At 39.7% G+C, this 144,179-nt stretch overlaps 1 protein-coding gene across 4 annotated transcripts; it reads right to left on the bottom strand.

Moving 5' to 3' along the window:
* Positions 1-24,141: 24,141 nt before the first annotated feature.
* Positions 24,142-111,747, bottom strand: CHRM2 (cholinergic receptor muscarinic 2). 4 transcript variants are annotated; one of them, XM_033057976.2, is made up of 4 exons: positions 111,586-111,747; positions 110,930-111,091; positions 108,059-108,238; positions 24,142-29,003 (listed from the first exon to the last, which is right to left on the bottom strand). In XM_033057976.2, the coding sequence occupies exon 4, from the start codon at positions 28,962-28,964 to the stop codon at positions 27,567-27,569; it is 1,398 nt and encodes a 465-aa protein (XP_032913867.1). In that variant the 5' UTR covers positions 28,965-29,003; positions 108,059-108,238; positions 110,930-111,091; positions 111,586-111,747; the 3' UTR covers positions 24,142-27,566. The 4 variants fall into 4 exon arrangements, with proteins under 4 accessions (XP_032913867.1, XP_032913865.1, XP_032913868.1 ...); XM_033057974.2 differs by lacking the exon at positions 111,586-111,747 and having other exon boundaries at positions 110,930-111,203; XM_033057977.2 differs by lacking the exons at positions 110,930-111,091; positions 111,586-111,747 and adding an exon at positions 50,511-50,761 and having other exon boundaries at positions 108,059-108,831.
* Positions 111,748-144,179: the final 32,432 nt, after the last annotated feature.

Genomic DNA, 144,179 nt, shown 5'->3' with positions numbered 1-144,179 from the left:
CTGATATTATTTAAATAATTCCACCTTGTTATTATCTGCATAGCTCAAGGAATTTGAAATTCCTTGCACCTCTATTGCAAGGCAAGAATGAATACAGTTCATCTGTCAAAGTGTCACTGACCTGTTTTATAATAACCTGTATAGTAGCCACAAGTTCCAGATTTGTTTCTCTGGTGGGGCAGTGAAAGTGGTTTTATTGCAGATAAATTGACACTGGAAACAAGCTCTCCCTTTTCCTTGCAGCGTTCCTAATGTCAGGACCATGGGAGTTTTTGATGGGAAGTCTTAGTGCACAACAAATAAGCATTCATAAATTATCGGATGACACCAGACAACCTGCTGGAAATGTAAGCCACAAAAAGAGACCACAGTCAAACCCTCACCCAGGGATCAGCCTGTGTCCACATGTAGGCACACATACACAATACATAGTCTCCCACTCTATGTACTCGTGCTCCCACACTATGTAAGAGTAAGCAAATATTTCCCTGTTTCACTGTAACCATAAATGTATAAAATCTTACTACTTTCTCACCTTCAGAATTTAATATCCACACAGGGAGGAGCAATTAGGCAAGTGCTAGACTTTGTCATGTCAGTGTTATTAGGGGCAACTTGTTAACATTTAGAGATGATTTAAAAGGGGGTCATAGCATTGTATGGTCTTGGCAACAAGACAGTAATGCATTTCTCTCTCTAAGGAGAGAGAGAAATAAAGAAGAGCTTTGAGAGCCCTTTCCCAATAGATTCCTGTAATTTATGATCTCCAGGAACATAGAAGAAAGGCGTGAAAGATTTGGAGGCTTGAATGTCTTTCATTTACACCGTGGTATGTGCCATCCCCAAGACAAGTGTACCTGCAATTATCTCACTTGCTTTAGCACCAGGGTTATTTTTCAGGAAAAATGTGTTTCCCTTCCTTCCTGCATTTACTGGAAATAAGATACTCCTGTTGGCTTTGTGACATTTAGCACACTCAAAAGAGATGTTTTATTTTCTTTTCAAGTGCCTTCTCTGTTAGCCTCATACTTTTGAGACTATCCACAGAGTAACAGCATGATGATTATTTTCTAAAATCCTCTTGAAGTTTCATTAGATTTTGTTGGATTTTGTAATAGGATAGAAGTCTTTGAGACCCATGAGTATAAGTGCATTTATTTTGTTAAACTTTATTTTCCTTTCCTCTGTTGCCTAGGGCTAATATTTGTTTTGTGTGACACTTTGTATTAAAAGACTGTGGACACACATAGAGGGAGGTGACTGCATTTAATCAGTGGCCGACTGCATGCAAAGAACAGAATTTGATTTCTCCCTCATATCACCAGAAAAGGAAAAAAGAAAGGTAGGGAAGAAGATGGTGGTGGTTTCAATCTTTCTCATTGAAGCCTGGAAAGGAATTATTGCCTACATCAGCCTTACTGTTGACACAGTAGATGGCTTGTAACACAAGCAGCCCAGTCCAGCCCTTCTGTCAGTCTCTGTCTTGTACTGGGGCAGAACATGGAGAGATCTGAGATGGAGGAATTGTTCAGGGCAGTCTGAACAGCTCACACCTATGTGGTCTTTGGCTTCAGAAAGCCATCTGCTCACAGTGCTTTCCTATGACATGCCTATGTTTCCAATGGAAAATAGCTCATGTTTATAATCTCAATTTATCAGTTTCCCTCTCACAGGTGTGGAGAGAAAATGCAAGGCAAGGCAGAATCAGGCACCAAGCCTGGGATCCACAACATAAAATTAAACCATTGAATCCAAGTTTGAATGCCTCTACATTCCATTTCAGCTAGTAAACTTGAAAAAATGTAGAAAAAGAAATTTCTTTACAGTAGCTTATACATTGATTTTAGGTTTTCGTGATCACAACAGAACTGAGAACGTAGGGACAGAATCAAGGATCTTTTCTGCTCCTCACACTGCCCACCAGTGAGGGGTCACAAGAAGGTGGAAATGATCACAGTGGGGATAGCTGACCATGGGAGAATATTCCATGCCATATGAGGTTGTGTTCAGAAATTAAAACTGGGGGAAGAAATGGGGACAGGGTATTCAGGGTGATGGTGTTTGTCTTCCCTAACTACTTTGGTGTGAAGTAGCCCTGCTTTTCTGGACATGGCTAAACAGCTGCCTGCAGATGGGAAGTAGTGGATGAAGTCCTTAATTTGCTTTGCTTAGGTATGCAACTTTTGCTTTACCAAGTGAACTGTCTTTATCTCAGAAACCAGGTTTCTCAGTTTTACTCCTTTAATTTTTTCCCTATCCCACTTGGGGTGTGAGGCAGCAGCTGTGTGGAGCTGAGCTATCCACAAAGGTTAGCAGGTAGGAGTCCTTTGTGGTGCCCCAGTGTAAGGAATGATCCACATTCCGTGTAATCCTGCCAGTAAAATGTGTCTTTTTGGGCTTAACATTTCTGTCTTGAAGCAGAATTGGTTTACAGCCGCTCACAAAGGACACAAAATGTCGCTTTTAATAAGTGACAGTAATTACATCTACCTAATCCAGACTTAGGTGCAAGTTCAGTCTAAAAAAGAGATAACATGTCTGTTTTTCCAGGATATGAGTCCTTGTTCAGTGTGATGGAGGAAACTGAAAGCTGAAGCATTCTCTGCCCTTACACTGAATTAACTGGGGATCTCAGCCATGACAATGTAAATGCATGTTCTTTTCAGGGAGGTAACATATGTACCTTGGTGATTCATTATCAATTCACTAATCAATAAAGAGCTAACTGCAAAACTGAGCTTTTAAAATTTTCATGATTGCTTAACGGAAGGGACCAAAGAGAAGTCAGCCAAGGTCTGTGGGCTATTTGGAATTTGAATATGACTAATTTTTCATTCACATTCAATGCAGTAATGCACTCTGCACAAAGAGCAAAATCACATGTTGTCCCTGAAATAATTTTTAGATGACTTGAGGGCACACAGTTTTGTTCTTTGAATGCGTAAACTTAGGACAGTACAAGCCCCAAGGGATCCTAGAGGGGACATGGCTTGTATACTTTGTGCTAACTAATTCCAAGTGAATTGTCAGAACTGCTGATTAGAAGTATTCACTAAGTTAGCAAGTTGTTTTATAAAGTTTGTGCTATTTCTTTCTGTGTTTTTCTTTTACTTAGAAATTCAAAGCCTCACTAAAGCAGAATAGAGAACATTATTTTAATGATTTGTAAATACATAGGAATAATGTTATTTGAGATGTATCTTCCAGAACAGAGTAATTTTTGTTTGTGGGTTGTTTTTTTTTCTTGCAGGATACTAAAGATTTGCCAAGATGGCACATCAGACTGAATGGACTTGTGGTCAAAGAAAATATGTTCATTAGTAAAGCCATCAATCAATACTAAGCCTTTTGGTAAGTCCAAGTGTGAGACCCTTCTATAGGAGAGTGTAGGAAATAATATGCGGAAATCATTATGGGTGGAACATGGTGAAAATGACGATAGTAATTTTTCATAAATGGGAAACAATAATGACCACTGATGCCAGAATAATTAATTATATTAGGAAGTTAGATAATTTGGACACTTTATGGACACAGGTCAGAAGAGTTTAGTCTGTTCAAAAAGTATCTGATCAAAATATTATAACTTGCTTAAAATAAAAGAATGCTCTGATATTTTATCACCTTAAATGAGATATTTATTGATATAAGTTTATGCAAATAATAAAAAATAGAAGAAAGACCACGGTGGAGAAGATGTTGTCCTTCTATTAATCTCATGCTCATTCAGCAGAGGAACAGATTCTCTTATTTTAATATCGCAAAAATACCTTGGTACTCTAGCTCAAGAATTTAAATTGCTTGGGTAAGGTTTCTGCCTTAGTAAATGAAATTCTTTAGAAATAATCTTTATGTTTATTTTGTATAATCTTTCATATCACATGCACTTTTCTGTGTAATTTTTGGCTGCATACCCTTTATATCTCAGTGAGACAGTATATGTATGAGATACTATTTGCTTATTTAGTCATTGCATTGCAGTTTCAAACGAAAATTCCTTTTATCTCTTACAGTTGCTTGGGGTGGGTTACTTGAACTCTGTTGTTCTCAGCTAATGTCAACATGTGGGAGAAACAGAACCTGTCTGGTTCATGTTCTTTTTTGCTCAAAACTTAATTGCTGCATGAGCAAGGAATGTGCAGCACTGCCAAATGGATAACCCCATGGAGACTGACATTATAGCTTGCTGTGGGGTGCTTGTGCCTGGGATGAAGCAAATTCCAGAGCAGCAGGGACCTGAAAGTCTTTGAGCACAATCTGTCTGATTTTACTGAGTATCTCACAGAGTTCTGGCCTTTAATCCAGTGCAGAATGAAAACAGGATATTTTCTAAAAATGTAATTCCTGTTTGATATTAATCTAGTCCCACATATACTACTGATCAGGAGAGCATTGCTGGAGGAAATGAACTACCCCAAGGCTGGATTCCACCCCCTCCTCAGTCTGCCCAATAATTTATGTAGTGCTTGGAAAGAGCAGCCAGGCATTACCTTAAATGGAGGGAGACCTGTGCTTGTATTCCTACTTAAAATTCATAACACTTCTTCCTAAGCCACCACCTGTTTTCTGTGAAAGCTTGGAACAGGCTGTCTGAAGTAAATGGGTTCATTGGTTCAACTCAGCTGGAGTGCTGCTCTCCACAGACATCATAACCACTGCAAACTGCTAAGCCAGTAGCTGCATGTGAGTGCTCCCACTGCTCTGCTGACACCTCACCTTTCAAACGTGTCCAGTATTTTACCCACCTTTTGTATTCAGCCTGACTCATACACTGCTGATTTTCTGCAGCATCACCAATACCAGTTCTGGGGTTTGTCTGTAAAGGAGTCCAAAAGGAGTATCTCAGTAAAAAAGGGGGGGAAATGTTCTCATTTTATAATTTTATCTGTTTTAGGAGCTGAAAATCGAGGAAAAAAAGGATGTTAGACTTAAGTGGTACACACGGTCTGCTTTTACCCAGAATAGTCTTGATGTTAGCCTTTGAAGATTTACTTCCTTGGGGGATTGTCTCTTCTCCCTTCCTCAGGAGCCTGGATCAGAGCTGCTTGCCCTTGAAGGCTGCTTCTGGTTAAGAGTTGTACTCCCACGCTCTTCATAACTGCTGCTGGTGAGGATAAGTGAATTAAAAAACCAAAAGCACTGTGAATGTCAGAAATATTATTTTCCTTGTGATTTTTTCATGAGGTTACAGCTTATGGTAATCAAGAAATTCCCCACTCTGGGAAAGAAAAGGGGTTTATGCTAATCTTCTGTGATGTTGGTTGTTTTCCAGAAATGATGTTGTGCCTGTGTAGCTGCAGCCCCAGCCTGTGGCCCCTCACTACAGGCCTGGGGGTACAGGGCTGTGAAATGTGTGATAGAGAGCCACTCCTGTTTGATACAAGCTGTCTAGGTGTATTTTACAGGCATTTTATCAAATTCCTTTCCTTTGACCACTGCCTCAGGGAAGGTACAGTTTTCTTTTTGCACATGCAGTGGGTTGTGGGATCAAGAAAATATTACCACTTTTAAAATAAACTATTACATTTAGTGAGACTCTTCCTGAAATACAATTTTATGGGTGTGTTAGCTCTTTCCCTTAAATATTGCTTTCATAAAAGCTGTCTATTTTCCCTGGGAATGTTATTTGCATATATTAAGAAACTTGTAAAATCAAGAGATTGAGCTTTCACTACAGTTAAAGGGTAAGAGTGTTGAGGAGGCTTGAATAGAAATATTTTAATTGTGGGATTTCCAAAAAAATTGCCAAACATCATCACTTTAAAATTTAATCTCTAAAACTACTCAGGAGCACATTTAAACGAAAAGTGTAACACCAGTTACCAGTAGAGATTGAGGTTGCCTGAATTAACCTGTAATCACAACCCTTGTAAGCATTGAAAACACTGTCTTGTTTACTCACAGCATGCTTTTCCATGCAGGGATCAACCCTGTTCCTTCTGGCTGGGATCTGTTGGCCCTGAAAGTCTTGGCTTAGGCTTAGCTTTGGCTTAGGGGAGATGAACAAAAAGCAGAGGAGAAAACACAGCTTGTTGCTAGCTGGCAAAAATGAACTTTGCAGAAAGCTGCATTTCCAAGAAAAAACTTTTTGGGTGTCTACAAGAAAAAACCCAACACTGAAAGTTATGGAGAAATGGAGGGATAATTCAGGAGTCAGGAGCACAGTAAATATTACAGGGATTGCTGTCTTGAGAGATGGAATTTGCTTCTTGGGAAAATACGCGGTGTGAATAATCCTCCTGTGCATCCAGGGATAAATAGGAAAAAGATACACTGATTAGAGGAGTCCTCCAAGCTGACAAATTACATATGTTCTATGTGTATCATAGAATCACTGACTATTCTGTGTTGAAAGGGACCCACAAGGTTCATCAAGTCCAGCTCTGCAGGGAATGGCCCATCCAGGGACCAAACCCTGCTGTAAGCTCCAGGTTTTGACCAGCTGAGCCAGTGTGACTCAGCATTGAAAAGCAAAACTCCACAGACAAACTTGTGTGCATAAGGTGTAATCCTACAAGACTGCTCGTGCACATCCTTGAAAAACTGCACTGTATAGAGAGGAAATTGTGAATAGAATTTCATAAAGAACACGCCAAACAGAAGAGATTCCTTTATACACCCATGTTACCTGTGACAGAGCCACTTCACTGTTTCCTAATGTTCTTCTGGGAAAGTTGCTCTATATTAGGAGGCTGGAACAAGTACTGAAATAAAGAGCACAAGTTGGAAAGTAATTTGAAAAAATCCTCACCCAGATTTAAATGCTACCCTGTGCTTGAGACAAATAAGAACCTGGCTCTCATGTGATTTGGGGCATGCAACAGCTGAAAAAAACCATTACCTAGAAGAATTGTACAGGACCCAGTTAAGCTGTACTATGTGCCTATAGGCACACATTCTTTATCCCTCTTTCTCTTTTTCTGAAGCACAGTAATTATATCTGTATTTTGGGAAAGCACAGGCAGACTCTCCTTCAAGTTATATAAAATCTTCTATCTGGACTGCTTTTTGTTTCTTGTCACAGAGAGAGGGAGAAGGCTGTGACTGCTTTCAAAATTGACTGCCTGTGTGAGGAACTGTAGCTGCAGGAGGGATGGATGCTGTCAATGCCAAGTTACAGAACAAGAGAACACTTTAGAAGATGTGGGGTGCTCCACATTTTTCAGAGGCCTGGTTTTCCTGAATGGGAAAGATAGTTGGTAGAAGAACTAGAAATCTTTTCATGGTAATTTTTGGAGTTGTGTTTTCATATGCAAGCAAGGGAAAATCTCCATGGGTTTCCTGTTGACATGGGCTTTGTCTTGATCCCTTTCCCTTTGTACAGTTCCCTCAGCCACATCAGCTGTGGAAACCTTGTCTCCAGCTGGAAGGATGAGGTGCAGGATCAGGGTGAATAATCTTTGCAACATGAGCTCTAAAGATGGTGTATTAGCAAGACGAGAGCCTAAGCAGTCCTTGATTGTGTAAATAAAGGTCAACCACAAGCAGAGCCACTCCTACCACCATATGCAGCAAGACTGTATACTGCTTTTATAAATACAGCAGATCTGAAAAGCAGGAATTGTGTTTTGCAGGGTGTTTCTAGGCATAGTCATTGCTTTCAGCCCTGCAAACCACAGTTGATATTCACTGTGCCAAAGCAGCCTGTGGCAAGTAGTGGTTCCACTCCCCTGGGGCATCGTGGACTTAAATTCAGTGGTTGGATTGAGTGTCCCAAACTCCATGGGTGCCTTGGAGCCTGGGAACATCGTGCCAGGAGAGCTTGTGTGCAGTGCACCATGAGCTACCCTGTTCTCAGTTAAGGTCCACTGAGCTGCAGGGAGTGACAAAAAGTGCAATCATTCCAGCTGGAGATTATCAGTGCAGAGCACTGCTGGTTTAGTGATTAGGTCAATCCCTTGGATTACCAGAATTAAGGATTTGAGATCCCTGCTTTGAATTTGAATGATTTGTACATGTATCAGCCGTATTCCTAGAAAATATAAATTAGACCTTCTTGGTCTAATTCTGAGACACTTCAGCAATCTCCTGTGAATTCATGTTTCCATGGAAAGCTTTGTTTTACATTGAGAAAGGTGTTTCAAATAAAACAGTATTCCCAGTCAGCTCTGTTTCACATTTTTAAAAGCATATTGACAAACTAAGAAGCCTAGAAAAGAGCTACATGGAATACTGGCATCCTGGAAAACCTTTTTCACTGTCAAATGTCTTTTTTGTTTATCTTTAGAGGTGAATGGTGCCTGTTCACAGTAGATAATTGCCTGTGAGAGGAGCAGATTTACTAGAAGACAACATTTTAACCATCTGAAGGTATGAAAATCTGCAAATGACTCTCATGACTGGGACTTGAAGTTACTCAAATTCAGAACAGAAATCGATGGTAAATGTTTAAGCTAAGAATAATCAATCACTGAAGCATCATTAAAGGAAGTGGATCATACATGCCAGCAAACCTGTCACTAAACCAGGCTTACTTTTAAAATATCTCAAGATTCGGCACAAAGTTTTTTCTATAAAATAAGTTTTAATTCAAGTGGAATTTCTGAACTTGCAGTAGGAATTTGTTGATGGCAACTCATGGTATCTCTTCTGCAGAAGGTCAGAGTAGATGACTATTGAAGTTAAGGTTTTGCAATTATTTTCTGCTTCATAAGTTAATCTAAAATTAATGATAAAAAATACTAGGTTAAACAAAATGTTTTCTCATTACACATTCAGCTAAAATCTACTTAAATGAAACAAGGCTTGTTTTTGTATTTCTTTCCTTAATTTTTCCACTTGCTAAACTATAGTATAGGCAATTTTGCAAACATATCCCTTTCTTGATTACATTTTCCTGAGAATATTTCAATTATTAATTTAAATTTTTGACTTTCTTTGTTCCCCATGTATATTTTTGAGAAACATTTGATAAATAGCTCTGCTTGACTCAAATATGTATTTCATTTATCCTGCCACTAAAAGAATCTATGCCTTATCATCTGAGCTCAAATGTTAGGATTTTGAGAAAAGGACCTGAACTCACACTCTGGTACCTTTCCCCACACTGAAGGGCACACAAGCCCTGGGCTGACATGTCACTTTTTTCCCTTGAGGATTTGTTCAGTAGCAGTTTTAGTTCTAGAGAGATGACAGAAAAATATTTTTGGATTCTTGTTTATATGGATGTTCAATAGTTATGCTTAGTAAAGAGTAGCAAATTGCCAGGATAAAGGCAGATAAGTAGTTGATGAAGGCTAATTAGTATTAGACCACCTCATTGCTAAATAGGGTTATAGCTGGCTAAAAGGAAAGACAAATGCTGATTTTCACCAGTATTAGTGATGATTTTGGCACAGGAGATAGATTCTCCTGCCCAGTTTCACTCTTTTTCTAGTGAGAATTTTATAATTTTATTTTAAGGGACGGTTCCCTGTACCCATGAATGCTTTCACAGAGATGAAAGTCAAAGGTTATGAGAAGATTTTAACCATAAATATTTGATGATTTGTTTTCAGAATATCCTCTTCTTTGTTCCCTACTAAGCATGCCATAAATGAGGAAAGTTCCCAGGGATATGTAGAAGTTGTGCCCCTAAAAACACAGAGATGTCATTCTGGAGTGGCATCCCTTGTGCTTTCTTATCATGTGGTGAATCCAACACACTGTTAAAAACACAGTTCTTTGAACAGTGCTTCATTTAGTGTAAAATTAAAAGCTTGCAAATGTATTAAGCTTCAAAGAAGGTTCAGTATGTGCTTTTGATTGTCTGAATGCCTGTCTGAATCGCTTTATTTCTGAAAGAAATAGTGACATCTAAAAATCGTCTCAGCTGGATGACTCCAGTAATCACCTCATCTTATTACTTCCAAAAATTTGTGTGTTTTGACTTCAGAAGAGGAAAAGGGTTCAGAATCCACTTTCATTTGTATTGGCATCTCATTTCAGAGAGTCGTGAAAATGAACAGGGTTCCAACAACCCCTGAAGCTTGGTTTCAAGGAAGATTCCTGCCTACAAGGAAATGAACTCATGTTCAAATGCAGCCCCTTGCGCAGTGAGAGTGCCACCACTGGGATCTCCAGATTTTCAGAAGCTCATAGCCCTGAGCACAAGGCAAAAGGCTGCCACTGGGTCTTTCCTGAAGGTGAAAGCTCAGAGGCAGAAGGAAAGGAAAGAGGAAGAGCAGGGCTGAGGAGGGTTGGATGTGATCAAGAGCTTAATTTTTATTCAAGAAATACTGCTGAGGGATGAAACCTGAGCTGACTCATCATCTCAGCTCCCAGGCCTAGTTCTGTGTGATTCTAATAGTCTACTTTGTGTTTGTGGTCAGCTGTTGGATCAGGTTACAGAACTGCACATGTGTCCTTCATTTCAGCCAGGGCAGTTGCAGTGCTGTGTTTTGGATTCTGAATCCAAATTGGTGTTGATAAAACAGTGATGTTTTGGTGCTTTTGCTAAGTCATGGTTATCCTAAATCAAGGATCTTTCTTTCCTTGTCTCATGCTCTGCCTATGAAGAGCTGCACGAAAGAAACTGGGAGGGAGCACAGCTGGGACAGGTGACCTGAAGTGACCAGAGGAATATTCCATACCACACAATGTCATGCCCAGTATAAAAGCTGGGGGAGTTACCCAGAAGGTTGGCTGATCTGGGCTGGGGAAGGGGGATCTTGCACCAGTCAGCAAGTGGTCAGCTACTGTGTTGAGCTGTTCCAGAGCTGGAGAGAATAATCCTGTTTGGATCCTGATTAGAAGAGCCTGGAGCTTTGGAGAAGTGTCAGAGCATTGTGGATGACAGCCTGGGGTGCCCAACCTGTGAAGCTCCTCCATGGGAATGATTTATCACTGTAATGCATTTTCCTCTGATTAAGCAGCAGGCAGCCATCATCTTCTGCAAATGCAGAAAGATGAGTGTGGCATGGGGAATATGCTGCCTTCTCAAACACTGAAGGAAAGGGCAATTTTCTTTTCCACCCTATTGTTGTAATTATGCTGTTGTGTTTGAATTACTCCCAATATATTTCATGAATAGAAATGGACCTTGTAGAATGTCTCCAGATGCAGCATTTTCAAACACCCATCTACCTCATGAAGAAACTCAGAGTCACGTAGGAGCTGGGGACTCAATGCCAGACCTTTTGGTACTTCCCTTTAATGACAGGGCTCTGAAAAACTCCTTTTGTAAGGAGCTGGGTGCCTTGGAGAGGAAGACCTGAGAGCTTCTTGCTGGGAAGGAACTGGTTTTTATTCCTCACTGGAGGCAGTGAGGAATAAAAGACAGCTTGAGAAGTATTTGTATTTCTAGGTACAATTTTTTCCCAGTTTGCTGTCAGCTTCTCAGGTTTGAACAATACATTAGTGGCCCAGGAATGCTTGTCTACCACTAGAAGGCCTTGGTTCATATCTCTGTCTGTCATGTCCAAGAAGGCTGAAACATCCATTTCCATTTAGATCCATAAGAACAACAGATTCAGCTATTTTTTTTTCTTTTTAAATGCTTGACAGTAACCACCTAATCTGTTTAGAGCACTGTAAAAAAATAAAAATGAGGAAAGTCAGTGCTGAACGTTGTTCCAGGTAATGTCTGAGGCCCCCACAGGCATCTTCTGCTACAGCTGAGTATCCTAACAGCAGGTACCCAGCAGGTAAGGAGTCATTCTGTTGTTCCACACTTGTGGTTCTTGAAAAGTAGGAAAAGTTCAGCCAGGAGACATTGCTGACAAGCCCTGCTGACAACAGGACTGGGAGAAAAACTGGGAAAAAAGTGAAAAATCATGGATAAGAACAGATTAATAATTGAAACAAACCAAAATATGATACAAATAATTCTAATGATAACAATGCTAATAACTGTAGTGAAAAATAGAGAAAAAAAAACCAAGAAAGGCACAGTACATGGGTTCACCACCTGATGCCCAGCCTGTCCCCTGGCCAGCTTCTCCCTAGTTTATATACTGATGTTTTATGGTATGGAATATCCCTTTGGCTGTTTTGAGTCAGCTGCCCTGGATGTGCTCCTGGATGTGCAGCTTCTTGTGCACCTGCATTGTGAAAAGTCCTTGAGTTTGGGTAAACACTACTTAGCAACAGCTTAAACATCAATGTGTTAACAACCTTATAGTCATACTAAATCCAAAACACAGGACTGTAACAGCTACTAAGAAGAATATTAACTCTGTCCTGGTTGAAACCAGGTAAAACAAGCAGAATACTTGTTTATGAGTTTTTGAATCCCAGCAGAACTTTTGGATGGACAGAGAACCTCCATGGTCAGGACTCTCCAGGCAGAGGCAGCTCTAGCAATTCAGATGCAAGTTTTTAGGCACTGAGGATGTTTCACCAGTTCTCTACTTATTCCTCTACCTCTGCTCCTGTTGCTGCACAGGGAGTCTTGCAAACTCAGAGTCCTTGCTCAGCTGCCATGTAAGTTGTTCTTAGTTCATTTAAATGTTTTTCTCTGACATTTTGTATGGCTGATTCTGTGTCCTTATAGCTAGGGAATTGGGTATGTGAGGAATGTTTTGTGGTCTTCCTGTGTTATAACATTTACTGAAACTTTTAGACAATTTTTTTCTTATGTCAGAAGTGTGGGCACATGGGAAATGAGACCTGTTAGGTATTGCTGACTTTTGCTGAAAATGTTTGCTCACTTTTTCTCTTTGCTGTGGTCTAGTGACCTGAAGTCAATCACCTTTCCCTTCTGCTTTGTTCACTACAATCTCAGTATGAGAAATGTCATAAAGCCAGGATGGAAGTTGCTTTATACTACAGAACATAGATTAGGTAAAATAACTTGTATACTATTAGGAAAAATAAGCAGGAAAAGAAATCCTGTCTTGCTTTTTTCTGAACATAAATATTATATCTTTTTTTTTGCCTTTTTTTTTTCTCCCACTGGATTTAAAATCAGGTTTATTTGCTTTGTGTTTGCTACAATTGCCTTTTTCACGTACATCAACAGCAAGCCATTAAATTAAGCAGTGAAAATGGGATACATCACTCAAGTTTCCTCATATTTCCCTTGGAAAGCATCCAATATTTTGGGTCTTTTTGACCAGCAAACAGGATTTTCTCCTTAATGGGAGCCAGCTGCAGGTAGTTTTTTCTGTGCTTTGTTATCCATGCTCCTTTCAAACTGCTCCAACTTCCTCTCTCACCCCTGAGGATCACAGAGTCAATCCAGGTAGCTGATCACAGAGGGCCTGGGAAGCTGAGGGCTCTGTGCAGCAGCCGCTGTGCACCAGGCAATGCTCATGAGGGGCCCCAACCCCACTGAAAAGCCCTGATTAAGACACAGCAGCACTGACACTGATTGCTTCGTGTGGGAGTTTTCAGTGAAACATCCTGAGAGTGTAATAATTTCTGCAATTGATGGCACCTCTCTGAGCCCTTCTGGTTATTTAATTGATTGCAGGCTGGTGTTAAGAAAAATGCAGCTTGTGGGTGCTTGAGTTGTTTATTAGCCATTAATAACCACGTGGGAGGACAGCCGTGTTGTGCTGATCAATACACAGAGCTCTGCACAGGGAATTTGGCACCCAGACTCTGCAGGGAGAGGAGTTCCCTTCTTGCCTACAGAGGTGCTTCTTGCCCTTGCTCGGCTGGCCTGAACTCTTACAAGGATCAATCACTCCCAGGTGTCTGGAGAGACGTTTTTGTGCCAGGCATGTGCACATGGGCTGTGTGCTGATGCTGCACCACCTCCTCCCAGCTGAGGAACTGAACAGTACAAGCACCCCTGCCCAGATTTTGAAAAAAATACTGCTTTTCAGTGTTTTTCTGAGGTCTAAAATAGCAGATTTTTCTTTTCCTCTGCACAAACCGTACTCACTGCACAATTCCCTTGAACACAGATTTTAAATATCAAGAAATGTATTTGTACTGAGGAGACAGTAGCTATTTATACTTCAGCTTTTGTGCCTGCTTTTGTGATATCTAATATGACAACATCCTGGCCCTTGGGTTCTTCAGTTGTACATCTGTGTATATGCTCATGAGGCAGACACACAAATAGTAGGGACGTTGAAATACAGTTTTCCAACTCATGGATAAACAGGAAATTATTATTTTATTTGTTTAGACTTGGAAGAAAATCTTGTTTCTACAATTTTCCATGAAATAAGAAATGCTGAAAACAGCTTTCAATGTTTTATGTTATATGGTGCATGAATTTCATTAATTTATTACAGCATCGTTTAGAAATGCACACAATAATCAAAGAATAAATAATGGAATTGTGTTAAATTAAATTTTCATTTTGCTGATTTTTTCATTTCTAGTTTTGAATTGTTTTTCTGATGTTTATGTCACTGCAGGTGTAATACTACACCCCTCCCTTCCCTGGCCACTTTCACTCTAGAATAGTTTACAGACAAATGTATGGGTGAGATGTATTCACAAATGATAACGGGACTTGTATTTGTTCTGAGTGGAAAGTTAATTTTGAATTTATTTTCAGATAAGCTACTGACTTGATGAAAACCAGCAGAAATTAAAGATAAAACTCATAACACTCTTTCCATAAATTCAGCATTTCATCTAGGTTCTTCCTTTAAATGCTTTGCTTTGAGGCAGCAGTACACACCACCATTAACATATTTTGTTATCAACAGATAGAGATCACTCCTAGCCATGGAGAAACTAGAGGTGGTTTCAAGGCAGCGACCTAGAGATGAGGGGCACTTTATATCATTAGAAGGCAATCAGCACTGTCTGGGCCCCCAAGGAATTACTGTTTCATTATTAGGTCCATAACCTAATAGAAGGAAAGCCCCTTGGAGGAAGTTTCCTGGAACAATAGGCAGAAGGCAATAGAACAGGACATACAGTGTGCAACAGAAATTACTTCAAACCAGAGTCTCAAGGCTTTTCCTGGAAAATTAACAGCCAAGGGTGTATTTTTCTATTCCATACTTTTATTGCTTATCCATCACAGTCATAACCTGTGTCCAGCATAACAGGAAAAGCAGCGAATTGTATGGAATGGAATCCAAATCTGTTATTTTATTTTGCCCTTCTATACCAAAGGCAAACTGAGAGAAGGAGGTGGGGATGAAAATGGAAAAAGTGCATGCAAACTACTGCCTGTCCCTTCCTTGCCCTTTGGGTGATTGTCACGTTGGGCCTTTGCAATCAGGTTCTCAGTTCTCTTTGTAAGGCTCCTCTCGTTTCAGGTTAGTATTGATGTGAGGTGGTGTTATTGTGAAGTGGCTTTCCTGGACCTTTGGTGGGGTGCATGCTAGTGGGGAGTGATGGAGAGAAAATGTGATGGGGAATGTCAGATCCTGTTAACAGAGCAGTCCTGCTCTGCCCTTTCAAGCCTGCACTGCACTAGGCTGGAGCTCTCTGCCTTACTGCTTTGCCCACTTCTCATAAAGAGCCTTTCTGAGGGATGAGAGGGGCAGGTACATGCCAGCCATGACCACTGCATCCAGGGCAAGGAAAGAAGGGCTGTGCCCTCAGGAAACTTAGCTCAAAGGTGGCTCTACTGCAATCAAGGGCATGCAAAACTGGACATAACAGTTGCTGCTGTAAGGACCAAATGCTCTCCCAGAACAAAAGACACCCCTGAATACAGAACAAATGCATAAGAACTAATCAGCTTTATTTTCTCCCCATACAGTTTGCAGCTTTGCATAATGGATTTCTCTCCTTTCATCACCTCTCCACTTCTTGTTTCATTTTTTCCCAGCATAACACCAGTTATTATAATTATTGTTAGAGCTGCAGCTACAAAACTTATGAAACCCTGGGGCTGTGCACAGGTGGACTGAAAGCCTCTTGTCTAACTGTGACTGTTCAAAAGAGGGTCATCTGAGCCTGTCCCCATCATTGGTATAGGTAGAAAAAACTGTATCCAAAGATGCCCTCAACCCATTTAAATAAGGTTCCTTAAAGAAGGGAAAATAATGTTTCTACATTGCCCCTAGGAGGGTGTCCTACTTTTGACAGATGAAGCGTGACATGCCTCATTTTAATTTCTTGCTGTGGCTTCACAGTTCTTTGCAAACACCACTGACTTTCACTTTTCAGCCCTTTCCACTCTGAGCTTTGTCTGCCAAGGGATTAACACATATTTTAACATGTATCTTTTAAAGTATGTATTCCTGCCTTTTATTCCTCTTTGCAGGGTCCCAAGCATTAGAGGAGCATCTCTATAAGTGTTCATAAAAGCATAATCATGCTGACAGTATGCTCTGGATTATGACCCAGTCATGGCCATTCTTGTTCTCTGTGAAATGCTATGGAAACCTGCTTAGACTTGTTCTAACCTGGTGCATATCTCTGGTTGGCCACTGCTAAAGGCTGTGCAGAAGCCATAAAATTATCCCTCTTTTTTCCTAGAGCATTTAAAAACCAGGAACTCCTTTGAAATAACAGAATCATAGAATAAGCTGAGTTGGAAGGGACACTCAAAGGTGATTAGGTCCAACTCCTGACCTTGCACAGCACTATACCCCAGAGTCACACCGTGTGCCCGAGTATTGTTCAAATGCTTCTTGAACTCTATGAGGCTGGTGCTGTGTCCACTGCCCTGGGGAGCCTCTTCCAGTGCCCAATCACACTCTGGATGAGGAATATTTTCCTGATATCCAACCTAAACCTCTTCTGACACAACTTCAAGCCATTCCCTTGGATCCTGTCACTAGTCACCAGAGAGCAGAGATCAGTGTCTGCTGCTCCTCTTCCTCTTACGTGGAAGTTGTAACTGCAGTGAGGTCTCCCCTTAGTCTCCTCTTCCTCTCTTGCTTTATCCACTCCGCACCCTCCCAAAAAGAAAAAAAAGAAAGCAGCATTCTATAGAAGGAAAAAATTTCCTTCTATAAGAAAATTTCCAATCAACTCCATTATTTTATAGTTGTCTAGTTCCTGTTTTCTCAGCATGAGCAGCAGACTTCAACCCTCCATTCCATAAAATTATGGTGCCCTTTTTTCCATTCAAGGAGATTACATTATATAATGGAAAACATACCAATTAAAACACTTGGAAACTTTTGTTTTATTTGTGTTTTATTTTAGAAAGACAGCATAACAAAATCTGAGATTTGCTGTCCATATTTGATCTGTCTTGTTTATATCTTCTGTGGAGCATCCTGAACACCCACTATTTTAATAACTAAGCCTGTCAACACTGAATTCTGCTCTCATCCTTATCTCTTGGCTAGTGGCAGGAATGCTGAAGCCTAACCCTCATGTTGAGAAACATGCAACATTAGTTGTAGCTTAGCTCTTCCTACCCAAAATGACAACCTGACCAGACAAACCCAGGAGTATCTTAATTTTTCCCAAAGAATGTTATTTTTACAATGTTCTTACTCCTTTGAGCTCCTGGCACTGCTTGGTCTTCCCATCTGTAATGGGAGCTAAGGTAAATCTGTGCTGGAGAGATTTAACTGCTTTGACCTTGTTCCCTTTCCTTTCATTAGGTTGTGTGGAGGCCGATGGCCCAACCAAGGAAGAACAAGCCTCCCTTCCCTCTCATAATGGCTAAGAAAAGTTTCACCCAGCATGCCTCCATTTTCCATGTAGATTGTTTTGTACCCCATTTTTCCCCCTTTGTGCTGCCCCTGCACCCTCAGCTGATTCGTTTGTCATTCCTTAGCTTCCCTATATAAACCCTGCTCCCTCAAACCCTTTGAGCTAGTTTGCCACTGGTTCCCTCTGAGAAAGAGGAGCAATAAGCTTTGCCTTGGATCACCATGTGTGGTTCCTGTCCTTTCCTCCAGCTGAAGCAGGATTCACAAAAGAGCTGATCAGTCCACCAGGAAGCGAGGATGTGCCTGTGTCCCCAGGATATCCTTCTCAGGATGCTTCCTCGGAAGGTCGCAGCACTCCAACACTGCTCAACAAGATTTCATTTCAGTAGGATGAATTTTGCAAAATCACAGATCCATTGTGTCTATAGTTCCAGAAAATGATTTGGTGCAGCTGCCATTGGCAATGATGTTGTTTAGGAATATTGCTCCTGTGCCATATGGTTTTAATAATCTTGGCTCAGCCCTGTTTATAAGTGTTTTTCAACTGCAGGAAAAATGAAAAACACTTAAAAACTGGGTTGAGCAGTGATTATTGGGGGAGTCAGGGAAAATCTTTGGTCCTAAACTAAATGAATTAACTCTGGAGTTTTTGTGGCGTTCCTTCTTTTCTCTTTTCCTCTTACATTACTCTGCATTTTTAAGCCAAAGGTTTTGATTTTGTAGTGATTTATGTAGCACCTTTAGCAAACTGTTAATGAGAGAGAGAAACCTGGATGATAGATGAGACTTGTCAGAGACATGTGAGGAAGAAAGGGATAGGGAGAGGGAGGAAAGAGCAAAACAAGGAAGGCGAGGGTGGCAAGAGAGAACAAAGATTGAGCAAAAGGAAAGGGATATTTTTGTCTCTCCCATTCTTCGATATCATTCTTGCTGATTTTATTCTTTTACCTCATTCTGTGTGTTGGCAGAAGTGAAGTTGGCAAGCTCCATGGAGAAGAAGGTGTCAATCTCCTAGTGCTGCCAAGTAGGTTCCCATGTCTAGACGGTGCATGCAATGCTTGGCAAAAGGCCAGAAACAGTGTTAATGGATTTACTAAATAGCAGCATTTCTCTGCATTGATTTTCTTAGGGTGCTCCCAGAACTCAGGGTGAAGTAAGTAGCTACACTTTACCTAATTTTTTCTAATAATAAATGGCCTCCAAGAGAAGCACTTAATAAAGACATTTCTGGCCTGGTGGCCATTGTCTCAAGATGTCTTTCCAGAGGGGAGAAGATGTACATTATTAGGTATTACACTAACTGCAAATATTACTGGCTGTACTTGAAGATTGAGGTGGTAATTTTTATTGTGCTAAGTATAATTCTACTTTTTAAAAGAGAAAGGTAACTTTGCTCACAGCCTGGTGGTGAAACTGTGAGTCTCAGTGAATGGCTCATGCAGGTAATCTGGCATATCCAAGTATCATTTCTGCTGTGTAGAAACAGCACTGGAAAAAAACATTTTCAAAATATATGTGAGAAGGCAAGCAAAAGTTTAGCATCAGTGCCCTGAATTTACAGGTAGCCTTAACTGTATATTTCTGCAATGTGGATCTTAAATAAATGTATAAATAAGAAATGTGCACGGCGAAAATAGTTGTGCCTTGGGAAAACAGATTTCAGGTACCTGTTTGTGCCTCTATTGTGATTCTTACAAAAGTTTTTTGACCATCAGGACCCACCCCTTAAAATTTTCCACCCTACAGCCTATCAGTAGTCCCTGCTCTGCAGGGTGCAAGGGGGCTTAGATATAGAACACATAAATAAATCTATTTGAACACATTAAATTAACTGATTTCTCTGAGACAAAGGCAAGTGAAAAACTGGCTTTTCTCATTTTCATTGTGAGAAGGTGAAGAAGGGTGGTGAAATGAGTGAAGGTGAACTTGGGTGTAGAAACAGTAGAGCAAATGGCAGAGGCAGAAAGCCTTTGGCAGAGAGTCTGAGACAGGTGTAAAGTCCTGTAAAGGGTGAAACAGATAAGAGCCTCAGATTTTAGAAAGGAAAAACTAGGTAAAGGAAACCAGCATAGACCACTTTATTAAAACAACTTCTTCTCATTCTGGAGTGGCTGAGCAAAACTATCCTGACCCTGACAGGGCTGATGCACCCACCATGCCCAAGAGACCCCCCCACTTCAACCACTTGTCAAACGGATAGACTGGCTGTGCTCCAGCAGCTAGATTTACCTGGGCAGGCATGGTCCCCAGTCATCACCACTGGCTCCCCTTGCTGCTTCTGAGCCTTGTCTGCTTCTGAAGAGGAGGTGAAACAGTGTTCTGAGACCCTGAGAAGCTGAATATACATCTTATTTCTTTATCTCTACTCCTAGATGCTTTCTGAGCATGCCATGCAGATAGACTTGCATTCGTATGGAAAAGGGAGGACAACATGTGTTTGTTAGTGGTACCATCTCCCTTCAAAGTCAAAAATTTACTTTGCTTGCATAGAACAGCACAGCTACAAAAGAATCTTACCTATTCCCTTTCAATACTTGGATGACAGAAATATCTGGAGGAATGTTTTATTGGACACCCTTGTCAGAACCTCTAGGGACACTGTGGTTAAAGGCGACCTTTTCTGAAGGTGGAACAAAGATGTTGACAAAACAAGGACAGGTGAAGTTGTACTTTGGATCTCTCTTGAACTTCACACTTGCCAAGGAAGTCAGGGAAAAGGTTTAGAATTTTTTTTTCCTGGTTACTACAGACATTCTTACAACCTATGGCTACTTTAGGAAAACCATTTATCTGCATCTATCACCATTATATTTCACAGAGTAGTTTAGTTGGAAGAAAGATTAAATAAACAGAGATACCACATACAAACATGTTTTTACTATTATAATTCTCTGTTTAATGCAATGCTTTAACTAGGAATACAACTCAGCAGAAATACATACATATATATTGCATGTAATTTTAGTTGTCTCTTCAAAATGTTTCAAGCCCTCATCAACTTATTCCTTCATGGCTTGTTTTGATGAAATACCTTCTTTCTTCATCGTGTATAACAAATTAGAATGCTGCTGAATAACACACATTTTTCCTCCAAATGGAACACAACATTACATCCAAATTCCCAGTTAATATAATTTTATCAAACTTTGCTTTCATTGTATGAATGTTGTGTGTAATAATGTATATCTATACAGCATATATAAATATATATATATCTATAATGTATATATAATCAAGTGAGTCAGCTTTACACAGCTAACCATAAACTTGTGCTTATCTTATTTATATGAGATCAAATGTATGGCATCAAGAATTTGACCAGTCCCCCCTACTTGTAAGATTCTCATTGTGGTTTTACCACATGATTTTTGATGTCACATTCAGGTAATGCATTCCCTTCTTTCTTGCAGTAGTATTTTCTTTTGCAGAAAAGAATGCAGATTACATATATATATATATGTATATATATATATGAATAACAAGTTTTTCATATTGTTAAGTTAAAAAGAGATCTCAAGAAGAGATGAGGTTCTTCCTTGTACATAGAGTTTGAAGCATAATTTGACATTCATTGTAGATATATTTACATTATAAGCTTATCTGAATAGTATTACACATAATGTATTATTTTTTACACAGTCAATATATGGTGTTGGACATATTAAAATACACTATCTAAAGATATTTACAAATTGTCTCCAACTTTCCAACCACCTCAGCTAAGTGGCATCAGAATAAAGGGAGAGGATAGAAGAGTGAATTTGCAGTCATGGTGCTCCTAGTAGTGTTTTTGTTATTACTGCCACTACTACCATGACGTGCTTCAGGGAAGGGCTGTCTTTGGAGTAGAGGTGGAGAGACAGTCTCCAGTGGGGGCAGAAACCCCTACCTCTTCCCTGAAGCCTACATGAGCTGGGGGAAGCAGAAAAGCAATCCAACTGTGACTTGCTTGTCCCTTTGCAAGTAAGAACACACCAACCTCGTCCCCCTGAGCTTTCTTCAGTGCTGTCAGGTGAGTCACTCCAGGTATTAAGCACCCAGTGAAATTCTTCCTTCTAACGGCACTGTAGCACAGGCTGTGATCACACTGCCTCAGGTACCACACAGAGCTGCTTCTGCCAGAGTCAGAGCACTTTGGGACACGTCTCAGAAAATGGTTTCTACGTGCTTCTTGGGAAGTATGATCCAAAACAAAAGAAACAGTGGAAAGGCAAAAAAGTGTAGTTACTGAATGGCACTTTTCAGGTAATGCAGAACTTTGGAAGGCAAAAAGACACCAGAATTTGTTTTCTTTTATTTGGTTATTATTTGGCTATTACTGGAATGAAATATGTTTAACAAGTATACCCAGTGCCCTGAAATATGAGGTCTGGAAGGACTGCTATGCTCATGTAACCCATTAGCTCCAAAATGTAGGAAAAGAGGTCATTGAAAAAGGAGGGAAGTAAAAATATGGGAGAAATAATTGCATTGGTTTTAGTAAATGATTCATGTTCAACTCAGCCTTGCTATAATTACATTCTTAGGTTTGGACTCTCAGTGAATACTCTGTTAGTAAGCTCATGAATGAAAGGGGATTTGAGGAAAGGCAGGGCTGCCTTTCTGTTGCACAGAGCAGAAAATTAATCCGTCCATGTGGCAGCATGATATTCCACTACAAGCACATTCACATTGACTCTTTGACATTACCCACTGTTGTGCCTAACACAGAGATTACAAAACCGGGGAACAAAAAAACTGATTTGGCCTTGTTTCATGTGAGGGATTGTTTTACTTCCAATGTGAAACCCACGCAAAAAGGATTTATGGAACTTGCCACTCCACATAGTGGAGTGGGCTCCAGTGGAGGAGGATGTTGCATGCTAGGGAAGGTAGTTTTTGGATGGGGTTCAAGAGGTTGAATACCAGCATTCACAGTGCCTGAAAGGCAAGTGAAACTGCAAGCCTGTAGCTTGCAGGTGTCATTTGTAGTTAGGAAGGAGGAAAGCTTTTTGGTAAAACTGTGGCAAAACAAAGAGAGGCCACAGCAAATTAAAGACCATCTCTGAGGTTCCTTCAAGGCAAGATTTTCTATAAATTTTAAAAAAGAAAGATTCCCAAAAGTCTAGAGCATTATGTGACATAAAGGAATTGAAAAAGCTATACTTTATAGAAATAATATCCCTGTAAATGTCTGTAGTGAAAGAAAAGCTAGCTTCTTTTAAGCCTCTCAATTTCTATCACTTGCACTGTTGTCATCTGGAACTGTTAAACTCCAAATTCACTGTCAGGAAATGACCCACATGCACTGAGCCAGAGGTTGTTTTCCTGCCCCTTCTTTTGAAAAACTTTAGATTATTGCCCCTAGAAACACCACAATTAGTCAAAATATAAAGATTTCTATGAAGAATTTTAAGGGGAGGGAGGAAAAACATCAGCATCACTCTTCTCCGCTTCCTCCCCTGTCCCCAAGACTCATTCATGTCAGGTTTGCAGCAGGTTGGCTGTCAGGATGCTTTTTACCTATTCAGTCCTACTGGGCCACTGCCATGATTAATTTGGGGGCACAGAAGTGGCAAAGAGAGGTACTGTAAGCAGAAGTGAAAAATTCAAAATGTGCCACCCCAGCACCACAGGAGAAACTGGGGAGCTGTGTCCTGAGGCAAGACTCACTCATCCATAGGAATGTCTCATTCACAGGAATGAAGAACAGAGATCAAAATCAATCAAAACCGGAGAATGGGACAGTGAGTTTGCTAGCAAGCCCAACAGACAGATGGACATGTTCAAATCCATAAGGAGATAAAATAAATTAAAAAAAAGTCTCTGCCCTGCTACTCCTATCCCTGGATGGGAAGCCAGGAACTGCTGGGACACTTCAAGGGTTTCTTCAGTAGTGTGTGGGTTGTTCTCACATAGCCACACTTCTTGAAGGCACCTCTTCTTGTCAATATGTTTTCCTACACCAGAAGATTGTAAAACAGAGGGCTGATGGATTTCATATCTGCTTTTATCCCCATCGTGATTTGTGAATGCCAAAAAACAGATCTCTGGGATCCACTGGAGTACTCCCATGGCTGTGAGCTTTTTTACAGCAAAAAACAATAAAAGAAACAAAAGAAAAAGCAATCTGACCTATATTGCTGTGTTTGTTGTCTTTGGACTGCCTTTCATCAAGCAACATTCTTTGCTGTCTTTGAAAAGATCCCATGATTCCTAATAAATCAAATGATAATCTCAAACAGAAAGAAGGCCGACAAGCTCTTCTTAGATTTTGTTCTCAGTGGAAAACAGATTTTAAATATTGCTTCAGCTTCCCCTTTTCCTTTTCCTTTTCCTTTTCCTTTTTCTTTTCCTTTTCCTTTTCCTTTTCCTTTTCCTTTTCCTTTTCCTTTTCCTTTTCCTTTTCCTTTTCCTTTTCCTTTTCCTTTTCCTTTTCCTTTTCCTTCTTTTCCTTTTCTTTCCTTTCTTCCTTTCTCTTTGACCACAGACATCTTTAATACTCAGAAAAATTGCCCACTGGACTGATGCATCTCTAAGTTGCTGTTCTCTTCCTGGAGCGTGAAGGTACAGCTGTCCTATGACAACCCAAATCACTGCCCATGGGCTACCTCTTTCTGAAAATAATGAAAGAGGAAGAGAAGGAGGGGTCAAAAAGTTCTAGCTGCAATTTTTTTTTTTTGATTATTGGTTTTGGGATTTTTTCCTTTTTGTTCTCACAGTCACCTGCACAGTGTGCTTGATTTCTGTGTGAAACAGAAGTGGCCAGTGTAGCACGTGGTGTGGATGTACTGCTGGGATCCTCTGGCCAAGCCCAAGATGAAAATGAGGCAGCCCCAACAGCAGGGCCACCATGGGCCTTGGGGACCACAGGGTGCAGATGACAGCCAGGGAAGCTGAAATTAAGTGGGAGAGCTTTTCTTCAGGACTGACATCTAGATCCTGCAGAGCTATCACTCAGAAGGGAAGTGAAACCTGGTGAACATGGTATTGGACACAAAGGAAAGACATGAAAGCTCAAAAGGTATCCAAGAAAAAATTACTTTGTGGTTCTGAAACATTATCACATTTTTGTCTTACTGAGCCACAACCAGCTGAAGACCCAAGAGATTCCCAGTATCTGAGGGCACATTCTGCCCCTTCTCTGCCTCCAGGAGGGGCTAGACAGTGCAGTAAGTGTTGGGTCTGCACCTCTCAGCAGCTGGCAATGCACACAAGACAAGATTCCATTCAATAGCTTGAATATTTGTTATTTTTCATGTATATAAACCATGTAGGGTTGTGTGTTTGCATGCCTGTGGATCCACACATAGGTGCACTACGTCATGTTTATGCTTGTCAATTTTCTGCAAATGTAAATGTACCATGGAAGTGTTACCATGTGGAAACACAGAGAACTGTGTGTCCTGCAAGCCTTTTAAATATACTATAGCACAAATCGGAGCACCTTGTCTTTTAAGATCAAAATTGAGGGTGGTGCTAGGGAAAAGTGCCAGAAAACTTTAAACTGATCTTTTTCCTTTGCTTTTTTTGTATTTTTCATGAATGCTGGCCCCAAAATACATTTCTTCCTGTGGTATTTTGAGTGTCATCATATCACATGATGAAGGAGTATTACTGCAATCTATCTGTTGCCTTTTTAACCTGTAGAAGTGTCCTTAGCTGTTATATTAATTCATTATGAACAAGTGATAGCTTCAAACGTGAGAATAAAGAATTTGCATACCTGCAGAAAACCAGAATTAAAAGATTAAGTATGGCTATGCAAACCATTATTTCCCAGTTTAGAGCACCTGTTCTACTGATACCCACAGCACTTGCTGAAAAAAGAAGCAGGTGTGTTTCTTTCATGAAACTTTTCTAAAGAAGTCAGATTTAGAAATTGAACATATTTGATTTTATTTTGTCTTGGGATTTTATCTGATTTTTTTAACACTATAATAGAATGAACAACCTAGGAATGTGTAAGTCCTTCCTTTGACCTGTCAAGATAAACCTAGTGAATGACATTTAAAAAGGCAAGCAGTGCTCAGTGTGGCAAGCTTTGTCATTGAGTTATTCTTCCTTACAAGCAGGAAGATGGAAACAGTGATAGCAGATATGACTCAAGGCAAGTGAGGGTTGCAAATTTAGATCCTTTGCTGTATACAGACTTATATTAGGATGAAATCACTAGGGGTATAAATTCATTGACTTCATATTAAGACACTTTAATCTGGAGTTTAACGTGGCCTTAATTTACTGCAGTTTAATCCTCCCAATTTTCACTTTCTGCTGGGAACTTGTACTACAAAACATGAAAATTGTCATGATACTTAAGTGCTTTGACACTGTGTTCCAATTAGCTTGTCAAATGTAAAACTTAATTCTACAAGATTAATGTCTCTGTAATCTCAGAGGCTGCATTTTGGAATGTTTTAAAGTTGTAGCATGAAATAACAGTGACTTGGTGTCCTGTTTGGTGGGGGGCTTTCACTCAAGGAAAGAGACTCTCAGGACACTGTCTATGTTCTTTTTGGGTAAAAAAAAATATAAATGTACCATTGTTAGGGCCTGGAAGTTAGAGGCACTAAGAAGGAGGTAAATAAAATATGCATAACTCACAGACAATCTCTGTTTTCAGTAATCTGATACCCTGTCCACAAAATGTTTAGTTTTGCTACAGCAAATATCAAATATTGGAATACTAAATCCTTTGTCAGGCAGAAATAATCTAAATTTCCCCTAGTGTAGAGTAGCAAAAAAATATTTGAACTTAACCCTTGCCAGACTCCCATCCAGACTATTTCAGTATCTGGTTTTCTATAACCACAATTTTTCCTCTCTGCCTTTTTTTTTAGTATTTCCCCTTGGCTTACAGTCAAATATGGCTCTCAGGTAGTACAAGGCAATGTGAGCAATATCTTTTCCAGAAAGCAAACATCTTGTCCAGGATTCACCCAGAAAGGACATCAGTTTCACACTAAAGGCTTAGCAGAGCTTGATCCAGGTGGGTATGTCAGTCTATCTTATTCTTTTCCTCAATAAATTAATCATAGAATCATGTTTTGACAGGTCAAGAGCATGGTCATCTAATATTAACTGTTCATTCTGTGAAGCTTCAACATACCTCTTCATCTGTACATCCAACTTTAAGTGGATGTAGCCCTTCATTTTACATATAATAACATTTTTTCTATTCTTCAGCTGAGACCCTTTGATTGGCCACCATGGTGGCTGACTGGATGAGACCTTTAAATTTACAGCTTCTTTAGATATTCAGTCTTGCCCTGCACAAATAAAGTACAGAAAGGAAGAAAAGGCTGATGAAGGTAAAAGACAAATCCACAGGTTGACGTTATGTGACGAACAAAATGAACAAAATTGTCTCAAAAGCTTTGGTTTACATGGATGCTGAAGAAGTCTTGTCATGTAGCAGTCTGGACGAGACCACGTCTTTGATCTTGTTGTGATGAAGTAGTCACAGAACAAAAGCCCCTGGGAGGGGGCAAGCAGCAGACTTGGAACGATATACAATGATTACATGTTGCACATAAGTACACTTTCAGAGCTAATGTGGTTTTGGAAATGGTGGTGTCATAAACAACATAAAAACTTTCATCATTAATCTTCTTACATGACAGTGGCAAAATAGGTTTAGACAACTTTGAGCTTTAGAAAATTTCTGCCATGATTATGCAGTGACCTTCCAAACTCCTATGCCTCTTCCACAGTTATTATTAAAATTTGAAGGGTTTTTTTACCTAGATGAAAATGTAATAAACACACACAGGAAAAAAACCAAGGAAAAGAGAATGAAAAAACAAGTATTTTACACAGAATGACCAAAAATCATAGACTTTAAAGCCCTTCTGCAGAATACTCTCAGAAAGTAAGGAACTGTGCCTCCAGTCCACCTACTTGAATGATTTCTCAAGCATCCCTGTGTCCTAAAGATTTAATTTTATTTATTAAAAAAATGTTTTCAAGTGTGGTCCTCAGGGGTACAGCTGATTCTTCTTATCAGTATTTCCACTAACATCCTGGATTGCACATTCCATAGAAGAGCATAAAGTGCTATAGCATCGAGGGTTTTTTTAAATTTAATTTGGAACTTCTCCACATTTTCCGTAATTACTTTCATTATTATTTTTACCTTGTAGCTCCTATATTCTTGCAATGACACATAAGAAGGTGCTTAAAGGTCTTCTTGAAAGTGGCATTGCAGAGCGCGTAGCAGGCGGGGTTGATGGTGCTGTTGATGTAGCACAGCCAGTAACCTATGGTCCATACGGTGGTAGGGATGCAGGATGTGCAGAAGCTGTTGATGAGCACCATCACATTGTATGGGGTCCAGGTGATGATGAAGGCCAGGAGGATGGCCAAAATCGTCCTTGTCACTTTTTTCTCTCTAGAAGGGGCCGGTTTCTTTTTGGCTGGCTGCTTTGTCATCTTGACTATTTTCTGGGCTATGCTGTTCTGCTTCTCCTCTCCGTTTGTGCCCACAATCTCCACAGTAGTGTTGGTAGGGGCACAGCAGTCCCCCTTTTGGGACTTGGTTACTATCCTGATGCATGTCAGCTTGGAGTTCTCTGCTTTGACATAGTCTTGGGAGGCGGAAGCCTGTCTGGCATCTTTGGTAGCTTCATCCTCTTTCAAGTTGGAAGCAACCACACTGATGGAGGTGGAGTCATTGGAGCTCTCCTTTTCCCCTTGAACACAGTTGTTGGTCACAGTCTCTTCACTGGTTTTTCCATTCTGAATTTTGCTGTGCTCCAGCCCATCTCCGCTGGTCGGGATATTGTTATTGTTTGGTTTCACTATTTTACCTTGGACAAGGCTGGGGGAAACTGTTTCTTGGTTTTGAGTGGCTTCCTTTTTTCCTTTCTTTATCCGACTCTTACTGGCTCGAGAGATTTGCCAGTAAAGGATAGTCATGATGATAACAGGCAAATAGAAGGCTGCAATGGCAGTGCCAAAAGTGACAGCAGGGTTGGAAAAAAACTGGATGTAGCAATCCCCATCTGGGACAGTCCTTCCTCCCACAATGAATTGCCAGAAGAGAATTGCAGGGGCCCAGAGGATGAAGGACAGCACCCAGGCGGCTGCGATCATCATGCCAGCCATCTTCGTGGTCCGCTTCACGGGGTACGTCAGAGGCTTGGTGACACAAAAGTACCTGTCAAAGCTGATGATGAGCAGGTTCATTACAGAGGCATTGCTGACCACATAGTCAAGAGCCAACCAGAGGTCACACACCACAGGCCCCAAGGGCCAGTAGCCTATCACAGTGTAGAGGGTGTACAGGTTCATGGAAAAGATACCGATGATCAAGTCAGCGCAGGCCAGGCTGAAGAGGAAATAATTGTTGACAGTCTGGAGGTGCCTGTTGACTTTGATTGACACCATGACCAGGATGTTCCCAATTATGGTGACTAGACTGAGAGACCCTGCCACCAAGACGATGAACACTACCTCAACAGTTTTATAGGGGCTTTCCAAGGCCATCACATTTTCAGTGGAAGAGTTTATGTATGTTGAGTTATTCATTTTGCTTCCGATAACAGGATACCCAGTTACAACTTAAACCTGCAGAGGAAAGAAAAGAAAACGGATACCATCAGGAAGTTAGTCCCTTTGTCTTTAAGGAATGGATCCCCAAAAATCCGACTTGGCAAAAGTTTAAAGCTATAAGATGTATTTGGGAAAAACCAGTCAGCTTTGGCTGAAGAAACACCTTGCTGTGTGCAGTTTAGGAATAGCAGAATAGGCTAGCTCTACATATGTGAGAAAGGCACACATTTGGATCCAAAACTACAATTTTAAGTTCTCAGATGCATTTTTCTCTTTGTTATTTTTTAAAACTGATATTTACTTGAATATTTTGGAACTGAACCTGTATATTGTTTTCTTTCTTGCTAACAAAATAGTTCACTTTGCTCATTTCAAACCTGTTGGGGATTGTTTTTTCCTTTTTTCCCCCCTCTCCTCTCTATCTGGAATTTTTTCCCATTGACATGTTATATGGTTAGTAATAATTTAGAGGGAAGGGGGTTTGTACTCTCCATTTCAGGGAGAGACTCCTGCCTTTCTTAGGAAATACCTCTTTCAAGCCAGGACAAAACCCTATTCCAAAGAAAAAAGTCCAGACTGGAGGGTGTAACATTGTTATAACCTAAAGTGAAGCTGTAATCTACCGAGAAGCAGATCATGTGAAGGAGATTTCTGTTTCTGTCTTTCTTTCATTTTCCACCTGGGCATGCTTCTGTGAGGTTTATGGAATGGGGTTTATCATATCTCTTCCCCAATTTTCTTACCAGCTCCTTTTTTAGGCAACACATACAAAGATTTTGGCACTGCATCAAACTAATTAGTTCGCCAATAAACAAAAGAGGATGGGTCTGTTGAAGCTAACACAGTTAGTAAACATCTCAGTTGAGCATTTGGCTATCTAGTTAGATGCATACATATTTCTATTTTGGTCATTTTCAGTTTTCACTTTCAGTAAGATTAAAGTTAATTTTTACTTTTGAGTATTTGTACCTAGATAAGGCATTGTTGTTTGTTCAGGATTTTTTTTTAATATGATATTATCTTTTGATGCTTGCTTGATTGCACTTTCCCCATTGTTTTTCACATCACAATATTTTTAATCTGTATCACATTAAGCTCAATAAAAGGTCTGAAATGGATAGCAGGGTAATGCTAAATAAAGAAACAGATGAAAATCAGTTCTGTTTCCACATAGCAATTCTTTTTTGCCCCGTCTACCTTACTGGCAAGTGCTCAATAAATAGCAATTAAATTGCTAGTGATACACATTTGACAGAAGACTGAGAAAACAGTATGTGCTTTTGCCTTTAGGATATATTCTATCTTTTTGTGAATCCCCTGGAAGTCAATAGAATGCACTGGAATTGTACAGCCCATATCTGAGTGCTCATTATTTATGAGCTGTGCTCAAGGGATTATTGAAGCATGAAGGCCAGATGTGACAGGGAAGTTAGTTTTTTTCCTAATTACAATATTCTGCTTTTTGTTTCCCCATGCATAAGGCATCACTTCTTTAAGACAGAGTCTCTAAACATGGTGGAGCAATCAAAGGAACACAAAAAAGTGTCTATATATGGCACCTCTATACATGAGGGATTAGATAATTCTCCTCTGGTCCCCCTAACTAACCTGCTGGTGCACAGACACATGCAGTCCTGTCATTTCAAAGGAGCAATGCATTTTTACTGCCATTTCAGAACTGTGCCTTTTTTTTTTCTTTTTTTTTTTTAAGATGCAAAAGAAAGAAGATGATGCAAAATGTCAGCACAACAGCAAAACCCCTTCTGACCTCTCAGAAAAATAAGCAAGTCTGTCTCCATGGAAAAGTCAAAATGCTATACCAGGGTAAAAGGTTTTCTGTCTGAGGCAACTTTGTAATCTTGCAATTTATACTTAAAGAAATACAACTGACAGAGGGTGGGGGGGGCTCATGCATTTGCCTTTGCTGACAAAACCAGCTAAAATTTATTCACCAATTTTATGTTGAAGTACATAAATGAATAAATACGGGACCATAAGACTCGACAGACATTTTTTTTCTTGTTATCTACTTAGAGGTACATCAGTAAAATCCTTGGGATCAAGTCCAAGATAACAAAATGAGGAAGAGGAATGCTTTAGTTAATTGTGTGGTTCATACAGTCAGAAAAGGCTGAGTGGAATGTAGCAGAATTTCTACTCTGTGCGAAAATATCAACAGGACAGCTTTAATATACAGGACTGTCATTCCAGCAATTCCAGTCTGTTTTCCTCCCAAAGCTTCACAGCTGAGCAGCTGGTTACCCAGTTAGATGTGTAAGACATCAACTTTTTGGACAAGCTAAGAATTTCTCCCAAGCAGAGTTGGTTACGAACATTCTTAATAGAATGCATTCTTAATGAAGAGACAACATCATGCATAGAGAGATGTATTGATTAAAAAAACCAAAACCCCACAAACAAAATAAAACAACAACAACAACAACAACAAAAAAGCAAAATTTTAAAAAAAAGATCAGCAGAAAAGGTTTTGTGAGCGAGGGCTCTGCAGCTGTCTCTGGTGACAGAATGTGAGTGGGGGAGCAAAATGCAAATGAGTGAGAGTGGATCAGAGATTTAAAAATTGTGCTTAGTTATAAGGAGAAAAGTGTTTATCTAAAATATAGTTTTGAAAAACTGTTCATAAGCTCTGTTTTCATTCCACTGAAAAACAAAATTAGTTTTAAAAACTTGAAACTTGTGAAACCAAATTACCATCTTCCAACTAACTTTATTTCTGGGTCTTTTCAAGTGAAATTTTTACCCATTTTCACTGGAAATATTGGTAATTCAGTAACAATTCCCCTGATTTCATGGGAATCTATGGGATGCAAGGAGATGGATACAAGCTAAAAGCTAATCCTACTTGCTAGGAATAGGATTTCATTGTGCTAATATGAGTGGAAGAAAAGCAAAGGAGTCCCTTTCCCAGTGGTGCCTTTTTGCACAAAACTTTCCAGCCCTTAGGAAGGCTGGTAGCTCAGGACTCCAAATCACATGGGCAGTTTCAGCTTACTGAGGTACAGAGAAACATCTGCAGTCACCAGCTCCAGTAAAGACTTCCCTTTGCCTGCATCAGTGTGATTATAAAGTGAAGCACAGTTTCCTGTTTTGGTGGTGGATAAAAACTCCTGCTGTTTCTCTGCAAAGAAGAAGAGGAAGAAGAGGAGGAAGAAGAGGAAGAAGAAGAGGAAGAAGAAGAGGAAGAAGAAGAGGAAGAAGAAGAAGAAGAAGAAGTAGAAGAAGAAGAAGAAGAAGAAGAAGAAGAAGAAGAAGAAGAAGAAGAAGAAGAAGAAGAAGAAGCAGCTGTGCTTTTCAAAGATGAGTAAAGCTTTTGTTTAAACTGTTATAATCCTTCAAGTGCGTCCCATAAGTTGATATTATGGTCCTCAATAATGGCTGTAGGAAAGCTGTTAGTCGAGGAAGGGATTTTTACATAGTAATCAAATTTCCATTCTCCTGGGCAGCTGATCACTGTAACATCAGGGCCACGAGAAAACTGTTTCTTGTGGAGAAATCTCCATAGACTGAAAAGAGAAGTCTCCTCTCCTAAGTGAATTAGTAAAAGACTCTGACTTTTTGAAAAGATGGCAAACTGGTTTTCTGTATGTTGTCAATGTGAAAAAAAATAAGTTGTGGGGGGGAGGAGGAGTGTTTTTATTTTATTCCTTTTTTTCTTGTAGTTTCTAATAATAAAGTTTTTCTTTGTACCATTTAAAGTTGGGCCTGTTTTGCCTTCCTCCTAATCCTGTCTCACAAAAAATTTCAAATTAGAAAATCAAAACCACTACATGAAATTAGTATTTCTACCTGGTTAAACCAAAACCCCGACAGTTGAATATGCTGATGAGAGGATGTAGGGTTGGAGAGACACTTCTGATTTACACTGACATATATTATCACTGCTCAGAGTACTAAAATTACGCATGCAGAGGCAGGGGTGTGCCTATTTCCTAACCCAAGAGCCCCTGGAATCTTCTGGGCTCCTTCCAGCAGGCTCCAGTAGGGTTGGAATCAGGTGTACAGGGAGGGTTCTGTTTCTTGTCATGGCCACTTGCTGCCTGTGGACTACTTTTGTTTTTGTCTTGCCACAGAGCTCCTGCTGGAGAGGCAGATGTTCTGGTAGCAGATGTTATTCATCAGGGAGACCTACAGGGCAGAGGCATTTTAAGGTAATTATGACCTCCTGTGTGAGAAATACCAGATCTTATTCTTGAACAAACAGAGGTCTCCTCTGCAAGCCCATGGGTGCTTGTGTGAGTTGCACAATATGGCACTGAGTCCCATATGGGCTACCATAATTTATCCTTCTATACTAAGTGCATTCTTGCTAAACAGAGAATACCCAGAAAAGGAAAGGAATGCCTCTTGTGACCTGAAAAGCAACCAAGATAATTTTCTGAAATGTATTTCAAAGTATATATGACTTTTTGGAGTGGAAACACCATAATCACTGCACAGAAAATGTCCAAAGCCAAAGAATCCACATATAAAATAATTCACTATTTGATATTTGATATGTTGTTGGGAAATGTTCCCAGTGCAGTAGCTTTTCCCTCTAAAGAACTCATAGTACTGAAAATCATTCCCTTCTGTTGACTGGGCAGCAGTTTAGGGCAGAGGTGGGGCACACTTAAGCATTGCATCCTGCTGAGTCATGCTTTCCACTTACCCTGACAGGAACACATCCATTTGGGGCAGGCAAATCTTGGAGCAAACATTGTAATTTTAAATTTCAAATATATCTCCAACATCTGTCAAAGAAAGACTACAGAAATGTTTGGTATATTGAAATAAAATGGCTGATACATCATGGCTGTCAAAGTTTAGACAAAGCCTTCTTCTGTATTGTGCATATTGACAAGTTTAATTTGGTAAGGATTTAATGTCTTTGAATTCTCTGAAACCACATAAAGGTCAAGACAGGAAGAAAGCAACAAATGATCAGCACTTGAAAGTTATATTTGTGATTTAAAAAGGATTACCCAATAATGTATCTGCACTGCCATTGTGAGTGCACATGTAAGCATCTGTCTTAATCAGAAGGAAATATACTTCTTAAACTTTCTTTTTTTTAATCTAGCTCCTCTTCAGCCCAAACCTATTTAAAATGGATTTGATGTTTGCTGTAGCAATAATGGAATTTTTTTTCCTGAACTGATTTTTATCCTGAGCTGAATTGATTTTGATTCTAAATTTCTTCCTGGTACCATTTTAAACTCACAGTGTGAAAACAAAAAGAGAGAAACACAATCCCTTCATCTGTGATAAATGCCCTAGGCCTGTTACCCAGAATTTATTGCAGACTTTAAGAGAGAATATAGATATAGTCTGGACTTCTGGCAAAAATACATTTCAGAAAATACCCAAATACCTGAAGACTGAAATCTTCACCCCATGGATTCACTTCTGCCATCCTTTTGAAACTAGAAATATCTTTGATAAGTGTTACTGTCTTGGTGTGGTCTGGTTTTTTTTGTTTTCTTGCACCTTTGTTTACCTCAATCAATACATGTCCTACAAAAAAAGATATCCTGTGGGCCTCCTTGGATCTACTTTTACTCATCTAATTGTGAAGGATACCTAAGGGCAAAATTAAAAATTACTGGACAGCTCTTGAAACAAGTAGATCAGAGTAAAAAAAATATTAAGAAAAGCAAACCAACAGTGTGCCACAAACAACAACTGAAACAAAGCAGAAATGAAAATATTCCCCCAAAATTAGCAGGGGAGTGTACATGAGTAGGTGTCAATGCTGGCACCAAAACTGCTGCCTCAGGGCATGTTAGGGTCTGAGGATTTGCAAAGCTGTTAACTACATCTTGTACACTGCTGCTCCTGCAGTCTGAAATTGTATAGAAGGAAATATAGAAAAACTATATAGAAGTAAAATAGTGTCATGAGCCCAACTTGTTGGTATTAAATATCACATAAAAAGAAGTACAGACAGTGTAGTAAAAAAACCCAACAAACAACTAAACAATGATCTCTTTACTTTCAGGAAATGAATAATTTTTAAAAGGTATTTTTTCCCCAAAGATCTGGATAACAAAGTATTTCTAATATATTGGTATTGTTATTACTATTGCTATTGTTATGATAGCAACCCATTGGTACTAAGGCACATGAAATATTATCTTTCTGTCAGTATAGGTTGGCTGCAAGCATATTTTTGTTTTTCCAGACCTGTGTAATCAAGAGAGAATTAGCATTCTGTCTTTGGGCAGCTGATACCATTACAAGCTAAACTCTGCATCCTACTGCTTTGGGCAAACCTGAAAAATATGCTTAATAGGCATGATTCAATCTAACTGGTTTTGATGCACTAAAAGGGATTTTTACCTCCTGGACTAGTGAAGATACTTTCAGTCACATGCCTCCTTATTCTTGCTATCATTATCATAAAAAACCTTGGTCCAAAACTAGTGAGAAAATAGCCAGTTCTCTTGGTGAAGTTATGGAAGATTTTCCTCTCTGTTCTTTGGAACCATGAGATTTATCCATGTGATAAAAGTGACTGAATGCAGCAGTCCATGGCATTCCTTCCGAGTCCCACCTGCAATCCTGCACACCTCAGCTTGTCAGAGGTGCTTACACAGTAGAGGGAATTTTCAGAATGGCAATTTGCAAAGCAGAGGGTTTCAGCATTACATTTCAGGCAAAGCAAATAGTTAGGGATGCTCTTGAAAGCTAGAAGAGAAGAGTATTTTTTATGTTTTTTTTTTTTTCAGACAAGTTGCAAATTATGTCTGTTTGCTGAGATTAAAATAAATTTATAATCTAGAAATCAGAGAAAAAAGAAAAAAATAGTCCTTGGAGTATGAAAGGCAAACTTGAAGCATCCCACAGCTTTCTCTAGAGAGCTGAGTTAAATGGATAGGATCTCCATCTAGAGGCACAGATAAGCAGCTGCCACATAAAACAGTCATTTCCAGCAGCAGAATGGCTTAAAAATATTTTAAAAACTTACTTACCTCTCAGGCAGAGGAGACCCACATTTTATTGTGATTTAAATTTTATTATAATTAATGAGCAGAGATATATAATTTGATGAAAACCTGAAACCATTCTGTTAAATATTCCTGGAGCAAGCAGTCTGGATGAAGAGGTATATGACCTGGGATAAGCTCAATCAGTCAGAGGGTGGATCTAAATACATCACAGTTGTGGTTTTGATCCCTGGATGAGCCATTCAGTTAAGATCTGAGCTTGGTGATCTTTGTGGGTCCTTCCAAATCAGAATATTCTGTAATCTAGATATTCTGTAATCTAGCTAGACTGGGGCAGCCAATGCACAGAAATACATGCTTAGGCCTGAGTTTATTCACTGTGACCACATTTAGTCATCAGCTTGGGCATGACCCAACTTACAGTGTTGTTTCACAGAAGGCCATAAATGGGCTGGAAGAGTGGAGGATGTCATCAAAAGGTAAAATCGAGGCACTAGCTCATACCACATACATATTTCATCAGTGCACCTCTACTGATTTCTACCGGCAGCTTTTATAGGAGAGATAGAAAAGGGACATTGAAGTGACAGATTTCAGGAAATCTCCTTTCCACCTTGTGCTACACCACTGTTGTTGGAAGTTGACTGAAGCTCCTCACACCCATCAACCAAGCAAGTTTTGTCTGAGTATAACTACCTTCTTCAAGCACTTTAGTTAAAATTTTCATGCTAGAACTCAGACTAAATTTATACCTATCCTCAGCCATGGGAAAGGTTGCCTCAGTGGAAGAGTTACTGAAGTTTCTATTCAGATTGAATTGAAGATCATTAGGTTCAAGCATATATCTTCTGAAGGAAGAGTGTGGCCAGGGTTATGTAGTCGTTCTGCAGTCCAACATAAATTGGAGGCACAGTAAATCATTATCCCCAGATCACCTATCACACCTGTGCTATTAAATGCAAAAACCTTATGAGAGCTGCTCAAAGTCCCTGAGTGACAAGTGGTGAAGCTGGTGAAAGAGTAGAGGGATCAGAAGGCTGACTGAAACCAATTTAGAGTTTATTCTTACCCGAAGATAATGCATAAGAGGAATGCATCTCTTTTAAAAACCATAAAAGAAGATCTAAAAAACATCCCCCCCAAATCAAATCAACAACCAACCAATCAACCATCCCCCCCAGACAAGACACAATAATAAAAATCAAAATGCAAACCTCAATCTTCCTAGTCTTTCTTCAGTTATTTTTTTTTTTTTTTAAACAAGAGCCTGAATATTGGTCATTAGAATACCCCGGAGAGCTGCAACACAGTACAGGTCTCCCAAGGAACCATGGATTAACGCATGGATCAGCCTGCTAGTGAGTCCAGAAAAGATTCTGTGATATTTCAGTGAATATCTGAAAATCCCTCCAAGTCATAAAAGTCCTTTTGGGATCATGAATAAACCCATGGAGACTCTCTCTCGTTCTTCAGACAGAGTCAGAGTAGGGTTTCTGATGGGAATATTAACATATGAGAGCCCAATGTGACTCTTACTGAAGCTTAAGAAAATCTTTCATTTTCCCAAGGTTGTAAATGGTGTAAGTACCCGGCTTTTGTATGGGATTTTCTTATTCACTCACTAAGATCTATGAGATAATCCTCAAATCTGCTTTGGAAAGTACCTTATTTTTTTATTCAGCAAATGCTTTTAGAATGATTTTAAACATCATCATGGTCAGTCTTACATGAAATTTTCAAGTGCTTGAAAATCTAGTCTGTTCTTCTGCATCCATAAATTCTGAGGATTTTTACACATCTTCCATTTTCCTTAACAGCTTACCTAAGATGTAGATTAGAAGCACAGAGAAGAATGCTGACTTAGATATAACAGGAAATGGCTCCAATTCTTTGCAAGTATTTAAGCATATATTGAACAGAAGTTCAATCTTGTTTTTGAGAGGGCAGCTAAATCTTTTTTATGCCTGTATTACTGTACCCTTCATTTGAAGCAGTGAAATACTGAAGAAACTTAATTATGTTCTCACCTTACCAGAAAGCAGTGATATCTAAATGTCCATACCAGAATCTGTATTTCCAAGCTCATTCTGCAGTCTGAGAAAAGTTTTTTAAAGATGGAGAGGCAATGCTTAACAAAATATGTATAAAAACATTTAAAAATCTCAAATGAAGTGTTTGCTACAGCTGATTATAAATATGTTGATCACAACCATGATTGTTTACTGTAGGTCTGCACGGTCATCTCCCCTTTTGTGAAGAGAGAACCTCAAAGATTACATAGTCCTTGCCAAAGAAAGGAGAAATTTATTTACCAGCTTTTAATAGCTACTGCATCAGGATTGGTTCCCTAAGTCTCTGACTGTGCTGTTTCACTATATGACTGCTACCAACCTTAATTACATAGATTATAGCTACAAACTAATTACCTTCTGACTCCACTACAGGTTTAACAAATCTGTGTCTAAATCTGGTTCTGATGCATGGGTCCAGATATTGGTCCTAACATGCTTCAGTTACTTTTAGTAAGGTAAAATACCTTAGCTTTCCATTAATTCCCCATGCCTTTAACAGAAACCTCTGTTAAAAAATAATGTAATGTTTAGCAAGCTTAACTTAATAACAGGAAACTGAGTGACTTGTCCCTGACCATGCACCTTCTGTAAAAATTATATTCATCACCACTAGACCAGGCAGACTAAAATTCATAAGCAAACACTCTCAAGCTCTCTGCCCATTTTGGTTTTTAAAGAGACACTGTAAAGTCTGCTCGCATCAGATGCTGACCACTCTTGAATATTGACTAAAATAAAATAATGGGAACATTTGAAATGTAGGGTTTAAGAAGGAATAAATTGAATTATTTGAAGCCAAAAATATTAAAAGCTGGAGGGGCATTGACTAGCACAGAATGGAGAAGAGTAGGCTATTACTATGTGCACAGGTGTGCAAACTTCACAAATTCACCTTGTTACTTCAGCAATGAAGTCTGTGTGATACAAAATTTCCACAGAATGATGAATATATTTCATGTCCCTTGCACATTCTATTCTATGTCAAAGAAGATGAGTTTTTTATTAAAAGAGAGAAAGAGGTTGATTTTGAAATTCAGAAATCGTGCCATTGTATTTTACCACATGGGAACCTCTTTTACGTTGTGGCAGAAGCACCATGTCCACTTCAGCACAACTGTTGGTATAATGCCTTGTTGATTAAGTCAGTTCCTGTCCCATTTGTGGTGTTGAGGATCTCAAACTCTCTTTGTTACAGTCCTGAAATTCCACAATTATGCTGTGCATTACTCTCTGCCTTTCTTTGGCAGATTTATCTGTTACTGTCTGCAAATTTCCTGTTTCTGCTTCTACATCTCAGACCACCTTTCCACAGCAAACTTGTCTAAGGACAAAAAGACTACTGACTCATACATTTATTTTCTGAGGTCTCACTTTAGCCTATTATTCTGCAGTGCTTCACTTCTCTGAATCTAAATCCATCTTTACATGTCTTCATCGTAAAGCAAACTTACGGGAAGTAAAATTAAATCTAGATAGGAATAGCATCTAGCAGTGTACCTAGGGAACAACCTCCTCCATCAATCTGCTGTGTCCCTGAAGTGTCATGTTGGAGATGGAATCCCTCCCACTGTGCCATGCAATGGCAGCAGAACCACTCAGCAGTGACTGGTGCATTGCAATATGCCTCCACACAGCACAAACCTGTTTGAACAGCACAAGAACATACCTAGAGAAAGATATACAAGGATGTGTGGGGCAAGAGAAAATAATAAATGGGGTAAATGTGAGAGAGAAAAATAGGAACAAGACTGAGGCATGAGTAAAAAATAAGTTGATTAGAAAAAAGCAAGACATTGTGACTGCAAGAGAAACAGTTCTCCAAGAGCACTCACATGAGCTCTTCTAATTGTCACCCCTTAATGCCTGTTTTCACTACAAATTTCTCACTCACCCTAGTTTCAGTACCTGTCTGTATTATCCTGCGACAGCCCACAGAGAGATAGGGTAAGATTTCTTCAAGCCTTGCACTTTGAACAATATTGTGGAAACTGAAGAGACTCGAACTTCTGAAATCTCACCTCAATTGTCATTCAAACATTTAAGTTCTTAAATCCACTGCCATTCACTGAGACTTGGCCTCCATAACATCTTCAAGGAAGAGGACAGATATTAGCTTTTAAAAAGTTATCATTTTCTTTCATAATCAGAAATTCCAGTGTATTAAATATTTGTATAGAGATAATTTTTATCTCCAGTATAATGCTTTTGTTGTTTTGTGGGCTATTGTCTAGGTTGGGAACAGGAACCTATTTTCTCCTATTCCTATCATTATTTTCTTGCTAGTTCTGCAGCAAAGCCATTTTGGGCTTAATAATCATGGGATCATTAAGAATCATTTCCACAAAGGGTCTGCCTCTGTGGGATTCTGATGAACAAGTAGGTTTCAGCTTTTTATCTACAGGTAAAACTGGCAGTTATCAAAGGGTTTCTGTATTTCTGCCTCTCATCTCTGAGGATGACTAAAATGTTCAAAAACACAATAGAAAGAAATGACATAAAGTGAAGAGAAAAAGGAAACTGACTGAACTTGGGGGACCCCTGGAGTGGGGTATCCAGTGCATCACATCCCTTCTGTGTCAGCTGAACAGGTAGAAGCACAGCTCAGCACTGTGGAACAGCCACAGCTCTCCGTGAGGTGACATCTCGGGAATTTCACTTGTTTTGGTGGGTTTTTCCCCCTGCTCTTGGTTGTGTTATTAAGTGCTGCCACATTATCTCCTCTCCTTAGTAGTGACACTTTCTCCTCAGATATTTGCAGCAGCTTTGCATTAGGACCTGATCTGCAGCCTATTGGCCTGGGACAGACCTACATCACTCTTCTCATTCATCCATTTCCCTCTTCATTTTTCCTCATGCCTAGTGCAAAACCTGCTCCCCTTCAGTGTCTCTAGTCCTTCTTATCTTGTTCATCAGCTCTCTGCTGGTCACATCTGTCTTCTGGCTATCATTTTTCCTTGGGCTACCACTGGGTTTCTTTTCTCATCTTCTTGTCTAACAGATATTGGTTTTGCTGGAAGTGCTCAGATCCTATTACTCTGATCACTTTAAACTGCAGAAAGACCAAAGAGATTCCTTCAATCTCCAATAAACCTATGGGCTGTAGCAGGAAGCAATGCTGTGATGGCACGCTCTGTTTCTGCCCTCCCACTGAAAATAAATATTGGGTGAGGTCGATCACTGTCTTTAGCAGACAACCTGCAGAAAAAATGCAAACTTTCAACAGAGCTTTACTCTGAAGTTTTCAGGAAGCATCAAGAGCAATCTATGGTGAAGGTAGTTTGAAGGGGAAACCTTACAACAGCCTTTTAACAATGAGAAAGTATCCAGTAGTCACAGAGCAGGACTAAGGGGAACAGAAGATGGTAACATTATCTAATTTATGTGTATATAATAAACAATTCTGTTGTACACAGAATGTATGAGTGTGCTGAATTATTTCCCCATAAGCTGGTCACACCAAGACCGTCACTGCCCAGAGTGGAAGTGATATAACCCAGGTGGGAAGGTAGAATGAAGATGGGAAGTGATTTCCCCCCGCTGAAATTTGTGGCTCTCTGCAGCTCTCAGAGTCTGAGGCTGGACAAAGCCTCGGTAACACCATGCTGATTTGCAGATGTGCTCCCCAGTGCTACCTGCCTTGTGACACCCTTTGAGAAACGTGTGACTCAAAGGCACATTTCACAGCTCCTTGCTCTCAGTCGCTCATGCTATTCGCCTACGACTTCAAAGGGACAGCTGAAAGGAAATGTTTTGCAGAGAAAAAAGGGAAAAAGAAAAAAAAAAAAGAAGAAAAAGATAGTCTGCTTGTCCCTTTTTGTGTTTGTGATATAACAGGTCTAAGATGTTTTGGTATAACTGCTTCTCAGAGGGTTATTTTTCCTTTCTTACTTTACAAAAACCCCAAAATACCCTGGCAGCGAGGAAGAAAACAGCTGTGATCCCAATCCAGATGCTTCCATCTTAGAGTGGGTTTGTTAAAGAGCAGACAAATCACTTTCCATTCTCTGAACAGACTCCTTGGGTCAAGCTGGACTGATGTCCAAGGTAGCAACCCTCAGTTTTTCATTTTAGGCCTTTCAGCAGTGGCACATGCTAAAGCACCACATCTCCCTGCTGCAGACCCAGCCACAGAGTAAACACAGAAGTCCCTGAGGGTTGGTGGTGCCCTTTCAGGCTGTAGTCAAATCACTAAAGTGACATTTTCTCGTTTCTTAGTGTAAATAAGGTTCAGTTCTAAGTTCGATACTTTTTAGAGCTTTAAACATGTTTTCTATAAAATCAATGCCCTCCACATATATAAAGTCCTATAAATAATGTCTTTCATGAAATTTCTAAAGTGTTTTTTTGGGTTTGGTTTTTTTTGGGTATTATTTTTGGTTTTCTTTTTTTTTTTTTTTTTTTTTTGGTTTTTTCCCAGTATGTACAATGCCAGATTAAAGTAGGATTAGGTTTTAAAAAGTTTTTAATTAGTTTGGATCTGTTTGTTGGTCTGCTCTTGATCTTTTGTGATACGCAATGCAATCCCATTGAACGTTGGAGGAACTGAACAACACCAAATAATTAAAATGCAGACACTCTTATTTGTAGAAAGATATAGTGGAGGGATTTACAGTCAAGTTAATGTTTACCTCTTAATCTTTCTAATTTTATGGTTGGAAAATGCTCTTTAAATTTAATTATCTGCTTCTGTATATTTGCTACTTTGTAAATGAGCATTTAAAAATGTAATTTTTCTTTATAGAGCTCTTTTATAGTTTTGCATCCACTCATAATGATTCCGGTCACCCTAAACAAATGCTATCCAACCCACCATGCCACTGACAACGGCATTTTTAACTCTTCCTAATTGTGAAAGGTTTGTAGATGTCAAACCCTGTAATTTAAGGGACAATGTGCTTTCTCCTTAACCCCACTAAAAGCATTTCAATGATAGCACATTTGCATTGCATCACCTTTGCAAAGAGGATCAAACATCCAAAAGATGACATTCACAAATAATGTAATTATATCTGTTAATAAGAAAAATGTCTTTTCTATCTACTCCTTCTGGATCTTGTGATTTACTAAACTAATGCCCCTTACCTCTGCAGAATCTGTTTATAATTGAACATAAGAACACAGTTCATAGCTGTTTTCAAATACAGGTATGGCAGAGAGATTAAAAGAGCTGAATTCTTACACTTTCTCTGGAAGAATCTCTTCTTGCTGCCTTATAATCTTCACAGGTGAAGGGTGGTTGTTACTCCACATCAGGTAGTGAGAATCTGATGCAATTTGTCTTGTGCTGAGCAGAGTCAATATGACCTCAACTCCCATGTAAATACACATGGACTTCAAACACAAACAGAAATTTGTGTTTCAGGCATTCTAGCAAATTTGCCATGACCATGCAGACATGACTTGTGATGCTTCCTGTTCTTTCAGTACTGGGAAACAGGGTAATGTTTGAGAGTAAGTAAATGGTGATGCAACTTGTTCTGGTATCTGGCTGAGAATAAAGATAATGTAGCAAAATGAGGAAAAAATATCATATATTTCCTAGCTTCCCTTTCTAAATCTTGTGATTCACGTTGTACTTCTGTGGTCAGGAATTGGTTCATTCTACCTCTGTTTGTTAGGGTCAGGATAAAAATAAAGTCTGTGTAGTGAATTGGATAAGTGAGACAGAAGTTTTGGTTTTGCAAGACTCCATGCAAGGAGCAAAAAGAGACATTTGAAATTTTTCTCTGTCTGAAAAGAAAGTTCATTAAGTTGTTTTGAGACTTATAAGCACAGTGACAAAGGTAGTACTGTTAATGATGGGGAATGTCAAGTAATTTAGTGCTTCACCTTAGATTTTTTTTTCCTTATGTCCTCCTATTTTTATTTGAGAAGGTGTTATATCACTAAGAGTGACAACAACTACTCCAGCAAACACAGAAATTTGTTAGCACTAATCACAATTCAAGTAATCATTTTTCCTGCTTCCTTAAAATGGGTCTGTTCTGCAACAGATAGAAAATCAAAAGCTCATGATACCTTCAAAGCATAATCTCTCTTTCTCCTTGTAGGTATGTATAGAATACATATTTATGCTCTATTGTAGTTTTGTTCTTTCTTATCTTTTTCATTCTTTGCTAATATATTTCCAATATGGTTTATCTGCATTGCATTTTTTTCTCTTAATCTGTTTTTCTTGTTGTGTACACAAGGGGTTTGAACAGTACTGTGAATATTAGACAAAGAAAAAAATAAATCCAGTATGATCAAAATTATATGTGCTAATCAGCTATAACCAGTGTTTCTGTCAGAAAGTGCACACCCATTGAATGTATAGTGTCTTTATATCTCTCCTCTATATTGTTCGGGTTTGAGATTCACGGAATTAATCTCAGCTCCCTCTGTGGCTTACAGAGTTATCTCTTAATGACAAAAATACACAGATATTATTTGCTAGTGCTACATTCTCTTCATCTCCTCTGCAAACACACTACTTTTGTACAGGTTTAAAATTAATTAAATATCAGGCTGCTCATGAAAACAGCAGTCACTGGGAGGATATAAGAGAATTCATGGATTGAGTGGTGAAATTCCACACATCAGCACTGGCCCTGGAAGCCTGACTTCAGAGAGTGCTGAGAGCAGGACTCCACTGTATAAGCTACATTACTCATCCACACTCCAGTTTCAGAGCCTGAAATCTCATAATAAATTTCTCTGAAAAAAGACCAATAGGTCAAAAGCCTCGTGCACTACAATGGAAAAATTTCTGTTGCTTTTGGTAGGCTCATGACTTCTCTATGAAAAAGGGGAAAAACAGGATTGGTGTGTGGGGACTAGTCCTAGTTCATTGTTTTATTAGATCCAGAATCATATTCTGCTCTTCCCTGCTGTAAACTGTCCAGGGATCACCCTTGCTATTCATCACTTAGGAGAAAACTCTGTCTTCAGTACCCATTTGTAACATTAAGAGTGACCAACCAAGCATTTCCTCTTTCTGAAGGACAATATTTCACTTTTCTGTCCTTAGTACACAGTCATGCAAGACTATCTAGGGCTGTTACTGTTGCCAGGTTATTGGTCTATATATTCTGAAACAAAAAAAAATATCTGCAAAGTATAACATTGGGTTCAGGTTTGGAATCTAATGAGCTTCTGATATGCTAGAGCTGTAGATACACTCTGCTTTGCAGGCTGGTTTTCCAGGTGTATTTATTGGACAGGGCTCCCCTACTTTTAAGCACCAGCTGCAGTTCACCCATCCTGTTTATGTCCAAATGGATATCTGTGTATAGGACTATTATAAGTTCATAAAGTAGCATGGAACCTTAAGTTATAAAAGTACTTTGTAAACGGCAGAGACTAGTGGAATCATCATAAAAATGAGCATAGTAACTGTCCTATGAAGATTGTGATAATCACCACAGTAACTGAGGAATAAAATGCCATCTTTTCCATTTGCCTATTCTATGGTGGAGATGTGGCTAACAGGTTTCTTTTATAAATTGGAAATTCAAACTCTAAGGGAGAAGAGCTACTGGGATGTCATGGGATGGGATGAGCTGGAGGAAGCCCTGACAAAGACAAGGTCATCATAATATAAACAGGAGGAGAGGAAGGAAATTATAGGAGTGCCAGGGACAAGTGTTTTGTCTGAACAAAATAAAATAGACATAAGTCATCAACATTTTTACTCAGGTCTTGTCCTTTAAGTGAATAAGACAAAGGAACAAATAAATAACAGCAAAATAAGTTGAACTTAGCCACATTTGCCCTTCCTCCTCCTAAAAGAATATATTTCCTGTAGTAGAAACATTAGTACAAGACTCAGACTTTTCTGTAGCTCCTGTATGGCACTCCTGTGGCGTAAGGTAATGGAAAAGCTTCCAGGCAACTGAGTATTTTCCCCCTGCTGTAAAATCTCTGGGTGGCTGAGAACCAACACTTAAAAACACTTACAAATGTGAATAACCTCAAGATATCACAGGTGGCCACATCTGACAATTTAACACAAAGGCCACTAACTAAAGCTCTCTCTGCATAAAAGGAAAGCAAAAGCCAAAGCTATATATGTCTCCCTCTCAGAAAAAATCAATGGAGACTACAGGAAATTTCTTAGAGAACTGTTGGACTGTTGGAAGTTTGGCTCTTTCAGTTCAGTCACAGAACTCATATGGAGTGGCTGAAGTGATGCAGTATTCCCTAGGGCAGTTGGGCTCTACCTGCAAGGCTGGGGATAGGAATCACCACTGGGGTAAACATGGTGTTTCCTCCTCCTACTCATATCGCTTTCTGCCCTCATTCTTCCAAGTTTTACCACTTCAGTGGCAGTGGCTCTCATCCACCAGCTTTGGATAGCTCCTTATTTTCCAACAGCCTTGAAACAGAGGGTATATCCAGGGTCAGCTATGTTCAGCACTTCAGAAGTATCTCTTATATAGAGATTTCTAACTTTTAGAGAAATGTTTTTGTCCCGTAACTGGTGCATCTTGGAAAGTTGTTTGAGAGCAGACCACAAGTCCAAGATCAATGACAAAGGATATACTGTCAGATAGAGTGAAGCACAGGACCTGTGAGGGAAGACTGAGGGCAGGGAGAGTGTTTAGCCTGAAGAAGAGATGGCTGTGATAGCAGCCTGCCAATACCTACAGGAAATCCAGTGAGAAGATGGAGCCATCCATATATAGTGGTGTGTAGTGGGAGAATGAAAGAAAGAAGACAAAAGGTTTTGATGACATCAAAGGGAAAAACTTCCACTATGAGGCCAGCAAAGCAGTGCCTGTACACACGGATTTGTCTCCATTCTTGGAAGTTTTTCAAGCCACAACAGATAAAACCCTGAACAACCTTGTCTGAGCTCAACACTGACCCTACTTTGAGTATGAAATTGGAGTGGAGACTCCCTGAGTCTGTATCCACACAAATTATTCTATGTTTCTGTGATTCTAGCATATGCCATGAAGTTTCCAGGTACTCTTCATCATGAAAGCAGGAACACAGATACCTTTGTTCAAGATCGAGTCAGACATGTTGGAAGCAACCCATGTGATTATGCAGAAAGGAGTCTGTGAGAAAAGTACATTGGAGAGAAAAAGGAACCAGCATCGTGCAGGTCCTTGGCTTCTTCCTCAAAATAAGCATCTGATCTGCACCAGAATTAACTGCCCCAAGTTTGTCCAAGAGGAGTCACCTGCCTGCAGTGTGCAATCTGCTGCTTCCCAGGAGCTGAAGCTGACACGACCCAGGTAAACTGAAAGACCCCTTGCCACAGTTTCCACAGCTCTGACCTGTTGTTGATCACTAGAAATCCTTTGCAGCCAGTCTGAAAGAGACCCTGAGAAAAAATGTGAGGGCCCATCAGCTTTACTCCAGCTTAAGGAGTAAAGATCAGACTTACAGTTCTGCTCTGATTGCAGCATTTTCCTGGGAAAAGGTTTAACGTGAGCAGAGCTGTATGCTGGGAAAATTTCACCACAAGAGCAACTCCTCAGGTGCATATCTCAGCTCATTCCAAAGCAAAATGCCTTTAAAGCACAAGTGAATCTAGCTTCATGCTTGCCCTTAACCCTTATTTCTATTCCTGTTCACAAGTTCACATAGATGTTGTAACGAATCACATGAGAAGATCCCAAGCTCTGCACTCTCTGCCAAACAAGTGCTACCTTGTGCATAAGCAAGAGAAATGCCTGTTCTAGCAGGCCCTGGCAGAGCTGTGGAACAGTAGTGAATAGAATCACACAGCAATAGGCCTTTACATCTCCATTACATAATATGTGTCTTTTCTCTCCCCTCCAAATTGCTTTTACTGGCGACAGTGACAGCTGTCCATCTCTGATCCCAAACATGCAGGTCTGCAAGGAGCAGCTGCTTCCTCTCTGAGCATAATAGCCCTGATATGAATGGAGTCTGCAATGATGATGCAGCTGAGATTCATTTTCCAGCACAAAACCTCAGCACAGAAGCATCAAGAGTGCCAACCACATACAGTTCAAACACAAAGGCTTGTAGGAAGCTAGCCAGACTCTTTGAGTTATAATTTCTGCTCTTAACTTGGAGGTTCTGTTGTTCATCCATTGTTAAAGAGGATGAGGGTATAGAGATTCAGTCCATTTAAAGAATAGTCAGTTCACTGATGCTCTGTGAAGAGTTACCTCTATAATTAGTCCACCTCTAATTACAACCCAGTCAGATAAGCATTCCCAGTTTTTTGACTGCCATTATAGTGTCAGAAATGTACTTTGCAAAATACTTGGGTATGAAATATAAAAGTAGGATATGTTGTGGCAGCACTGTTAGACTAGAAGTGATGATGACATTGCACATGATAACACAGAGTTTTTGAAGGAACACGGTTTTGGCGTATAAACAATGACTAAGATTGAACTTTCCTGGAATCAGTGTCTGTCCCTGAAATCTGTGGGCACAGCACATCATCCCTGACATCAAAGGCACGTCAGGTACCCAGAAGTGCTAATGCTTATGGTAGTCTATTTATCCATTTCAGTCACCTGTGTGTCCATATTATTTTCTCTTTTTCCTGCTCTAAGTTAATCTTGCTCAAAGATCTCAGAGCCCAAAGATCTACAGGGCATGGGTGATGTCTCACTCACCTCAGGGCAATGCTGGGCACAAAAGGCAGCCCAAGACACTAGAGATGCTCTTTAACTTCATAGCTTGCCACAGTTCAAGGCATGGAGGAGTCCTGGAGGTTTGTACACCTTTTCATTTTCTTGTCTATTTACAGGCAGTGAAACAGGCAAACACTGAAGTGGTTTCTTTTAGCACATTTTTACACAGAGTCTATGCTTGCTGGGAAGTGGTGGGATTTTGGAGCACAGCATTGGTGGCAGGCATTTCCACATAAACACACAGAGCTTTCTTTTGCTAAGAGAGAGCTACAACAATGCTCAAAGAGAAAGGAGAAATCAGGGTCTAAGAAAGGAAAAAGGGAAGATAAGAGGATTCATTTAAATGCAGTGGAGCAGAGCTAAAACCTGGATCAAAGCCTTGAAATGATACCATGAAGTTGGTGGAAGCCTGGTAGAATTGGCCCAAATGAGACTACTAAATAATAAGTGACTCATGCTTATAATTCCCCCTCTCTTTCATCTTTGTGTGCTGAAGGTAAGTGAATCCTTATTCCATTCCTACATTCAGTGAAACCATAAATAAGCAAGTTATTAGTATTATTGCAGCTCCAGCTGTAAAGACAAAACCTGGCAAGGGTCTGAAAGGTTTTCAGTAGTTTCACCAAAAATAGCAAGAACAAAACAAGAAGCTCACCATCTCCAATTGTCATTAAGTTCTTTATATACTAAACTACTCTCGAAAGACATAATATCTTGCCAATTTTATATATTATTGCCTCATGGATACCAGATAGATTGCATCATCATAACCAGTTCTCTTTTTTTCTAGAAGTTCTGTCAGTGAATCCAGTAACAGAAAAACTCCATGGAATATCTATACATTCTGACTCATTAATTCATCCTTTTCTCTAACTGGCTCTCTGATGCCATTTGAAATTAAAGTGCTGAAAATATTCCAAGCATATTTCCTTCCCTAAAGATTGTTTGATGCATACCACAGTGTTTTCCATCATTTGTATCCACTAAGCTGTGCGCTGTGTCTCTCTCACTGTTCTGTCATTTGCAATGCTCCCAGGATATTAACAAAGATAAGTTATTTAAGTTTTGATGACTCTGCAGGGCTGCTTTTAAAGTGGCATTTTTTTATGCCAATTTTTTCCTACTTGGAGAAAGTGTCTTTCCTTCTGGAATAAACTTGTGAAAAACATTCTGCCTGGTATTTTCCTGCTAATCTTTATCTCCGGTCTTGTAGAAATCAGGAAATAAAAATGCCCATTCTGAAACCTGAAGGGCTGTGGTGCTTAGAAGGTGTTGAAGAAAGGTCTTGTCAGAGGGTTACCCTTCTCTGGATTCAGAGCTAGTCCCCTACGTTTGGCTGTTCCTTCTGAAAACACTCATGCAAACTTTCTAAAGGTTGTCTGAATCCAGAAAAAAAATCTTCTTTATGACACTTTGATTATTTCATTCCTTCACAACATCATAGATATTTGAAATGTCACTTTAAAGTATACTTTAAATGGAAAAGTTCACAGCTTTAAAGAAAGTCACAGTTATCACACGCCTTCCAAGAAATTGTACATTATGATAACTATTTTGAATCCTGTGAAAGAACTCAAAGTAGGGGTGCCCAGAGGGGGGTATATTTTTTAATTATTATTTTTTTATTTCCTTGCATCTTATAATATTGAATAGAAACCTGAGTAGCTTTCTGCAAAGAATATTTCAGTTACAATTAACACCACTGGATAGGAATCAAAGCCATGAGGATATCAAGAGCCTTGTCATGTGTTTCAGCATGCAGTTCAATACCTGGTTTCTTGTGGTGGTTACAGATTTACTGATCAATTACTACAGAACAAATAGAGAGTGAAGGAGAGAATTTTCATACCTATAGCAGCTGATGTTTAACACTGGCACCTAAGTTATCAGACTCACCTTCAGCTCTTCAGTGAATGAGGATGGGGAGGTTCTTTCACAGTCATTTGGCTTTTCAGACCTCTGAATTAGGCACCCAAAATCTTTCTCTCTGCTCTCTCTTAGGCTTCTAACCCAAGTATATCAGCTGCAGCTGAGTGGAGTATGAGCCCCCATTGTGCCATTTTTTTCTCTGTTATCCAGTTTATTCTTAGGGAGTCTTTCAATATCTCATCTTTGTCTCATCTCTCCTCCACAAATTATTGTGCAACCTGATGTGGAGAAAACAACAGTCAAACAAGGATATTATAAATACCTTCCAATGAATGGAGTAAACACTATGGCAATAAAGCTGACCAGCCAGCCTCCCTCATGAGTTGCTTTTTATTGTGTTCTGCTGTTCTGTCATTCCCTTAATGCTGCCCATTCATCTCATGCTGGGTTACAAGTCAAACCTGCCTACAGTCATGTTCTCTTAAGGCTGCAGAGATCCAGCTGTGGCCCACTCATGGCAAATAAACTGTCTCATAAAAATACAAGGGCTCCCCCATAATTTTTCAGCTGACTTGTATCGTTGCTACGGAATAGACAGTTGCAACTGGACATTCCATAAATGCCTTCCTTGGCATATGTCAGACAGCTAGGCATCATTTATTTGAGGTGCTAGGGCAATATCAGAGGGATTTGGGGCAGAGAATAAGAAATATGGTACAATCTAAGCAGTGTGTAGTGGCACTATAATTGAGGGAAGATACAGGGAAATGGGGGTTACCTATGAGTAAACCAAGCAGTTTAAATTTTCTGGTACTCCTCTAGTTTAGTAACACTCATTGAGGAAGGAAAAAGATGTTTTGTGAGGGCAGGGGGGAACAAAGGAAAGAGAAAAATTCAAGCGTGTTGTTGTAGAAGATTATAGTGGCAATTTATATGAAAGCAGCTGCTCAATTTCTCACCCTGAGTCAATTTGAGACAAAAGGTCAGTGAACACAGAGATGGCAGTTCAGTATCTTCTTCAGTAAGCAGCAAAGTGACTTTGCCTTCTGCAGTCTTTCAACATGAAGATAGATTGCCTTGATTTTTTTTGCACTTAAATAAAGTAAATCATGTTCAACTCTAGAAAGTTTAATAAACCTTTTTGGTTAACATATTTTAAAACTCCAGTCAAACCACCTAGTTAATCTGAAATCCTAAAGCCACAATATTTACATCTTCTAATCCTGTCACTGCAGCAGGCAGTGAGTTTTTGTGCTTCACTATAGAAATGGATTTCCTGTTTCTTTTTTCTCTTGAGTGATAAAAAATCCCCTGCTATAAAAGATCCAAAACCAATTTACATCCATCTTTTCATATCCTGGTTCAATTATGGTTTTTATTACCTCAAAAGTTACCCTAAATGCTCCATACTGTCCAAGAAGTAGGTAATTAAATAAACAAACAATTTAACTGCAAGGGAAAGAGGAGCTTCATTCCCTCATTTACCACACAGCCCTCTAAGCAACTGGTTCCAAGCTGTATAATGACTACCCTGAGTTAAGGTTCTTCTCTCCTAACATTTCAGATAGAAAGGTCTTTTACCTCTTCTGTTTCTACTAAGGTTAATTTAGCTGACCTATTGAGACATCAGAGACATCCAGAGAAAAGAAGAGGACGCAGTGATCACATGAAATGCACTCAGTGTCAGACAGAGGTTGAACTCAATGCTTATTTTGACCCAGTCCTCTCAAATAGAGGACTTGAGAGATTTGAAAGTCCATAGATGTGAATCTGGTACAAGAAGCTAGATTTTCATATGCTGCACATATGGCTGCAGAACTCACTGCCACGAGAGTGGTTTGTGGTCTGGTCATTGTTTAAATAGGACTGAATGTGGGAACTCACAGAAAGGACATGTAAAATGTTCATCATAGAAATCTGCAAAGACCATATGCACAGGGAGGTGGTATTCTAGTTCTTACTCATCTGTGGCTGGATTTCCAGGACACTTTCTAAACAGTACAACTTCAACAGACTTTTTTTTTTTTCTTTTCCTACTTGCTTTTTGTTTAGCAGCTTCCTAAATAGCTGATAATATTTGAAGCACTAATGGACATAAGCAGAGAGAGAATTAGAAACTCACTGGGCATGTCTTGTGTTCTCACAGTCCAACACTGGTTATCACAAGGTGTGCTGAGATCAACCTTGACCATGCACATCTTTCAGCCTTTGTTAGACATTTAGATCCCCCAAGCATGGTGGTTTTTTTAAAAAAAAATATGTTCCCTCTCTGTGCTCTTATGTGCTCCAGAGACCTTAGCTTAGTCCTGCTCTGAGGGTGAAGCAGGAAGGCTTGGAGAAGATAATGTATTCGCTTTTGTGTCTGAAGGTACTTACACTGACATAATTGCAATTATTAATACTGCTGACAGGATGTGCCCAATCTATAATTTGAGGTAATATTTGGCAACTTGAGCAATGCGAGTCATGAATCATTAATTAAGTGAGCAATGCATTTAATGAGCTAGAATTAATTTTTCAATGTCCGCTGTCATTTTGTTGTGTAATTTAAGGTCAGCAGCAGAGTTTTTTGGATATCATCGTTTCATTGAGGCTTATATGCAATCTCTACACTGCGAATATATTATTTGCTTCAGTTCAAATTTTTTTTTTTGCTTAGGGGAAAGACTTTGGAAATGGTGCCTTCTTAATATTTCAGGTGCTCTTTGGCTCTAAATTGGCACAGCTACATTGAAGTTAGCAGAGCCTTACCACTAAAAAAAAAAAAAAGTGACAATGTGGCTTTGAGCAGCTTTGAGCAGGGGTCTGTTTCCTAGTCAATAGGTTTCCAGGCTGCCTACCAGTCAGCCAGATACCAACACATTCCAATTAATTACAGTCTTTTTGATTGCTTCACCAAAATCCTCAAAAGTTTGTGACCTCTTGACATGGTACCATTGCATTGTGCCAGCCCAAAATGGAGTGGCTTAGGCAGAGGAGTCCATCTTTCCTGAGATACAGGTAAGGCATCTTTTTCTGCACTGACTGAGGCTCCATTTTTCTTCCAGTATATCCTAATAATAACCCCTCCTTTCTGCACAATCCTGCAGTTTATGTTTTAGTTGTATGTGCTCTGTCTCTGGAGACAAGTCATCCTCACACTCCATCACCAGAGGAATGAAGACAAAACACCAGCTTCCTGGGAGACCTCTGAGATGTCTTTAACTGCATAATAATTGATGTTTTTATGGAGTTCCAGATGATTTACTGATATTGAACACTTCAGTGGTTTAATCCTTCCTCACACAATGTGTAGACAAGTAATAGCTTGATAGACTTCATCATTCATGAAAGGCAGACAGAGCAGGCAAGCCAGCATGAATATATTTTAATTATACTTTGTCAGAAGTACATCACAGGAGATAAGAGTGCTCTTCTTTCACCAGTTTCATTTGGAGAATTTTCCTGAGTCTAAATTTATTTGCTATTAATTGCACTTGGGTTCAGACGCTGTATTTCCAAAAGGCAAGAAGAAAGTGAGACAAGATAAGAACCAAAAAGTAGCAGAACACTACAGAACGTAGGAGAGCAACTTCTTGCTTGAGGCCAGGCTCGGAATAGAAAAAAAAACTTCCTAGAAAACAGCAAGTAGTACAGAAAAGAGGAAAAATATCATATTTCATTAACTCTTTGTTTTATGTAAGTTTAGTACTACAGAGTACCACTGGACACAGGTCAGCAGGATTAACTCACTGCAGCAAATCTTCCTTTTGGTAGATGTTCTCCAGTATAGCATGTGCTCTCCAGGCATTTATCCCTGCCTTCCCAAACTATATTTATAAAGTGTAATTATCTAGAACAGTAAATGAATGGCATCTGGGGTTGATAAGGGATATAGAGAACTGTCTTCCTGATCAAACGTAGAAGTTATGTCATTTTTTTTTTCTGGAGCTGGATCCAAGGTTACTAAGCCAATAGTTTTGGGATTTAGCCCCTGTGAAACTCTACAACGCAAAACAGGGTTATTGATCATTATAATGTTATCTTGGGTTACAATACAGAGTGTGATAAAAGGTATCTATTCTATCACCATCTGTTGAGGGTGGGGCAGTGATCCTTATCTCAACGGCAGATATTCTGCTAATGGGCCATCCATTGAAACCAGGCAGGGCATTGTTCTTTATCTTTTCACAACCCATCCTTCCTCCAGCCAGTCATTTTATGCTAATGGCCATTGAGTCCCACTGTGGGACTGATAAAATTACTGCATCCCATTGGAAGTTGCTCCAGCCAGGGGGAAGAGCCCAATATTTCTTACCAAAATAAAGACTGAGATTTGAAACAGCAAGGTAGTCCTTTTTCCCACTGGGTTCCAGAGGAAAACCAGACCATTCCACATCATCACTGGACCTTCAGAGGGAACCTGCACCCTTCTACAGGAGCACTGCTCCAACAGAACTACATCTGTCACTGCAGGAGGATGCAGCCACCATTTAATGGGACTGCTACCAACACCCTGCCTGACGGGGTGCCAGGTTGTACTCTGACTGTGTTGAGTGTTTTGGGTTTGTTCTTTGTAGTACTGTATTTCTATTTTAATTTTCCTAGTAAAGAACTGTTATTCCTAATTCCCATATCTTTGCCTGAAAGCCCCTTGATTTCATAATCATAAGAATTTGGAGGGAGGGGGTTTACATTCTCCATTTCATAGAGAGGCTCCTGCCTTTCTCAGCAGACACCTGTCCTCCAAACCCGGACAACTGCTCCACTTCTGCTTATGTGGGTATTATTATTTTTATGTTGTATGAAACAGCATTTGATAAAGGTTGTCAAAATTACTTTGTCTCCTGTGCAAATGTAGTATTGCTCTTATGTGTGACTGCTGTTATGTTACTGGTGGCTTATCTTCTAACAATATGACATGGTAGGAAATACGTGAGACAATAAAAGATAACAAAATGGGGTAAACCATATAAACAATTCTATTTTCTTTCTTGTCAGTGTTATCATAGCATCATAGACTATAGAGTCCCCATAGTACTGAGACAGATTGTATTGAAGGACTAAAGATATGATCTAAAATATTTACCTGGCCTTTGGTGAATGTGGAAAGTGGTGACAAGTTTTTCTGTCACCATGGTTGCCACTTGAATGACTCAGAGCAAGAACTAAAGAAAGGATTTCCAAGAAGTAAGATTTCTAGAATTTGCTCCGTTCTGTTACTATTTAAAGTCAATTACAAAGTACTCTTGACAGTCATAGTGGTGAGGTCGTAGCAGGACGGGGAATCTAAATTCTTCCCATCCCACAAACTACACACACTATCAAGGTAATGGGATCAAGCCCCAGCTTTCCAGCCATGCACCTTGTTTGACAGTAACTCCAAAACATAGGCATGTATCCAACATGTAATTCTTACAAACACAAACCTGTTTTTTTTTTAATCTTGCCAAGCTTTTAGCATCAGTAAAATTTCCCTGCAGTGAGAAACAACTCAATTAAATGTTGCATGAAACTATTTCTTTTCTCCTGCTGTACATTTGCTGACTATTAATGCATCCTGTACTATTCAACCTAAGCTAGACAGACATCTCTATTTAGTTTTCTCAATGCAATTAATTTAATTTTTATAACTCTTTCATGATTGATATAACTATTTTCTTTGCCAGAAATTTTTCCTAGTGCCTTCAATTCCTTCTTACACTGAACCTGAACGATGTAAGATGTCTCCCTCAGCAGGAGAGATGTTCCCTCAGTGTCTTTAGACCTTCACACTTTTTCTTTCTTAAAGGCAAGATTATTGAAACAAAAGACAAGAGGGCTGAAACCACTGTGAATGAGACACTTAACTCTTCATTATATTCACTTTCTCCCTCTTCAGTTTTATGTTTCTCATTAGCTAGAGGCCCTTAACTGTTTTTTTTTTCTTTCTCTAAAAAGGTTACTTTGATTTCAAAGCTGATGTTTGTACATGGATGCACCTGAGAATCCCCATTACATTTATCAACTTTGTATGCAAAGTAATTATTTAGGAGTGCATTAGAACCTTACATATTTTATCTTGGCTAACCTAACCACTTCCATCAGCTAATTTTGCCAATTCTATATTTCCCTTTAGCCTATTGACTTCATTACGGTGGTAATAATTGCAGCTAATTGAGAATAGCTAACGCAGACAATAGTCCATTTATGTGCTCAATCTTATACTGAGGTTTGACAGTTATTATTTCTGTTGCCTTGCTATCTCTTTGGGAAAGCTTTTTCCTTGAGTGTCTGGGCTCTGAGGAGAGCTGAAGGATGGAGGTGAAGAGCCTTAAAGAACATAAACCAAGCCTAAATAGGACTTGAGGGTATTCAGGTGAGGGTATTCATGCTGCTACAAAGCCCACATGGTATAAAACACACATTTGTCTGAATAGCTTCTCAGTCAGAGAAATGTGGAAAATTGAATTGTCTTCCTGTATGAAATAATACTAATTTGTTTTCAGCCCACACTGATGAAATTTTGACATCCCAACTATTTGCACATAAAAGAAAGTGGAAAACAATCAGTGTGGAAATATTGGACTGCAAAATATTTTCTTTCTTGACCAAAGATTATTGATCTCAAAAGGCTGATGTATTTGGCATTCAAAAATTTTTACAGTACTTCTGACCAATGGATATATTAGTGTTGGGATTTTTTTTCTATTGAAATGTTTTTTAGAAGTGTTCTATCTGAAATATTCTTTAACTAAAATTACAGGGAGAACATCCTGTTTTGTTTTGTGGTGGTGGTTTGTTTTTATTTTTGATATTTTAGATTTTTAAGGAAAAGATTAATTCAAAAGATTTTAGACACCACATTAATTCAGAAATTCATTTGTTTTCATTGGATTATTTTGGGCCATGGATTGTTTCTGACATACTGGCTAACACATTTTCTTAATGGTTTCTATCAATGAAACTAAAAGTCCAAGCTATGTTGTTTTATTTGAATTACCTTGGCTTAAGTGGATGAGAGAGCTCTGTGGCAAAATACATGCCATCTTTTAGATTTCAGGAGGGCTCCATCTCATCTCCGCCACCACAGGCAGGGAGCTTGTGGTGTTCTCATCCTCACTGCAGGCTTGGCTCACAGGAGTCATTAGGAGGAGGCTAAGTATCCATGCATTTACAGATTCTCATTGAATCTCACTGATGTTTTGCATATGACAAAAATTTAATATTATAATAAACTCTCTTTATCTCCACCTCAATTTTCTGTCTCCCTAAATTTGGCCTGCACAACCCCCTGAATTGCTTCATGGTGCAAGGCAAATTTCTACTGCAAGTGCCAAGTTTGTGCTAATAACAGTGGTATGGCACCAGATGAAGTACAGGAATACAGGTACCACAGTGTTGCCCTCCAACAGAGACATCTGAGACAGTGGAAATGGATTTTACAGTTTTACTGATTAAATACAAGGATATCAGATCGGGTAACTAGATCAGCAGTGACTGAAGAATGTGGTTACAGAGTAAGCTACAATTATTATTTTGATTTTAATTTACTTCAGATTCAGTCTGGAGCTGCTTTACTTTCAGAAGTTACCAAACTGCACAGAGAAATAAGATCAAGAAGACATTTTATATTTTAAATTGACATTGACCTTCCATTCACCTTTCAATCCTCTTGGGTTACCCAACTTCATATTAGAAGTGATCATCTGCCTTGCTTCATTGGTTGTGTAATTGGAAAAAGTCAGTACAACTGCACTTCTGTGGTTTGGTTTTAGTTGCTCACACTGACAGCACTATGGAAGATTACAATATATTGCAGTTTAGAAAATCACTCATATACAATGGCCTTTTATAAATATCAGATTTGAAAGCTCTTCTGAAACTGCGTGGGGTGGATGTGTTTAAATTGATTTTTCAGTCAAGCTGAGGAAGCTGGTGAAGGCTGTGGTAACCCATAACGGGTTAGAGGAATTTCAACAACTGTGGTGTAAACAGTTCTCTGCTAAGCTCTACCTAAGCAACACGACTTCGTATTTCAAAACATATTAAATGCTTGATTCCTACTCCATATTTCCATATTTTGTTTTGGGAAATATAGAGCATTTTCCAAGCAAACTAGACTTTTCAGTGAAAACTGGGTGAAATATAAGGTTGCAGTTTGATTTTCTGAGATATTTAACTGTTACTTTTTTAATGAAAGCAATGAGAAATAGAAAGGAAAAGATCTGGCAAAGGTTACAAGTGAAAGTAAAGGTCCTGGTATCTCACTTCTTGCTGTCTCTATGTGAAAAGAAACCATATCTCTGGACGCTTTGCTACTTGAGGAATGTAAGCTTTATCAGAATTAATTAAAATCTACAGATGCTTATGATGCCAGACTCATGAGATGAGATGACTCATTACTGGAGACCAGTAATGTCCATTCTCCCTCAAATCAGAGTTGAATTCACATATCTGTTCTTGTTATGGTTCTACCTCAAGCTAAATTCTCCTCTGTGGGAGCTTGAAGAAAACACTGTAAATTGCCCATCTGTTGGATTAGATTACCACATTGTTCCTAGACCCAGAGACCCCCATACTCTCCTCAGTTGCCTTCCTGCTATTCAGTGAAGCACAAAGCAAAGGCTAAAAAGGCAGCTCTGAAACCTTACCCCAGAAACTCAGTAATAGGCCCTGAGGAGACAGATTCTCCTTCAAGGGCAAGTCCCTTTGGTTCTAATTCCCATACTGGCTTGTTTTCCTTCTCCTCTCCTATTCTGGGGCTAGGTATGGGTGTCCATTGTCTCTCCACAGCTTGTCATTGCTTCCCTTTTAAAACCTTGAGTTCTCTTCAGCAGATGTGAGAGCTTTGGATTCACTCTCCCTCTGAGCCACAGAGAAACCCTGAATGTACAGAACCAGATATTGTTTGACAACAGCAGGCACTGCAGGTTGAAGATGTGTGGTTAACAATCAGTCACTAAACCTGTAAAGGCTCCTAATTGTATTGCTAAAACTTCCCAAGGAGGGGTTGGCATTCGCAACATAGTTCCCACAAAATCTGTTTTTCTGCTCCTAGGGCTCCCCTTTTTAAATGTTTTCATTTTCCCAGCAGCAACTTTATTCTCTATTACTGCAGTTTCTCTTCAGTGGTTATTCAGATTAAGCAGCTAGAAATTCCTTACTGTTGAGCTCTGGAGTTGTCAGTTGTGTAAATGGGATATTGAGGGAAGGGGAAACTCTGGAGTCCTTGAAGAAGTGCTGATACAGAGACCAATTCAGATCCTTTTCTTCAAAGCAGCACACTTCAACAGTTGAACTGGGTTCTTTTCAGAGACCATACTGGAAGTAAATGTCTGGTGCTCCCATTTTCTACAGCCTGTGACTACAGCAATTCCACCACCCCAGCAGGGACTGCTGCTCTGCTCTGGGCTCAGGCACCTGCCAGTGCCAGGGGTGCTCTCATGGCACTCGTGGTGGCCTTCATCTGGGTGCCTGTGCATTTGACTCAGAGCACTGATGTTCAGATACTCTTCTAGTCTGAATATTTGATCAGGTAGATTTAGGACACTCTCACCACAAAACACAAATATTTGTGATTCTCCTGTGCTCTGCTTGTTTGAGTTAGGGCTATAAGCCTTTCCCCCACATTTCCTTCTGGCTTAGGATGAGAGGCATTTGTTTCATATATGACAGTTCCAAGGAACTCTTAAAACTAGAGTGTAGTGGGAGCACTAAAGACTGTCAGTTACAAAATCCACAGATAAAACTCCAGAAAATGTTTAACAGCAGAGTTCAGGTAGGTGTCATCTAAATCATCCTGTGAAAGTCAGTGTGCCTCTGCAAGTGCATTGCAAGGATGGCTTCTTATACACTCACTGCTAATATTTTGACTACCCAAATCATATTATTTTTCTTTGTTTTAATTATCTGATATTTTCAGCTGTCTAGGAGTGAAAAGTTGCGCAATTGCAGCAGGTACAGCCACACAAGGAAATTCAGACACTTCTGCATCCTCTCATGAGCAGCAGGGATGAGAATGTAGTAGGACACAACATTCTAATTGGTATTGCAGAAGATCACCTAATACCCAAATGCTGTGCTCTATTTTCCTATATCACCATAGAAAAGGGCTTTGTATTGCAGTTACCAATAACATCCACTGCACCTTATTTCACCTTAGACCCATCTGAGATATATTTTATCTGCTGAGCTTTGCTTTTGGGAGATCTGTGGCAGAAAATGCAGTTGAAGAGTTACATCAGACATGGCACATTTTTTTAAGCTGTACCAAGGGACAGCATGAGTTCTGCACTTCAGCCTTTCACTGCTGCCATGCCTTGGACATTTTTCTAACTCTACTGGTGAATAAAGCTGCACTCAAACTCTATGAACACACAGTAAGCACATGCCAGCACATACTTAATCATGGTGCACAGTAATGCATCACTAGTGAAGGTACCAGACAATTGAATTACTGTCTCTTTGGTTTTCATTGCTTGAATTAAAAAAAAAAAAAATGAGAGAGTAAATAGTGCACCTTTTTTAAAAGACCAAACTGAGATTAGGATAACAAAATTTTAAAAATTAATCATAGAATCACAAAATGGTTGAGGTTGGAAGGGACCTCTGGAAGTCATGTTGGGGTAACATAAAACAGATGACCTTTATGCACCTTTAATCAACTTTTGTTTTGATGTTTTTTAGTTCCATTTGCAGTAAGTGACCCTCCAAGTGCTTAATTGAATTTAGATAAGCATCCAAGAGCTCAATATTCTCACTGAAGATAAATTTAATTTCTCTGAAACTTAGTAAACAAATCCTACTCAAAAATCTCATGAAAAGCATTTATTTTGTCACACTGAAATAAAATGGCATTGAAATTAATTTACTGGATAGATCCCCAGCTGTTTACCAGAATTTGAAAAGTAGCTGGCCTCGTTCTTTAAACCATTAATCTTCTCTTTATTTGATATTTCTAAGAGTTCCTATTTCTTCTGTTTTTGAACTAATTTGATTAGAACAATCTTTATTTTGCTCTCTTGGTATTTTCAAGTATGGATAATAACAAAAGGAAAAAATCCCACATGAACCCAACATTTGCAAAATTGTCCAAAGGTGACATAGGGGAGAGGAAAGGCACAGAAACCCACCCTGCCTGAAAACTCCATGGTTGTCCTGACAGTGTAATTAACATTTCAGAACCTACTGGGAAGCAACAAGGTGAGGAGTACAGGGTGCCCTTAGAAAATGATATTAAATATGTGAAAGACCAGAAGAGTGTAAAGTTTTCAACACTTTGCTTGTCGGAACTGATGACAGCACTTTTAAAATCTCTTTTAGGACAGAACATTGGGATCAGGACCCAGCAGTCCTGGAGTCTGTTCCTTTAAAATTTTCAGGGCAAAGTCACCAAGGCAGATAAAGCAGTATAACTGCATTGTGGCTTTAATTCAATTATGCCAGTCCCTGAGCATCTTGCCCTTGAATAGTTGAAGAAGGAAGCTCTTCCCTCTCAATGACTTTATCAACTAGATAGATTATTAGGCTAGAAGAAAGGAAATATTACTGTCTGAATTAAAACTGAATTTACTGTCTGAATTATAACTTATAGGCAAGTAATTAAAGGATAAAATCATAGAGTGCTACATTTTCTTTCTCACCAAGAAATCTCTGCAGCAGAGTAAGGGAAGACATCAGAACCTTACTGATGGCTGCAGCATTTTAATTTACATGGTCAGCCCCAGACAAGTAGTGTCTTAGAATAGCTGTATTGCTTAATGTCCTCTCAGAGGACTTTCCATGGCTGGAAGGATGGTATAAAAGAGATTTGTTGTCTGTGCTTCCTCCTTGAAGAGGAGAAGAAAGGTGATAGATACAGAATTCCATTACAGTTAAAAGAGAAACTCCCTTTGAGTATAAACAGTGAGGACACCTATCTTTTTCACAAGTGGTGTGAATTAAAATAAAAAATAAGAAAATTTTGCTCATAACTTTTTCCAAAGGAAAGTCTAGGAAGTCCATGACAGAGTAGAGTTTGGAACCCAGGTTTGAACATGTTTGTAGCTTTACTTTTCATGAAATTGTCCTCTCTACATATTACATTTCTTCTATATTTATTTCTGATTAAGGGAATACCTGGCCAACCTCTTTAGTCATTAATATGTTAAAAGAATAATCCTATGACACATTTAGAGATTTCTTAGGCATTACTGTATTTGTGTACTAATATTCTTCAATGCAGCTTCCATTTGACTTAGACTGCAGGAAAATAAATTTTGATCTCCACTCCATGCCTCTTCCTACTGATCTTTTTGTTTGTTTATATCTGCTTATACTTAAACTCTATTAAATTTCCTCTTGACTTCCTTTTTACCTTCTAATTCCAGTCATTGAGTGTGTCATCAGAGGTTACTTTATGCACTGACAAAGGCATTCTTTACAGCTATCTGAAATGCCTCCCTAACACCAAGTTATATTTTAACTTCATACTTCTTGTACTTGATCCTACACTTAGTCACGTGCTTAAAGGATGGAAAACCATCCTAAAGGGGATAAAACTTCCTGAATTTCTGTTCACTTGCATCCATTTCTTGTACACAAGGTCTCTATCTGCCATGATATATTCCACTTCTCACAAGGAAACCATTCTGTTTGAGGGCAGTTTTGATAGTCTTTCTACTGGTTTGTATTCTGTGTTGAAACTGAACTAGGACCCTTCAAATGTTCCTACAAAGTGAAATTCTGCCAAAAAGCTATTAGCAGGCCAGGATGCCTTTGATTCAGGAACCCTGCTAACTATATTTTCCTTCTATGATTCTAGCTGCTGACATTGTGGAACTATTCTGCGCCTCTGTGGAGTCACAGAAAAGAAGCATGGTGAATCACAAGGTATTAGCTGTTTTCAAATGTGATCTGGTATGAGAACCATCCTACCAGAACCCCCCACTGCAGTTTGTATGGAAAATGTTGGTAACAACATCCTTGCCACTACTCCTTGTCCAAGAAGGTACTTTATCTTGCTATGAATTGTAGTAAATTTCAAAATATTTTGAATCTGTTAATTGCAAAAATGAATCAGCAATTAAGTAACCCAAAGTCAGTAGTTAGTGGTTCGAGAGTGTCACAGCTGCTTGAACACCTCTGCTGTATAAGAAACTCACTTTCAAAATGACTGCACCATCTAAAACAGAAAAGGAGAGAAGAAGAGGAGGATGGGAAGGAAAGCCTTTTTTTTCCCACAGAAAAGCAGTATCAGCTAAGCACAAGGATAAAATACCATGACCCTGCTAGTGACCTAAGATTGACAGGAGCTGGGTCTGAATCAGAATGGAGGGAAGCAAGAATAGTTTTGTGTTCCACCTCATGCTGACAGTTCCCACTGAAGGAAGGAAAGAGCATGTGTTCATCAAAATGTGCAGGAATCTTAAATATTGAGGTTTGGATTCATGGCATTCTCTGCAATGTGTTGGCAGGGATTTGGAAATTGTAAAACCAGTGGGGCAGCCATGGATGGCTGATACTCCTGGAGAAGCTGAGGCATCCCCCTGGTGCCTCCTGCCAGCTGCTGGGCATTGTTGCTGCTGGACTCTCTGGAGGCTGGGTGGACACACCAGAGGAACCAAACTTAGTGGGACATAACACATGGAACTCTCTGTCCAGCCTTCTGTTTTCTATTTGCAGGGAAGGGACCAGCTTTGCCCGTCTTCCCAGGTGGTCTGTGATGGAAGAAGAACTCTTTCTGAAGTGAATGTGCCACCTGACTGCAGTGGTTGCCATGAGAGAGAAATCCTGTGGTCAGTAAGATAACTCCTTGCCTCATTTAACCATTTATGTCACTGGAAATGCCTGCTAAATTGCCATTCCTTGGGGGGATGTGAATAGCTGGGAAGGAAAATGGCCAAGCTCAACAGCACAAATGATATAATTGCAGAGTATGTTAAAGAGGGATTATTGAGTGAAGTGGGCTGGATGATTTACTTCGAATCTGCTCAGTAAAAATTTTACACTGAGAGACATGGAACAGTGCCAAGGTTAATCATCTGCATGGCTTGTCCATAGCAAACACTCCCTGCATAGACATCTATCTGCTCTTTAGAACAGAGAAAACACAGAGTGTAATCAGAGAGGAAGAATGAAAGATCAAACCCTCTGTATCATATATCCAATAAAAATATATATTATTTTACTTTACCACATGTTACTAATAAAACCATGAAGTTAACAGAGCATAAGCAGGACAGCTCACCATCTCCTACATGGAGTTTGCATTTTAAAGCACACTAGGACATGTCTTTATATGTAAGAAAATTTGTAGAACCTAACTTAGAGGTGTTTTATAAGTCAAAAGTGTTTCTGCATGATTACACTGCTTATTAAAGATGCAAAAGATTGAACTGCTCTTCCAGACTGTTCGATTTCTTAAGACTATTTGACATAATTCTTTACAGCTGGTTTGTCAGGGAAAATACAATCAATACTTTCAAAAGTTTCTTGAATAATAAAATTCAGTACAATGCCAGAGACTCCATCTGGTCAAGAAGGGAAAATATATTAGCTGGGTTCTAGGCAGTGTTAGGGAAACAGGAGAATCATGCAGCCAATTTCACAGAGGCATACGTGTTATTTCCATTGTTTATAGCAATTGTCAAATTCAATTCTGGTCTATGAAGGCTTAAGCATTTGTAATTTATTAAGTGTCTTCAACAGTTAAGGTGTATTTAGCAGGTTATCTTGTCTTCAGAAAAAATAATTGTATTAGATTTCTGCATAATTGATATTCATAGTATAAGAAATGTTATCTTTCAATAAATGGTTGCTTTTGAAATATTCATTGGTCATGAAGAACAGAAGGATGCAACAAGGGACAAAGACCTTGGATATTGCTATGACAGATTTATCATATCAATTCAGAAAGTATTTTGAAGTAATTTTCATTTAACAGTTATCGGAGGGTTTATTTTAATGTTCTAGACATATATAAGAATTTTTTTTTAATTAATGTCAATTTCTTGTTTACAAGGGCAAAAAGTACATTTTTGTTTTAAAATATATTTGAAAAACATATGACCATACAAAACAAAGCTTTGGAGGAAAATACTTTTTTTTCTCTTACTTTTGAAATCTTCACCAAGATGCAGAATTTAGGATTTTGATAATGCAAATTATGAAGTTTGGTTATCATGTTAGGCCTGCATATTTGAAGTCCCCTTCCAGACAATACCAGCATGAAAGGGAACTGTGAGGAAGAATCACCTTCCCTGTAGAAAACCACGTTCCCTGTGGAGACTGTTTTTCCAATAGAAATTATTCTCACCTGTTATACCTTAAACACACATGGGCTGGTCAACCAGGGAGAAGCTACACACTAAAAGCAAAGAAGCATTTGGGAATGATTTGTGCTTTCAGCCTTTTGCTAGAGAGCATGATAAAGAATAGGTGAATCTGGGGACATTTAATGGTTAGGGGTCCTTGACTATGCAATACACAGATGGAGACACATCTGAACCCTGTTTAATACATTTTTAGCGGTGAAGGGCTTGTCCCACACACTTTACCTTTGTGCAATCCTCTCAGTTGCCAGTTTTTCCCTAAAATCAGGGTAGGTAACAGGGTTGGCAGACTTCAGGCAGGTTTCTGCTTGCAATTTCTAGCATAATTCTGGCTTTTTCCTTCCATATGAATTATACTGAGGGGCTTCCTCCAAAATGTGGAACCCTGCTGCCTTCACACATGAGCTTGATGGCCACTCTGCCCAAAGCCCTGCCCTATGGTGAGACAACAGCATTGGTACACCAGGGTCATACTTTATACAAATCTGAGTAAATGACCTTATAGACATAGACTTCATTATAAGCAAACTGTTAATCTCTTTGTCCCTTTATGTGTCCCCAAAAGTCATCAAAGAAAATGTGGCTGAAACCCACACCAGCTCTAAAAAAGGCAAAGAATTTCTTTTTTAAAGAAGTAGTGATGCCTGCAAGAGGCAGCTCTTAGCCATGCCCTAAGAGGATGTGTGGTGCCCAGTCATAACTGAGCTTAGTGTTCCTGGTCACAGACCCCTTCCTCTGGAAACCTGTGTGATTAAAGACCTAATCACATTGTTTTCCCCATCCTTTGTATGCCCTGACCTGACATCAGAAGTCTCATTTGTTTAAGCAAATGAAAGATGTCTGTCCCAGCTAATTAAGATTTGGCAACACTGCAGCAGAAATTTTTCAAAGAAAACATCACTCCTGTCTTCTTGCCAGAGTCAGGTAAATGTGATGTGAGTGACGACCTGACTGCTGATTCTGGCTTAAGATTTAAGAGAGTGAGGCTGAGCCTCTAATATGGAAGTACAGGAGACAAAATATCTTGGCAGTGACAAGTGTGTTATAAACTGTCTGCACCAGCAATGCCAATGTTTCAAGGCTGCACAAAATTCAAGAAAAAAGATCCCTAAGGAACAGTTGACTGTAGAATTTTAATAGTGCTATGCTGAGAAACTTAATCTCAAAAAAGTTTATGTTTCTCTTTGGGAGACTGTGAGTGATATTACAGCTGGCCATTTTTCTTCTGTCCTGTCTAACCATAAATACAATGAAATTCTGTTAAATTTCATTATGATTTCCCTACCAATTGTGGCAACCTTACTCTCTGCCAAGTCTGTTGGCAAAATTCCACTGTGCAACTGGGGAAATCCATCAGTTATACGAGCAGAAATCTTGGTAATGCCCAGTTATAAATAGATGTAATCGCAATTGCTGAGGTGTGCTCAAGATGAGGACAGTTATCAAAGTGCAGCACTAGAAATAGTGTATTTATTTCAAATGGGAATTTAATATCTTTTGTCCAGTCAAACCTAGTAGGAGTAGATAAATAAGTAGATATTTGAATTTCAGGAGCAAAACCAAAAGCAACAATCCTGGTTTCATCAAATTGCACAAGTCCTTTGAGAGGGAGAGGGAAGGAAATGTTAATTATTGACTAAACTGTGAATTGCATCTCTTAAGAATAGAAAGGTAGGAGGTCTAAGAAAGAAACCCTTTCAGAAGGTCCACACATGTTGAAGCATAGAATTTAGTTACAGGTTAATGTCCAGGTATGTTTCAAAATGATACAGTAATAGGAAAGAAATTTTTAAAAATAACTGAAGAAAAATGAAAGGACAATGATTCCATAGGCCATCAGACTTTAAATTGTCCCTGTTATTTGCATGGGTAGAATGGTGCAGTAAAAAGCACCTAGATTTGGAAAGGAGTACAAAAATAAACAAACAAAAAAAAAAACAAAGCAAAACCCAGAGACGGAACAGAGGGTACATGAGAATTTAGGTTTCCAAAACTGAAAAGGTCATTAATTTGGAATAGGAGAAAGGTGCAAATAAGAAGGAACAAGAACAAGAAAGATGGATGTCTATGTTTTGTACAGGCTTTATGTCACTGTTATCTGAACACCTCATAACCTCACTGTGAGGTGAATTAATTCATCCTATCACACTCCTGAAAATTGAATAATGAAAACTTTCCTGGACAGCAGAAATGAGAAAAAAAACCAACCAAAACCAATGCTCCCCCCCCAAAAAAACCAAACCAAGGAAAAATAGTATGGTAAACTATTTACTGTCTTTTTGGGCTTTAGGTAATTAATTTTTGACATGATAGTGCATGGCTCAAATAAGCAGTTGGATGGTTATTTGGACTTGGTATTTTCTGGTGGGCTGTGTTCTACTGAGTTCAGTCTTCTGTGGAAGAATCAGTAAAGAATTTTCTCCTCTACTTTCCAGACCTTTTCCCTAACTCTCTGCCACTTAATAACACCCAGATTCCACATTTGGTCTCATTATTTCTGTGGGCACAGATGTAAAACCTTTCATCTTGTGAAGGCAGTATGGAGGTGCCTTGAGCAAAAGCATGTGAGGGCTGGCTGTCCTGGCCTTTCCTCCTGAGACCCACAGTGTGAGCACCCTGTTCATGCACCAGCTTTGTGCCTGGTCCTATGTCTGGAGTGCGGGACATCCACAACGACCAGGCAGGGGACAAGAGGGTCCCTTCCACTCTGGTGACATGGGGACACAGTGCAGCGAAGCGGAGGCTCCCAGAAATAATTCCCAGAAAAGATAATTAGTGTCTCTCAGCTCACTCCATGCCCATTTGTGGAACCAACCTCTTAGGGCTAAATCACTGGCTGGATTATCTGCTCCAATGGCCATGCCCTTCCCAAAGGGCTGTACGGAGGTTACAGACTGAGGCACGTGCATCTTATCTGGTATTGGTTCCTATCCCAGCTGGAATAGGACAATTGGAAGTCATATTATCCTTGACTTTGAGGATTGGCCCTGCATGCAGGTTTGAACCCTACTGATCATGTAGTGCTGCTACATTTCAGGTGAAATTTTCTTGCACTGATAATGCCTATGCTGTGAAACAGAGGACATTGTTTCTCAAAACCATCAGTCCCAAAACTCTCATCAGTCCTGAACAACCTTAAAGGAGAAGTGTAATTTCTTTAGCTTTTTTAAAAAAAGATTTTCACCTTACGGATGTTAGAAGACAATCAGTGTCTGACTATCGTAATTATCTTTTGCAGGAGAAATGACGTGTCCCAAACAGACATCCTTTGGGGACACAACCTCTTTTATCAGCACACTTACTGGAGTGGACCACTGGCCTTAGAGGCTACCTAATGAATACAAATTTCCTTGTAAAGTAAAAAAAAATCCTGTTGAAAGCCTCTGCAGAGGGTCTGAACACAGGTTTGCTCTCCTGCAGCAAGTGGAACTTTATATTTACATCTCTGGAGGTTTCTGTGTTTATTGATTACCAAAACTGAACATCAATATCCTGGAATCCTTGGCTTGTACCCTGCTGGGTGCTCATTAGGGATAGAAAATGAAGTCTCTGAGCATCTCTGGGGTCTCAGAACTGAATTGCAATGAGTAGCTCCCTAGTCCTGGCTGAACACTGGCTGAAAGATTCTCCCATACAGCATGGGGAGTATTTCTAATCCGTATGTAGAACCTTCTGTGGGAGCATCTGCCCCATCCATTGCACAGGATTGAAACCTTGGCAGGAAAGAGTGAAGACAATGGGAAGTGTCTGAAGATAGAGGATTAAAAAGAGGGGCAGCAGAAGGAAGACCAAGGTAAAAAGGAGAAAAATGGGAAGAATAAAAGGTGAGAAAATGAAAGGCATAAGAAAAGGCAAATGAGATGTTCTGAAGCTCTTACAGAAATGGCACTGATTTTCCCTGCAGGATGTGTGCAGGGGTTGTAGTTGGTGTAGAATGGTAGAATTAGGCCATGTTTGAAGCTTCAGATGTTTAAGTTGGTTTCTGGACACACAATGGTTGTGTGTGGATATCCTTGTTATGTGTAATAAGGAAAGTTTGAACCTGTTGATAAAGACCCATGTTTTTTTTCTTTAGACTTTTTTTGAGCTAACAAAAATTGAAAAAAAAAAATTGATATTGCAGGCACATCATGAATTACCAGAGCTCTGTCATCTATCTACTTTCATCAGATCACCATAAATTCTACCTTAGTGAAGGTATACAGTCAACCTTGATAGAGGATACTGAGGGAAGCATGAAATACCATTTAAAATCTGCTTTCTCACTGTGCTCCAGGATGCTTCTGCTCACCCTAATGCTTTTAAGCCAAACTGACTGTAGTACTGTATGAATATCAGATAGTAGCTTGTAAGAGGAGACTGCATGCTGCCCCCAGAGCACTTAGCAGCGTTGTGCTGTCTGGCTGTAAGTGATCTGAGCCAGTACATGGCACAGAAACACTGAGTTATCCCAAGCTACCGTGTTACACCACCGCCGCAGCGAGATGCAGCCCCACAGTGTTATCACATTGTTGAGCTTGGCCCTGAAAATAAACTCTCTAAAGGTTGCAGTTATAAATAGAGCTGGTACAGTGCCTCATCACCTTTACAGCCTGAGCTGGGGGGTGGTATCTGGTGCTGGCAATGAAACGGGGTTGGCTGCATGTCCCCAGCATACCAGAGCACAACACACCAGGGACACCATGGGCTGTGCTTTGCCACCTGCATGCAAAGCTGGATGTTTCCTCTGCTGGAATCCAGTCAACACAAAAGAGTGGCATTGTTTTAACCAGCTCAGTAAAGATCTAACAAGCATTTGGTCACAGTGGTCTTGGGGACCAGTCTTGTGATAGGCAGAACCAAGCACTGTGGGCAGTGTCAGATGAGCAGAGCAGTGACACAGCTCAGGTCTTGCTGCCTTGCTTGTGCCAGCACCACAGCCCTGACAATGCCCCCTGTGCTGCCACCAGAGCCCTCAGAGCAGGCACTGCTGCAGCAATAGCTCCTGACAAAAACAGCAGCTGGATGCGTTCTCCAGGCTCTCACCCTCTGGCTCCCTCCTTATTCCTGTTTGCTTCACCTTCTCCTGCCTCTGTGCTAGAGGTAGCAAGATTTGGTCACAATTGAAAAGCTTTAACCCAGCTCTGAATTTTGTGCATCAACATCCTGTACTTTCACTGGAAGATCACAGTGTGTTTGATGAGTACCAGAGCCCTCAGTTCAGCAACTATAGGTACTAAAAAATAAATGTGCAATAGATGTTTAAATTTGCATCCCTATCATATGCTCTATTAGCATGTTAATTTTGTTCTAGGAGACAAAATATCAAATAATTTTTTAAATTATGTAATATTATATTAAACTACGAAATGTAGAATGTCATGAAATGTTGCTATCCCCAGAAACCTCATCTGACTTAAACAGGAACACTACTGTCTGTGAACTAGGAAAAACAAGAGACTGCAAATAAAGATAACAGTTCTGTGATATGTCTGATCTGGGGAGTGATATCCTCTAATGTGGCTACTGGGAGAGCTGTTTGATTTAATTTTATTTAGCATATTCATTAATTCAGGAACATAAACAGCTTAGAAATGAAACAATATGAATATTATAAGAAATAATGGAGCAGATGGAGAATAATACAAATTAGTTTGAGGTCTGACTTGGGGAAACACTTCAGCAGGCACTTCCTCAGGAAAATTCTTAGAACAAAATTTTAGGAATACGTCTGTATCATTAGTGTCCAGAATGTTGATGGGACACATGGCAGAGCGACACCTCTTTTTGTCATGTGTCCTCATGAGTGTAGCAATGAGAGGAGGGAAGAGATTTCCCCCCTTAGCTGTGTAATATGATGCTGCAATTTTGAATTGAAACTCATGATTAGTCTTAAACTTTTTGTTCAAGGAGATATTTTTGTGAATTGAGTGCTCAGGAGATATGGAACCAGAGAAGGAGTAAAGCTCTATCGATTGTGACATTTGAAGAAAAAATGTCAGAGTATTAATTTACAATGAAAATGAGAAAAAGTAAAATATTTAGAGAGGTTTGAGCAGTAAGGAAAAATGATTAGGCAGTATATCACACTGAAAGATGGATATCAAGGAACAGTATTAATTAAAAATTTATTTAGAAAGTTGATTTTCCAACCAAAAAGCATCAGCTGGCCTCCCACACCACTATGCTGATATCACAACACGGGTGAACACATTTCCCTCAATGGGCCAGGTGAAGAAAACTACAGGGGGTTCCACAAAACTGCTAATCTTTTCCCCAAAAAATCCTGATCACACACAAACTTTGCCAGCGTTAATATGTGGGTATGAATGATAGGCAACTAACATAAGAATGAGAATCTCAAGTGATCCAGTACATTGGAAAAAAAAATAAATCTGAAATTAAAATTTGATAAAGGCAAGAACAAAATCTTAGATTAAAGAAGTGGAAATTAGATAGACAAACATAAAATGGAGATTATTGTTCTTGTGGAAAAGATCTTCGTATCAGTAAGACCCAATATGCAGTGTTGCTATGAAAAGATAGATATGATTATGGAATGTGCAAATCTGCAAGTTAAAGAAAATAATTATTTTGGCCCCTTACAATATTGAGTATTCAGCTGGAATACTACGTTCTATTTAGCACACTGCTTTCAGAAAATCCCAAATGTATTATCTGGGGTCCAGGGCAATAGAATTCAACTCATCAGAAGTCAAGAAATCCTGCAATAGACTGAAAATTGGGAGGATTGGATTTTTTTCATTCAAGAAAAGTTTGAATTTTAGAAGGCTGTTTCAAAGGATGAGAAACTGTTCTCTACACTCATAAGCAATGGCACAAGGAATAATAACTTTGACCTGCAGAAAAAGAGATTTGGATTCCTAATTAGGTAAAGATTCTAGCTAAAAAGAGAGTTAAATGCTGGATGAGGGTACCAACAGAGTTTTGCAGCATCTCCATCCATGGAGGTCTTTAATATCAGGGTATACAGATACCTATCAAGTATAAACAAGAAATACTCAGTACTGCTTCTATGGAGTAAGGGTAAAAGCATCACAGGGCCCCTTCTAGAACTTTCTGGTATAATTTTTAAAATGTCTAATCATGACACCATTACAAGGCTTGCAGGAAAATCCTGGAGAGGGGGAACACACCAGTGGGTGGTTTGATAGCTCTTTTCCATTTTTACTTGCTTGGTTTTCATTTTATTTTACAGAGTTTTTTTGGCATTCTGAAGGATGACTAGCAAAGGCACATGTTATTTTAGTGAAGGCAATGTCTATGAGTGCACAGAACTCCAGTACTGTTATGCATCAGAGGGGGCTAAGTTATATAAAATAATAGTAATTCTTCCATATGAAGGAGGGGTTCTCTCATACAATGCCTGAACTTATGGGAAGAAGCAAAGAGATCTATTTCATCATTTCAGTGTAGCTATGCAACACAATCTGCATGCACCTCTCTTTCTTGGAAATTTTGGAATGAGCTCAGAAAGAATAAATTGGAACAATCAGTAAAAGACCCTCAGATGTGGTGCTGGTGGTGCTGGTTGTAAAAGTAAGGAGAGAGGAAAAAAATATTCCTGGGTGGGTACAATTGAATTTTTTATCCATATTGACATAATTTGGGGAAGTTACTTGCACACACCTCCTAAAAGGTAAGCTAAATGACTTGCATTCAAATGGGAGAACAATTCTCTGCACAGGGCTCCCTGCAGTTTCTCAGCTACTGGAAATATTATGGTTGTATAAAATTGTTCTTCTATTGACTGTAATGAAGCTGTGTCATGTATCAGTTGCTGAGATGCTGACATTAGAGCTTTCTAAAGATAAAATGCCTTTTGACTTAATGTGATTTCTATTTACAGTCATTTCTCTTTACAATCTAAAAATACAATCATTTATCTATGTATGTTTTCTAAATCAAGTCACTTCATACTTCTACTGGGCTCCCTTAATAATTCTGCCAAGATCAAGAATTAAATGGGTCAAAAAATTTAAAAAAGAAAGTGGTGTAAAACTTCCTGCACAGATTTTTGGAACCTGAAATCAGATTGTAGATTCCAATACTTATAAAATGCTATAGAACAGGGAAATAAAGGTGAGTGACCTCAGAGTAAAACAAACCCTCTCAGTACTTTCATTTTTTAGGATTCAGTTCTTTGCTGACAGAACATCTGAAAACATATTCATTTGGGAATTACTTTCAAATATATGTCCATTTGGAAAGGCTATCAGGAGAATAAGAAGTTCAAAGCAATCCTTCACAACGGGACAGAAGCTATTAGCCCCCATAATTCTCAGTGTATGTACATTAGGAAAGTACATGGAACTTAAGTACGCTATAATTTAAAATCTGTCTGACTTTGTAACATGCAACTCATCTGTTCTGGGCTATGCAGAAGAACTAATTTTGTAGGCTTTAGTAATTCTGCAGTACTTTATATTAAAGCAATTTAATTTTGAGATAACCTAAAACCACATAGAGAAAAAGCAATCTGAAATCTTAATGCTGATGTGAGTTGTGGCTGATTCAAGAAATTGGATAGATGGAAAGGAAACTACACAATGGTATTTTGAAAACTTCACCCTGCAAAAGGGAAAGCATTATTCACTTCCAACACACAACAGGTTGTGTTGCCTGGCATCAGAAAAATAAATTTAAAAAAGAGCTAGAAATCCAAATTTCATTGCCTGAAATCTTGCTTGGATAGATTTTTGAAATTGATATGCAACCAAAGTAAAGTATTCGTATGGGATTTAGTAATTTGAAATTAAATTTTTCTATTGGAAAAAGAAATTGTTTGACACATCAGAGAGTTTTATACATAGGTAAATATAATAGTAATTGATAAACAGTGCAGCATGTTGTAGTTTTAGAAAGCAATAAGTTAGAAAAAAAGAAAAAAAATCCAGACAAACAAAAAAACCCAAACCCACAAAACAGCAAGGACAACAACAAAAACATCACAACATTTTTTTTTCCACTCCAGAAGCTGAGTTTTCATATTAAAAACTGCAGAGACACAAAGAATATAAAGTTGGAAAGGACAACTAAGATCATCAATAGAAGTAACTTTGTGGAGCACTGGTTATCTACTTTTTTCTGAAAATATTTTTTTAATGAAACCAAGAATCAAGCTGTCTGGAGCTATGTCAGAACACACTGTTTATTCAGTATCTAGTACAAGGGGAAATTTTGTGGAAGCTTTGAAGCCCCCTCTAGTGACACCATTAATTAAATGGGAATTAGGTATGGCAACTTTGGGCATACTTTTATTGGTTAGTAAAAAACCCTAATCTGTAGAAGTAGCTTGCTCTGTACCTTACAGCTAAAGCAGAGCATTACAAAAATTGTACTAGGGGTTAGGGTATGTTCCAGCATCAGAGCCCCAGATCACAGACATCTTCTTCAAAAGCAGAGGCTCCTAAAATGATTGACACTGTGCTGATCAATAACAAGTTCTTCACTACCACACCTTCTGATAAAAATCCTGCTGAAATCAGTGGATCTGCTCCCAAGAACTTCCACAGAAAAAATTGGAAGTCTCAACAAAGTAGGTGGAAAGGGAGAAGAACAAGCAAAATGCCTTTGAAGTACCAAGGGAAGGAGCCACCAGGTCTCTGTCCCTGGGGTATTTTACACTTTGTTTCTTGTTCTTCACATTTAATCAGAAGTTTTCCATCAAGGGCTATAGAAAGGTACCCCTTTCTGTTTCAGACAAATTTTCTTTGGGTTTTGAAGCTGCAAAGAGCAAATAACAAGCAAAGCAGACTTCAGAAGATTTTCCTTCTCCTTCCATGGGATACTGTTTGCACACTGATTTTAGTGTTCTGAGAGTTATATACCTTACAAAGCTATCTAGAGTCCTTCTACAGCAAACAACATCAGAGAATCTGCCCCCTCTTCCTTATTGCCGCTTTAGAATCTAATTAAGTGCCACCAGTGGATACTTTACTACGCAGGAACATTAGTCAGACCTGGTAGACCAGAAGGCCAGCTTGTAACTGGATTTTGAAGCCTAACTGGGAGGAATCCCACCTCCAACACCGAACTGGAGTTCCTCACTGGAAGAGTAACTTGTGAAGCTTCCCACTGCACAAAAAGACACATCTTCACAACTGTGTTAAAGGAATTCTCAGTGCTCACTAAGTAGTAAAGCTATTATTTCTTCTCCTTGGCATTAGAGAGGGTTCTTAAAGCACACAGATTTCTCTGGCTATTGTTAGGTAAAATGTCAGTCCTCTAGCCTGTGATTAGAAGGCTTCCAAGCTAAAGATATTATTTCCTTTTTTTCCATTACGTGTGAGAGACAGAACTCACTGTTGGTGGAAATGAGCTGGCAGGGAGTTCTGGAAACAAAGCAGGGTAATAATAGGATTCCTTTATCCTCACTGCAAAGATTGGTAGTAGCCACAAAAGCCACGCTGTGAAAGTACTAAGTAGGGTTCTAGTTCATGTTTGCTACCTTAGGTAGATTTCCCTATCATGTTAGCTCAGTGCACAAATAAAAAGTCAATCTGAGTGTCTAAAAGGCCTGCAAACCCAGCCTTGTGCCTAAAACCTGCTATAATAAAAGTGCAGTGACTAAGGCAGAGCTGACAATTCTGCTGATGGTGCACACATCAGAGCACAGCTCACTCTTGCAGGCTGTAATGGCTGCGCGCTGCTAACAATAGAAAATCTTGGTCAGTAAATTAAGCAGAAATCTTCAAGGACACATACATAATGTGTGTCAAGAAGCATCTTTTTCACACTTTAGACTGAGGCTACATTAACTGCGTAGATTTGTGCACTGCTGTTCCTTCACAACACCATTAGTGGCATTGTTCCACCACAGCCCATCAAAAGCACCCGCTGAGGAGTGCCTCCTAATGAAGGTCTTTGATGCAGAGAACAAGAAAGCTCATCCTGTTGCCTTCAAGAGGGTAGCAAGCAGTGTTGACACAAGCAGCCTGATATTAGCTGGGAATTTAATGCAGGATCTCTGCTGGCACCTAGTCCTCAAAGAAAGAATCAGTGTCACAGGTGTTGTAATTAGGGGTAGGAAGGTACAAGCATGATAATCACAGTTTCTATTATCTGAGCAGAAAACAATTCAATGAGATAGGTACATCCTTCAAGCAAACTATAAAAAGGACAGCAGTAATCCAACAAGTGATGTTTAAAACTGGCTTTCATCTTACTGAAATCCTTCAAAAGATTGTTAATTTCCTTATTCACCTTGAGATGAAAATTATTCCATATCTGCTGTTTGTAGAAAGAAATGACAAAGGAGCCAAATGAAAGAAACCTTTAACGTAAAATAAAGGTTGTTGCTGTCTAGTGTCCTATATATGAAGTGGCTCGTGCTACCTGTGAGAAAAGATAGAAACCCTTGCTGGGTGACTTGAAATCTACACTCTCTTAGCTTATGTGCTAGAAGATGAGAATTCCTTCACTTGTCTCTACTCCTTTTCCTTTCCATGTGTGGATGACCAAAGAAGGGAAAGGAAAAAACAAATTCCAACTCATATTGAGGTGTACTATGCTGAACAGCTTTAGAAGCCCTGCCTGGTGAAATATTAAACTGGATTAGTCTGATGGATTGTTTTTGCAGCTTGTGGTACCCAGATTCAAATAGCTGCTACATTGTTTATCCAACCACACCAGAATAGGAAGGATGGATTTATAACTCTTGTGAAATCAGCAGGTTGAAAAGGACGAGTTGATTTGCCAGTTTGCAGTACACTGCACACTTTGCAAACTAAACACAGCAGCTGGGACTAGTTACCCTGCTAGCAAACATCCATATGCCATGAAATTTCTTACACAAAGAAAATTGGTCTTGTTTTTTCACTTTGGTTCAAAATATAATCTGCTTTTTAAGTGTGTTTGCATTTTAAGAGGCATTGCAATGAGACAGAGAGCAACTTAAGTCAAAGCTACAGCTACAAACATGTGAATAAGCAGCTGTCATGGGGTATTGTAATTCAGCACCAATCACACTCTAAAAATAAGAGCCATAAACATGGGGATGAAAGCCCTAAACCCATAAAAAATGGTGCAGACTTTCTTAAGGGAACCTGAGGGAATAGGAACATATTTTCTTTTTCAGAAGACAAGGGAAAAAACAGGGACAGTGAGTACACCCTACTCTCTAAGGGCATGTCCAGGCAGATCAGTATAGACGGTTTGGAGCCCCTCGGCGTCAGCAAGGTCCCAATCTACTGCAGGAGTTGTTTGAGGACAATGAAAGATGCATTACTGGGTGACAATTGTTTTCAAACACGTCAGTGATCTGCTTGAGTATAATCCATTTACACAGCCAAAATTTACCATCTACATCACAGAAGCCTTTTGAAATAAGCGGGAGTGTTCATTTGTTCCTTATTCAAACTCTTTTTGCTTAGCAACAGTATCTGGTGACTCCTGTCCCCTTTGGAGTCCAGAAAGTTTCTCTCATGACATTAAATAACAAGCACAAAAGTCACACCCCATGTGCTTTCTTGCTCTCTGTCTGCTGGAGGGAAATGACACTACTGCAGATTGCTTTGGAGAGGGCTGTTACCCCGAGTCAGCTCAGCAGTGTGATAATAGGCACTGGAAATTGGTAACACACTGCCTCCACTCTCCCTGGTTTTCAGTTCCCCCCTTTTCCCAGTCATTACCAGCAGTTCTAAGGGCTCAGGTAAAAGGGTGAAACAAACAGCCCCTCAGCTGTGGGTCCTGAATCAATTTACACACATGAAAAACAGAGAGCAAGGGAGCTCGTAGTTCCATGTAACTCACAGCCATGTCACAATCAATACTGTATAATACAACTGCATTGTTTGTCTCCAAAGGTAATTTCATCTCCCAAGGAACTCTTTCACTCTCTTAATCTCTTTTCCTTTCTTTTATTCCCCCAAGGAAAATAGAAACGCCTTCTGGAAAGCAGAAGAGCTCTCAGAAAATCCTGTCCCTTTCAGATTGCTCGTCAGTGGCAGACCAGATATATGTAAATCACAGTTCAGTGAAGCATGCATAAGGATGCATCCCGCTTTACAGAGCTCTTGCTCATGTCTATTCTCTTCCAAACTCCTATTCTACCCTCAGTTAGAAATCCTGTACAGCAAACACAAAATATAAGACCAGTAAGCAATGCCTAAGCTTTACCAGGGGCAGTTCCTGAGAACAAAAATTCCTGGTTTTCAACAATTCTTTGTCAATATCCTTGAAGAGCCTTGGTGCTCACAGAGGCAAAAAGTGACCCAACAGGCACAAGGTCTTCAACCAGAGCAGCTGTCTTCTGCCCCAAGGTAATTCCCCTCTTAAAGAATGACAAGGTTTGCCTTTACCCAAGAGAACAATAGAGGATTCAATACTGAATTACATCAATGTACAAAAACACATACTGTCATGCAGAAGACATGATCCTCCATAGGTATGTCTACACTTCCAGGTGTAAAGTGGGCTCAGAAATAGATGTAAGGGTGCCATTCCCCAGGACCTCAAAGCTTTCCATCCACACTGGTATTTATAGCTCAGATTTCCTGGAAAAAGGAAAACACTGTCCCTCACATATGTGCTGATGCAGTGGGAAAATAACATGCTCTGCCCAGCCACAGCCTGCTCTGCCTAGCACACTTAAGATCTGGGTTCATGCAGAGCTTGGGAATGAGCTCAGGCTGTCCTTTCTCAGAAGAATCATAAATAACCTGGATTCAAAACTACTACCACCACTGCAGGGATTCACTGAGGATGGAAGGGATTCACTGAGGATGGAAGGCATCCACCCACACGTGTTGGAGAATGGCCTCATACCCATAAATTTTTGACAGTGTAGGCATACCCCCTTCAGAACATGCCTGATTTCTTCGCTTCTGATAGTTTACCCACTTACTATTTTAAGGGTTTCACAGAGAACATCATCTGCGCATTCACCTCTCCCTGTGACAAAGAATTGAAGTTTGCAGCATTCACAGCAAGATGGGAGAAAATGCACCTCAGACATGTGCACGCACGTGCATTCGCTTGGTAACAACCTGGAAATCTCCTCAGCTCTGTATCAGTAGCGATTGTGCTTTAGTTCCCCGCAGGGAGATGGTTTTCTCTGTCTCATCGGGTGTGGAAGGTTTTAGGTTTTCTCCACGGGTAATTTCCTCCAAAGTGATGGCAAACAGTGCAGTCAGAAGAGCTCCAGAGGCAGGCAGGCAAAATAACCTGGTGGTTGAGAGGAGTTTACTGACTTCCGCTGCTTAGGAACAGCTCAACAGCATGGAGTCCTCCAGGTTGGTGTATCTCTAACCTTGACCCACCTGGAGATCCATGGTGTCGAACCATGAACTCATGAAGACAGCACTGCTTCCAGTGTTCCTCTTCATCCTCAGTGCGTCGAACTGGGAATTGCTGAGTCCTCGACTATTTCTTCTATGACAGGCAATTCCTTTGCTCCTTTTTGCTACCCCTTTTCCATCATTGTACAGTTTAATACACATAGATAAGAGATCACACATGCCTTTCCTCTCAGCATTTGATAAATGGCAGTCACTCCACACCTTCCATACTCAGTACCTTCTGTATCAATTAGAGTATCAAGGAGACCTCCATCAGGAATTACAAAATCTGAGACTCCTTTCATGTCCTAACCATCTCTGAACAAGTTTTGTGAGCAGCTGCTTTGTTTTGCAGCGATGCTGAAGTAAGTAATAATGTGAGAAAGATATTCTGGTCGGCCAAGAAAGATTTATAAAAGGAGATTCCTCAGTATTTTTCAAAGATGAGCAGAATCTGAATTGTGTTTCCAGCCTCAAATCACATGTTGTTGTCCAAGGAAGAGTATATGCTATGGTGATCATGGTGATTATCATGGTGATCTTAGAAATTTTTCTAACATTTCCCAGCACAGTGCGAATGTGCCTGCACAGTGTCATAAACTATTCTTTAGCTCCACTGGCTCTGTACTTCACTTTGGTGCCTCTAATGAGACCTCACTTGCAACCTATTATTTTCAAGCTTTCTGGCCTGCCCATTATTCTCCTACATTTTGGGTTTGATGTATAAATAATAAATGGTTAGCATGATGACTATGGGACCTTTAGGGAAAAGTATCAAGAAATCTTCTTTCTGTGAAGGTTTAGATAAATTAATTTTGCTTAAAGAGCAAATTTCAGCTGGCATTAATTAGTGCAGTCTTACAAAATTCCTCCAAGGTATTATATGAATTTTACAACATGCTATGCATTTTACAGATAGGCATGCTGAGGTTCACAGAAAGACTAAATGCCACATTATTATTTTATACAAACAGCTGACCAGTGTGGTGATTAAATTGTGGGGTGATGTATTCGTGACAAGAGTCTTTAGCTTGCTTTACTGGGGAGTAATAGCAGGACATTTTTTAGAAATAGGCATCTGTTTTGGAGCTCATCTCCCCTACTGATTTGAAGCCAAGCTTTCTTAATTTTTCAGAGCCTGTGCAAAGGCAGTCTGTTTAAGCTGTGCTTGTATATTCCCCCCATTCCCTTTTTTTTGACTGAATGATAATTACAAAAAAAACCAAGAAGGAAAACAAGTCACTCCATGGGATAGAATAATTTGCAGAGACTTCATACACCGTAGATATCTCTCAGGATATGGATAAATTAATGGAGAAGCAGACCTTGAGAGGCAGACTTAGGATAAGTTGTGCAGCTTTACATGGAAAAGTGAACTAAACATGGAAAAGCAGGAACTAGAAAACTCCGATACTTGTAAGTTGGCAGGTAGGTTTGCCATTCATTTTTCTGCCACCTAAATATTTTTTTCTTTTCAAGGGGAAGAGGCTATAATTATTCACTACTGATATACAATGACAACACATGACAGCATTTCCTGGCTCGAGAAGACACACGCATGCCCTCACCTGCTACAGGCAAGAAGCACACACAGACACTTCACTCTGTAAAAGCCTGGCCAACCCAGGGAAAGCATAAGAAGAGACGTTGCACACGTTTAGGGTCCTGTTCAACAGCACAGTAAAAGGTACTCTCTAATCTTATCTTTTCCTAGAACCGTAGAAAAGGAACAAAAAAGCAGATCTAAGATTTAGTACTGATAGATATGATACATTCCTAAAAGCATATAAAGAGATGCCAATGACAATTCAGTTTTGAAAAGTACACTGTATCAAGGAACTACTGCTTAAGGCAAAGAAATTATTTGTGCATCTCACAGTTCATTCATATAAAGATGCCTCACATAGCTGTTGTGATAGAATTTGGGTTAAAAAAATTTTGGTCTTTGGTTGTGTTTGGAGGTTATTTTTTTCTGCAATGTGTTGGCATGATTTTTTGCTCAGAGTCAAAATACCTGTGCTACAGCTGAGGGGTTTGAGGCATGTGACTCTGTTCTTGCTGCTTTATCTTTATTGGAAATTTCACCACTGTTTGTGCCATTAAACTTTGTTGCAGCTGAGATGCTGGTGATGTCACGGCAGGGGCAAATTAAGAGTATAAGCAGAAAGGACAAATGAAATCTTAGTCTGCTTTCATGCCCTTGCCAACAGTCATTTCAAGTAAATATATGCACAGTAATTCAAATTATATTGATGACATATACTTAGTTTATGGTGAATATTACATTTCTCCCTGAATTACTGTGAGGAAATACATGGGATTCCTGCTTAGCAAGACACTATTCTCCAAAGAGCTCTGTTGAAATACGTGAGTTGCTGCTGAGTAAGCCCACAGAAATGTGCAAGACTGATAGGAAAACTAGCTCTTCTCAGAATGAAATAATGTTTCAAGATCTAACTGTATGGAAAAAATAAGTAAAAGACACAGAATCTACAGGCTGAGTAAAAGAGACAGAAGTTACAAGACTTGGCTTCAGCAAGTTTTCTACAACTTATCAGCAGCCCTTTGATCCCTTTGCTGTGTAATGGCACTGTAGATTTGTTGTTTCCCATTTCATTTCCATCAGATATGATTCAGAATAAAGTTTTTCTAAAGCAATTGTAATGAGAAAATCTTTAAAGAGTAGGGATAGGGGGTTGCCAAAAGATACTACAGAAGGTGAAAGACAAATGAAATGTTTAGTCTGACCTTCCAGTGCTCTTTTCATTTTACCTCTTCTGCCCCCCTCCCTGCTCAGGTAGGACTGCAAGCCTGTGCTTCAAATATGCTGCAGTGATGCCCGTTGGCAGTGATGCTAATGTACTGTGGAAAGATAATTGATGTTGCATTCTGTCAGTCTCCCTTATGATACTATCACTATAACAGCAAATTTCACTGCACCACCAGAGACAGTTTCTTAAGAACTTCCTGACTGTCAACAACAGAGCAGACTGATAAGGGTGCCAAAAAAAAAAAAAGAGTTTGAAATGTTCTTTCTTGGCACTGAAAATATTTAGATTTTGTTTATACTTCTGTCAAATTTTCTGGCTGGGGATCTGCTCCAAGGTTTCTTTAACATGCCTGGTTATGCATAGTACATGCTGACTGACTGATCATTGTCCAGATCCCATATCAAGCAGAATTTGATGCAATGGAGAAAGGGACGAGTCTCTTTTGCAGGTCTCAAAAGATGACCTCATCTCTGTGATTTCCTCTGTCCTCAGAAAGCAAAAGGGAGTTTTAAGAGAGTCAGTTACTTCCACAAGCCATGAATACTGTTAGAGGTTTTCAGTTTGGAGTTCAAATTTGTTTTTATAATACTACAGAATCATATTAAAATATCATTAATGTAAAATATGTAAAATATTAGCTCTCAGCTCTTTGTTTTTGCAAAGTCTTTCAGTGATTGGTTTAAAGGCATGTGAAAGGCATTCCTCAAAGCAGATTTCCTTTTATTCCTCACTTTTTTCCTTTTAACAGTTCTGGTTTGGGGCCTTTCTCTTTTAACATTACAAGGGCTGGATAAAACTACCTCTAGAGACCATTGGTATCACCAGCAGTAAATTACCAGCAATTGTGCTATTCTCTAAAATGATAATGATCTGGATTAAAGCAGATAGAGAACTGCTACCCTAATATAACTTGAGTAATTAAATTCCAAGATATAAAATTCTATCTGGAGTTGCAATGGGATACCATACTCTGTTTCCTACCCTTTGATAAGGTGTAATTCTGCTAAATACTCTGAATCAGCTGGCATGTTTCAGCCAGAAGTGTGCTGAATATCATGCAGTGGAGAGCTTTTGGTGTACTGGAGTTGAATCAGTTGGTAATACATTTTATTATTTCCTTAAGGTGGTAGATAACATGAAAATGCAAACCATTTCCAGTAGCATTTGATTATGGAGAATCTAACATGATTTTTGGTAGTGTTGAGGTTTAACACCTTGAGATGAAGGCTATGAAAGCAAAGAGATTCCCAAAATCTTGGTAAATCAGTCTCATGGTCTTCCCTAAAATGCTACAGAAGATTTTCCTATAATTACTGCGAGTAACATGAGGGAATGCAGCAGAAAGAAGATGAAAGCTCTGGATAGTAATTTTTATAATCATAGAAGTGAAAGTTCCTGGGTAGGAGTTATAAGATGAAAGTCCTGCCAAATCAAGGTTTTTTTACCTATGTAAAGTTACTCATCCAAGGGATGTGTCAAAGAAATTGATTAGCATTTGTATAAATTTATATCAGGGTAGAATATTTTCAAAGTGAATTTCAGTCAAAAATTTCCACTAATTTCTGTTGAGGACTTTATCAAGACAGATACCTGTTTCATAAAGTTGCAGGCTTCTCACAAGATTAAAAAAATTAATATCCCTTAGGATCTCTGGAGGAATTTGTCTGCGGTTCTTCATTTCAATTTGGAATAGATGTTGTCCAATACAACCTTACCACAAAGGTGTAAGGTGAAATTTTGTGACAACTAGGAGAGAAAGAAGATCCACTTTGACCCCTGTGAAAACAAGATTTCTCCCAATCCAGCTGTTTGTGAGCTGAGATTTCTAGATTTCTAGCTAATGGGCAGAATTAATTTGATGTGAACTGTGTATTGTGTACTATTGAACTAATGAATAGTCACTGATGGTTTTGGTATCTGCAGGGCATTTCACTCTGCTGAGTCACATAGTTTTTGCAGTATGTCAAAAATGAAATGATTCTTCTAAGGGCCAGCATTTTTCTGAAGACAAATAAAGACCAACTAAAATCTTTTTAAGGGACAGCACAATCCATCATTTCAGACATGATTTTGACATTACCCAATATCTTAGCAACTGACCATGCATACTGCCTACCCCCAAATACTGCCACATGCCTTCTATCCAAGGGTTGTAATCAATACTGAAAGGATGAATGGTTTGCTAAAATTGCTTTAATTGTCTAATAAAACCAAGCAGCTCTCTGATAAGTACTGCCCTGCTTTACTCCAAGCTGTGCAGCCTCACCTCGAGTCCTGTGCACAGTTTTGGGTACCACAGTATCAGAAAGATAGAAAGCTGTTAGAGAGCATCCAAAGGACAGCAATGAAGATGATGAAGGGCATTGAGGGGAAGCTGTATGAGGAGAAGCTGAGGTGTCTTGGTGTGGTCAGCCTGGAGGAGACTGAGGGGAGACCTCACTGCAGTTACAATTTCTTGTGAGGGGAAGAGGAGGGGCAGGCACTGATCTCTGCTCTGTGGTGACAGTGACAGACCCAAGGGAATGGCCTGAAGTTGTGTCAGTAGAGGCTTAAATCAGACATCAGAAAAAAATTCCTTGCCCAGAGGGTGGTTAATTCTGTAACAGGCTCCCCAGAAAAGTAGCCACAGCAAGTGTTCAAAAGAGTTCTTTGGGCAATGCCCTCAGGTACATGGGGTGATTCTTGGGGTGTCCTGTGCAGGGCCAAGAGTTGGACTTTGATGGCCCTTGTGTGTCTCTTCCTACTCGAGGATATTTTGTGAATCTATGATAACACTGTGGCAGAAGCCAAGAGAAAAAACATGTCTGAAAAAATATAATCTACTACAAGGTATGCAATAAAGAGATCGTAATTTTGAAACACTTGCTCATGAGATGTATCCATAAAAAGGGAGAAGAGAATGTGAGTCCTGAAGAGTGTTGCATAGGACAGTATGCTAAAATATCACCAAAATTATCCACAGGAACATCAGAGACTACAGTCATTAGAGAAATTTGCTTAAAAATTAAGAGACCACCTTTTTTCATGTAAGAGACAATCTTACTCCAGTCCACGGGTGGTCATTCCCATCAGGGATTTAAGTCAGACTACTCTTTGGAAAAGACTCCTAGTAGCTGTACCATTATACATTGAAAACAAATAGCCTGCTGAGCATTGCCTACAAAACCTTACCTCTTTGATGAGTTTAGCTTCTGCTGTGAGGAGCATGGGATTGTTTAATCTTCATCAAATGGGACAAGCAACACCTTGATGTCCCTGGCATTTTCAAAAGAGATTATCTTTCACATTCAGATTTTTAACTCCTTGCCAGCTCACTCCTCAGTGTGCTAGTCACTTGCTTAATGCTAAAGAATGATCCATCTAAAAATCTCAAGCCATTTCTTGCACTAAAAGCCTGAACTTCAACATAGTCACATGTATTTAAACAAATTGCACTCTATCTTTTACAGTATTAAAAAAATTATCCTGACAAAAGTAGTCCTTTTTCATACTGCTGTTTTGTAACTGGCCTTCAGGTAGGGCATTAATAGGCAGGGCATTAATTAACTAATTAATTAATGAGTTATCAAATAGAGGACAGTTTTTCACAGAAGTGTAACTCTGGAGCCAGAGAACCCACTATTTTCACAAGGGTTCTGATCTATTCCGAACTGAGCACAAACTTGAATAGAAAGCTACATATTGCCTGAAGAGTAAGTGGCTTTAACAAAGCTTTAGCATTTTATTTCTGATGTTACTTTTGGTGTTTGTTTGTTTGTGTAACAGGTTTGTGCAGGTTTGTGTGTTTGTACAAAACTCATGATGCCAGAAAAGAACTGATGAAAATGAAAAGTAAGGGAGCACTTCTCCTTCTCTTGTGTCCCAGCCTTGTGTTTCTGCTGCAATGCCAAGCTCTGGAAATTAGGTTAATTTTCAGGCAGACACTCTACTTTGCCAGCATCTGAAAGCTCCTAAATTCTATGTCTGTTACACATCACTCATGACAGGTCACAAAGGGAAAGAACACTCCCCAAAGAGAAAGAACCATCTAAGGAGCAGCAGAATTACCCAATAAAACTCAAATGCTGCTTACTACACAATGCATTACATGAAAAATGGATATATAGAGTATGATGGTCTCTTGCCTTGTCAATGACACAGACCAAACTAAACAAAAATCTAGACATTTGTCTTAAAGGAAAGTTGCTCTTTCAAAGCAGAAATATCTCCAGCAGGATGTTCTCACTTTGAGATGGTCCTGTTTGGAGACTGAACTAGAAATTCAACTTTTTGGATTGGTCCATTTTTCTTCTGTTTTTCCTACTTTGCATTAATTTTTTCTGAAAGCTAAAGGAAAAAGCAGACAGGCAGAGAAATCTTGTAGTTAAAGGATAAACTGATTAAAATGAAGAAAAGAAAATTACATTAAAGGTCTATGATGTGTTGCAGGACAAAAAGAAAAAAACAAAACACCACTAGCAGAACAAAACCCTGGAAGACGAGGGGCTTATTACTTTTTGCTTTCAGAAAACAACGATTGCTCTTTTGGCCAGTTGAAACATTGTTTTAGAAGAAGTGATTTTTTCCCAGGCAAATGGAATGAAACCAGATTTTCTCTCTTACTACCGAAGCTCAGAAGAAATATGGTATTTTTGGAACAGGTTGCCGTGCATATCAGAAGTAACTGGATAGAACAACCCAGTAAAGTACACAAAATCAGGAAAATTTTGAATTCAACTCTGGTCAGTGTGCACCAACACAAAAACCAGAGCAGATATGAATTGTTTCTGCTATTTCATGCTAATACTTTGAAGAACTGCACTGCGTAGAATTAGTTAAGGAGTACCAAGAAGTACTTTGCATCTTGTCAGAAAGCAGGTAGTAATTGACAGTAAGCATCCTCATGGTAATACCCTGGGGAAAAAAAAACTCATTAAAGGTACTTTGGTTATCCTTGCTTTTGTGGGGCCTTTTGCTATCCCAGGATTTTAGCAGTTTTCCAGACTTCTTGCCTTAATAAAAGCAGAACAATATGTCATATAGAAGTGATATTTACCAGCTGTCAGGTAATTTCCCAACATAACTCTAAGCTGTTCTCCTCAGCAGAAGGCTTCCTGTAATTCTCCGTGGGTTTTCATGTCGCCCAAAAACTCCAGTTATACAGTGAAATATTTTCCTTCTCCAATTAAAAGACCAAACTACTTCCTAAACAGTTTCAGGGTAACATGTAAGACTTGCTCCCACTGCTCCAGGATAAAAGGATGCCAGCTGCAAACAGGCATAGATGAAAAAAAAGATTTCTATTCAAACATTTAGCATTAACAAGGAAAAATCTCCTTCTGAACAATGCTACTGAGTTGAAAGAGCAAGCAGGGCTTTGCTTTCTGATTAAGTTTTTACTTCTCCTAAGCCTTTCAGGATCTTTTTCACTAATACTTCTACACAGATAAAATCTACAGAATCTACACAGAAAATCTACACAGATATGTAGAAAAAAGAGAAGAGAATAATAATAATAGTAACAAGGAGAAAGAAAAAAGAATAAGATGGTTTCTTTGTGCGTTTTTTTCTTCGTTGTTGCTTTTGTTTATAAATATGCCTATAAATTACCTTCTAATGTTGAACAAAGGGAAAATTACAATTGTTAAAATTATAAAGGACAGAACTGTCTTCTATTTTTTAATTTTCAGAGCAGCCTGGGTTTTGACAATAGTTTCTCTTCCATCTTTACAGCTAAAAGATGATTCTTTTCATTTCAGGGGACTGTGACTGAGACAAAACCCAGCCTCTGCCAGCTCTGCTGGGGTACATTCTGAGCAGGCAGGTCATTGACATAACCAGACTAACAGAGATGCTCAGAGAGGCAGCATCAGGCGTGTGTTTTATATCCAGGCAGTCTGGGGAGTCTGGAAACACCCTGGGCTCCAAAGCTCTGCTAAGGTAACCTGGCACAGAAGCAGACACAGGGATGCTCTCATTTCTGCTCCAGGCACAGGCTGCCCATCAGGGCTCATTATTAAGTGCTTGATGTAGGAGGCCTTTGAAGTCTCTCTAGCCTGCAATTGCCAGTCTCTCTTAATTTAGTGTTCCTTATATTGTTGCATCTGTGGACGCTGCGGGTAGGTAACAGTGCAGGTGTGAGGGTGCTGGGAGCAGGCAAAGGCTATTTGTCTGCTGCTAATCTGATGCCTCTGAAATAATTGCTCTTACTGGTGCTGACATCATGAAGGGGACATTGCTTTTACCCTCTTCTTGTGTCCAGATATTTTTAAAAGACATACAAATGCAAGGGCTCTGACAGTTGCTGCCACAGCAGCGTGACTGGGGTGAGCCTGTTCCAAGCACTGTGGAGGTGAGAAGTACCAGTGGGTTTGGGGCTGGACCCTTCTTGCCAGAATCTACCTGGGGACATGAAGGAAGGCCACAGTAGAATGCACCAAACTGGTGCAGCTTTCCTGGCAAGCAGGTTATAAATTATCCTGGGGTAAGTCTCCTTCAATCGCCATGTGTGACAGGAGCTGGAATACCAAACCCCTCCCTACTGGTAGAAAAAAGGAGAGGCAGAAAATGCAAATTAAATTTGTGCTGTACTTTCAAGAGAATGCATTAAGAGTAAAATAAAAGTCAAGCCCCGCATTTGTGAACCAAATTTTAGCTATTTACTTGGTTTTAGAATTCCCTCTGTGATGCTCAGAGCCCGTAAAAGATTGGAGGATACAATTATGCCATCCCATTTACTCTGCAAAAATCTCTACAAATGAACATATAGGGAATTAGATATCAGGTAGGGAGGTGGAAAAGAGAAAGCAGAGGCAGGAAAAAAACAGGGAAATACCCGTGTATGAGTATTAAAACAAGTTCCTGAAACATGAAAAGGAAGAATGGAAAGGGATGATGCACCAGAAATACAAGAGAAAAAAATTTTAAAAAGACAACCTCCCCCAGAAAACAACAACCTCCGCCCCTCCAGAAAATAAAAAACCAAGAAAAAACTCCAAAACTAGTGAATTAGGTAGCATAATCAAACTCCTTGAGAACCCCAGCCAAAAATGTAATCTAATTTAAATAAAACAGGTAAGGAGGAAGACGACTGGAGAAGAAATGACTGACAGCTAAACAGAATTTAAGAGGCAAACAAGAGTTTGGTTTAAAACAATGGGATGTATCCATCCCTAACCTATTTATCTAAAACAACTATCTTCATTTGCTAATATTCATTTCTCAGTCAACTGATCTGTCTGAGTTTTGCTGCAAGGGTACAGTGGTTATCTCAAATTGTCTTCTAAATCCATTCCTTCATCTTTAAATTACATTCTCCATGGGGCACATATTGGAAAGTATTGTGGTGTTTTCATTTCTACTCCTGTACATTTTCTATAAAATAAAGATAAGACACACATCAGCACTCACTTTGGCTCAGAACAGAGAGGCATAATTGGTTTGGAAACAGGTTTAAAAAATTGTGTAAGCTAGATAATTTTACTGAGGTAGAATTTCTTTTATATGTCTAGCCAAAAATGTGTTTCCACAGCATTATTGTCTCCAGATCTGTGGTCTGTCCTGTGCATGAATTGCACATGCTCCTCCAAGTCTTCATGTGGTAAAAGAAACTGAACCAGGTGATAATTTGAAGAAATTGCCTGGTAATCAAGACCTTGCCACAATCAGGCAGTGACAGACAACTGTGATCACATTTCATCCTAAACAAGCACTGATGTTTATGGTGGCATTGGTAGAAAGGCAGGACTTTCAACAGGAAAATATGGAACATGGATTACTTTCAAACTCACACCTGCTTACTTTGCCCAAACACGTGAAGAGGCCACACAAAAAAGTGTTTCTGTTCAAAGTAGCAAATGAAGCCTCTTCTAAGAAATTCTCCTAGCAGCTAGTCACAAAAAAGAAACAAATAAACCAAAACCAATCAACCAACAAAAAAAGTATTCCAAATTTAAATTGATCCATTCCAATTAAATACATATTCTACTCTCCTGTGGAAAAATAACAAATTTTTAGGTCACAAATTATCATGTAGTGGACTATATCATTGTAGTAAAAAATATATTTTTATAAAATTTCCATTATCTCCCAAGGCTTATATCTCCTCATTCTCCTTTTCTCCACTAGTTAAATTTGTCATTGTATTTGGTTTCTTTGCATACACCTTGCACACTGCTGTTTTGATCCCTCAAAACAATATTAAAAAAAATAATTTCACCAAGGTTTTTAAAACTTTGTTTTAAAATGAAAGACATTAAAGGCAAAGAGTTTCAATAAACTGTTGAAACCCAAGAATATGGATCTGCATTTTTTTGCATTTCCAATGCAAATAGTAGTTTGTGTTGGTTTGTTTCTTTTTAATCTGGGCATATGTTTTCCACTAGAATTTTTAGCTGATAGAAAGTCAAATATTTAACTGAGGAAATTTCTTTAATAAATTTATTAAGGCAATAACTTTCGTGAGCTTCTGTAATTTTTGGCAGTCATTGCTGTTTAATAAATGGCAGGTAGTGACAGTTGGAGCTGTTCTCTTTTTTTATCTTCCTCTCCTAATAGGTCTTTTCTTGTGCTTAAGCATAAGAAACTACTGAATCTGAAAAGAAATAAACCCTCTCTGGTCTAAAATACTATTTTTCATTAAAGACAGTAGTAATTCTATAATATACATAGTAATAAGGAAGTTTAATACATAAAGAAATACTATAAAGAGTGAAAATTAAAGAGTAAGACATTTTAAAAAAAAAGATTCAGAAATTGAGAGCTCCTTGCAAATAATGTTTCAGCACAGAGTCTTAAAAATTCGTTAAGGTATGTGAAGAGAAAGGGTGAAAAAAAAAATCACTAAAATGGTAATACTTCACTCTAAATCTGGCCATCCAATAGATATAAGTATAGCTGAAATCTTACTCTTCAATTCCATGTGGACACTGAAAACACATCTCAAGTGAGAAACAGATTCATGAAACAAATCTGATTTTTTTTCCCTGTTAATGTAATGAGACTGCACCTTAGCCTAGTCTATTCAGTTGTCCAGTCAATGGCATGTTAACCTAAAGTAGCACTGAGATACTTCATTAAAGTACCAAAATCAGATAACTTTGGTCTCAAACAACTTATTGTAAAATATTGAAGGAACATTTTTTCTTCCAAGTCTCATTGTGTGTTGAAAACCTGAATAGTGGGACCGGGACACAAAATTTCAGCAGTAAAGTGCAGTGCCACTGAATACCTACCAAACCCAACCAGATTGCTCATTGCCTGCTCTTACAGTGATCCAATCCTGAATACCAACAGACTTTCTCATGCTTGTACACATGCACTTACATCCTGCATGTTTCTCAAATCACAATTTCAATGCCATGTCAGTAGCAGCCTTCCTCTGCAGATCTACAACACACAGGAGGGAAATCAGAACTGGATCCCTCTCTCACTGTTTGGAAACAGTCAATGAGAGCTACTCATTCCCGGTTCAGGACTGAAATCCTTCAGTTCTGGTTCGAACAAATGCCTGTTACTCATACAAATCTAACTTTTCCTGAGGGACTGCTTGTGAGAGTGACAGTGTCCAAAGTGTCAGCAGGAGAAGAGCACCCACTCAGCCTCAGGATAAGGACACAGGGGCTGCTTTAGAGATGGCAGCTACTCAAAAAGTATAACCCCAAGCACTTTGCTGTTTGCAGAGCATGAGGAGCATAAGCCAGCCCACAAGTTTGTGAGCAGCATTGCAAGTGTTTCTCAAGTTACCTCCGAACACATCTTCTATAAAACAAGCATGGACACACTGTGCTGGCTATGTAAATAGGAGGTCTAACAATTAGAGAAGTTGCTAACAAAAAGATGAGTTGTTGCTTTACATATAAATCTTAAAAAACAAACAAACAAACCAACCAAAATTCTTTATCTTAAAGTGATTATTTCATCCCGCCCCATGGAAAAGTCAGTATGGAGATCTGCTCTCAACAAAAACTCAGAGCAAAGAAAGATCCAGCATTCGGACAGCAACCATCTTTCTGCTCCAGACCGTTTTTCACTCCTTTCTTGAAATATGAAACTCCCATTGACCTGGTGTGACAGAATTTCTGGTAGTGAGGTCTTATTTTGGATGGTTTGGGATTTTTTTGTGGATTTTTTTGTTTGTTTGATTGTTTTGGGTGGGTTTGTTTGCTTGCTTACTTGTTTTTTGTTGCTTTGGTTTTTGGTTTTTTTTTTTGTTGTTTGGTTGGGTTTTTTTTACCCAATAAGAAAATTAATGAAAGAAAGTTTTAAAAATACATTATTGCAGTATTTTGACTACTTATATGATTAAAGCCCAGATGAAGGAAGCTGTTTATGTTGAATGCACTGCATGGAAGGCCCATCACAATTTATCCTGCCTTTTGAGCTGCCTGAGCTCATTCCCTCTCAGTCCCACACAGCATGGACCTGTAAGAGCTCCTCTGTAATTGTCAACCTCTCTGCTGCTGCTTTACAACAAAGATACCAAAAGTACAAAATCAGATTTTACGTGAAAAACATGACAACAAGTAAATATTAAATGTGAGCACAGGAAGGAGATTTATAAAGTAAGTGGATAGCTGGCATTTGTTTCAGCTCAAGATCTTCACCAGACAGGAGCTGGAAAATCAAAACAGTTTGTGACAGGCAATAACCTGTAGTGATGGTAGAACAGCCCTTGTAATGAAGCTGCAATCACTCTTCTGATCTCCTGCCGTCTTGTTTCGTTCTTTTCCTTCTTGAGGAACTGGCACTTCCAATCTGTTCTAATTCTCCTGATTCTAGGCTTTGATTTATATTGCTCTGGATATTGTACATCCTGTCAGAGGAAGGACGAGTTAAGCCTTCGAGGTGGAAAGAGAGGCAGCAGTGACATGAGGGTGAGTAAGAGCAGAAAACAATAACAGCGATTAGACAATGCTGATGGGTGACGTATGAGCCTGCCTTGCTCTATAATTATACATAATATTTTTTCTTCAGTCTTGGCTGATGTGAACAAATACAATGTACCACCACCCCCCAACACCATGGGGAAAAAAAAAATAAAACAAAAAGAAAGACAGCTCCATGTAAAATTATAGTCCAATAATAAGAGCACAGTGCTGAACTCAGGGTCAGGACATCTGGGTTCTAGCCCCTTGGCATCAGCATGAGACTAGACAGGACACATTTATTCTTCCTGCTGCCTTTGTTTACTCTGATGCATTGAAATAGATTTCTAGAAGCTCTGCTTTGCTAACAAAGTGCAACAAATGAAGAACAGACTCTTTGGCAATCACGTCTCGAAGAGAAATTATCTGACCCTGCCAGTTATCACACTTGTCTGTATATTTACAGGTCCCTGGGGCCCTGTGAGTCTCCCATGCTCTTTTTGGTCATTCTTTTATGGCTCTGAGACATTTTCAAAACATAAGAATCCCCAAGTAGGCAGACATCACTGATGCCCCTATTCAAGAGTATAGTAATGAAAAATTGACATATAGTAATTATTTATGTGTATGTAACAATGCAGTAATTATAATAAATTATGTATTAAATAAATAATACTGTACTAAAATAATATAGTAAATCTTTATATTTAGTTATTTGAAAAGCATGCACTTTGCTCAATAATCAGCAGCCTTTTATTAAGGGGAAGGATAGCTCTCTGGGCTCAGTAATCAATGTAAAACCAGGCACATAAAGTCTGATACCACTAGTAATTTTAATCATACTTGAGAGTGATGTCTATTTCCACATGATTGACCAATACATCTTAAAAATGCATTACATTACTTAGTTTAGCAGCTGTCTGTATTCTGCTTCCTGACAGTAAGAAAGTCACTGAGTAAAATCCAAACTGCAAACACTTTCACATGTACTGCCCTGTGTTTTCAGCATGTGTGAACCAGTTTTATGTGTAAAAGAGGAGATGATAACAAATGTGGGTGAAAAGGTAATGAGAGATTTTGCAGACTTTGCTCAGACTTGATACTATTTCACTGCTTTAGTATTTTATGCCACATCTAGGGACTATCACTCACAGTATGAAGCAGTTCATGTGACAAACATTTCTAGGGTGCTTTTTTCAGTGAAATACTACCCAAAGTGAATAAAAGAGCAGTTACCTCAATCCTAAAGTGAGCTGAGGAGAAAAAAAAAAAGACAGTGCTAAAGCAGCAGCAATATCCGAAGAAAGAGAGGAATCTCTTTGCATGCTTTGCAAGTTTTTTCAAAGTTTTCAAGAAAGGGGATGATGGAGCAGCCAATGCTGAAGCAAAGGAGATTATGAGAGAGAAATTAACTCCCCAGGGAAGCCAAATCTATCTTAAAATCACACATTTTCCCTTGGGGGACACACAGTCAACCAGGTTTGCACTTTTGGAATGCCACTAATCAGGTCATTAATTTAGAGGTGGGAAGTTGTTTCACATGTGTTAAGTGAACAGTCGCACACAAAAAGTACCAAGTTCTCAATACTGAATGTGAAAAGCTTAAAATAATCTCTTGGCCTTGACATAATAATAGAAACTATTAATCAGACTGTGAAGCTTAGCCAGCACACTTGCAGATGTACAATTTAAAATATAGGGGGGAAATATTCAGTGGACAAATTAATGACAATTAACAGAGTGTTCAGCATAGGTCATTTTATTTTCAGTGATCTGAAAGCAAAAGAAAGTGTCAGCTGTCTGATGAGACCAGTGACTGATGAGACCCAGGACTGAGGGCATGTCTGTTCTCAGAAAAGCAAATCTTCATGCAACCCTCTCTGAGGCTATTGAAAAGACAAAAATTTTCTCACAAACCTAACAACTTTTTGTGTCCTGCTCTCTCCCTTAGGCTGAGAGGGTAGAGATAACAGCCAGACAACCCTACAGAAGGGACAGACTGCAAACTGCTCAAAACAACGACATGCTCCTTCAGTGAATGTGAAAAACCAAGAAAACCAGCAGCTCTGTGTGTGATTGAGGTGATCATAACTCATTGACTCAAAGACTCAAACAGCAGATGAGGTAATTTTGTGATGGACGTGGCTGTGTCTTTGAAAATAGTGATGAAAAATGCATGGTGGAAAGAAGAGGAATATTGAGGGTGAAGGAGTAAAAAGGAAACTGAAGAGAAGAGTGCTCTGTTTTCAATCTGCTGGATGCAGACCAAACAGAGCACTACTTTCCATATAATAGTAAATCTTTAATTTGTTTTTGTAAAAAAGTTTCTCTCTTCAGTTAGATGTTTAATTAGAGTAATAATAGGTTATTTTAATAAATAAATAAATAAATAAATGCGGGAAAGCTTTGGCAAAATCTGTCCTTTTAAAAAACATCAAGGAAAGAAGTATTTGATTTTCAGATTATTTCCCCCAGTAATCCTTTCATTCCTCACTGTGTGGAAGACATAATCATCTATGTATAAATAGTGATAAGAGCAATTGCATGTACTCTGTTGTGGAGAATATGGAGCGATTTTTTCAAAATTGTTTTTTTTTTGCCACTGAGGGACTGACTGTAGGTAGTCATTTCAGCAAGCAGTAAGAGGAAAAAAAAAATAGGTGTTGTACCAAATCCCAGGTATTCCTGGTCTGAGGGAGCTGGTTCTGCTCCTCCACCATTCAGCCTAGCTGGGATGACATGTACATAATTTCCTATAGGAACACAAAAAGCTATGTCATTGTTTTGTTAATTTGCTTGAGAGTGCTTATCTAAGCAAAGATCAGCTCTCATTTTCCTCACTGTGCAATTCAGTTCAGAGTTTAAGGAATGGTGGGAGATCAGACAACATGCAGTCCTTCTGCCTTTTCCCTGGTGGGATGCACGCATCACTTTAAAGCAAAGACAGTGATGTTCTCACCTTCCAGCTAATCGATTCCACCACAAAAAAAGGGCTGACATCTTAACAGCAGCAGCACTGAGGGGTAACTGGAAACACACCTTGGCTCCTACCAGAGCAAAGAAATTCATCTGAGTTCTCTGAGGTGCTGTCTTCTTTTCAGCACCTCCTCCTGCATTCATCCCTGCTTCATAAACCCCCATCAAGCCCCAGCTTGTCAAACCCTGTTGGTAGAGAAAACGTGCTGCCAGCTGACAAGACCTGGGTTAGACTCCTTCTGAGCCTGCACTTTTAGCACCCAGAGTGGTTCACTGCAGAGCAGCAAGAGGTCTGGCACTCAGCACACATACTAATCCTCTCACATCATGGCAGGGAATGCAGACTGAGCAAGAGAAAACAGCCTTTAAAATCACTGGGTCTGTACTCACTCCATGATCCTGTGTGCTCTTTGGGTGTCCAGGATGCCAGGAAATCAGGATGGGCTGTGCACAGCCTGAACAACACCCCCAGCCCCACCTGGGGCTGACCACTGCAGCAAAGAGCGGGTTAAAGAAGAGTGGGGAAAAAAGTTGGCATGACGAAAACAGAAGGCTTCTAGGTGGCATTACAGTAACTAATCATTACACAGGACAGAGTGATTACTCCTCACTGCAGTGCAGGAATTGTCTTCATGGCAGAGCACGGGTGGTTGAAGAGATGAGGGTGTTTGTGAGCACAGCAAAAAATATGGTGGTGTCAACCCTAACAATGAGGTCATAGCAGGCCTTCAAAATAAGCAAATGATTCCTCTTTATTTAGCTATCATCTTTTCTCTATGTGTACAGTTGCAAAAAATGTCTTCATTTCTGGTTGTTGTGCTTTCAATTTTGTTCCTTTGTTTTAACAGGCAATAATGTACAATTAATAAAATGCTGATCTGGAGCTATGCTTGTGAAATAAATAAATTATTTTTTAAAAAAAGAAAAAGAAAAAAAGAGAGAGCTCTCCTGGGCTTTTTTTCCTTGTTCTTTTTGATGTATTGCATTAACACCACTGCCTGAGGGTTAGGAAATAGGCTTAACCACAGTTTCCTCATGCCTTGAAAAAAAAGGACTGAAGATTTTTGTTTGCTCCATCTTCTCAAACTGCAATAAAAGTTAAATTGAGAGCTTTTCACCTGCTGAGATGTGCAATCAGAAGTCTCTGAGCCTCTCAGCTGACTCAACCTGAACATAGGATACAGAGCTTATCAGAAAATGCAGAGGATGCATTTTCCTTTGCTGTTGTGCTGTAGGCATGTTATGCTGTCATCCTTAGCACAAAATCAGGGCACCTTCAGATGGTCCTGTCTGCTGACCTGCACTGAGGAAACTTGATATTTCAGCTCTTCAATGGTGGAGAAAAGAAAGGTGTGAAAAAAAAGTGAGGGGAAGGGGCTCATTCTCATTCAAGTCCTAGCATCATAGAGCATGCTGATTGCCAGAAGACCCCCTTTAAGAGAGAATGATTAGCCTGCCTGTGCCCCAGAAAAAGGTGATTCAGACAATGTTCAGTGGGACTGAGTCTTTAGAAACTGCACCTTTTTTCCACAGCAGCCAGATCTGAAGACTCTCCCTGAAGAGCAGCACATTTGATTTCTAGGCTGCCACTATATCGCCTTGTCACGTCTTCCCAAACTGGGTAAATACTCATGTCACTGGTTTGTGGGGCTAAGTGCTTTCTCTCTGCAGTTTTGCACCTGCCTTTCCATCAGGGCAACTTTCCAAAGTGTCTTGTAGTTTTGGTTTTAGTAAGAACCCAGCCAAGAAGGACGAAAAATGTCTGGTGGGCAGAAAAAGTAAAGCAGGCTGACCAATGTCCAAGGAAGAGGGCTCCCCTGATGACTGAGTGCAAAAGCAACTCTCCCTAAGGCAGACTTCCCACTTTTCTGTCTCAGGAGTGTGTGGCAGCAGTGAGCAGGCAAAGGGAGCAAGCAAGCTGTGGTACATCCCTACATAAACTGGGACACCATCCCATGTACAGCTGCCTGCGCCTGCAGCACCATGGGTCAGTGGAAAAGCTCTAATTCTCCAAAGGCCCATGTTATTAGGTAATTTGCACATGGAATAAAAAGCAACTGAATATTTGAAAGATAATATATTGTTCATTTCTTTCTACAGATGTCCAAATTTAAGTTAAGGGTAGGTTTAATGCTGACTGTTCCAGAAATGCTGCCAAGCACTTTAAAATCTAAACAGGAATAGCAACCTGTCTTGAAACCAGGAATTCAGCCTTTGTCACTACTTTCTGAAAGCACTAACAAGAAAATTACTCCTCATCTTTTTAGCTGTGTGTCATTTCCACGCCCCACTTTGATTTTAAGAGGAATTAAAGACAATAATGTGGAATATTAATTATCAAATCTGTCATTCAGAAAGGATGGCAGTGCTTGACTTATCTGGGCTTTTAAAAACCTGATATTTTGCATTCCCCTGTGCTTCAAAGAAGGAGATAAACAGTCTCTGTCTTTACTAAAAAAAGGGAGAGAGATAGTTACAGACTTTCTTCAGACAAAACATAAAAAATGCTTTTGTTCATCTGCTTTCTTTTTTCTTTCCTTACTTTTTTCTTGATTGTATACTTTTGGGTTTTTTTCCCCTTTACTGAAGCACATAGCAAAATAATTAGTAACAGAAGGATATTCCTTGCAGGAAACTGCTTCTGATGTCAAAACCTTTCAGTAAAAATCCCTACATTTATTCCCAGTGGATCAGATTGTGGTAATGACTAGCAGACATCAAACAGACATTTTTAATGAGAATTTAACAGTGAGCTCTTCATGTATTCTTTCCTTCTAGTTGCAGTTAAGTGTGCTGCTATCACAAATGTCAAAAGCAGAAGTGGAACTTATTTTACCTCCCTTCCTTCCTGCTTTTCCTCACATTTAAGATCCTTCTACGTTTGGGTGAAGGAAGAAACTTCACAACCAAGATGTCCTGTTTAAATTCTCACAGCTAGGCTCAAGGTGACACTGAGAAGGCATGGCATTGCCAGGTTAAATATAGCCCTTTCTTTGGTGATGGCCTCTCCTTTCGTGCCATGTGTGCTCTGACAGTTTTCATCAGCTGAATACACACCGCTAGAAAAGTGAAATTAGTGTGGGTGAAAGATGCCAGTAATGGATCAAGGGATCAATCTGAGCTTAGCCTAAGCATGGAAAAGCAACAGCAGAGAAAGCATCTCTCTTTTACTTCTCACCAAGATCTGGAGTAGTTGCAGCTTCAGTACCTTTTTGTTTGAGGGATACTGAACATTTTATCTTACCCTCCTTTTCTGAACAGCAACTTTCCCAGTAAGCATCTCCTAAAAACTCAATTTTCCAACACTCCAGTGCAAGGGAAAACCCTGTGTATGGAGTCTGTCTGTTCCTTTTTTTCATTTCGCAGCCACACAGATGACCCTCACTATCTGACCATCTGCAAGAAGCAAAGCCCTAAAACACTGTCATGGGACCAGGAAGAATTATTGTCCCTGCCTCAGGATGCCCAGCCAAAGCCTACCCAAGGTAACAAAAGTTGGTCTCTGACCTCAGCAGACTTTGTGTCAAGCCATAGGAATATGTTAAAAGTCAGGCAGCAGGTTGGTGGCACGGTCAGGGGCTTAAGTCCAGTGTGCTAAGTGAAAAAATATCCTCTCTAATTCACCCCTGATGCTTGCACAAAGCAATAGCATCCTTAGTCCAGGAAATGTCTGGGATATTTAATGGATTCTTATGGAGGGAGATCAGAGATATGAAAGTCTAATGAAATGGTAACTCTTGGTGAGTTCACCCACCTGTGTGTTGGTAAACTAACTGGTACACACAGATTTTAAAACCCCATCAATTCCTAAGTGATTTCTAGAATAAGTGGAGAACATAAGAGTAGGTGCTCTTAACTAAATAGCTGAAGACATGATACAGTCAAAACACTGAAAAATAATAAACTTATTACTGCATTAAGAGTGTGAGACAAACTGATTATAATTAGTAACCACTTAAAAAGTGCTGAAGGCAGAAATAAAATAAATTAAAAATAATACTGCCCCCTAAAGAACAAAAGAGAAAGAAAATAAATCCAGGGATTCAAAACAACAGGTATTTCAACAGTTTCTGATTCTGTGAAGTCATGCAGAAAGCAAACTGGAAGGCAAGATAGGAATAAAGTTATTGTGAAATGTTAAGGTCCAAGAAGTTGTTTGAGCCAAGCAACCAGGTGTGACAAAATGACACTTCATGTCTGGTGAAGCCCATGGTAAGGGAGGGAGTTAAAATAAAACACAAACAAAATGTCAGCAGTAAATGAAGAGGGCCAAGGATGCACAAACTGGCAAGAGCTAGTGGTGGTGTGCGCAGAGGGGGAACAGCCGAATATTTCCTAAAGGTCTTAAATTCACCCAGTTTAGGAGGGAACCAGTGGGATCTGTTGCACATCAAGGGACTGTTTGGAATAATTAATGAGGAAAAGGACTTTGCAGTGGTTCTGAATTTTTTTTTTGTTAAATCTTCTCCACAAATGATGCTGTGTTGACATCCATGTTAGACCTATTTTTTTTCCAAGGCAAGAAAGCACATGAGCTGTCAGAATGTGAAACTCTGAAAGGGGAAACATTGGAACAAACTGATAAACTAAACAACAGCATATCAAAAGGACCTCATGGTTATATATGCAAGGGTTTGGAAAGCGTTTGAAATTGAAGTGGCAGTGCTGATAGCAAAAATACGCAAGTTGTCAGTGAAGTCAGATACGCTGCAGAAGGACAGGAGGGTAGCAACAAGCATACCTATATTTAGGACAGGCACAGGATTAATATTAGGTATTCTATACTGAAAAGCCTTGTTTCACTTCCACCTTAATTGATTGAAACTAACAGAAACTAGATTTAGATATAGGAGAGGATAAAAAAGAATCATAGCTTTTTGGAAAATGTTGTCTGATATATATTCTTTGAAGCATAAAGCTAAAAGACCAAGAAAAGCAACCTAAAATTCTACATATATAGGTATTCATATATTGTAGTAAATTCTTTGACAAATTTAAGTTGTAGCAGAATAGGTAGATTATTGTTACAAGCTGGAGGCTAGTTAAGAAAGAGAAAACAGAAGCTACACATAAATGATCCTTTTTCACAGTAAAATATTAATAGCTGGGTTTTCCAAGAACTTAACTTCTTTACTGAAATTGTTGCTCCTAGAAAAAAGAGAATAAGGATTGAAGCACTTCATGGTATGTTAATTAAGTTGGGAGAAGTTAACATTTGAATAGCTAATGGAAATTAACTTTGGCTGAGGCAGAACAACCACAGGTAGAGTGAAATATTTGAAAGCCTTTCTGGGTTCTAAGCCAGCTGTGGCCACTCATTATGGCATTACAGTGAACAACCCTATCCTGCTCTATTACAGCAGCAGTCAGAAAAAAAAACAAAAAACCAAACCAAACAGACAAACCAAAACTTTCATTAGCGTGGGAGGAGTAAGAGGTGTTGAAATTGAGATTATTTTATTGTTCTTTTCTTTTCTCATGGTGGGAGTAAATAAATGACACTTATACCATGTTCTGGTATGTGAATGCTGGCTGTTCCCATTGGTCTTTTCATGTCATATAACAGAGAAGTACCAATAACACCGAAAGATAACTAATTTAAATAGATCAAAGGTTCCCTGAAGTATGATTTTCCAAAGAAAATATTTAACTCACCTACTGAATTCCTTGCTGCATGCTATCGCTGTTGTACTGAACTCACTGGGAGGCAATACTGGATTAGTTGCTCATCTGGCCAGTGAGAACATCTGCAGCTTGTCTAAAATTGCCAGAGGTTTCCATTTCCACTTTAGGCAGTGAGCAAACCCAAGTTGATGGGTATAAAAACCTTTTCTCTGAGGGCAGGGCAGATATTTAGGGCAGCATTTGCTACACCTGCCTTTTTGGTAACCAGCATTGATAGAAACACTCTATAGGATGAGGCAAAACACCTGTCTGATCCAATGCTGTAATCATTATGTTTTAATGCTCTGTAAGTACATGACTGATGCCTTTTTGAATATTAAAATAATGAGCAAGGAGAACAAATAACACAAATTCTGTTAATTATTCATGCTAACATTCATGAAACTTTTGCAATGTGTGAATATTTTCATGAATAAATCATTGGTCACTGGCTTGCTTTAAAGGATTTCAGAAATAATAGCGAAATAAGCTTGATGCCATTATTCATGAACAAAGTTATGAATAATTTTCAATAAATGACTGCTCTGCTTTCTAATTGTCTGAACATGAGATAGATGAGTTTAAAATAGTCATCAGTAATTCATTGCAAAGCTGAGAGAAAATTTCTCAGGAATCTATGAAAATGCTATGGGCTATATCAGAAACATAATTTTTCTCCATGCATAGTTTTGCTAGGTTTTGTTTCTCACGTGGAGAAACATGGATTACAAGAGAGAAGGATCTAATCTTCATGTTTGAAGAGCATCCTATCTGCATAGAAATAAAGAGATCTTTATATATTCAGGCTACCTGAAAATCCTGAGCCAGAGAAATCACTAAGCAAGAAAATTCTTTTAAATTACTAGGTTTATTTTATCACCTTGGTTTCTAATTTTGGCAATGCTTCAGAAGAAAGACCTATAGAGATATTTTTGTCTCATTACACCTCTCACAAGAAAAGCCAAAAAAACTCAAACAAAACCAAACACCAAACCAAAAAACACAAGCCACAAAATAACTAAGAAAACCCACATATGCCCACAGTTTACTCAGAGCTTTTCTAAGAGCTTGAGGGTAGCCCTGGGAGATGTTGATTTACAGAATTCCTCGCCTATTTACGTTGTGGCTGCTCACAGAGTTCTTTATTGCCATCACTGTGAGAGGTGCCCAGTGCTATTCCCAATGCCCATTATCACATTGCATTTCCCTTTCAGCAGAGTCTGATGAAACAGAGCTGTTCCATGAACAGTTGTCAAAACACTGGCATATTCTAATTACACCACTTACTATGTTTCTGTGAAAGTCAAATTCTGAGCTCAATTGCACCAGAATAAACCAGACACAATTAAAATCACTGGAGGCACCCCTGATTTAAAAGAATGTAATTAAGATCAGAATTTAGCCCATGGAGTCTCAAGAAATACTGGGCTGGCGGAATCAGAGAATCATCTTGTCGAACAGAAAACATGCAGAAGACTCTGAGCAGAGCAGCTGGCCCTAAATGTGGTTGTTTCATTTAATCTATATCATTGCCTTAAGAATGAATACCTGAAGCATGTGGACTACCTGAAATCCCATTGCACATCTTAGTGGCATTGGCCAGCATTCTTTAGGAAGAGCTTGATGGAAATGGGATGGAACTCACTTCACACTATCCTATCCTCTTGGGGCTTCAAATTATGCTATATGAGAGATATTATTTGGAAGACCTGCTGATATATAACCCTCTCTATGTGGAATAGATTATGTTAGACATAGGTAGCAATACAGTTTATAAGGTAGGACGGGTAGTCCAAAATGACAGGCAGCTCCACAGCCTAAAGCGTTTTTACAGAGCAGCAAGCCCAGGGTGTATAGGAAAAGGAAGCTGTCCTTTAATGAGCTTCAGGAGTGGTCTCAACTTTTAATTCTTCCTACTTCTATGATGGAAGTGTAGGTGGGATAAGTCAGCAAAGGATCCCTTCTTGATTTAATATGGAGAGCTAGGGAATGCAATCTGCTAGGCACAGGTGTTTGGCAGTCAGCTGGTGGATGTGGACAAGCAAGTAGGGAACTATATTTTTTGGGCAGTTCTGACAAGGAAAAGATGCAGAGATGCAGAGACCCTGGCAAAACTGAAAGCTACCTTCGCCAAAACATAGAAACTGGAAAAGATGGGTAGGTGGTGTGCATGGAGTCTCATTTAGCTACAGGAGTTCCCAGTGCTTGGTTCTTTTTTCAGCCTGGTTCTTAGAGATGGGAATCTCTAAGATGGGTTTAAGAGGGCTTGAAATGCTACCACACAATTTAATGTTACCATACGTTAAATACCAGCATACAATTTAAGCTTTTTAAGATTTAAGGCTACAAGCATTTGTGAAAAAGTTATTTCTGTCATTCATATGAGCTGGATCTAAGGCCCTTCAGCTTTCCTTAGCCTGATTACTGTTGCCTATCCCATCCACCCACCCAAACAGCCAGTAGAAGGTCAGGGCAGCAGTTTCACAAGTGAGTAATCCTCTTCTGTCCTTCAAATCTCTCAAAATTAGCTGAGAGTTGCTTCAAGCTGCGAAGCTCAAAGCCAGAGAGATCCAAAATTTCCAAAAAACTGATCAGACGCAGAGCTGGGAACTCCAGACTAATTTCTTCCCATGTTTTACTCCACAGTTTAACCCACTCAAACCATAACCTCCGAGTGACCAAACCAGAATCAGCTGAACACCTTCTGCCATTTTTTTTTTCAGCTTGGGATTTAGAAGAGGGAAGATTTGACTGACAACAGACCCTGGGAAGAACGGAAGAATGTCCTTTTCTCACGGCTGGCTAAGAAGCCTCACATTCCTTGTGCCCGGGGATGCTCTTCCTCGCCTGCCTCTGGCACTAGAGGGCGCAGAGATCTGGGCTTCGGGCTGGAAATCCAACTCTCCGTGACTTCCTATTTCACCCTAGACTGAACTCAACTTTCAAAGAGGTCTTCACTTCACAGAGAGGGAATTGGCTTCATTATAACTGGCTTGTCTGATCTCCCCATGCTGCACTGCTATGAAAACAGGACCAGAAAATATGTCTTTTGCATGTATGTCATGATATTAGTGAAGAAGGGAAAGCTGGGTGAATGGATGAGTGGGTTACAGAAGTGAAGTGGGACAGAGCAACCTCCTAGGATTACATTAACAACAGTGAGGGATTTCATAGTAGGTGTCCTCAAAATATTTTTGAATGAGATATCAAATGGGCTGAAAGAATCAAGCATTTTGAGTAGCTGAGAACCATCAAACACAGGGATTCAGCCCAGAGGTGACAACAAAAGTGACAGTGGGCACTGGGCTGAACACCTAGCAGGAAAAAAAAAAGCAAAACCAACTTTTGTTTAGAGATTCTGTTTTTAACTGATGGTCTCAGTTTCCTCCTTTCAGTGTCCAGGTCTTCATCCTGGATGATGATAGAGCACAGCCAGACTGCTGCTCCTTCTATCTCCTCCGGACGTTCTTGATCACACGCAGTCCGGGTTCCCCTGAGCTCTGCCCAGGTGCAGAGTCACAACCATTTGGGTAGAGGATGCTACTAGAAATCCTGGGTTTGGGTGGCAGAAAGGCATGACATCTCCTTTTTATAATTCTGCCCTCCATCCTAAGCAATCTGGAGACGTTCTAGACCCCCCCTCCCCATATACAGTGCCTTTTCCCCGAGTGGACTGCAATGCAGAAATCACAGAGTGCTGAGGGAAGGAACAGAGGGCAGCTCAGTGGGGCACATGCTCAACAAACCAGTGAGATTACTGCACTTCTCACTGCAGTGAGTGCAAAAGTAGGAGAGGTCCTGCAGAGGGACAACCAAACTTATACTCAAAGACATCCTAAAGGAAAGAGGAAGTGTATTCTGTGTAGCTTAAAGGGGTTTACAGATGAGTCATCGAGAGCGGCTGGTGTCATAAACCACACAATCACAACTGGTGTGTATTCAGACAGGGGCTGTGATTGCTAGTGATGCTATACTATAAAAGCAGACAGCATGCATACTTCTGCTCTCCCATATTAACCTTCCTTATTGTTTTTTGTAGTTTGTGGATTTGGTATATCCCCCAAATAGCTGCAAGAACAGGCTGCCAAGTAGAGGTTAGACTCTTTTTTGTCCTTTCCTTTTTCCTTCTGTAAAGAAAATATCTTCCTTAAGGGGCGAGGACAAGCCAATGTGTGCCAACACACTGGTTGATACATAATAATGGGAATAGATGTCATTCTGGCTAGATTTGTAGCAAGAATTTCCAGTTGGAAATAAAGCCCTCTCCTTGCCCTAAAAGGAACTTTAGCAAGCGAAAAGAGTAGGAATAAACAATCTTACAGGGGTGGGAAGAAGCGTCCCTTGTCCTTCACCCAGTGAAGGGGTAACAACTCACCCATGGGCCAGTGGGGATGAGTTCAAGCCCTGACAGCCTCCACTCGGAGCTGGCACAGCCACTCTCCAGGAACACCTGGAGCTCCCAGCCGGCCTTGCCCCATCACCCTGGTGCCGGGGCAGCCGCCAAGCACGGCACGGGGCAGGCTGGTGGGAAGGTGCAAAGCCAGGAGAAGTGCCCTAGACGGAGACATGGCCAGAATCGCTTTTGCCCAAGAAGCAGAAAACACTTCGTCCCTTCAGAGCCCCCTATTCAGCCTTGCACCAGGACCTCGATGCCCCAGTACTATTTCTGGGGGGCAGTTCTCCCACAGCTTGATCTGAGCTCCCTCTCAAAAGTATCAGCTCATTCCTTCTGGCCCCAAGCACCCGCGGCGGCTGCACGGAAAGGGAGCCCGGAGGCACGGCCGGGACCGACACCGCCCTGCCGGAACCTCAGCCGGACCGGGGCAGAGCGGCAAGCCGGACCCAGCGCCGGCAGCATCCTCTCCCGCAGCACCCTGCTTTCTGCGAACCCCAGGGGCAAGATGCGGGAAAGCAGGGCTGGAAATGAGCCGGGGAAAGCCCAGACCCTTCCCAGCTCCGGCGGAGCCCCGAGCCCGCGCTACTCTCCCCGCGGCAAGACACGAGAGATGAGGCAGCGGGAGATGAGCTGCTCCCGGGCAGAGCAGGGATTCTGGGGGCGAGGAACCGCGCCGGCACAGCAGCAGCCCCCTCCCCCGCAGCAAACATCCCTCCCGGTCCCGCAAGGCAGGGATCCCGCCCGCCCCGGTCCTTCCTGCCCTGCCGGCAGCGAGCGCGCATCGCGGGCAGGCTCCGCTCCCCGCTCCCGGTGACATTTTGCAGGAGTCGCCGACAAACATGTCACGGCGGGCTTTGGGAATGGTAGCCCGGCAGATGAACCTGTCGGAATGTAGCATTTGTAATAAAACCCTCTGTGTATAGCGCTTGAAAAATGTGAAGGTTTCTCTAAATCAAGCTGCTGTGTCTCTCCCGCTATACCATGCTAGGCTCGGTTCTGGGGTTAATATCGCGAATGAAACTCGACAGAGAAGAGCTATGTGCTGGGGACAATCGCTTTGCCTAATCTCCTCTCGCTGCTTTTCGCCGGTGGCCCGCTCAGCTGTGAACCATTCAGCAAAAGTTCCCTATGGTCTGTTCTGCTTCTTCTGCCAGGAAGCAAAAGCTCTTTTCTTAGACATTATTTCCTTGGCGGGAGCTTTCCTATGACAGCAGCAGTTGAAATCCTAGGTGCGGCGAAGAAGGGGCGGAGGGTGGAGAACGTGAAAGAAAAGCCAAGAGAAAAAAAAAAAAAGAAAAAAAAAAAAGGAAAGAAAAAGGAGAAAAAAAAGAGAAAGGGAGAGGAAACGTCAGTAAAAAGCAAAGTTTTCCTACCTGTGATCCAATTAGCAGAAGTTGCATCTCATCCCGCTGCAAGCGGCTTGCCGGAGCGGTGGCTGCGGAGCGGCCCCGGCTGTGGTGGCAGAGGCATGCGGGCTGCGCGCCGTCAGCACACGCAGCCAGCAGCTTTATCTTCCTCTTCCATATCTTCCACGAGGAGGGAAGGGGGTTGGGCTGGGAGAAATACAGATCACTTGGTACCGTGATAGCGTGGGTAAAGAATAACAGGTTGGACGCTTTAAACAAGAGGTGGCATTGTCCGGGCTGATGGAGTTTTTGTCTCTCGCTCCCTCTCGCCCTCCCACACCCACAGGCACACACATACACACAGCCCCTCGGTGGCTCTAACCCTCGGGAGTCGCTGCTTCATTGCAGCCAAGTGGAGCTTAAAAAAATACAAACAAATAAATTAGAGCAATAGTGCTATCAAGCCTGGCTTAAAGGTTTAGACAAAACTGGAGTAATTAAAAACAAGTGAAGCCGGGACTCTGAGTGAGTAATAATTCATACTTCCCCCAGAGCTCGTGGGGAAATGAGGGTAAAAGCTGCTGCCCTCGCTGGGCTGGTGGCGAGCAAAGGGGTGTCTAGGCGAGCGTGTCGGGTGAATGTCCTCGCCGGGTGCTGCGGCTGTGTCCGCTCGCCCACCACCCGGAGGGGTGTGCGGGGTTGTGTGATGTGTGCGAGTGCCAAGTGGGCTCGATTAGCTGCAACTGGAAGGCAATTTCTGCAGAGAGCATTTACAATTTTCTTTCAATATGACAGGATTAGTTGCTGTTGAAGGCTCTCCTCCAATAAGATCGCAGTGCTCTCTGATTTGGTGGCTTTGCTGAATAGAAATTACTGGTTCTTGTTATCTCTCAACACACTCTCCCGTCTTCCTCATCAGGCACTCCCCTCTTTCTCATCACAAGTCTTTATCTACAATTTGCACATCAGAAACACTTTTTTTTGTTTTGTTTTTGCAATTACCTCGTCCCCATCTTTCCCTGCAATAGTGTTTTGGGTTTTTTTTAATTTCTTGATAACTGTAAGTCAAAAGCAGTGTATGGGAGGAAAAAGAAAGAGATCTTGCTTTTAGATTATTGCAGTCATCGGAGGCTCCACACTAAATCCAGTTCAGTTTCTTAAGCTGATTATTTTTTTGAAATTTTCACGGCGAGAGGCTTGCTTCACACAATGACAAATAAATTAGGGAAAATAAATGCATTCTGAGAACAACACTTAGTTCTCATAAGGTATAAAGAATTCCTCTTTAACTAATAGTCACTAGGCTAAGAAGTGTTCACTCGGCTTAAGGAAACATGCTAGTTCTAGGGACGTTATCTAGATATAAAAATCTTCAGGTTTTCTTTGTTTTTATTTACCTCTCTCCTGGATCAGAACTGATTTGTGGTCTGAAGTTTGCTTTTATTCCCTTGGGATAGGGACTGTCAGAGTGGGAAGCAGCAAAGTGGAACCCATCTCGTCTATTGTCCAAAGAATAATAGGGGGGAAGTGGTAAGTGGAAAAAAGAGAAGCGGACTTTATGACGGCGATCCAGGCTTTTGGCTGCTGCATCCCCTACCCCATCTTTTGTCTTGAAAGGCTGATGGAGCCGCAGCCCAACCACTCCCTTCCTCTCCACTTCAACCACTACTCCTTCAAGTATTTCTTGGCCTGAGATTGCTCCAGGAAGAGAGCTGTCTGCACGACTCACATACATGCAGCTGTTGCTCCTGGGAGGGTCTTAGGGGTGGATTTATCCCAAAGAGGGTGATGTGCCTTCAGGGTGAGGCTACAGCCTGGAAGGGTTCAAGGTCAGGCTGGATGGGGCTTTGGGCAGCCTGGTCTAGTGGAAGATGTCCCTGTCCATGGCAGTGGGGTTGGAACTAAATGATCTTTTATGTTCCTTACTACTGGCTAATTTGGAGATGGGGAGCTCTGAATTTTGGAGGTACTTGTCCTTCAGTGTTACACAAAGTTGTGTTTCTCTACCTGAAAGCACTTCCACATTGTTTAAGGGCTGGATTACTTGTAGCTCTTCAGGAGCATCAAGGCACCTGGGACCTGGCTTCTGTCCCTTGGTTTCTCAGCTTTCACAGAAATTTTTTGCCTGGATTTCACAGCAAAGTTGGAAGACAGCTATCCAGGCAACTCAGATGATGTTTGGTACCATAAGCACGCTGCAGCCCCACGGGATTGCTCCACCTCAAGTGCCAGGGCAGGGGACAGCCATCTCCACAGTCTGAGTGCCTCTCCTTTACCAGACAGAGCCTCAGCCCCAGCCGCCCCCTGCACCTCCCACGGGTTGTCTCTCAGACGCTGGCACTTCACACACTTTAACATTCACTAATCAGGAAGATAAAGCAGCCTCAAAAGTCACAACGCCAGCCTCTTCTCCCCCTTATTATTACCATTACTGTTATTTTTTCCCTCCCAGTGAGTGTTTGATTGCGCTCGTTGATTTCTGGAGATTTAATTAGAGTTCAGTCCCTGCGAACACGAGTCAGCCCTTCCCACAGTGGCGAGCAGGGAGTGGGTGGCGTCCCTGCCCTGGGATGACCCCGGCAGCACACGGCAGTCCCGGGGACTCCCCAGCCTCCCTCCCTCCATCGCAGAAAGGTTTGCAGAGATCCGGGCATCGCTTCCAGCAGCACGGCTGGAGTGCAGGCAGGAGGCAGCTCCGAGCTGGCTGTGCCCAGCTGCAGGGGGCTCCCCAGTGCCACGCTGCTCACGACGGTCACGGACCGCCGGAGGGACATCCTCCGCCTGCCAGCCTCGCCCAAGCGGGGAGCATCTCACTTCCTCGCCAGCACTGCCTCCCCGCCGCGATCTCCCACGGAAATAAAAGCTCGGTCCTGAAACCCTCTGGCGTGTGACTCTCACCTCCTCCGTGCCTCGTCTGCAGCCTGCCCGGGGAGAGCGGAGATTCCCCGCACGGACACGCGTGTGAGCAGCGCTGCCTTCCTGACCCCGCCGAGCCCGGCTCTTAATCAACCTCGGCAGATACATCTCGATGGCACCCGGTGACTCCGTGGTAATTGGCACCTTTTAAATTTGACAGAACATCCGTCATTACCGGCTCTCCTCTTTATAGATCTACGTGCTAGACACGCCTCCAAAGGGAAAAAAAATTGCCGCTTCTGAGCTTAAAACATTTAAAACACATCCGCCACCCCGGACCCCCCCCCCCCGACCCCCCAACTCTCCTCGTCCCCAGCTCATGCAAGAATAGGGAGGGTGGGGAAGCCGAGTCACTAACAGTGCACTAAACCGCTGTAGAGCTAAATTCTTCGTAGAAACACAGAACAAAGCACTCAGCCTTTCTCTGAGAGGGGAAAAAAAAAAAAAAAAAAAAAAGAAAGGAAAAAAAAAAGGATGCTCATGAGGAAGCGAATATTTGCTCATGCTGAACTTCCCTGCCACAGAGGGACCGGGAGTCGCTCCAGGGGAGCGCAGGCGAAGACGGGAACTTTCAGTGAGGCTATTTCCAAAGGAAACCGCATCCATATCCAGAGATGCCGAGTGATCTCTAGTGAGACCTTGCTGGGGGCTCTCCTTGTTTTTGGCTGCACATCTCCTAAATGGCTCCTTCTCTCAGCGTGGTGCTGCCTCGCTGGGGTTTGCTCCGGCAGGACGAGTCCCCTGTCCCCATGGATTTATTGGGTGGAAAGGGAGGAACGGTGTCCCAGGGAACCACTTCAGATGGGAGTTTTTCTATTATGTTCATAAGGCTGAGCTCCCTCTCGAATTCAGCTCTCATCTGCACCTGGGGGTCACATAGATATCTGCAGAAACTCAAGGTTCCCTCAAGGCTACCAAGGGGCTGGGTGGGTGATTCCCATACTCCCACGGCTCCTATTTCCCCTTTCTCAGCGTCCCTCCATGCCTGCTTCATCCCATTGCCACAGGATTAGTGTTAGAAGGGGAATAGAAAAAGGACAGGCTGTGACTTCCCTCTCACTGCCAGAGGCTGCCATGCCCACCTATCACTCATACTCTTTTTTGAGTTCCCTTTGAGTCTCCAACTCCAACACACTGGGAATTATTCAAATCAGATGAAAATGGGTGCAGTGGAAATTCCCAGCAGGCTTAGATGGGCTCAGGGTCTAATTCTAAGAGCCAAAATGATCCTCTCTCCTGTGGAGCAGCTAGGTGGCGAACTGGAAAATCAAATCTACTGTTTTATTAAGGATAAGCACAGTATCTGGAGAGTACTCTGCTAGGCACAGAAAAACTGATGGAGCAATTTTAATACAAAAATGCATGTAGTTATCATCCTAGCAATAAACCTCTATCAACTGCAGATCTTCACTGCAGTTTATATCGGTTTGTTTTTTGTTTGTTTGTTTGCTTTGTGTAGGAATAATTATTCCTTGCAAATGCTGCAGTGTCCGAGGAGGGAAGATCTAAAACGAGTTGCAGAACAATCTGCAAAATATATCCGCTGAGAATCAGTGCTAACTTCATCCAGAATTGGGTGGACAGTAACTGATAATCACCATATAGCATATGTTGAAGGTTGTCAGAGGCACTTCAGAGTACAGACAGGAGAGTTTGTTTCGGGAAAAAGAAGCCATGGAAGAAGTATTTTGCCTCAATTTATGTGAGATAGGAGTTAAAAAACATTAATGAGGAGACAAGCAGGGATATGGATTTTTTGTTTTTTACATGGCACGTTTTATAGCTGTGACACAAAACTCCGAAAGGGCAGAGTTAAATAAAATTCTCTCTAAATTGTGTACAGGTGTGTGGAGTGTGTTATCTGCCTCGTAAAAGCTTTACTTGAGGCTGACCACAGAAAAACAGACCCTCCTTGACCTGAATCTCAGGTGTCCATATCCTGAAGCGTTGCTAATGGGGAGAAAATGGGAAAACCCTGAAATGCACGGAGTTGCTGCAGGAGTTTGGAACCTCCGCCTGCAGCACCCTGGAGAGTGGTGTGCCCGCAGCTGTGCTCTGATTCCCTGTGTCTGTATGTCCCTGATTCCATGTGTCAGTGCACACACAGAGACACAGACTCACACAGACCCATTCCCTTTGCACACACGCCTCTTGCTCATCTTTGTGCTTTCAGCTGTTCAGGCAAACTCAAGCAAACAATCAGCTACACAATCAGCTGCTCCCTTGAGGTCACATCTCCAGTTATGGATCCCACACTGCTTGAAAGATGACTCCCTGCAGGAAGCTGGAGAAGGGTATTTCTATGCCTTTCACATACCCATGAGCTGAAGTTAATGGCTAGAAATGAGGAAGAGTTCCTTGTGCCTTTGAGAGTGTCAAAGAATCCCAGAATCCCAGAATTCTGGAAGGAATTGGGGATGGGGAGGGCTGGAAGGAACCACCAGAGGACACCTATCCAACTTTCCAGTGCCCCAGCATGTTAGTCAGGACTGCATTCAGATGGTTTCTGAATATTTCAAGAGAAGAAGTTCAAATGCACAGAAGAACACGGTAACCTGAAGCTCAGCACTAGGAAAACTCCTTTCAGTATGGGCTCAAGTAAATAGTTGTGTTAATGCAAAATAGGAATTTTTGTGCAGAGAGCCTCAGTTGCTGGAACCTGCCCACTTCGCTCATGTTGTACACAAGGATGTGTGGACATGGGAAAGCAGGTGTCAGGCAGGCTACACACTTTTAATTTTAATTAGCTGGGACAAAGACCAAGAAGTATTTCAAACAATTTTTTCTCAGAGCAGCCAGACTGTTGGCAGCCTTATGTACACTCCAGTGACTCCAAAGAGGCACCCAATGACTATTTGTTTGATGAAGAGATTTAAAGAAGGTTATGGTTCGGGGGAAATTTTTCCTCCTAAATATTACTTTACAAATAAACTCAATAGCTCATCTTCCCTGGGCATGAAGTCAAGGCTTCTTCTCTTCGAGCACTCAAGCCTACATACCAAACTCTCCTGCAGTGTAACTCTGTAGCTACGTCCCCTTTGAACTTTTGATTCTGCCACAGGGTTTGTGCAAAATCTGATACTGATACTGCTCACCCAAGGAATGAATGGTTATCTGAAGCCCATATGAAGCACATAAATACAGAAACAGAATTCTTAGAATAGGAGATCCTGAAAAGTTTTTTAGTAAGCTACTTCAGCAAGCAGCTTAGATCCATCCTAAAAAAAAAGAAATACACAGAGGAAAACAAATTCAGTTTCTTTCAGGGAGAGTGTATTGGAGACTGTGGAGGCTAATGGGCTTGCCAGGCTTTGCCCTGCCCAGGAGGGATATCCCTTGGATAGGATGTCCCTTGAATGGGCTGTGATTAGCTTCTCTCAACCCTCCTGGAAGGATGGCCCTTAGGCTGGCACATCTTCCCTTATCATGGTGAGCCATCCCCAAAGGCTTCAGTGATCCCACCATGCCCTAGTGCCCATGGCAATCCTTTGTAACCCACAGGTCTTTCCTGCTTGGTACCACCCTTGCTTTCCCCCATAAAAACCCCAGTTTTTCCCACAGTTCTCAAGGGAGCTGTCATCCCTGCCCCCCTTCACAGAGCTGCTGGATGATGCAGGAATCTCTGTGGAATCGCCGTATGACATTTCTGTCTCTGTCCCTGAGTCAGCCTGGGACACCCTTGCAAGCAGAGCTGAGATCACTGAGCTGAAACCACTGATCAGAGCTGATCACTTGTGGCCATCGGCCACAGCTTGCTGAGGTTTATCTGGCAGCTGGAGACCTTCCAGGAGACCCCCTTGTGGGACCCTCTCTCCGGGAAGGTTGGGAGCTTCCCGGGTAGGAGCAACAGACCTCCACGGACCCTCCTAGCAGCCTACAGGAAACTGTACCTTCTAGGTTCCCTGAGAACAGTTTTCTATAAGATTCTTATTTTCTCCTCCTGAAAATGCTGTGTTCTGTGCCTTTTGTCACTTACTGGAGCACTGATGCTTGCAGAAGAAAGACATTGCCTGATTAAATGGCTTAACTTCATGTTGGTCACGCAAACACTCAGCTGGGATGAGAATTTAACCACTAATAGCAAAACCAACAGCAATTTCATTAATACCAGGCATTAACAGCAACATTCTATGAATAGTGCTGGATAGCGCCTTCTCCTTAGTGCCCAGTGAGTTGCCGATTTGAATCCATGTGAAACCAGCTCTATTTGTCCTGTGTTATGGGGCAGACATCACTCATCATGCTCAGGAATAATATGACAAAATTTTACCCTTTTCCTTTCTCCCACTGGCAGTGATGGGAGTGTCACACTCATGGTAGAGTTTGTACCACACAGTGCCAGGAGTCCTGAGATGTCAGAGGTGTTTCTGCAATGAGGCACAGTATTTTATAAGCATCTCTTCTATGGATCAGGGCTTATAGGCTCAGATAAAGCTCCAAGTTGTTGTAGCTGCTCTGTTTTCTGAACCATTACACTCCAGTGTCCTCTGTAGATATGGCCTTTAAAACACATCTTTTATTTGCTTGCCATACTCTTTAACCTGAGTTTCATGTTCATTTTTTTCTAGATTTTCCACTTCTTCTTCACAGTTTGAGTTTCTCTTGAAGTTTTTTGTCTTTGTCTCGGACTCACAGCATGAGGAAAGGAAAGAATTTCCAACCTGTAGGCTGCCAAATTTAGTAGCCTTTCTCCAGCGATGGCCAGATTTAGGTATTTCTGTAGAAAGAGCCAAGCAGTTTAAGCCTTAGACATGACAAAATCTGCCTCCTCCTAGAAGGCTTCTCTGAATCACAGAGAATTATGATTGCATTAATTCTCCTGGGTTTTTTTTTGTTGTCTCTTCTCCTGTTTATTTTGGCATTGAATTCTGTAACTTAGGATATTGCTGATATGTCTAGAAATGCCCTGTTCTCTGAACCTTGGGAAGTTTCCAGACCCAAGGTCATCCTTAGCTTTGAGAACATGGTCTACACTTCAAAAGTCTGTGAAAAAGAGTATTTTTTTATATGAGTTTTGAAGCTGATACCTAGTACCTCAACTGAAGGCCCCACAATGTTTTGGTTTTTATCTGAAGTGGCAAAATCAGTGATTTCCCATATTGTAAAATCAAATGCCCATATTGGAATTATTCATTGTATCTTTACTTCTTCTATATTTTTTTCTTATGCCCCTACTCTGTAAAGGTAAGAATTCCAGGTTTTTTTCTTCATCCTCTGTTCAGCCAAGTGTCCCATGTTTTTTCTTTCTTCATGGCAATTATTTTTCCCCCTTTCTGCTCCTCTTTTACAGCACCTTTCTTGAGACAAGTTCGTTTTACTGCAGATATTATTCTGGATGAAACCATTTAGCTAGATGGTCTGTATAACGTCTGTACAATGTTCTAATATGATTACCCAATATTATTCCATAAATCAGCATAAACCACATTGCTTAACATCTTTTTGCTTTATTTACTTAGCTAATCTCTGAACACGTCTTTGCTAATCTGTTTTGATTTATACTTATGTCACTGGTATGTTTAACTGAAAAATTTCAGCAAAATATAACAACACATATTTTTTCTTCTTCAGCACTTACTACTTTGTATTTTTCAACACTGAACTTTGTTAACTGTGGTGTTGTTCAGCCACCAGATTTTTAAAATATATTCAGCTTTCTTCACTTTTTCCTATTGCTTCCAGTCCTGCACAAAACCTATTCTCAATTCACTGCACTCTTCTGAACTGCCACCTGAGTCTGTTTGTCAGAACCAATTTGCAAACTAATTTATTACTAATGTTTGAGTGCTAAATTCCTGCTCTTACTTCCTTTGTTACATCATTCCTATCTTATCTGCTTATTCTTTGAAAGAGAATAAAACTCCATCAAATGGAGTTGCTTAGACTTCCCCTCCTTTCTACTTCTAGCAGTTGCACTGAAGTTGTATTGACTCACATTGTCTGTGTATCTACAGCTTCTCAACCTTCAGCTTGCAAATCAAGATAAGATTGGTAACAGTGTGCCTATGAAACATGAAAATAAGAAGCCACTCTTTGCCTTCTTCTATGATTTTGGATTATTTTTTGTCAGTAGGATATATTTGTGACAATCTAATAAAAACAGTAACAAAATTTTCTGATTCAGTTTGACTCAAAACCATAACATTTATAGACCCTCTGTCAGTATTTTCATATTGTATTGCTTAAAATAACCTTTTTTCACATTCCTCTGCTTGAAGTTTTTGGTTGAATTTATTTGCATTGGAAGGAAGAGACTCTCAGGAGGAAAGACATGACAATAGTTTTGTAGCTCAAGCTGGTGTTAAATCAAGTATAAGCAGCCTTTTAATAAGCTTTTAAATTAGAAGGAGAGACCACTCAGGTTAAGTTCTACGTTGCTACAGTGATTAAGAGCAATGAATCATGTGGGGTCAAGCTCAGCCAGCAAACTAAATTAGATTTAGATCACTTTTAGAAGGTGTCTTGCAGTCACACTTTCATTACTGTTAGGTGATGCAGCAAGACTGTAGATCACAGCATGTGGCAATCTTACGCAGGAACAGAGATTCGTATCCATGGCTGTCTGATTCCCTTGAGAATCCTTAGAACGAGAAATAGCTAAAAATCCCCCTCCTTTCACATTTTTTTTTTTTTTGCATATTGCAAGTTATCCAAGTGTGGACTTCTCCTAGGTCAAACACTATTTAAGCAAACAGTGCTTTCATCAAACCACCTTTTCTACTGGAAGTACCAAATTATTTTAATTTTTCCTCTTCATCACTGTACCACACATTTCAACATCTGAATAGCATTTGTTAAGACAAGTTCCTTCTTGCATCACTTGCAGAGACAACAGATGATGCAGGAGAACTCTTTATATGCCTTTTAAGAAGAAGAAAGTCTGTGTTGTCTTCTAGAGCAGATAGATAGACCCTTTTTGACATTAATGACAAACATACTGAGTAAAGTTAGTTGCATTCTGTTATGACCTACTTGGAATGTTAGCAATTCAATGTTTTTTAGAACCTTCAGAAGAAGTCACTGTCTGGTGCAAACTTAATAAACTGCTGAGACTGTTAATATTCAGTTCCTGATGTGTCTCTTCAAGGAAAGATATTCCTGAGTACCTGAACTGCCAAGCCCAGTGTAGTGTATTTTTAAAGATACTTAGCATTACAGCTAAATTTGTGCACAGAAACTGGCCCAATTAAAAAGACTACATTTGTAAACCATTAGAGAGATTTTTTTCATGCCTATTTCCACATGAAAGCTAAACCTAGATGTTGATATCTTCTGTAAAATGGTGTCATCAGAATTATTATCCTGATAGTTCATGGAAATAGTTCATGAGAATGCCTAAGTAACTGTTCTGCACAAAGATGTTGGTTAAAAGGACCTGAATGTGGATGCTATGTTCACACCTGGACCTCAGGGAATAAAGAATAAGCTCAGAAGTCAGAGTTATTAAATACTCACTTGAGTGCCAGTTTTCAAAACAGCTCCTTTAAGTGCAGGTTATACAGCACTTGTCCTCCAAACTCAAGGCTGTTCAGACAGAACTGCTGAATATCTTCTGTGTCTGAACAGAGCAGCTGTTACTGAGAATCAAGGCTTTGCTTTGTCAAGTTAGCTTTAAACCTGAAGAACTCAGTAAAAATAGAGTCTACAATCTGTGTTGAACTTCTTTTCTCATTTGAGAATTCATTACAGTGATTATCCCTCTCAAAGGAGTGTGGTGAGGCATTGCTAACTGAGGTCTTTCACGTGTGGAAAGGTACATGTGGCAAAGATGCTGCGGCACAAATCAGTGAAAGAGGACCAGACAGGCACGTACTTATTTCATATAATGGGTGGGTCATTAGTTCCATTGGGATCCATTCACTATACCAGTAAGCAGATAAAGGTCATGGGGTTTATATTCTTTAAAATGAAAAAAATGCATCAGAATGTCTTTTTTTTTTCTTTCTTTTTTGTTGTTGTTGTTGTTGTTGTTAATCTGTTAACTATGGTAGTTTGGGATTGTTTTTATTCCTTTTTTTCAACACATTTTACAGAATTCCTGTTATTATCTAATGGTCCTTTCTGTCAGAGATTTCCACCTCTGATCTACACTGAGCTTGATTTTATGGAAAGAAAATGGCAATACCAGAAAAAACTTCCTTATATCAACCCCAGTGTTTTTGTACAGGTTGTTACCTGAGCTGAGCCCAAACAAAGCATGCTGGAGAACAAGGACCAAAGTATTTTCAATTCCAGGAAATAATAATACACAGGGAAACAGAGCAAAAACTCTCTTTCATCATCCCAAGCCATCCTCTGGGTCTCTGAAGGATACGCAACTAGATCTAGCACTGCAAAATGAACTGGTTTTTACAACATTAACTTGCAGACTCTAGAGCTTGGACCTAGGTCCTTGAGTCTTCCTGTAGACATTTAAGACCTTGGATTCATAAAAGATAGTTCAGTGAGCAGGCAAGTGCAGCAACTGACTAATAAGAGTTCAGGCAAAGAATGACCTTTGGTGCTCAATCTTTCTGCCTCTTTATATACCACCAGATTAAGTTTCATCCTCTGTGTGTGTGTCTGTGGGCAAAAAGATTTAGGACTTCTTGCTGACCAGTTTCTGCCCACATAATCACAATATTGGTAGCCAGTTGTATTGGCTTTGTCTGTGATAAAGTTGTTTTTTTCTTATAGTCGCTTGTGCAGCGCTGTGTTCTGGATTTGGGATGCCAGCGGCATTGATAACACATGGATGATTTAGCTATTGCTGAGCAGTCCTGACACAGTATCCAGGTCTTTTCTACTTTTTTATTCTAAGCAAGAATCTGGGAGAGAACAAAACCTGGACAGTGGCCCCAACTAATAAAAGGAATATTCCATACGATGTAGTGGTGTGCTCAGTAATAAATACAGTGGTAGAGGAAGTTTGCCAGGATTGACATTACCTGGGGGCAGACTGAGCATCTGTTGGCTGGTGGTGAGCAATTATATTTTTGTGTACCACTCGTTTATATTGTTAGTATGGTTAGGTTTTGGCTGGTTTTTTGTTTTGTTTTGGTTTGGTTTTTTTTGTTGGTGGAAAGAGTGGCTCTGTGGTGCTAAACTGACTGCCACGACAAAAAACACAACACTGGCCAGCCATAGTTTTCACAATGTGATGCAGAAATCCCAAACTCTAGATTTAGCACTTTAGACCACTGAGCTCAGATTGTCCAGACTTTGGGTAGGACATCTGAATTGATTTATTTCTTTTTCAGTAGAAGGGACAATGAAGAGGAAATGTGCTGCATTCAAAAATTCCCTTATGTTGACTTTTTTTTTTAATAGGGATTTTTTTTCTAAAATCTGGCAAAATTAAGTTTATTGTAAGACATGGTCCTCATCCAGGATTTCTGTTTAAAAAACTAATGTGGACAACAGGTTTGTATTTCTTTTGAGAAAATGTTTGAATGTAAATATAATAGGTGCCACTTGAGGTTGCCCTAACTGCGTGTGGCAGCTCATGGAATAATGGCTACATACAGTCTCAGGTAGATGAATTCACACAGGACTAAGGAAGTTGTGTGTGCTCTTACTGTGGACATTGCAACTGGCTGGAGAAGGCCAATTTCATTTTGCGATACCCATCAATGTTTCACAATTTGTTGTTGCTCTTCCCTAAGAAGAGGAGAACACTGGAAAAATATTTTTATTCTGAGAGAAGTGTCAGAACATCAACTTGTGATTCTGGAGGGCAGGGGAAAAGATTTTCTTCATAACCAATGGCTACTAATATGATTATGTGGGCAGAAACTGGTCAGCAAGAGGTCCTAAATCTTCTTGCCCACAGATACACACACAGAGGATGAAACTTAATCTGGTGGTCTATAAAGAGGCAGAAATATTGAGCACCAAAGGTCATTCTTTGCCTGGACTCTCATTAGTCAGTTGCTGCACTTGCCTGTTGACTGAACTATCTTTTATGAATCCAAAATCTTAAACTTCTACAGGAAGACTCAAGGACCTAGGTCCAAGCTCTAGAGTCTGCAAGTTAATGTTGTACAAACAGTTGCCAAAATAATCCACCTCAAAAACACCAACAAATAAAATTTAATAAAATGCTTCAATAAAATAGGAACAAATATGTTCTCCCTACAACATTTCCATTACATCTAAATGGTAGACTCTGGCATTTAATATTAAGAAGATTGAAAATAAAGGCTGAAGAAGTGATGAACTTTAATAATTATTATCATTATATACCCTCAGATATATAAAAAAGAATTAGATGTATTAGTACTTCAGAATTTGACATGTAAGAAAGTATAGGTCAGATCTGGCACTCCAATTCTACCACAGACAATAAATCACAACAGTGTTCCCATACGTGACTTTTGTAATGAAGTATGATCTGCTTAGCCACAACACCCCTGTGGAAGACAAATATTTGTCTTCACTAAATCATACAAATACTTCTCATTGCTTGTTCCCTTGAATGGTGTAATCAGATTCACTACCACAAATGAAAATACATATCTTTGTTAATGACTCCTAGGATATAGGAAATGAATGCCCAAAACACGGACACACACAGGCAAAGGAGAACGAGATAACAACAAAAAGCTAAAGAGCAGTTTCTATCTTGATATAATTTGTTTCCTAAAGAAAATACCCACTACTCAAAACGAATGTGAGGTGCAGTTGCTTTCTTTATTTTACAGTGATCTGCTAATTGGTATCTTTTCAGTTACTTTGATTCTGACATCACAGAACATGTTCATCTCCTCTTATACCGTGTGGTGAGCAAGGACCTGGGATGCCCCCAACATCAGAAGGATGTGGGCCTGTTGGAGTCCAGAGAAGAGCCATGAAGATGGTCAGAAAGCTGGAGCACCTCTCCTATGCTGGCAGGAGAGTTGGGATTGTGCAACCTGGAGAAGGGAGGGCTCCAGGGAGATCTTAGAGTACCTTACAGCACCTAAAGGGGCTCTAAAGGAAAGCTGGAGAGGGATGTTTTACAAGGTCATGTAGTGATAGGATAGGGAGTGATGGCTTTTAACCAACAGAGGCAGGTTTAGATTAGATATCAGAAAGAAATTATTGCCTGTGAGCATTGTGAGACTCTGGTAAAGGTTTCCCAGGGAAGCTGCAGATGTTTCATTTCTGTAAATGTCCCAGGCCAGGTTGGATGGGGCTTTGAGCAAATTGGCCTAGTGAAAGGTATCCCTGCCCATGACAGGGGAATGGGATTTAGATGATCATCCAGATCCCTTTCTATGCAGCCTTTCTGTGATTCTGTGCTTCAATGTTATTCCTACAGACATAACTCGCAAAAACTGATTATTCTGGGCTTAATCCACAGTACAGGGCAGCAAGCACTTGCAGTGATTAAGTAGTCTGTTCTTTCTTGTAAGTATTTAGTGGGCAGAGGCAGAACTTGCCACTGCTTTCCAACAGAGACAACCAATTTGAGGACATGTCAAACCTACCCAGTCTGTTCTGCCTGTTGTATAATTATTGTTTGCCCCACTGAGTTACATCCTCATTAATAGGCAGTCCCATTACAATGGCTCCCTCTCATCTACTGTGAAAGCAGCAAGAAACAATCACCCATTGTTTTTATCAGGTTCAACCCAGCTCTGAGAGAGCTGCAGCAGAGCTGTTGTTATGGTCTCTACTAGATCTATTTATACACAGGCATATGGAACATTTTCCCTGCACTGATATATTTCTGCTCAAGTGTTATGGTTTGCTTTTTAGGTTATCAAAAACAACAACAAGAGCAATAATAATGACAACAAAGCAACAACAACAACAATAATATTTGTAATGATTCTATCCCATCATCATCTGCATTTTCAGTAAATTTCTGTTGCATCCTTTTTCCCCAGTTTCCTTGTTACTTGTCTTTTTTCTATATACTGTCAGGTGTAAGATCGTAGAGCAAAAGTTTTCAAACTTTTTATTTTATATAACCCGAAAAAAAATCCTAATGGAGCTGCAATTATAAGACTAGTGAGTACAGATTTATTTTTGTTAGCTATATTTCCTGCCTTCCCTAGAAATAGCCAAAGTACCTCCAGGGGGGTATAGACAAATCACTGGAAAACAGAGATATAAAAGGTGAGTTTCCTGTGCCTTGAGGTTAGAGTCAAACAAAATTTCAGGTGTTCTCTGCAGAATTTTGGGGTTTGAGAAAGCTCCTCTGCAGCACGGATGTAGCGATGTGCTAGCAAGACATATTCAGTGGCAGAGAGCTGATGCACTCTGACAGGCAACAAAAGGAGAGAGAAGCAGTATTTTTGGACTAAGAACTATATCAGGTCTTTTTTTTATCTGGCAGGAGTAAATTTCAGTGTCCCAAGGGAGACAATATACAATAGCAATATACTGAATTCTTCTTTATATGAAGAGCACAGGGTACCTTTGGGACTCAGCTCTTTCAGCAAAACTATATTGTCCTTTATTATTATTTGTTCAGAACATGCAGTGGAAGTTGCACAAATAAGTGAACAGTGTTTTAAATGGTTTTAAGATCAGCACTGGTTGATTAATATGTCATGTAATATTTTTCTCATTTATATATTTCAAATTTACATTACTCAAAGAATATCAGTGACAATAGTAGCTGGGAAATAATTCAATAATTATGCCACCCTCAGAAAATGTCTTTTTGCTATGGTGGAATAGATTTATGGAAGAGACTGCTTATTGTTCTTATTTCAGCATATGTCTGAATATAAAAAGCATCACATTGTTTTTTTCAGAGTGCAGACTTTAAGATTTAATATGTCTAAAACTCAGTAGAAATTAAAAAATAGAGTTTTAGACAGACTCAATTTTTGTTTATACCTGTAATAAAATTTAGATAAATAATTTCAGGCTTTTAAAATTATGTCTTTAGAAAAGCAAATGTATGCATTAATAACTCCTTGGATTAAATCCTTGTGGGATCTCTATATCTGCACATACATATTTATGTTTAGTTGTCTGTATGAGAAAGGCTGGGTTGTTTGGGGTTGTAATAATAAATGAATTTTATGGTCTAAGATTTTCTATAATCTTTTTCTGACTCTCATAAACCAGTTGCTCTCCCTTTCTGTAGCTATCACTCCAGGTATGCTAAATCCTTCCAGATTAATTTTCTTTGTGTTATATTTAAAAAAAACCTACTGCTTTATACTTTAGCTAGTGTAAAAACTTGGGTGAGTGAAAGAGAGAGATTAAAATCTGTTCCTAACAACATTATTCCTTCATCTACCAGCAGGGTCCTCCCCACTGATGTTATTAGTTAGCTCAGACACACCCAGGGAAACCCACCACTATCTGGTAGAAAGCCCTCACTCATTGGAATGGTTATAGATTTGGATTGCTTTACATTACCTATTGCTTATCTCTCATTGACTGCACAGAAGTAAGAGAAGGGAAAAAAAAAAAGGAAAAAATAATATTCTCTAGTACAGAACATTCATTCTTGAGTGTTTAGGCTGAAAGAGTGCTTGCTTGTATCTAGTAAGCACTAACCTTTTCATGTTTCTAGCTAAAAACCAAAGGTTTTGGTCTCTGAGCCAAAAACCAGCATTGAACATTGGACTACAGAAGAAAGTGGTTTCCACATCTCAGATATCGTCTTTACCTTCTTTTCTCTTCCCCTGCTGAAGCCATTAAACAGAGCAGCTTGATCTACTGCCTTCTTCCTCTATTTTAGCAGTTGCTTTAAAAATGCTGAATTATAACAGTGATTTCTGAGGTCCAGAGACCTGGTCTTTAATCACCTGCAAGTTTTGGAGGACTGCAGCTCCCATCTGCATATCCTGGGTGGATGAACTGCTACTGGCAATGGGGAGTGGGTTCCAATCCACCAAGGGAAGAATGCTACAGCCCACACCCCCTGAGCAGTTCTAGGTCGTGGAGTAGGTACAACAGACTCAGTTTGAAGACTGAGGGCTCCAGCTAGTATACACCTGAAACCCATGCTGTTAAACCCTTTTTTGCCAGTACTTGAGAAAATTGTATCAAGAGCCACACTTTGAGTGTTTGACCCTCACCACACAGCTCACACCAGTCCAGGACTCTGCTTTTGCACACACAGACCAGAGGATTTCAGGAGGTTTCAAGGACTCACGAATTGCGATCATGACCAGGTGTAGAAAAACTTATTATGGTCTCTTCCCTAGGAGGAATGTGTTTAAATTTCATGAAGTTAGAGGGGTCTTAACTAATCTCTGCTTTACTTAATTAGATGTGCTAGCAGAAATTTCCATGCCACCTCTTGAGGAAACAACAGGAGGGAATTTGAAAAGAGGCTTTTGGTTAAAATGAGTAAAGATATTATACACACCTTTCCTGCCTGCCTAATTACTCATGACATAAATGCACACAGCTGTGACTAGGATGCACCAGGAAAAAAAAAAAAAACTGTTCTATAAATTCACAGCAGTTTCCTGTGTATTCCACAAAATACATAAGCACCTGCAGAAGATGCAGTGTCAGTGGTCTCTTGGCAACTCTGTTCAGTAAACTCGTATGAGGACTGTAATAGACAATAAAAGCATTCACTTACAAAAGGTTTTCATTCCTTCTAAGATGTTGGATACTTATCTCCTGAGGGATTAATTTGTTGGAGGCAGATACTGAATGTTCCCAAGGCCTCATTGGGAATTTTGTGCTGAGTGAATGTGAAGCTTCTGCAGCTTGTGCTGAAGTAAAGATCAGTTTAAGAAGTTTCTTCTGCCTTTGAAAACAGAATCAGAATTAAAATAAGATCAAGCAATTTTATTATAAGGGAATGAACATAAATCTGTGGAGCACGATTTCTCTGCTAATTACACTAGCGTTGCACTAGGGCAGCTACATGTATTTCTAGGTAATTATTCTCATTTAGTGCTGATGAAAGTATAAGGATAACCATAGCCTGTGGTCTAAGAAGAGAAGATTGCAATTAAACACTGAATAATTTCCATAGACAATATTTTGTGTAGGTTCAAACAAATTCTCGAGCTACATCTGGTTCCATTTTAGCTTCTTCTTAACTTATTCTGGTTACTTCAATTTGCAAGAAGGTTGTTTGCAAACCCAAACACCTTTATGAAGGCTCATGAAAATAATAACCATCATGCAGTCTTCAAAGTGATTAAAACTCAGAAGAATAGATGTTTAAAGATTTATTCTAAAATGAAAATGCATATACCGATGAAGATATCATTCCAGTATCATCATCAAATGCTATCAGGTAGAGATATTTGCATGGTGCCAGGGAACAGAGGACAAACTCCTACTTGTACTTGCTAAAATATCATTACTTTGTATAATGAAGGAACAAGTTCCACAGTGCAGAAAGGAATTTGTAAAAGAAGTGATTCCTCCTTGCTTCAAAACATACCCAAAAATTCATCTGAAGAAATGGTGTATTCTATTCAGAGAAAAACGTCAAAAAAAAGAGAATGTACTTTGGCAAAAGGTAATTAAAAATAATATTTTTTTCCCCTTCCTTGTCTCCTTTCTGTATGTGTGTGTTTTGCAGGTAAGCAGGAAATTTACAGCAATAATATCACAAGCTTGTAATAACCTTTCATGACTCTGTGGTCAGAGGGTCAAGTCTTGGCTCTGTCAATGTGACTTGCAAAACGATAATTGATTTGTACAGAGTCATGTTCTCAAAGAGACTCTTGGAACAGACACTTGAGTTTTTGGAAGGTTTGCGGGAAAGGATTACTTTCATTTTTTTTCCAAACACATGGTAAGTTCATGTACCTTCTTATTCCTCTGTTTCACCTTGATATAGATTGGAACTTTATAAACCCAGCCTTTTTATTTTTAATCCCACACTCATACAGGAGGACTTAAAATTTATGCAACCTTTTCAGCAAGTTTCATTGTGGTTAATCTTTGTCCAAAAAATTGCAAACTTTTAATGGAATTTTACTCACATTTTCAGAGCAATAAACCTACCCAGAAAAATAGCTGAATACAAACGATAGCATCATGCTAGGACTTACAATTTTTTACAATAAGTTGTAATTGGAATTTCTAGAGAGACTTTCCATAGAAAATATTATTTTACATTCATGCATATTCTGAGAAGAGCTGGTCACAAATATTTGTTGCGCAGATGCAACCCCTGGATCTGTCTGGGAGACAAACAGCAAGTGTCTGCTAGTCACAGCTCTCATCACATAGTTTCTAGCAGTAAATTTCAGCATATGGCAGCTCCACACGTAGTTGCCTTTATTTACATAGTTTTTGTTGTTCACAGAGGGTGAATAGTTACATAACATGAGAAGGTTTCTGCTTCCCATTTGCATTAGGGGACATTTTATACCTAGAAAATAATGTGAAGTATATCAGAAATGAGAGGGTGAATGCTTTTGTTTGCACAGAAAGGTCCCAGGTCTTCTTTTTGGATGGATATTTAAGTGGATGGATACACGGCTGGGCCTTAAGCATCAGCGTGAAATGCACCAAGGACAAGATGAGCCAACATGACTGAACTCTCTATTTCTAATAAATACTTTTTGAATAATTTGGATGTTGTTTAGACAGCCTACAGCCAGTTCTAACACAAAGCTGTGCAGAACAGCAAAACTGAGCTGAGAGCTCTAGAAATAGTGTCCCATTCTGCCCTTGTAGAAACTGGGGTCACTTAAATCCTTTTCACAAGTGTCAGAACTTTCCACGGGAAAGGTGGATTTGTTTCCAGTGTTGGGGAGAAGAGAAACAGATGGTCATTTCAATGAAGTAGCAGCCAAGACTCTGAGAAATGTTTTTGAGAGGCCAGGAAAATGCTGTGGAAAAGTTTAAGGTGGAATAACAGCAGTACTGCTGAATTGATGGAAGAGTCCTTGTGAGGGTCAGGTTAGAGAAGTCACGTGCAAGGAGTACTGAGTGTTGTTGGAATCGTGTGCCATTGCATAGTTAATGAAGGCCATGGGATTTCCATCTTTTAATAATTCTAAATCTCAGCTGAGCTCTAAGAAGGAATACTATTTCAAGTACGAGTCCAAGTCAAAACCCCAGATCTACACGTCCATCATCCTGAGAAAATTTGGTTCTAGAGCCAAATGCTGCTGCCTGGGCTCGGTGCCAGAGATGTAGTGGTGACTCATTAGTAGAATGTCCAGGGTAAATGAGGACTTTCTGGAGGTATGAGCATACTGACTGAAAGTCCAGCAGGGCTGATGGAAATGCTCCCTACCAAGAGCTTTAAATCAAGCTGTTAAAACTGGATTCCTGGGGATATTATTAAAACTCAATTATATATCTTGGAATCCTGAAAGAATATAGCCATAAGCCTACTTGATGAATCACTATTTTTGATAGAAACATCTCATCTGGTACTGATCCTGCCAATTTCTATCTAGTTTAAGTTCCAGTAACCAATTACAATCCAATATATTATAAACTGAACCACGTTCTTGCAGGCATCTCAGACACGTCAGTGTTGCCATAATACATTTTTCTCACACTTTAAATTTATTTTTTAAAATTGCCTCTGTTATTGAAGAGGTTGAAGCAAGGATCCATGGCATCAGGAAGGCAGAAAGCATTTGCAGAAACAGTCAACTCTGTTATTACTATTTAGGATACAAAAGACACATCCATATCACCTTCATCTTCTAACAAGTAAATAAGTCAACAGAAAAAGTATCTGAGAGAAAATTGTTAGCAATTAATCACATGCCTCAGAGACCTCATGTTCCAAATGTAGGAACATTGAAATTTGAATTTATAGAAGCAAACAATTGAATATGCAAATTATTAAGTTTAAAATTGAAAAATCAAAGTTCTAACATCAGTAAAACATGGGAAAAAAAGAAGTTGCCTCTGTTTTGCAGTCTATGCATCTTTAATGGAAGGACTGCAAAGAAATTAACACAAAATACCTTGAAAGATCTCTATTGCTGAGTGATGTTTTGGATCAAAAAAATCTTCTGTAAATGCCCATGAAAATGCTAAAGTATGTAAAAATTTTAGAAAACTGGGAGGGGAAGATGAGAAGAATGAGGAAGGACAACTGTATCAGTTCCTTCTGAAATGTTTGTACATTTAGTCCGATACAAAGGAGCATCCCTGAGCCCAACTTTTCAGGAAAAGCAAAGTATAAAGGAATAGAGACAATTTTTAAATCAAATGGTCTACTTACATTTTGTGACAACCACACCTTTTTCTTCAGATTTCCTTTCTGAAAAACAGTCATATTTTTTTTAATAACTGTGGTATTTCTTGGAAAGCCTGGGAAAAGTATAAGAGTAGGTTTTGATTTTTCTTTGTTTTGAAAAATGTCCCAATTTGAAGGGAAAAGAACCTCTTAAATTTCAAAGGCATAGAGGTATTTCCTAAAAAAACCCTGAATTCTGAGAAGAGATTAAAATTACTTCTAATTTCAAAATTTAAATTGACATAGGGATAGCTACTTCTAAGAAAACATCTTGGAAGCACATATGGCTGAAATGCTGGGTATCTATCAGCAACAATAAGAGCAAGTCGTTGATTTGTATGACTTCATAAGGATTTATTATCCTTGAATAAATTTGTTAATAGCTTGTTAAAAACAAGAGAATTGGACCTTAATGGTAAAATACAGCAAATGAAATATCTAGATTTCAAATTAAATGAGAACACAAAATGAGGCAAATTTTGAGAGAACATGAATTAGTCAGAGTTCATTTAAGTCTGGGGAGAGGGAGCAGTTAATGCCTGCTCATCATGTAGCTCCAAAAACTTAAATCTATTGTCCTCTGGTTAACAGTGGAACAGCTAATGATCTTAATTCACTGGACTATGCAAAGCCTTTAACAGTAAAAAATCATATTTTTCTTCTGGTATCATAAATGGAATTTGGAGGTGTAAAGAGGTTAAGTGATTTGCAAAGGTCACAGTACAGATAAGTAGCGGAGCCAGGAATAGATCTGGCATGCCATGACTCCTGGCAGTAACCAGAGGACCATCTGGCTTGTCAGAATAAATCCACATTTAATTAGGTGATGTTCTAAGGGCAAACAAAAATGCCAGCATAGGTTAAATGTCATCTAATAATTTGTCCTCACAACAGTTCATCTGTAACAAGCCATTGTGTAGCCCTATTTCTAATCTGTTGCATCACAACTTCTGCTATATAACTGTCAAAAAAATCTTTCATCTTTGTCCTCAAATGCAAATTCCAAAGATGTAGTGCTGATTAGGCTGTGCTTTGTCTGGAGATAAAGGCAAGGAAATGTCTTGATTTATTTTATGCAACACTTAATGCAAATATCGGATCAGTGCCCTTACTGCTCTTTTATAAATTACATGTATTAACCCACTGGGGAAAGAAGTCCCACCAGATTTTATGAAGGAAGTTCTGCTAAACTGAAATTGAGTTTAGCTCTTCTTTATCAGCAGTCCAACACTGAGTAGAGTGAGGACACCTGTCACCTGTAACAAATGGCGCAGCTCAGCCACATCAAAATCCAGGACTGGCCGAGACATGGGTATGTGTCTCACTTACTTTGGCTGAGCTTGTATTTGACCTAAAAGTCCTAAATTCCTTAACATCAGTCTTCCTTTCCCTTCTATTTCCCTGCCTGCTGCCTCCCCAGCAGCACCAATACAGTTAATGGGGCTGTTTTCTCCATCCCTTGGCTGTAGACACAACTTTCATAGTGGGATAACTCTTAACCACCTTTACATTAATACAATAAATCTCGGAGCATGATTTGCTCAGATACTCTCTTTGGCTGCAATTTAATCTTTTCACATTTTACCCTACACTCTCTAGAAATGTTACCTTGATGAGAGAATTTTTTAAATTGTTTTGTTTTGTTTTTTTTATTTTCACTGAGCATCTCATAACATCTCATTTATCTGCAGAACATAAAGTGGCCATAAAATGTTCTGTAACGTTAAGGACAGGAAAGGCAGTACATAAGAAATAGAAGACAGAGCTTTAGACATTGTAATTCCCTTCCAGTAACCCAAAGTTACAATGACATGCCTCAGCTAAGGACCTGAACTATAACCTACAACAGCAACTAGGCCATAGACTAACATGACCTTCCTCCTTTTATTATGAATCTTTGAGTAAAACCATTTCATTTCTCATGGAAAGGAGAGAACTGCAGACTCTTCTGTTGAAGCTAGCTATCATTACCTATGCCAATCATATCCTGCTCCAGAGATAATTACCAGAGTGTGAGAATGTACCCGTAATCATAAAGTAGATTAAACATATAAATAAGTTTCATGCAGGTAATTGCAAGCAAAATGAAAAGATATCAAAAAAATGAAGAAAGCATGAGGGAGAGAGAAAAACAGAAAGGCAAAAATGAAAATGGAGACTTAGAGAAATAATTTCATGAAAAGCTTTCAAGATCTACTTTAACTGATGACTGATATTCACATGTATGCGATTCATGAAAAAAGAACTGAAAAGGAAATTAAAAGAAAAAATTTAAAGTACATATAAAAGTTATTCTGCTTGGCTACCTTTGCTGCTGCTTTGTAATTATCCAGCTGGGTTGCTCAGTTGACCAGAATGACAAGATTCATTCCCAAGTTTCATTCCCCTTGGTACCTCTTTCCTTTCTGTAAAACCTTTTGCCAAAGTATTAGAGGCCTGACACTGCTGTGGCCAATAATGGAACTCCTCAATTTTTAGCTAATACTCTGGACATAAAATCTACCGGGTGGTTTTTGTGCTCTGGAGACACTGGCGCTTCCACCATGCTCCTCAAAGATGGCCTTAGGAAGAAGAAAGAGATTTCACTCTTCATATTTCCTCAGTGCTATTAGGTCTGTGATGCTGGTGTGTCTGCAGGTTAACAGATCTCACTGCAGAGTCTCCTACTGCTTTCTTCTTTGTCCCCAGGAGTGTGACTATGCACTTTGATTGTCCAAGTCCATAAGCCTCTGAGAATTCCATTAATTTTTTTTCCATTTTCTTTTGGTGGGCTCTGTTTCAAAGTTCCATTCATTTAACTCTGTGAAGTTATCACTGTTCAGTTAGCAGGAGGTGCACACTTCAGGCTTAGATAAAATTTCTGAGGCTTTTTGGGAAGGGAAGTGAAAAGACAGAAAAGAAAAAGTAAGAAAAGAGATAACAATAGTACAAGCTCATCTTAACAGACTATCAATAATTCAATGCAATCTTATTTTTCATTGCTCCCTTCAGGTGAACTCTTCTCCTAAAATGCTTCACAAAATAAATAATACAACACCATAGATATTACATTGTATAAATTACAGACCAACAGTGGTAGAAAGGCACTGCCTGTAGAGCATATTAAAGAGAGACAAAGGCCAATAACAGACAGAAGAGAGTGGAAGAAATTAAGAGGTGCAGACAGGGGAATGAGGAGAGGTTTGCAGAAGAGATCTGATAAGGGATGGAGAGTTGATGAGGCAGAGATACAGGAAGGCTGTTGCAGATGGCAAGAGACTGTGCAGAAGGCCAGAGGAATCTGGAGTTAAACCAGTGGAGGAAGAAGGAGGATGGACAAACACAAGGCCTGGAAGTGCACTAGCAGGGCAGGCATTTTGCAGCCAGTGCCTGAGATGAATGGGATGCTCAGGCATTTCCCTGGAAATGGAGAGGTTATGAACTGCTGGTTTGGGTATGATAACTACAAGGTAGTGGACAGTATTTTGCTTGCTCCCAAGATGCAGAAAAGCCTGGGACAGGCAGTGTCATCAAGGCAAAGAAACTTGGAATTTTACAGTTTCTTTGAAAAAGAAAAAAACGTGGCGAGGGGAAGAATAAATTAAAATAGTCTATCTTCAGATATAACTTATATATTAAGTGTAGGTGAAGTTTACATAGGGATAGGTGACAAGTGATAATAAATTCCCTTCAGATCTTGAAGCCCACCCATCAGAGGTGGCTTTTCAAATTCCCTTTCTGCACTGGCTGTGCCTCTGACCTACCCCTGCCAGTGGTTTCTCTGTGAGAATATCCTCTCTAGCCAACAGTAAATTGATATTCTGGAAATGTTTTAGAAATGGCTCCATTTTAGCATCTGCATTTTAAAATACAAACATGTTGAACATACAAATTTAGCTGTGCACTTGGGTCATGTGGTCACAAATATGATTGAGATCCTTAAACTAATTTGTTCAATGCTAGGTTCTGTCTGTGAAAAATCAGGGAACATTAGGAGTTTTGCAGTTCCATTTTCTACCCCTGGCTACTCATAATCCCTAAAACTATCTTTTGTCTTCTAACACTGGCTGTTGAACATTTGGTTTGACCTCAGGTCTAAAGGTTATGATGGGGTTATATCTGAAAACTAAAGAATATTTTAGTCCTGTGATCAAAGGGTGCACCTTTGAGCCCAAGGCTTTATGAGATTTTTTTTTTTCCAGAAGTAGTGAAGTGGAAATATTTCTATGTCACTTCCTTCATTCCAGTCTTACTCCCAAATTCCACATGATGTCATTTTTGTCGAAAAAAATAAAAAAAAACAAGCTTGAGAAGAGTTAAAAAGTGAATTTATTTATCTAACCAAATATTTTCAGAAATAGAATGACTTCTCCAAGAGCTTGTTTGTGGGCCAGCTTGATGCTTTATAGAACTCATTAATATTTAACGAACTGGCTTCAAATTAAGCTTCTGATTTTGCTCAAAAGAGAAAAAATCTATTACAGACTTAGGAAATTGTTAATAAAACACTCCCTTGATCTTCCCAAAATTTCAGACAGCAACACAAAACAAGACTAACTAATCAACATATTTGTTTTTCTCCAGAGGTTTCAGAGACCACTTATGTGTCCTCAGACCAATGTAAATGCAAGATAAGGAATTGTGCCAAGATGTGCTGAAAGCAGATGCAAGTAAACAAAAGGAGCTGAATTCCATCTGATCTGTGGAAGCCCCCATGATATTAGGTGGAGATAATCTGCACCAAACTGCTTCTTTTTTTTTGCAAGAGATGTTAATTTTAATGAAATTTTAGCTAAAAACATAAAACAGTAATTGCTGAGCTGTCTATTTGTCAAGTAATTTTGCTAACAATTGCAGTCATACTCCATTAAAATAAATTTTTGAAATTATGGCCAAAGTGTGGTATTTTCTTCAAGATCTGTAGCGCTATTTTTCACCTTCCTCTGGTCATGCTGCAATCAGCAATAGCAATCAGTTTTGTTTCCCAGAATATCTAGAAGTTACATGTAGTATGTCACCGATTGAACTGCAATTTAATGAAAAGACAGTAGTGATATCAGTTGATTGTATCTAAGAAAGAAAAGAAAAGGTATCAGAAAAGATACCTAGCAACTTAGGGGATTTTTTTCTTTTTTTTTTTTTTTTTAGGCAACTTGCTCATCTGATGCAGAATTCCTTCATGTACAGGGAAACGTTTTATTTACTATAAAGGCGCAAATATATCCAACAGACAAATGTGAGGGAATGTTTGCACTGCAAAACTTCAAGTGCATTTCAATTGCTGTTTTTTTTTTTTAAATGACCTGAATGTACATCTCAGGATATACACATTTTTTAGCTACACTGCTCATATGAAATAATTAGACACATAAATCACAGAATCACAGAATTAACTAGGTTGGGAAATACCTTTGAGATCATGAATCCCAACCTATGGTCTAACACCACTGAGTGCCACATCCAGTCTTTACTTAAACACCTCCAGGGACAGTGACTCCAAATAACAACAAACTCAAATTTCCATACCTGCAGACAGTAACCTGGCAACAGCTATGAGTTTTTCAGGGTTCCATACCATTTGGTTTGATTTGTCACAGCCAGTGGAAGAAAATAAAATGATCCCCAGTAGATGTTTGACTACCAGCTCTGAAGTCTTAGACCAACAAGATTTCAGATCAAGATGTTGTCAATTTTTCTTTTTGCTAAAGAAGAATACAAATCTACCCTCCTTCCTTGTGAATGACAGTCTAGAAAAATCAATTAATGGCTCTTAAAGTAGGGTACAAATAAAACAGGTGATGTAGATGCTATTTTTTAGGGATTACTCCAGCCGTGGATTGTTCTGCCTTTCTCCTCCATTTCTCACTTTAAGGAAGCTTGGCACCTATTGGACCGCTGTGTGAATGATCAACTCATTAGCTGAAGAAAAAGAAAAATCCTTGCAAACTATCAAGAAAGAGAAAACTTTGAGCCTGGAGACTTTTCTGCAAGATTCATGGGTTGAATTAGGTGAAAAAGGTCTACCAAAGATGCAAAGCAGAATTATAGCCATCTATTCAAGAATATGTGAGGGAGAAAGACGTAATAGTTTTCCATTTTTATGGAGGTTGAATTTTAGTTTAGTTCTTTATCATCTAACTTCTCTTATTTACAAACCACACTGAAAAAAACACTGACCTTGGTAGTTGTATAGCTGCAGTATTGAAAATGCTTCAAGGACAGATGCAGAAGAGATGTTGCTAGCAGACCCAAAGATCTTGGATCCAGTCTGCAACAAAGTTCTTATGGCCATATACCAACTCTGTGATTTACTTTTTAATAAAAAGTCAATCCTGCCTGGGTCATTCAGAGCAGACCATATTGGCCTGAAAATAAAGAGCAGGAAGATGAAAGAAGTTCATCTAAGTCATCTATAGTCTCCACATCATTGGGCTGACTCAGAAGTGACATATTTTTGATTCAGGAATGGAATAGTTACATTATTTATGGTGGGAATACTACAAACATCAAAACTCAGCTAAAACGAGCCATTTTGTGTTACCACTCCTACCTGAACAGGATTCAGCTGTGAGGAACCTGTCTGGCTGTACAACCTTCAGCAACAGAAGCCCTCACAATGCTTCAGTGCTGTGATGAACCTGTGAGAGCAGCTTGAAGGGGCAGAATGAATTCCAGCTCCAGTCCAACATTCTTGTCCATTGAAAGCAAATATTCAACTTTAAAAATACAAATAAAGGTGAAAGGAGGTCAAACAAAAGCAGTAGCATTAACAGCTTCTCATAATCCTTTATAGCTCTCTGGAGTGATTACATCCTATTTACTTCCACTTCTTGAAGCTCTGTTATTGTATTCTAGCCACAGAGAAAAAAAAAAAAGCCTCTTTAATTATTCTTCAATGTTTTTTGCAAGCCAGGCCCCGTGTCTTGGATTGAAATCAATATTAATGGCTTTTGAGACTCCAGTATAGATATATTTTTTAATAGATGTCTCCTCTTCCTCATGCTGACCCAATTCTCATTTTCATTAAATTCAAAAACACATTGATGATCCACTCAGATCTGATAAATTATTTTAGCTCCTTTCTGCAATAACCAAATTTAATAGTGGTTTGCTGGTACAATTTAATTACTGGCACAAATATTTGAAATTTGTGAAAAACAGCTGAGCTGCAGTGACAGAGAACAGGTGGTCTGGTGGCTGTTAGGATCCAAGTAGCAAGCAAACTAAAAATGCAGGCTACTGGGTCGACTCATTACTACAATTTTTGTTTGAACCTCTTCCTTATCCATCAGTTTTAATCTTTATTCCATCTGACAGGGCAGTTGCCATCACAGACTTCCTCTGTGGAACTATTTATAATCTTACAGAAGGCACATACTGAAGTATTTGCCAGGCTAGGAAACAAGGAATGGAACAAAAGCAGAAGAGATGTTTAGAATGACAATTAAATTATTTGAGATGCTGGAGATAAAGTGTAGAATTTTTTAACCTGTGGGCCTCACTGATGCAGCAAGGAGGTACAGCTCAAAGAGAAGATTAGGCAGTTAAAACTGGCAGAGGGAAGGAAGTTCATGAGATGCCATACTGCGATATTTCTTACGGTTTTGCTTCTTGTTGGAGATGAATTTGCTGGGCTGGTACCCACTGTGTTAGCACTGCATGCTGTGGTGGGAAATGTGATGTCTGCAGAGCCTCACTGCTGTGAGCACTGTGCCTGCATGTAGCTGTGCCCACAGCTAGGTCAGCAAGACAGGTCTGGGGAGTTTTGGTGTGCTGGGCCAGCGGAAAAGGAAATGTGATTGAGCTCACCTGTTGTCCCTGTGCTCTGGGCAGAAGAAGCAAGAACAGTCATAATTGTCCACCTGCTTTTCCTGGGGCAATATTGCTATGAATCTTATCTCTCAAGGTGGGAGATATTCAAACACAAATCCTGCAGGAATCTTATGAAACACCTTACTATCATCAATGCCAGACAGAAGCAGGAGCATTCCATCCCTCAGTCTTTCACATGAAGTTTGCTACCTACTTTAACAATATACTTCACCTGGGGGGAGAAAACTCTGCAAAAGAATTCCTTTCTTTCTGAAGTACACTTTAGAGGAATTTTCATTGTACCACAATCATCAGATTCAAAACTGTGGTCTAGCATGAATTGTTAATGGAAGTTTTCTAAATACAGGGCAAGCCTACCTATTCTCTGTTCCAATCAGTTTTGTCGTCTGCAGCAAGAGACAAAAAGTGAATTTAGGATGACAAAGAACAAGGGAAAACTGCAACAACCTTGTGTCAATGGGAAAAAACTGACCAATTTGCCAGAGTCAGTTTGTTTTTTGCTGTTGGTCACTTGAAAGCTAATAGACATTTGCAGGAGAGTTTGCAGATATTTCCATGTAGGTCTGATGAAGCGCAGGTGCTCATAAGGAAGGAGATTTTTGTCTGAAGAATCAATTAGGAAGTCCTGTGGTTTCTAGAAAAGTTTCTGCTCCCTTTAGTGTTTATTACTTAAGATGATTGTCCTGGATCTGGATTACACAGGCATACCGCGATGACTACTGGATGGAAGGGAATAATCATCAGAAAAAAAAAGATCCTTGATATTCTTAAAAATAAAAGCCTTGTAACAAACTCTCTATACCTGAAAAGGCAACGGGATATTTTCAGTTTTTTGTGTTCATTCAGAATTGCTGTTGAAGGGGAAATGTCCTTGCTTGAGGAGATATTATACATCAAAGTTGTGATTCAAAACAACGAAGAGGAAGAGGTAATCAAGGGTGCTAATGGTCACAGTGAGAGATAATAAATCTGGACAAAAGTGGTGATTGTGGGCAATAAATCCAACAACCTGCTGGGCCTGGCACAGAGCCACCTGAGACAGGCTGATCACCAGTAATTTTGAAGGTGAGCAAAAAATGAAGCATCCTCCAAGTTAATAACACTCACATAATGAATATTATCTTTTATTAAAGCACTAGGTCAATGCAAAATTGGTCTGCCTTAGTACATGAGCACGTGTGCTCAGAAAGGGATCTTGAGAGAGGCAAGCAGGATATTTTGATATTTTGTCTTCCCTTTGGCTTCTCCAGTCCTCATTCAGCAGCTGTATTCTCAGAAGGCTGTTTAGTCCTGAAACGGTGGTGCCTCATTGTAAGGGTATGCAGAGTTACTGTGCTGGAAGTGGGTGGAATCTGACCGTACTAGGATCAGATCTGGGACAGATGAGGTTTGGGGTCCTGCACTGTGACCTCAACAACCCCTGCAGCACTACAAGGGGACTTCAGGGTCTTAAAGGCTTTTTCAACGTAAATGATTTTGTGATTCTCCAAGTGGTATCTGGGGACCTTTTTATCCTTTTTCTTCTTAGGGAAGCACACTGGCAGGAAGGGAAATCCCAGAAATTCTGACTGGGGAGCTGGTTGTCCTTTCTCAGTCCTGCTCTCTGCTGACATGAAGATGAGCAACAGCCTCAGGGCTGAACAGCCTTTGAGGTGACAGGACCAAGCAATTCCCTATGAAACTGTATTTTAGGATCTCTGTGGGTAGGCAGACATTGCTGCAATGTATATGGAGGTGGGGGGATCTTTTTCAAAGATGAGTCAGAAAATTACACATTTGTCTGTGGAATAATAACACAAGACCAGCACATGGTGCTCTTAAATGGTATCCTGCAGCATCTAAATCTTAGCTTTTTTAAAAATAAGACTAGATACAACTTACTGAAAGAAGGGAATTTCCAGCAATTGATTATCAAGAATTGGTAATAACAATGTTGGCTTTTTCCTACCACCAGCTACATAGAATGATTCTTACAATAGAACCAGTGCTTAGAAAGCTGAACTAGATATCAGATGAAGTAGACCCCTTGAGAAATTGTATTTTGACAATTCATCATAGGAGATTGTTAAGTAAGTCATGTGTTTGATTTTTCTGGGTTTTTTGTTTTATTTTTTGTTTTTTCTTATTTCTAGAATTGGTTAATAGGTTTGCTTTTTTTTTTTCCTTTTTTTTTTTTTAGCATCCCCAGTTGGAATTAGGAAGGCTGCTTCAGGAGCCTCATTATGCATTCCCTTTAGCAGCATACAACAGGATCTTCCAGCTGCCCTGTCTCTGCAGTATTGTTCAAGGTAGATGCAGGAGTTGTTACCAGAATCCTATCAAAGCAGAGTTTTCACATCCAGCAGACTGAGAAGTAACTTTCAAGCCTATGATGTCTCTTTCAAGCCTCAATATTTCCAAATGAATATCATTGTGCCCCGCTGTACTTGTGCATTTTGCTTTGTTTGATATGGCATTTATATGCTTGCATTCATTTCAACCAGTCACTCTGTGCCTAACACTACTTAGGCTTTTATTTTTCAGCTCACTTGAACAGATTACCTCTTGCTCAGAAGATTAAGAGGTCTGGATCCACAGTTAAGATATGTTACTGCACAGAAAGCACAAGAAACACATTAGCTAGTTCTGCAACAGAAACAATGGGTAAAACTTATTCAGTATTTTCATTGAATCTTTCTTTTTCTTACTGGAAAAATGCCTTGTGTATTGAAACAGAACTTTTTTAGAAGGGAAGGAACTACTTGTTCTGGTAGAACTTTGAACTTTTCTCATGTAGCTTTTGCAGATCAAGGGAATATTGCAGCTCAGTCCAAGTTCAGGTCTGAGTGCTGGTTCAGCAAGCTGTGGAGCACATCATTTCCCAGTCTTCCTTTTCTCAGGAGGATGCCTTGTCTGAGTATTGCATTGTAGGAGAGACCCTGAGAGCAATGATCCCAGGGGAAGGATGTTCACTATGCTTACCAGAAGGCTGCAGACATGTGAGCTCTGGCCTTCTCTCTATCAAGAATAGGGCTCTTTTAAGGTGTCTTTCTCTCAGTCTGCTCAGTTGTCTTCTTTCCCTCTCAAGAAAAAAAAATCCAAGGACAAAACTAGCCTTCATATTCTTAGTTTTTGCTAGCAAAGAGGAACTTTAAAATATGTTTGGTGAAAATTCATTTCCTATTTAGTTTTGGACAGTATCAGTGGTCACTTAGATGACCTCAGATTGAAGGACACTTTCCTTTTTCTGCAGTTTATCAGCTGTGCTTATAAGTCAGAAGCTGTTTCAAGGGCTGCAAACATATAAATTCTAAATCTGTTGGGGTAGGATTTCCCTTTTGTTTATATACACAGAGTAGAGCAGAACTGAAGTTTATGGACCCAACAGACACAAAAAATATTTAAATGAGGGAAAGGACATGTTTCAGCCAAAAATAAACTATCCTGGTGGAGCTATTACACAAATGCAAGTACAAAGATAAGGACCATGGCTTTCCTTATCAGATTTAGCAACCAAAATCCTACCTTTAAAATTTCACAAAATAAAGCTACAGAAGACATTCATGGCAGTGAAAAGGAATAGATAAATAGAACTCATCCTGGAGGGAAGAGAACAAGGATTCCCCTTCCTTTCTTCTCCCCTGCCCTCCCGCCCTGTGCAGAAGCTTGAGTTTTGCAAGTGGGCAGCTCAAACTCCTGCCATTGTTTCATGTGTGGAGCTCACAGCAGGCAATGCTCAAGGATGTGAGGGATTCTCAGAAACTGTCAGAGTGCATCTCTTAGAGCTCATCATGGTTGGTACTAATGTCAAATAGTCAATTGTGCAGCAACATTTCCAGCATTTAGTTCCAGTGCAATTTCTACATTTGGCTTTTTCTGATTTCCAAGGGATTCTTTCTTATGTGATCCATGTGCACTCTTACGTCAGTTAAGATGTCTGGGATGAATATTTTAGAAATAGTGTTTTCAAAAACTATGAAAAGATTGAGGTTGGACCATAAGAGCTGCTCTCTTTGCAGATACTAAAGTCCAAGTGCTTCATCATGTTTGAAGAAAATTTACTGAAGGCATTGGAATCACAGGAAAGTTGGAAAAAGGGAAAACAATTAGTTGCCTAGGAAAATTATTCTGCACACCTACATGTAAATGCTCTTTCCTGGTACATTCATTTTTTGTTTACTGGACAGTCTTCCAAGATTATTGTTGGCACCAAGAGAAAAATGAAGTGATATTTCAACTGCATTAAGTCATATGTAAACTGCTAATTTCAGAAGATCCTTCAGCATTTTCACCTTGTCAAAAAAAGTCTAGTCTGCCATCACAATTGATGTTTACTTCAGAAAAAATACTTTTTTAAAAAAAAATTGTAACTTTTAATTTTTTTTATTTCAGAGCTGAGTCTTCTTTGGGGAGAGTTTTTTTAGAATTTACATATTCATATATTTTTTGAAAGAATTACCTGTCTCAAAAAAGTTTTCACAAGAAACAGACCAACATGTTTCAGATGCTTTCTTCATAAAGCAGGCATGTGGACTATGGCTCCTTCAGTCAGAGATACCCACAGGATGAACCCATCCATTGCTGTCCTTGCAAACAAAGTTATAGTGGGAGGACAAAGATGTGGCTTTCATTATGATGTCCAAAACACAGTGATATGCAAGAAAATTTTCTACTCTTGGTAGTTAGAAACAAGCCTCACACTTGTGACAACACAATTATTCATATGCATTCACACAAACCGAGGAAAAATCTGCATAGTCTGTACAGAAAAAACATACATTAACTTCATATCAGATGAGGGGTGGACTAACTTAACAGTAGCTAAATGTGAGTTGGAGACCAAACTCTTCTAAATACAGATGAGAAGATTAGACCCATCCTCTAAAGCATATCTGAAAGATCTTGTTCTCTGATCCTTTGGATACAATTCTACAGTTTATTATGACAATTACATCATTTTGAATTGAACTGAATTGAGGAATGAATCATTGGTTGCTAGCCAGCTCCCAGTGTGCAGGTGTCCACTTCAAATAAAATCTCACTACAATGTTTTGGCATCATTGCATGTTCGCTTTTGTGACTATGACCTGCCAACAGAAACCAGATTATTTCCTCAAGGCAGATTAAAACAAATACACACATACACATAGATATATATACACACAGAATCTGCTTTAAGCCACAAAGGCATTATTGGTTTCAATCTGATCTAACTCACATCCCACTGAAATCAGCTGTGCCTCTCCGTTGTCTCTAGTGTGGTTTGCAGTGTCCATCCTTAGACAGAGCCTCTGACAGTCTAACAATCCTTGCTTGAATATCCAGACAGGCACAGTGAAAGGAACATGTGAAATAGCTACAGAATGTTAGTTCTGATAAAATAATGGAAACAATATCCTCAGAGAAGCAGAATTTCCAAAGCACTCCCAGATGTGGTCTGACCTTCCCACATGAATGACTGTAACATTAGACATAGATGAAAAGTTTATGGAGTGATTGCTGACAATGTTTCATGGGACTATAGAGGTAATCAGCACACTTACTATTCAGAGCTATCAGTCACCATTTCTGGTAGTGACAATATCAGTTTACAGAAGGAAAAAAGGTGTTTTTTTCAAATATAGAACTATCTCTAGATGCCGCTCCAGGAGGAAAGTCAGCTACTCCAAAGGGGAATTCAGCTGGTAATCTTTAATCTTCCTTTGCAGTAAAATAATTCTAAAATTTGTTGAATTAAAGAACAGATTGAAGTTCTAATCCACATTTCAACTGTAAACAAAAACAAAATTAAAAGCTCAAAATGGTTATAACATGCTTTAAAGGCTCTAATGAGATGTAACAGTGGGCAATATGAATTTGCAGAAATAAAACTGAAAAAATAGAAGCATTTACAGATTTTGCAGTTGATGGTTATCAGAGGTTCTGAAGCAGGAATGGGAAGTTTCCTTACATTAACATAATTTGAAAAATTCTGTATGAAGACTTCTGAGGACCTCTAGTACTGATAGCAAATATATTTGGAAGTAAACAACCAGACATCAACAGGAGTCGCAAACGTTAGCACCAAATTCATCAAATACCACTAAGCTACAAATGGACCTGCTTCAACCAGATCCTCCTCTACTTACTCTTCATTCACCATGGAACATTTCCATTGCCTTCAGACATTATTTAGTAGCTATTCTGGTGTAAGCACAGAGTTTGAATTGGGCTGTTTTTGAAGGGAAGCCCCAGTACCACCATCCCTAGACATAATACAGCTGTAGTGATCCCACGAGAAGAGCTTTTCATTCTATGGAAACAGCAAGGAGCAGCCTCACTGTGAATGTGCTGACAACCACACATATTCTGCCATCAGTCTTTCAGTTCTGACACACCCAGGCATTTTCTCTTTAAGATAACATCATAGACTTTGGCTCTCTACACTCAAAATAAAATAAATATCAAGTAGCAACCCTGCTGTGTTTACTAAGTCATTTTCAAGTGTCTAATAAATATTGGTTATTTGTACTTGCCACAGTCAGTGTTTCAGGTAACTGAATTGATTTCAAGTAGTCAGTGAGAGGAAGTCAAACACTGGAGAAGAGCCAAAGAACAAACTTTACTGAAAGTACCCAGAGACATTGAAGGGAAGCAGGACTGGAGGCCAATGGTACTGTACATCTTTCTTTTCATCATTATTGATGAGTCCCTGCTTATCGATGACAAGGCAGTTTTTATTTTAAAGCAAAACTTTTGCTTTTAATTGTGTTAATTCTTCTCAATTTTTGCACAGCTACAAGTAGACTACTTTTCACCTACCTCCTACCAATGCATAATTCAAATCAGTGCTTTCTTCCCTGCTCAAGCAGTTCTCTAACAACTCATCAACCAAAACTCAAAGCTTGGGGGAAGGCTAAAAGATATTGTGGCAGTCTTGAGGTATCTGAAAAACAACTGGCATGGTTTGAGCCTAATCTGAAATTAAGCACCATGCACTGCTCATTGAACTCCCCCACTGCGAAGAAACCTGTAATGATCAAGAGATGAGATTTCTTGAATTAGACTTGAAGTAAATAGGTTTAGGACAGACCATCCAAAGACATTACTTTGTATTTGGTATGAAGCAGCACTTGCCTCGAGGGGCTGGCGGGAATCATGAAAGGCTTTGCACAAGTTTGAGTTTAGGAGCTTTATCAGTGGAAGTGAGAAGTTTGATTTGACTGAAGGTTCAGAAGCTTTGGAATTATAATCCCTCAATGCTGTTTTGGGCACAACTACACAATACAGATATTTGTTTGTATAAGCAGCATGGAAAAAAAAAGATTCAGGAAAATATCAAAG

This window comes from Catharus ustulatus, chromosome 4 (genome assembly GCF_009819885.2).
Source record: "Catharus ustulatus isolate bCatUst1 chromosome 4, bCatUst1.pri.v2, whole genome shotgun sequence".
Taxonomy (NCBI): Eukaryota; Metazoa; Chordata; class Aves; order Passeriformes; family Turdidae; genus Catharus; species Catharus ustulatus.
This window is presented reverse-complemented; position numbering and strand designations above follow the sequence as displayed.

Bases quoted from the DNA above. Each gene is read 5' to 3' on its own strand.
- CHRM2 (XM_033057976.2), bottom strand. From the start codon at position 28,964: ATGAATAACTCAACATACATAAACTCTTCCACTGAAAATGTGATGGCC.